This window comes from Pithys albifrons, chromosome Z, assembly GCF_047495875.1.
Source record: "Pithys albifrons albifrons isolate INPA30051 chromosome Z, PitAlb_v1, whole genome shotgun sequence".
Lineage (NCBI taxonomy): Eukaryota > Metazoa > Chordata > Aves > Passeriformes > Thamnophilidae > Pithys > Pithys albifrons.
This window is the reverse complement of record NC_092497.1, coordinates 17757431-17879326: the sequence shown is the minus strand read 5'-3', so window position 1 is coordinate 17879326 and position 121896 is coordinate 17757431. Positions and strand designations below refer to the sequence as shown.

At 37.4% G+C, this 121896-nt stretch overlaps 2 protein-coding genes across 2 annotated transcripts; both read right to left on the bottom strand.

Annotated features, from left to right (window-relative positions):
- Positions 1–2579: 2579 nt before the first annotated feature.
- On the bottom strand, positions 2580–76898 carry ITGA1 (integrin subunit alpha 1). The gene is made up of 30 exons (XM_071580918.1): positions 76149–76898; positions 47679–47799; positions 45631–45743; positions 44593–44681; positions 44389–44503; positions 43590–43717; positions 37477–37625; positions 35068–35218; positions 33492–33657; positions 29232–29305; positions 28378–28522; positions 27111–27253; positions 25450–25593; positions 23910–24164; positions 23457–23587; positions 21463–21626; positions 21136–21272; positions 20070–20180; positions 18845–18930; positions 18506–18641; positions 17436–17516; positions 15611–15687; positions 14845–14934; positions 13755–13857; positions 11762–11875; positions 10140–10244; positions 8925–9029; positions 7980–8072; positions 7315–7431; positions 2580–6519 (listed from the first exon to the last, which is right to left on the bottom strand). Exons 1-30 carry the CDS (start codon positions 76174–76176, stop codon positions 6475–6477), a joined length of 3516 nt encoding a protein of 1171 aa, XP_071437019.1. The 5' UTR covers positions 76177–76898; the 3' UTR covers positions 2580–6474.
- PELO (pelota mRNA surveillance and ribosome rescue factor) lies at positions 65451–70430 on the bottom strand. Its single transcript, XM_071580919.1, has 2 exons — positions 69548–70430; positions 65451–68577 (listed from the first exon to the last, which is right to left on the bottom strand). The coding sequence occupies exons 1-2, from the start codon at positions 70271–70273 to the stop codon at positions 68146–68148; spliced, it is 1158 nt and encodes a 385-aa protein (XP_071437020.1). The 5' UTR covers positions 70274–70430; the 3' UTR covers positions 65451–68145.
- Positions 76899–121896: the final 44998 nt, after the last annotated feature.

Below are 121896 nucleotides of genomic sequence, written 5' to 3'. Positions count from 1 at the left end.
GATATGGTGGAGCATGTCCAGAGAAGGGCAACAGAGCTGGGGAATGGTCTGGAGCACAAGTCCTACATGAAGCATCTAATGGCATAGGGGGTGTTTTACCACTCTACAGCTCGGTGGGGGTTAGTCTTTTTCCCTAAGTAACAAGCAACAGAACAAGAGGAAATGGCCTCAAGCTGCACCAGGGGAGATTCATGTTGGACATTAGGAAATACTTTTTCATGGAAAGGATGGTTAAGCATTGGAATGGGCAGTCGAGGGAAGTGATGGAGTCACCATCCCTGGAGGTGTTCAAGAAGAGACTGGATGTGGCACTTAGTGCTATGGTTGAGTTGATACACTGGTGTTCCATCAAAGTTGGACTCCATGATTGTGGAAGTCTTTTCCAACCTTAATGATTCTATGATTCTATAATTCTATGAACTATGTTGTAGTGGTATCTTATAAGGCATATATATCTCTCTATTCTTGCGAATAGCTGTTTGCTGAGAGCTATAGGCAGTTTTCCAAATACTGGAAATCCCTGACAAAAAAGTCAGTGACTCTTAGTTAATTTTGGCAGATCCCTCTTGTGAACAGAAAAAAGCAACTCAGTCATTTGTGAGGTACTTGAGAGTCTCAAAACCTTCAATACCAATTCCATCAGAACTGTTTTTTTTTTTCCCCTGGCTAACAGAGTCATGGGAAATTTTAGCTGAATCCTAGAAGTTTTGAGACATAATAGCATCTGTTTTGGCACAGAGTAAAATGGCTGAGGCTGGAGTAGTAGGCCTTTGTTAGTGAGATTTCAAGAACTGACTAACAAGAAATTGAGCTATTAATGGATATTAATTTGGGCCATGAAATGAGAATACTCAGGAAGGTTTCTGTGTGCATGTGATCCTCAGAAGGAAAGAAAATAATCTACTTTTCTCACAGTATGTCTACTGTCACTGAACTTCAAGTGCTTTGCAGGGAAAACTGAGGAGATCCTGTTTCTCTTCCTCTAGTATGAGCTGAAAAGGTCTTGTAATGGAAAATGATGTGAAAGAAACTTTCACTAGAGAAAGAGATCCTATTTCTTTACTCCTGGAGGAAGAATAATGATACTCTTAACATGAATAAACCTTAAGGACCATAAGTAATACTCAACCAGGTATGTGAAGCTTTGCAATAAAGATTAACTTCCAGTACCAAATCAAGCTGAACCATAACGGAGAATTGTGGTATCACCACTGCTGAAAGTCAACAGTGAGTGTGCCAAGAAAACTTATCCTCTAGATCTGAAAGTACAATTCACTTTGAATACTTCTGCTCCCTCCCTCATTTCCTTGAAAATCCCCAGGAGATGCAACATTCAGTGAGCTCTTGAGGAATGTCTGTCCTTTCTCACAATACTCAGAATCTGATAAGAGAAGAAAGGCAGAAGAGTAAGTGCACAAGAGACAAAAAGCAAGGAAGTATCTCAATTCCCTACTGTGCTAGGATCAGAAGAAAAATCTGCCTGAAGGTCTTTTACTCACTTTTATTTTGAGTGAATTAATGAAGTCCACTATCTCTGAGGTGTCAGGTCTTTGTGACTAAAATGTGATTTCTTTAAGAATAGATATTTTATCATTCACTTATTTAAACAGAATCCAGGTGTGCTGTCTAAACTGTGGTATCAGTCAGTTGTTACTAAAGCTTCATAAGAGTTTTAATCTTTATGACTCTTCATTCTTACAGGGCTCACACCTATGCCATGCTATGCTATTATCTCTGAACTATGGAGTGTTAAGGGCTGCTTCTGACAAATGCTATGAATTGTAATTCCACTTCTGTGCAAATCACCCATAATATTACACTTCTTGCTGTGAGAAAGTGATTCTAGTTATTAATTTCATTGAAAAGCAATTTAAAACAAACAAATAGAAATTGAAGTGGATTTTTCCCAATTTTCACTGAAATGCTCCCCTGGAAAATGTCCAGCAAACTCTTAATGATCAGATATATACAGAATAGGACATTTGGTAAGCATTCCCCCATGACTTGACAGGATGTTGCTGTTAGAGAATTGTGATTCACCATCAAAGTAGTCTCTGATGAAGTAACAGTTATGATATGTTTTGTAATGTTTTCTCAGAGTTAACTGTAATATAAAAAGTGTAATCTTTGTCTTCTAGGAAGTTTTGATATAAACATTTACTGGGTTTATGGAAGTTAATGTGAATCATTTACAACTACGCGAGACCATGGACTGAATCACAGAAATAAGTTGTTCAGAAGAATGTACATGAAGAATAGTTGTAAGAATTAAAGTGTACTCAACTTTTATTTAGTGTCAAGGAAACAACTCTGTGTGAGGAAGTCATATGATCCTCTATAAAGCTTTCAAACATGCATACAAACTCAATACATCTAATATACTATACAGCTAATGACAGTAACTGTACAACCAATGACTGTGTTTCTGGCAGCTTGACCCCATTCAAGCTTTCCTTGGTGTTCTGCTGTGCAAGAATGCTTTTTTCTGCAATGCCTTTCTATTGACAGGTACATGAATTTGTTCTTAGATACTGAGACACCTTTATATCATTGAAAAGCAAATAAACTACACAAGAGGCTTGTTAGACTTAATTTTTTTAATCAATAAAGCACATGGAATAATTTTACAGGAAAAAGAAAATACTGCACAGAATGTTATGATTATTTTCTAAAGTATGAAAATCCCCCTTTATTCCTGTTAAGTGGTACAGTTGACAGCAGTGCATTCTGATTATCTTCTCTGCTTTTATTTTTTAATGGATCATCATCTATGCAATAGTCAATTCAAAAAATTTAACCAATTAGACTATAAGGAATTCATTATATGAGTATACCCCTAACTCCAGGCTCTCAGTGCCAGGTGAGATGAAAGCCCTTGGCTTTAGTGTAAGGTGGATTCCCCTGACTCAAGGTCTGAAGCAGAGGAATATCATGCTCAAAATGACTCAGCACAGGATATGTACTCAAGGGCTCAGGTAAGGGGGCAGAATAGGTGGATTGTGTCTGGAGTAATGGCTCATAACGACCTAGAATGAAACCAGACAAGCAGAGGAAAAGAAGCAGCTGCCCCAGGAGATTGCTCTACTGCAGATGCTGTTTCCTAAGTCTTCCGAAATTACATATGGGATCAGCAACCTCTAGAACAACCGGAAATTGAAGCAGGAGTGACTGTTTAAAGCCCTTGTTCCTTTCCAGGGGAAGTTCTATGCTACAGAAAAGTAGCTTGTCCATTCCCATGAAGTTACCTACTTCAGTGCTGAAGTTAGAAACTGAGCTGGGAGAAACAACTTTTGTTTCTTAATCTTACTATTTTTTACAGGCTTTTAATTCAATGAAAAATATTTAGCTTATTAGTTATTAGAATCACATTACAACCTAATGTGTCCATTTTTAGGAACAAAATAGATTACATGCTGTCATGACACTCTTTATGCCTGCCAAATTTCAGTGAGATGTTCCTGATGTTTGCAATATTTGTTTCAGTAGGTTTTTTCTGTTGTATATCAAGAAAAGCAGTAAAATACTGCTCTGACAGTGCTGTGTGGAAAGGTTATTATGAATAAAAATAGCGATTTTACTAATCGCTAAGGATTGTGTAAGAATAATGTGCTATAGTGCTATCCCCTTTACATACTTATATGTATGCATGTATACTTATATTTTAAATAGATATTATAATTGAAACCATAATAATAGGAGAGATGTGAAAAAGGAGAAAGCATCAAAGATGAAAGCAGTGTGGTTATATGAAGCCTATTACTGTTTTTACAGTGCAAAGCAGCTCTAAAACAAATGGAACACTGATGTTAAATATACTCTGCATTGATAACTTCTTTATCTAGGGAAATAGACTGTTCTTTTGACTTACATATTTTTCAATTAGGCTTAAAACATGAAATGTCATGAGAAAAATGAAAAGCACTGGTTAACAGCTTATCATAACTAAAGAGTGAAACACTTTAAAATATGCGGCATAAGAATTATGTGTGTTTTGCAAAACATTTGAATAATTTTATGAAGCCAGGAAAAATGACCTCATGGTTAACAAACTGGATGAATAATAATAAATACAAGTATTTCCTCTGCTATCAAAAGTGTGCATAGGTGAGTCAAAATTCCTTCATAATGCTGTTCCTTTAAAAACCATAATAGGTTAACAATGCAGCTGTGCTTTCAGAGATAGTATAAGGAAAAAAATTACAATTCTGAGGCATTCAAATGCATTTAAATATTTCAAATAGATTGGCAAAATCATAGATTTTTCTTACAACAAAACCTGCATCTCATTAGGACTGAAAACACAGCTATGAGTATTTATTTATCTTCACTGTTCAACAAGAAGATTTTTGTCTTCCTTCACAATAAATGAAGCAGGGATTCTACCCACAATTCCTCTACATCATTTTTTGCTTCCATTCATGTCTTTCTTCTGTGCCCAGAACCAGGGCAGCTGACACACCCCTTCAGACAGGGTGTATTTTCAGCTGTGTACAGGGGCACAGTAAGCAAGTCCACTGACTCAGTGGCTCTCCCAGGCTCTGTAAAGAACAACCACCCACAGTGTTCCCACGGAGAGCTTTGCCCTCTCCTCTGAGTCATACTGCTACCTTCAGCAGACTGCTGCTATGAAAAAAACCACCTTTCCCACAGGCACAAGGAGAAATTGCAAACACTTTCAAACTTAATCCTACCTGTTGCATTCCCATAAATCCTAGCCTGTCCCAATAACTTCTTTCTCTAATGTAGGAACTAAACACAAGAGACTGAAGAGTGACAGCATCTTTCAAGCTGTAAAACATCTTCTGGCACATTTTCAGAGTTGTACTTGCTAGCGCAATCAACCAAATCTATGCTGACTTCTTGAAAAAAAGTATTTACAAGATTTATTAGTCCATTTTAACCTATTACTATGAAGACAGTGATAAGCAAAAACATTCTGGAAAATAGTAATTTTTTTCTTTTTTTTTTTTTCATTTCAATTATATTTGTCCTAAGAGGAGGAACAAATTTTCCTGGCTTCCTTGGCGAGTCAAAGGTTTCCTGCAAACAAGTACATCTTATAAAATTTAGTACATCTCCTCAACATTTTATGATCTACTGGAAATCAATACTGAGTCACCTCATGCTGAGACAGCATCACATTTTGCCAGTGTGCCTTCTTGTTCTTCTGTTAATTTTATGTGGCTGCAAGTAATATAGGAAACTCTCAGGGACGAGGCACAGACAAAAGACCCAGGAACAGAAGCATGTGAAAGAAAGCAGAAAACTGAATGATCTAAATAAAAATGAAAAAAATTCTTAAAGAAACCTTTTGCTATCTACATTTCAGTGTATTCTCATATAAACTTTTACTTTTTGACACAAAATAAACATCATTTTTTAAGTGCTTATTTAGTATGCAAATTCTTCACCACTTCTTAAACTCACAAGTAATAAAGATGAGGTGTGACTTATACTAGAAAAAGCTTACCAGTGCTGAACTTTCTACTTGTGCTCTTTTGTTAATTATAATTTTGTACACATTAAACTCATTGGATTAAATAGCTACACAATAAATTTACAATGACAGTTCATGAAGCACCCTCCTGGCTACTCCAAGATATAGAGCAAGAGTCAAACTTTCAGGGTGCCTCTAAACATCTTCTGCATAAATATTGGTATTTCTTTTTGCAATTGTGCTCCTGCATATTTGAGTACAGTGTGCAATCAGATGGGCTTGAATGTTTTGTACATACATTTTTAGGCCTGCCAAAAATCTATTTCAAGTTCAAACAATTATCTAATTGAACGGATCAATCCTTTATGGTCCACTTGACCATAAAAATCTCTTCCTTGGTGTATCCTGGGTTCAGCTGGACATGATAAAATGGACAGAAAGTGAAATCCAAGGTATTTCAGTAATTGTCACCCAAAATTCTGGAGGTACTTCTGTCTTCTGAATTGTCATTGCATCACCTATATTACAGTATTTGGTGCATTCAAAGTTTGCATGCTTTGCTTTGTGAACTGACAGTCTGCTTTCACAAAACTGACAACAGCAAATCTTGAAAGTGATAATTTTTCTTTTGAAAATTGCAACGCAATAAAAAAGACTGGAATTACTATACACAAGCTGACACATTGTGTAATTTGGAATGAAAAATAATTCCACATACATAGGTATATAAAAATATGATTAAACATTTTCAGTATTAAAAAACATTAGAATCTTTGAAAACTCAGTTACTCTCCAAAAATGACTAACACTTAAAAATATATTCTAGAGTATCACAAAATGCTGTAAGGTTGTTTATTCTTTCTTCACATCATTCTTTTGCATGTGTGCTTGATTTGCTTTTTGTTTTCTACTACTTGGAATTATTTGATGCACCACAGTTTAAAAAACATTGTAATCACTGCATTTAAGTTTATAATTTTACAGTAATATTTTGGAGGCAGACCTGAGCAAAAATTTTTCTTTTTTATTCCCGCTCCTCATTTCTCCATTTTCTTCTTTAGTGGCCTTTTGAAAAATCCAGCCTGCAGAAAAGAAGAAAGGAACTAAGAAATACTCAAAACATACAAACCATATTGGTCACATTCATTTGCTGATTCTTACAACTATTTTAATACTTTCAACACAGTAAAAAGTTATTTAATAATTTATCACTGAACTACATTTTTTTCTTGAAATGAAAAAACTAAAGAGATATGTCATGAAAGCAGAGAAAAGGAGTACAGATAATATATACTAGAAAGATTGCTAAATCATTATTATGCTCACATATTGTCAAAGGTTAAAATGTTTAATAATAATATTTGGTACTCAATTGAATAAATAAAATATTGTTTTACAATTTCAAAATTTTCAAGTGATTATGCATGTTTAAATTTATAAACTGTACCCGTCTAACACAATTAAATATTTATTAAAACCCTCTAACACGAACTAAATATTTAGCCTGGAGAAGAGTGCCCACTTGTGGCAAGACTTATACCACAGACCTATCATGTGTTGCATATAGAGAAAACCTGATTATCAAAGGCCACAGCCAAAAGTAATAGGAAAATCCCTAAATAAACCCTTACTTGTACTAAAATATCTTCCTATTTTTCTTTTCATAACATAATGGCGATACAGGTTTCAATTGTATAGCAGTGCACATTACACATCAGAAAAAATATAGTGTTATTATTCATTTTGTTATTTCTACAAGATTTCACACTACTTTTTAGTTAATACTGTTGTCTGTGAGGTTGTTGTTATGAGCAGGAAATGACGGATGATTTAAGCATATGGGTTTATTTTCACAAAGACAAGAACATGCAGCTTACCTTCCACAAAGCAAATATAAGCAGTGCAAGAATCAAGAGTCCGGCAAAGATACTCAGAAGGATTACCCATAAGGGGACTGTACCCGGTGGGAGTTCTTTGGAAATCTTAATCATGGTCTGCAAAGTATTCAGAATGTAAGCAATAAATAATTTGTCCTTCTAAAATATCAAAGGAGCAGCAGTGATCAGTATGCGGTGATTTTCCAGAGTACCAATTAATTTTAGCTACAGAAACTTATACTAACAAGTTAAGAAAATAATCCAACATGAAAGCCTGTCCTTATACAGTATCTTGCACTTGCTAAGTGCATTCATGTCATGAGGGTGTCCCAGCTACAAGTCAGTAGTCACTGTTAAAGGATACGGGACCAAAACCATGAGCAACAGAAGTATATGCTATGGAGTTCCTTTAATATAATCTTCCTCACTCAAGACCTGCCTCCCTGAAAGATGGAGCTAAGCATGAGTTTAAAAGGCTGTGTAGATACTAATTTGATTTTAAACAAGGCATATCTTGTGTAAACTAAACAGAAATAAGTAATATTCACATTTAAATAAATGTGACCATGTAGGAGTTTGAATTAACTTAAGAGTTTAGAGACCAAGTTTATAGTTCAAAAAAGCATTCCTATGAAAGAAAAATACATCAGTTATCATGTTCTTACCTCCAGTTTTTGATGATCCTTTCTCAAAATCAATGACGAGTTCTCACTCCTAAGTAATGCTTTCACAACTAGGGTTAAGCTGTGAATACTGGCCTGGAAGAAGGGAATTAATTACTATGGTTTGTAATTACCTATTTTGAAGTGGAAAGCTTTGTAGCATGAGAAGGGTGAGGGAAGAACTTAATGGTTTGGGAGATGCTGAAGAATGTTAAAGTCAGTCAAACTGCTCATGTATGTCATCTTCCGCACACATGTTACTGTTTGCAAGACAGCAATACTGCTTTGAAAGGGTAGATTGCAGAGATTTTGAAGAAATGTTAATGAATCCTGGAAGACTACTACTATGGCCATAGAGATAGATTTGGGCTTTCTAAAATTCTGCTGTATCTCCCCTCTGGAGCTGTTGTTTTCCAGAGGAAAAACAAAGACACAAAACAGGTTTTCAGTATCAGAAATTTATTGTCTGAGCAAAATGGACCACATTCAGGTCATTGTAACCATCAGACAATATTGAAGTGTGCTCCGAAGTGGACTCTCTCTCCTCTGCTATTTTTGATTTAAAAAGTCCTTTCTAGACTTGAGTAATCATTCCATATTAAAACTTACTAAAAAATATGTGCTTCTATGTACCCCTCCTTACATATACTGAATTAGAATTTGTGGACACATAAGTAGCTATTAAAGGGGGATTATCTGTACAGAATAAGTGAGGAATGTCTGTTACTGTGGTTTGAAATTCCTGCTAAATTATAAGAACTTACTTTGAGGGTAAGAAAGTGCATGTGACATAGTTTTAAGGAAATTTTAAAATAGCAAAAGAAACTATTTCAAACACTAGAGCGGACAATCAAGAAAATAGAAGATACAACTTTAATAGACATTAGAAACATTGGCTTAAGTTTCTCAAATCCAAAAGTATTCTGAATACAAATAGGATTTACTTACTTTTATGATGGTAGGTTTCCATACTCTTAATGAAACATTCACTTTATATATGTCAGATGGGACCAGGGCACAAATAATAGAGGCACAGCTATATGTATCACAGTCCTGTTTAAAGGGCACCAGCATGAATTAATAGGAAGAAACTCCTCACACTATTAAAATAAAAACATGTAAACTACTATATATACAGATCACTTGCTGTGACACCAGTACTAAACTGATATTCATTACTGCAGCTTTTAACGTAAAAATGTAGAAATGACACTGCAGTATATAAAACCAATTGAGATATTCATGCTGTGGTGGAATAGACTCAGTTTTTGCAGGTTGGCAAGGCCTGAGAAATCTGTCACTGCAGCTACACAGTAAAAGGCATTACAGAGCTCCTAAAGGAAGCACATTCTGTAAGAGCAAAGTGTTTTTCTACTAACACCGCTATGGCTTTTCTGCAATGTTTTTCAAGTTGTGGGATACCTGACTCTTTCAAGTAGGGCAGGATGTGTGTGTGAAAATTTAAGTATTTTTACTTCCCAGTATCCCTTGCTAGCTGAGAGTACAGCAGAATTATGTTGTAACAAGTTGGAAATACTTGCTTAGCCTAGACTTTTATCACCTCTGTGAAGCAATATGACAAGCATGGCAAAATAGTCTTCTATGACATGGTTTTGTTCGCACCAAAAACTCTACTTGTACCTCTGTGCTGAGGATGCTTTCCCCCTGACATGCCAATATAGCTATGGCAGCAAAGTCAATTTGCAACTCTTTCATCGAATGTGAGAAGCTAATCCTTTCCAAATAGGATCATCAATTACAGTTGCATGGAAAATCTATCAGATCAGCATGTTAGCATTTGAATATCTTTTCAATTGGGTGTCTAAAACAGCTGAAAGGGTGATGTAAAATATTATTATTTATTAATTACATTGGGAACATAGTTGATGAAAATTTATTCAGCTGTAAAATGTGCTACTGTTATTTACATACTTTTTAAACTAACCCCCCAAACCATCTAAATTCAATTCCATATACAGTTTTGTAATCAAATAAAAAACTATAGTTATTCTATATAAAAAAGGAGTTTTAGGCTATTAAGACAAAGTGAGTTTCCACAGGATACAGTTTGAGGGAAGTTTTTTTACATTTATTGTAGAAGTATTCAGCTCCAAAATCCAAGTTAATATTTGGGATGAATATGAATACTGTAATTAGGCTTACCATAATTGTATCCTTTGTAGGTTCTTTTATTTTTGGTAATACAAATGGTTTCCCAGTGCCAATCTTTAAGGGATCTATGGGGTAACTGGTTTGGCAGACGGCATTCTGTTAGCAGAAACACAAATAATTACTGTCTGAATATGCAATGTGTTACAAAAGATGCTTTGGAAACAAGCCAAAATTATTACTATTTAATATTTAATAACAACTATGCTTACTAACCACTAAATGCGATAGACCAGCGTATTGCAAGAATGCAGAATAGGAAATTGAGATGGTGTACGTATTGCGGTATTATTCAAACAGCAAATTAAATTTTTATGAGATAAACTAATGTAAATTCTATGCAGCTACTTAAACATCTGTAGAAGCAGACAAGAGCTTCCTGCAAGATGGCCACTACATGAACCAGCAAGAGCTGATCATTGAAAGAGCTAAATAGTTTTTGCATGAAAAACCACAGAGGTTCTGCCATAGCAAGCAGACTGTCAGGTGAAGTGCAGGATGCAGAATCCTTTGATGCAATGTCCAGGGAGGGGGAGCGGATGCTGGAGCACTGCTAGATCTCTGTGACTCCTCCACAGGCTGCTGGGTAACTTTGGTGTCTTCAGTGTGAGGGAATCAGCTTTTTTTCAGCCAGGTCATTGACCTTCACATTGCTAGCATAAAAGGATTACAAATCCCCTGCAGTGCACTTTGGTACACTATTATCACCAGGGTGTAGCAAGCAGTAAATGCATTATGTCCATATTAAAAAGCAAACTTGTGGCAAATGGGGTGATTGCCTAAGAGTGAAAATAACAGGGGAAAGAATGGAAGAAAAGACAAAATTTTTGTTTTGTATTTTAAATATATTTGTTTGTTTTTTGTTTTGTTTTAAAGGTAAGTATTTGGAGAGAGGTGCACATTTGTGTGTCTATGATCAGAAGATAATAAAAAATGGAGTTTGGATTGCCACTTAGTGATATTTGGGTTGTTCAGCCATCCAGTTATTGACATAGCTCTAGTTTTAATATCTACAGATCTAGATTTATGGAATTTGCTAGAATTGTGGTCTACAGGTGCACTGGAGGCGTGAAACTGAAAAATTCAAATCAGAGCTGCAGTGAAGAGCATTCGAAAGACATGACATACCGTCCCCTTCAAGATGTCTCAGTGCCCCAGAGAAGGAAGAAGCCAGAGGACTGCTAGTGCTGGAGAGCAGACATGCAGGAAGGTTAATTTCAGTAACCAAAAGAAGTGAACTGAATAGGATGTTGAGGTCTGGATGTACAGAGCAGGATTAGAGCATTTGCAATCAGCACTGCTGACAGAGGAGACAATCTGAGCTCGTATCTTGGTCAGGACATCCCAGCACTTGGCAATATAACAAATCAGCCTTGTTATCATCCACTCATTGTTCAATACAATTTTACATCTGCTTGTTTTCTTTTAAGAAAATTTCTCTCTCTGTCTTCTTATGCACATCTGTATATACTCAAAACACCAGCATCTTGTTATTTAAACTAAAAGCCGTATCTATCTTGAAGCAAGGTGTAATCCCAAATGTTTGCATTTTGCATTTCCTTATAACATAAATTCAAAATTTAAATTAATCATAAAAACAAAAATTCCTAGCTTACTTGGGTATGTGACAATGCAGTGAGATAGAGAAGAGTGTTCTTGGCTTCTGTTATATTGGGAAAAAAGATCTGCAGTGTGAGGTTCGGCATTGGAAAGTGTTCACCTTTTTCAATCTATTAAAAAAAGAAAAATGTTTTGATTAATTATTTCCTTATTTTGTTACTATTTTATTGTAAGTTGTTTCATTTCCTGAGTTTTTATTTTTTTCTTTTTTATTTGTAGATTTCCAGTCATTTACTCCTCTGAGAACAGCTTCTTGTGAATTTGCAGACACATTCTTCTGTGGGTTTTAGTAATACAATGCTCTATTGAAGAAAATCAAAGTAACAGGATGAAAGGGGCCATTTTGACATGAATTCCTTCTTGTTATCTTGCTTAATATGTCCTCTTATCATCTCAGAAGATAATCAAATGTAATTTTATTTCACTATATAATAAATGACCTAAAGGCTCTAACATGGGAGATCAGCCACTGTATCAGTGGTGACTTCTGCTGGTTCCTCCCCAGGTACGGTTAGGTAACTGCTCCTCTCTCTGCTTTCCTCTGAGAAGATGACAGGATATATCTGTAAGCTGTTTCTGGAAAGGCTTACTGTGGCTGAGGATGGAGAAATATCTAGGTAGCATTGCTGGCAGGGGGATTGGTGATCTTGTCTCTGAAGTGGACAAATGTAAAAAATGCTCAAGAACCTTTTAAGCTTTTTTCTTCTGGCTACAATTTGTGACTGGCTGCTTGCAGAGAGGAGTTTTGTTTACAAAATCATAAATCTAGCAGTGTTTCCACTTAGAAAGCAAAGATTTGTAAATTAGATGAATAATGTCTAAATACTAACAAAAGCTTTAAGATTACTGGATTTGAGCTTTTAGACTAAAAAAAAGCTGAGTGAAACACTTGGTGGGTTAAAATATAAAAAAAAGCCCTTTGTCTTGCTATTTGGTGAGAGTAAGAATTTTCCCATGGTCCATTTTTTTACAGATAGAAATTGATTGATTCAGAGATTTTTATGCTTTTTATATGGGATCCTTATCCAGTTTTGGACTTTGTCACTTGGAAACAAGGATGTTCTCAAGATAAGTAAATTCAGTCCTACTGAAAATTTAGGCTGGGCCTGTAGTCACAGATTCATAGAATCATGGACTGGTTTGGATTGGAAGAGACCTCAAAGATCACGTAGTTCCAAGCCCACTGCCACAGGAAGGGCACTAGACCAGGTAGCTCAAAGCCTTGTCCAAGCTGGCCTTGAACACTTCAAGAGAAGGACCATCCCCAACTTCTCCAATGCCTTCCCACTTATTATGTGCCTAATATCCAATCTAAATCTAACCTCTTTCAGTTTGAAGCCATTCCCTCTCATCGTATCACTACATGCCCTTGTGAAAAGTCCCTCTGTAGCTCTCTTGTAGGTCCCCTTTAGGTACTGGAAGGCCACAAAGAGGTCCCCACATAGCCTTCTCTTGTTCAGGATGAAGATTCCCAGCTGTCCCAGACTGCCCTTGTAGGAGTGGTGCTCCAACCCTCTGATCATCTTCATGGCCTTGAGCAGATACACGTCCTTCTTATTTTGGGGGTTGTAGGGCCACCTATAGCAGTCCAGCAGCGATTTCACAACAGCAGAGCCCATCTTTTACACATGATTTTACTTTGCAGTATTCATTGCATCAGGAAGACCACATCCTTGGAGAATGGCATTTGTCTTTTACAAATTGGACTGTATTTTGGAAATAGCCATTCTAAACTGCAAAGGGCACAGGGAAAGTTCTCATTTAGCAAGTTATTCCTTCTTTCCCCAGCTGAGGACAGGAGCACTAAAACGCATCAGAACTACTCTGCAGGAGCTGACCACTCTGACTCACTTTATTTCAGAGCAAAGAAGAAAAAGAAAAGTGTAAAACACAGAATAGGTTTCATCTATTGCATATCTGCTCTTTAAGTAACAATTCAAACTAAATGGGAAAAAAAAAGCCAATACCTATATCATTAATTTTTCTTACCCTATAATGCAGAGTAACTTCATCCCCAATCTGCTCTGTTGTGTTAATAGCAGTAGGAACAGTATCATTGGCTGCAATTATCACATGGTGCTCTTTGAAAACGCTATGGATTAAAAAACACAAAAAACCCCAATAAGCACACAAACTTCATAAAAGTCTAGCAGATGGTAATAATATAGTCTTTTAATTATTTCATGAATTTCAGGACTAGTCTTGCAATTAAGAGTGCACTTCTATGTTCTCTGAAGTTCAACTGTTCTGTTTTCTGAGTAGACCTCACTTTTTATTTCATACATTCAGAATGTTTTGTTCAGATAAAACTACAAAATTACCAAATATTATTCCCAAAAATAATTGATCAGGTTCTGAATTTGGTGTTCTTATTCTAGCTGTGCAGTCCTTTATCCGGGGTATTGCCATGTGAAACAGGCAGGGTCCTGTAAAAGACAGGACCAAGCGAAAACAGAACAAATTCAGGCTTATTTCCTATGGGACAAAAAAAGGCTGGATTTGAACTGTGAAATGCATCTAAAATGAATTTGGCTTAATTATTTACACCTGCACACCATGCAATGTAGCTTACCAGTGGTATTCAGAAAGCTTTTCAGGTATGGAATTAAACTTAATTCTAGCAACTTCTGAAAATAAAGGGTACTACAAGACCTATAAAAACAAACCCCAAGCAAGAACCTAAAATTAAGGCTCATTATTGAAGATGGAAATCAAACATCACACCATGAAATATTATAGTGATACAAACCCATGGCCACCAGGAAGCTGGAAATATTTGCTTTCTTGTGCACCTGAAACACCTTGGAATGAGTATGGCAAAGTACAGGAACAAAAGGTGCTGTTATGCTTAGAAGCTGCAGATCAAATTTTAATAGATAAAACGGAATTACAGCCCAATATGGAGTAACTGCTCCATTATTTCATGTAACTTTTCACTAAAGCCTGGGCTTCTTTATTATGAGCCTTGATACTGTTGTCTTTAAATACGGAGCACAGTTCAACAACAAAACAGTACTACATGCCCTTTGAGACCTACTGTGTACTGTGCTAGCAAATAAGCAAAAAGAAGCATGAATACCTTACAAATATTAATCCTACTTCATATTTTACTGGAATTGTAACATGCCCTCTGTTGTCACTCAGCGTCTCAGGTGGTTCTTCACTGTCACTAAAACAAAACAATATATGTCACTCAGACCAGACTGCTGGAGATGCAATACTACTAAGTAGTTGGAAAGGGATCTTAAGAAAGTGAACTACCTACAGCTGAGGATATGAAAGCACACTACCCATTTCCAATTAATTACCATCTCCTAAAAATAAATTCCAAATACTATTTCCAGTAACTGATAAGTTCTGCACCAGCCCCAGCTCAAAAAAGCATCTTTTTTAAAATTAGACTGCAGCTGACTGAATGAAAATGGGAAAATTACGGCCACACCATTCCCGGATTTTGCAAGGACAGCAAACATTGAGGGAACGTGCATTCCTTTATTTCACCAGAGACAACTGCAATGCTTTTACTCTTTGAAGTCCAGAGCTTCTCGTTAACTGTGATTCATGATAAAGTATGCAGTAATTCTGCAGGAGAATAAACCTTTGCTGAAGGTAAAAGTACCAGAAATTATGACTTATTTGTGACTCTCAGGCTGTAGAGACTAACAGCTAGTTATGTAGTCCACTCAATCCATCGCTGAACTGAACACATCTGTAAGAGTGCCAGATCCACGGATGGCTTAACCACTTTTATGTTCTGAAGTCATCTGTGTTTTACTACAAAATACAAAACTGTACAGCTTTTTAAGAAAAAAAACAAAAATCAGAAAGTAAAGACTGCAAGTCACCTTGTTGCATATACATGAATAGTAGCATTTTCCAGGAGATATGATGCATTGAATTGAAATGATATTTTGAAGGAAATCTGTGAAGAGAAATACATTACACATTGTAAAAGAGAAAAAAAGCACACTAATAGGGCTTGATATGATGAAAATTGTACTAATTCTTGATACTTTTATCTATGGAAACTTTATTCATATTTTTATCAGTTATCTGTGAATGAATACGCTATTTTCAATTTGGTCCGACCAAGAAGGAAACCTAACAGGAAACGTAACCTAACCACTTACTAAACAGATGACTTGAATTTTAACTGACAAACCTCAGGAAAAAAATTATATAGTATATAAGAAATACCTCACTAAATAGCTCTTAATTTAAACTAATTTGTCTTACAAGCAGTATATGAAAACCCTTTTTTCCCCCTCTAATGAGGAAGAAACAAAGCTTCAAAGCCTGGCAATTACAGGCTGTCCATAGAGGGCTGCTGAAATCTCACTTAATACATGGTAAAACACCTAGAATACCAAAAAGAAATGTTTACAATGTAAACAAAGAACTACTAGATTTCAAAAAAATCCCATAGGGCAATTCTATCCCAGTTTGGCACTACACAAAATTTGGGAACGATGTCCCAAATATGTCCCTCTTCATGTCCTGACATTTGAGCATAATTTTATATGAAGGAAAAGCTTTCCTATTTATTACTGTATGGGTTTTTCAGCTCAGAATTTTATTTTTCCTCTAATTTGTACAAATCTTTATTGCAACGTGACCCAGAGAAAGTTGTCTTACATATTACTTCATATTTAAAATTCAAAAACTAGCTTTAAAAAGGAATGGACTAGAGGCTTTTTAGTGAATCAGAGATTAATTGATTTCTGATGCAAAGTAGAGTGTGACATTTCTAAATTTAGGGCTCTATAGCTACAGACAAATTAAGAGCAAAGCATGAAAGGAAAATGTGGCTAAAGCTGGGAATGGAACATTGTGGGTACAGGCATTGGATAGTTTGCTTATTTGGCTGCAAGGTAACAGATGACTTAATCCCTACAAGTCCAAAACATAAGCTGGAATGTATGTGTGGGGACAATGCAAGAAGACATCTCTCATGATTCTCCCTCTGCATGACAGAGGAACAAAGAAGAAACTGCTAGGAAAGACAGCTGGTCTTATTTGCATGCAAATTGATTTTCCTCAATTCAATATCAGAACAACTTAAGTATGGCTTTTCAAAGGCTTAGTGTAGTTAAAGCTCCGTCTCTTTTCCAACAGGAGATACATAGATTACTGGAGCTGTTCAAGATAGAGTTTGATTTTAAGTAGACTACTTGCTGGAAAGGTGTCTCTTTCCCTGCTGACCAGAGGTGAAGTCTTGATGTCTTACTTTGGCAGATCCACATTAGCATTTCCATATACCAAATTATGGTCTCCTCAACAGACCAGATTTTATACACAAAATAACTAAAGTCATAGGCTCCAGGCTGTGGAGAGTCACAGTAACTGATGTCTTATCAGTATATCCTAAAAAATACCTACACACCTTGAGACAGATACTTCTGGCCAAGTTGCGTCACTTGCCTTCAGTGTCAAGGATGGCAATATACATCTATTACCTACTCACACACCACAGCTGACTGCCCAGGTACTGAATACCAGATATCTTCCCATTTGGCTCAGTACAGCTGACAGCAAGGATAGGTTGGGAAACATGCACGGACAGTTTTTAGGATGAACACAAAAGAAAAGAAATTCAGAGGTGATAGGGACTGCTTTGGCTTTAGAATAACATAGAGCAAGGATAATTTGCATGCAAGGAGGACTTTTTACTTCTTCTGCAGGTTTTAGAAATGGATATCCCACTTTACAGGTGATGTTGTGATTAGATTCACAGGTATCTTTCTGTATATCCTAAAGGGAAAAAGAAAGTGAAAGTCAACTCCTTTTAAATTTTGACTAAGCATCACAGACCTGTTGAACACATATATACCACTGCTACTTTTCATTGTCAAAACATAGTAAGAGTCAAAGCCTGAATTGAACAAGAAGAACAAGAGGATGCCACAAATTCTGCAAAACAATTTCCACCTATGGACATCTACATCAATTAATAGCCATTATTCCTTTCCAGTGAAAGTGTTTTGGAACATTTGCAACTATATGCCTACTGGGCATCAAGCAAATTAGTCAAGGGGTCTGGCACATGAACATATCTATAATTACACAGTTTGAACATGCAATTTTTTAAATGTGTTCCTAATGTAGCAATAAAAGTGACTTTCATACGCCATGGGATCAGCAATAGTGCTATGGATCTGTGACTTCTCCTAATGTGCAACATCAGGACTGTTGATAGAAACCAAACCTCTGATGTTTTCCACCTGAACTGAGGGGAATTTCTATAGCATATCTGCTGAGGCAGGCAGAAAAACAGCCACTTTGGAAATGCTGTCTGAGGTAGGGATGACACAGGCACTGATCCATTCTGTCCTAGCAATACATTGCTTTTTCTATACACATGCAAATGGAGAATTCTAGAGGCTCAGGAGTTCTACTGCAAATAACAAGGCATTTCTGGCACTATAGAGGTACAGATAATTCATGGTGCTGATGGTTGTCTTAGTGGCAGGCACTTAGTCCAAGTGTCATTGTGAAACTTGTGTTGGTAGTTCATGGATGAGGCTAAGCAAGAGTCTACTCAAAACAAAATAAGTAAACTCTTCAAAGGTGTATATGTGTATAAGCCAGGACAGCAGGTCCAGGGAATCCCTTCCAATCAACTGATATGATGCTAGAACTGATTTGATGCTAGTCAAATTTAGGTTTAATAAAAAGGTTTCCTCAGATCTTTCTAGCATTATAGGCTGTGATAAATTTGATAATGTAAAAAAAAATCCTACCTCAATGCCTGCAAAAATAATATTTGGAGAGTATTGAACCAAAACTCTGGTATTATAGGCACTGTCCTTTTTGTTCTTCACAGAGAGCTGGATTGTGAACTTATCATTGCGTGACTTTACAACGAATGGAGAAGAGCTGTAAAATAAAGTAAGAATGTTTGACATCTTAACTATTGAAACTATGTTTAACATAAAGAGGTACTTCTTTCAGCATCCAGGCTACCTTGTTTCTGACTTGGAAAGGATGCCAGAGAATTATTTTACTTGACTCCAGAATTTAAAATTGACATAGAAACTTGGTACAGATATTAAGTGATATGATAAACCAATTGTAGTTACCTGTCTCCAGCTATGCTTGCTTTTACATTCAGAACAAGATCTGAAATGCATTTATTCTTGGCTCCACAATCTTTTGTGAAAGGAATCTGCAAAAATAGTATGTTTATTCTTAATTTAATTCCATTTTTATTGTTAAATACTTGCATTTTAATGCATTATCTAGTTTATATAAGGTTTTCTGTTTGATAATAAAAGAAATCTTCCCTAGTATTAATCAGTTAAACATGCTAATTTCCTGTAAAATGTGGTCAAATATAAGCTTTCCAATCATTCCCTTCTAAGTGATTCACCTAAATTCTGAAAAGAGGCATTAGTAGAAATATGAATGATGCTAAGCACCATCAAAGCAATTGGCTGAGATTCACCCGCTCTTTTCTATCTTCAGTTAACTATGTACAACTTTAAAATCCTAGCCTGGTTTGCAAGCACATTGAATCAAGCTTTTTGTTCCTGAATACTCACTTGGAGGAAATACATCCTAGACAGGCTCAATGACCCCAGCCTCTGTAGCCAATTTGTGGACAATAGTTCTAGCTCTTGTGTGGGCTATGATTTTTACCTTAAATAGTTTGGTTATTGATACAGAATCTTGCTGACTTACTGTTATGGGTTCACCTAGGTGGACCTAAATTTAGGTTTTAAAGTTCAGAGTAGGCCTGAAGCTGTCAGCTGACTTGAGCTGGGCTGAGCTAGCAGCTGACTTCTTCTAGCCAGTAATTTTGTATTCCATACCACATTACGACATCATCTCCAGGGAAATAGGAACCAGTGTGGGAGTGGTTAAGGCAGTCGCTTTTTAGCCTTCCTCTTGGGAGGACGTACGATGCTGTCCCAGGGGGGATGGAGAGGGCCAGGCCCACCACTGGCTAACAGGGTAGCTCAGGAAAGTAAAATGTGTTGTTCTGGTTCTCTCATTTCTGCTTGGGTTTGTCTCCCTGGGGAATACGTTTTTTGAAGTAATGTGTAGTTAAAATACTACACATTTGTGTGTTTGTTAGGAAGTGGAGAATTTGTTGTTGTTTCAGACTTGTGTGAGTGTATATTTGTACTTTCTTCTAATTGTCTCTTTCTTTCTGTAAAAATATATGTAGTTTTAGTATAAACGTGGTTTGAAGGTTTTTTTTCCTTCCCCTCTCTTTTCCTCCTTTTCCTTGGTGTTGGGAGGGAGGCTTTAACCCTGTATTTGGAGGGTTGGCAGTTTGCCAGCTCAAACCAACACACTTACATATTCAGATATTGAATTTGGCAGGTTGCTATCAAGAACAGGTCCACTCTCTGGATCAGAAAAATTGAACTCCAGCAAAACCTTTACAGAGTCCTGAAAGTCAGGCTTATCCTATAACATAAAGAAAATAAACCTGCTGTTATAGACATTCACTTTAGTAACTAAGGAGGTTAGAAAACACCCAAACAATGCTGAGGTAAAATATTTTTCAGTCACATTGTTGCAATCCTTGGTAGAGAAGCATCTGAATGCTTGCAATTGATGATATAACATTTAATGTGTCAATCCTTATAAACATCTACTAATGTTTTGTGTATCTTATCATAAAAATGTTATATATCCTGAGCATGTCCAACACAGTTTTATTTAAGAATATCTCAGAACTATCAACTCATAGACTTTCCTCTTCTAGTTGTGCTGAAAAGATCAGTAAGACGAGCAGCAGCAGCAGTATCAACTTGTGTGAAGTCAAACTTAGGTCTGCGGTTGGGAGAAGAAAATTCTGGGTATTATTTACCATTAGTATTGAATTATGATACAACAGTGAAGTCACCAAACATTTTAAATGCGGGTAGCTTATAATACACCACTCCATTCACTCCTTACCTTGGGTACAATCTGGGCAATTTCATACTCACAGTTGCTAATTATATTTCTGTTTTGCAGTGAATAAATATTCTCTATCCCAAACTTAATTTGCATTTTTTTACTATATTTTAGTAGGAGGAATTGCACCAATATGCAGACTCAAATTCTAGCTTACATGCTCCTGCTGAGTGTTGAGTGCAACTAAATTACTACCCATGATAGCTGCTTGGTTCCACTAAGTGTAGTATGCTCTTTCTTATGACAGAAACAAATAGATCCATAGGTAAAGAGACTGTACATATAAGTAAATATTTTACACATGTATAAATAAATAAATCTAAATATTAAACGAATTTTACGTACACTTCTTAAGATTAATTCTGAACACAGATTTGTTGTCCAATTTACAACTAATGGAATGCATATTTGAGTTATTATGGTGTCAACATGAGAAAAATACTTTAAATGATTTACTTGCCAACATGTAGAAGTTATGTTTAGTACATTCTGACCCTTTGATAGTTATATTTTTTTGCATTTTCCTCTCATGGGTTTCTGTGAACAAGCTTCGAGATATTTGTCTTTGTGAGTCAAGAGTAATCCAATACTGCATACCTGCAAAGGAAGATGAGATCAATACTATGAACCATTTTGCCTCTACACATTCCTTGTTCTCAAAATATCTTGGATGCACTTTGAATAGTGAATTGAAAAAAGTTACATTCCACTTTTTAATTAATACATGCATTCAAGCATAGCAGTTTTATAGTTTAAAGATTCCATAGCTTAGTGCTTATCTACTTACTGGATTCAAATATATCTTCTTTTGACTTCACTCTGGTCTTAAAACAAATAGTGGCATTTATGCATATTGTTTTTCTTTTGTTTATCTGACAATTTTGCTGTTGGATATTGATACTTTTAGGTGTGAATTGCATGGAAACATTTACTTCAGCCACATCACGAGACCTGAAAAAAAACCACAAAGAAAGTGCTTGGAAATAATAGTAGCAACTTTTTTAAACTTAAGAATGAACTTACAAAGTATGCAACATTAAACATTCAAATACAGATCATGGAATCATGAAATCATTTAGACTGGAAAAGACTTAAGACCATTGAGTCCAACTGTCAAAAGACTTGGAGCTAAAAAGAAAAAAAGCCATTAATGTTTTTTGGGAAATAACAGAAGCATAAAACCTGCAATTGAGATAGGGTGTGTGGTGTGTGTTGATGGTACTGTGCTGCACTGGAGCTGCTGGCACAGTGCTGGCCATGTTATGCCAGTTAAGGGGCCATATATTATTTTATTTCTGCTGTCTTGGCTATGTGATGCTATGAAAGCAACTGATAATTCAGAAAACAAAGAGAGCAACACAAATAGGGAAAGAAATATCCTCATCAGCCAAAACCTATAATGCTCTAGAGCACTTTTAAAGATTGGTCATCAATCAGGAGGTTAAAACCCTGAATAAGTGGGGACAAGAGCAATGTCAGGGTCTAGAGAAGTAATTAACTATATATTCTATACAGAACACTAGTAAAAAAGAAATTACAAAGAAAGTAGTCACAGAGTTTCTCCACAGTATTGTACTGGTTTCAGAACAGATACCAGGTGAAGTATTTCCAAAAGCACTTCAGCAGCTCTATAGAGCCAGTCCCATTTAAAAGAGAATGAGGGCCAAGACCTATCATCGAGAGAGTATCCACAGATGAACATACTATTACACACAAACTGGAGGGTGGTGTGCCATCTCTTGGGTAGTGAATGTATAAACAGACTGAGATTCACCCACTTTTTTTTTCACTTTAACTGTCCTTCATCCATGCAATGCATTCCTGTCTCATCCTTTGCTCTGATTCAGTTCCCTTTCAGCCATAGATGAAGTATGTCAGTGTACTAAACCAGTAAAAAATGTAGGTGGCAAAATAACTTTCTTCAGATTTGTAATCTAAGTAGTGCAATGAAAGGGGATCACACTGTGTTCCCACACAGCTTTTATAAAGAAACTACCAGCTGAAGGTGAGGAGCTGGGAGTTTGAGGATGGTAGCAATCCTTCACAAACTCTACTACCTAACAGGTGAGTCAGGTGGAACAGCAGGACAGGGAAAGCAAGGATCAGCAATGGGTTAGCATTTTCCATACCAGAGTCAGAAATAGTTTTACTTGTGCTTTAGAAATGAGGGATTTAATCTCATTTATTTCTCTTATTTCTTAAAAATTATATTGCTCACTATGACATTTCAATCATACTCTTATATAAAGAAAATTAATTAATTGGTAACCAGAAATCTTGGTTAAATTTTTCAGATTTTCTGTAGAAAGTCAAACTGTAGTTTTACTTTCAGGAAATAAAATGAGTTTGCTTAGTGACCCCTTTATATTTGAACCTGTTCTTGATATTGTTAATAAAATGATATACAATAGACCAAGAAAAAGAGAACAACTAGGGTTTTTTCCTATTTTATTAGGATTTCCTATTTAATTAGGGTTATTTCATATTTTTTGTAGTGCCACAAGTTGAATCAGTTTCTATTTTGATTATCATCTAGGAGGACAAGTTCTTCATACTAGGCTAACAAGGTTTCTACAACATTCTTGTACTTATAACTGCATACATTAAGTTTTATGCTCATTCCTCCAGACAGACATGAAAAGATGAAGATTCACAGTCAGTGTCAGAGCATGAGATGAACCCAGTATCCTCACAGACTCCAAACTGTCATGCATGCAAAGTTACATTGGTACCCCAAGAAAAAGCTTTTTCTGTCCTGACAGCTGCTATGAGTCTCCGTACCAGAAGAGGGCAGCCCCACCAAGGCCTCCGATGGTAACATCAATCAGCCCGTCATCGTTTAAATCCATTTCTCCATGGACAGACTGGCCAAAAAACTTCACCTTTTCCCCGTCTCCACCTGATGCAATACGCTGTGAAATGTGTAAAGAGGTTAATGCAGTGCACATTGAAGAGCAGTCAAGATGCTCTTGATAGCAGTGAGGTGGAGTTTGATGAATACACCACAAATTTTCAGATTACAAAACATCTACTTTTCTGGCTGTACAGAACATGTTAAAATCTTTCTAATAAAAGCATGCAAATATATTTTCTAACAATACCAACAGTCATATTAGGTTAAATCAGTGTGTTTAAAAGTACAGAGCAGTTTAAAAAAGATGTTACAACTGGAGACGGATTATATACATTACATACATTAGATAAGATGGTAATCTGTAAAGTTTTATTCCATACCTGTGAATACTTTTTACTGATTGCTTTGCCACGGCCATGATAAATATAAACAGCTCCACGATGGTCATCCTCTAAAGGAGAACCTATTACAATGTCATTGTATCCGTCAAGGTTGAGATCCTTCACTGCAGCAATTGCAGTCCCAAAGCGTGCACCACAAGGCTCATTCTTAAGAACCTTGCAGGTATCCTGTTTTAATGGTGAACAGCACGTCTGCTTTATTGGTTCAAGACTCATCTGATATTCAAACTTCGTCTGTTAAAAGACAAATTTAGAGTTTGTGAATTTCCATTAATGTTTTAGCAATGCAGACTTTTAAGAGCTCCTGTCCAGAAGACAAACAGATGAATTAAACAAAACAATTACATCCTGTTCCTAGTGATGGAGTGCACTGCAGAAACTGTGATTCTATAACTGTAATTCAAATGGTCTTTCCAAGCAGCATGTGGGAAAGGCATTCTTGCTCCCCTCTTTCTGCATCTAGATGCTTCTGCATACTTTTTGAAGTTAGAGGTTCACAGGAAAGCATAGTATCATAACAACATTTGGATGTTATTGTAAGTAAACCACTTCATTCTTTAGGTAGTGTAAAGAGTTTTTCTAAAGGCATTTTCTTAATCTGAGAGGTCAGCCAGGTTTCTGATGAAACACAGATGGCAATACTGTTATTCCAGAACAAAAGATAGCATTTCTTTTACGTAGACTGAATTTTGCACCCAGTAGACACATTCGCCATGGCCTAACATACATATTCTGATCCAGAGTGCATACTAGACCCAAAATACACAGATCCTGTGGTATGTGACCAGTCTTTCCAAGAGATTGGTCCCATGAGTTCCATGTTAAAGATTAGCAGCAGTAAGCAGTTGCTGCATGTCTTTTTTGGAGACAGATTAAAAAAAGCACAAATTTCAAACCCCACATTATTGGAGGACATGGAATTCTTGTTTTCTCACCAACCCTATTCACCAGCAATCTGTTGTTACTGACATGAATGTAGAAACTGGAAGAATTCTTTGTCAAATATATCCAGTCTCTCCAGGTCCCTTTCTTGAAACATATTTTAGGAGACTATCATTGCTAAGGCAAATTTTGATAACTGATGTAACAATACACAATGGTATTGGACTAAAAGAAGAAAAGAGACAAGGAAAAAGTATCCACAGATATTGGAAGGAGAGACTCATCAAATTAAGAAACTGAGGTGTAGCTGCTATAATCCTCAATCTAACTGGACACTTTTAAAAGCTGTTGGCTGTATGGGGTTTAGCTCTAGGTTGCTAAGCAAGTCACAAGTATAGTGGAGATCACACTTTTAGGATGGATGAGCCTTACTGTTCCCTCATCTATGAAAGCAAAAAGAAAATGTGATAGAAAATTAATTCTATAAATTTGCATCTCTGCCATATTGCATCTTATAGGATATAGCGCTTATCTACAGAACACACTCCCTTAGAAAGAGTTTGAGAATAAAGTTCTAAAACAAGGATATAAAGACAGTAAAGTGCATACTCTATTCCGGCACAATAATTGGTCTTACCTCATTCAGACTATAAACATATACTTTTCCTTGCTCCTCTTTCTCAGTTCCCATATACATAGGAGCTCCAACAAGAAGAAGGTCTGTAAATGAGTCCCTATCGATGTCAACTGTGGTAATAACGCCCCCAAAGTATGACCCAATCTGTAGGAAAACATACACGTCAGAGTCAGCAACATCATGTAACATTTCCTTTTCACAGACCTATTATTGCTTGCTTAGAACAATGCCAAATGTTAACCATTAGGCAGAAATTTTCTTGCCTATGTAGATTTTTTTATTTGCCTTTGAAGCTTGTTTTCAATTTTAATGTTTTTTGTCTGATTTTTCTATTTAAGAGTCGCCCATTCACCTTGCAACACTACTGAGTTTGAAACTTGCTTTGGTGAGTAGGATCTCTTAAGACAGCATTTGAATAAAGTATCTTGGGGAAGCTAGTTTTCTCTTCAAAAAAAAAAGGAAAAAAGCTGGAACAAATGCTGAGATACCTCAGTGCAGATACTAGCCAAAATTGTCGAGGTGCCACTAAATGACTGGGTACAAGCTCTAGGATTTGTCTGATTACATTCACTTCACAGGTAAGCTAGATGTGCTGCATTTCCTTTACACTTAAAATGAGAAGTAGTCTCTTCTAGTGCAAGATACATCTCACCTCACAGAGGTGCTTCAAGTAATTCAGATCCCTCAAGCCTTAAAAATCACAGAATCACAGAATCGGTTGAGCCAGAAGGGACCACGGTGGGTCATTTGGTCCAATCTCCCTGCTCAAGCAGGGCCATCCCAGAGCACATTGCACAGGATTGCATCCAGATAGTTTTTGAGTATCTTCAGTGAGGGAAACCACAACCTCTCTGGACCACCTGCTCAGTGTGTGGTCACTCCACAGTAAAGAAGCTCTTCCCATACTCAGATGGAACTTCCTATGCCTCAGATTCTGCCCGTTTCCTCTTGTCCTACTGCTCAGCACCACCAAGAAGAGCCTGGCTACGCCATTTGGCATCCATCTTGAGACACTTACAGACACTGACAAGGTTCCCTCTCAGTTGTCTCTTTCTGAAGCTGAACAGGCCCAGTTCCCTAATACCTACTTTAGTTCATCAACTCCAAAACGACTGATTGATTAGCTCAGCTGCAGACATCAGCTACACATGAAAATTGTGTAACAATGCTTCCGAGAGAAGCATTGGGAGTACTTCAGTGTGGGGAGACCTGAGTAGGTTGGTCTTTCAATCCTCATAAGCATCACATTTTCTTAATAATACTATCTTTAATTATACAATTGCATGGGTTTTTTTCCTTTCTGCAACAACACCTCTCAGTGAGCTGCTACTCAATATACCAAGAAACTATTATTCTAGCTGATGCTCTTACACAGAACCTTGCCAATGACATGCCCTTCCCCGTTGCAGAGATGGCAATAATCACTTCGATACCAGTGAGGTTTTAACCCTGAAAGAGAAAATTTCCAAGAATCTCTGACTCCTGTAGAATCCACATTTCATTGCTAATTATACTATAGGATCTGCCTAATTTTTCCTTCTGATTTTGCTTACAAATTCCAGGTTCATGAGCAATTCTAATGAAAAGCTCTCATTTGAAATAATTATTTTTATTTCTCCTGCCATATTGCTCTTGTATGTTAACCATGAGCGTATACCTACTTGTTCTCCATTTAATCTCTGAATTACTTGCACTGCTTTTCCTTCCATCTTATAAACGATAACTTGGCCAGTGTGATTGTATCGTGGCTGTCCTGCTATGTACAATACACCTCCAGGAGTCAATGCTGAATTCACAGTATATCCTAGGAAGCAGAAAGAAGTCAAAATGTGGTACACACACAATAGATCAGAAATACACGCTGTGATTAAGAGCCTTTTTAAGGCTTATTCTACACGTAGATGTTTAGCCCTGCTTATGCTAGAGAACAACAGCAGAGTTAACTAAAAGGGCTTGATATGTATTTGCCTACAGTCTCAGAGTCCTGAGCACTGCTGTGTTATTAAACCTGCTCACGGGCTGGTGAGTCATGTTCACTTTGCCATTCTCACAATATGATGGTAATGGTGAAATGAGTAGATGGTTGAAAAACTCCTTTCAAAGAACAGTTGTCACCAGCTCACTGTGAAACTCATAGTCTTCCAAAAATTATTCTGGGGGCATTTTGAACCTAGCTCTGTTTAATATTAACAACAATTTAACAACTTTGGTGAAGGAAAAAAATTTCAGATAAATCAAAACTGTAGAAGAGTTGCAATTATTATGGAGGATAGGATGTAAATTTAAAATGACTTTACCAAATCTGAGTTATAAAAAAAGGCAGCTAAATGCATTCTGCAAAGAAGATAGTGTACTTAGGGAAAAAAACATTACATTATTCTAGAGTTGATTCTTCATCAATGAAAGTGTGGCTTAAATGAGGTAACAGGGCAAATATAACAATGAGGTGTAGAAAACAAGATCTAGAGGACATCTTTTTTGTAGAAAAGGATGAGAAGATAATAGTAGCCTAGTAATAAGTAAAAAATTATTATAAAAGGTATTGATCTTTTTGGTCTTGTCCATTGTGTGATTGAAAACATCTTAGTTTTAAGCAAATACTTAGATTGAATATTGAATAAGACTTTATAACTTTCAAGGCATAGAAAAACTTGGTAAGAATACTAGAGGAATCTGTGAAATCTTCTCTGAACAGTTTAAACAACTCTGTTGAGAAAGCCTAGACATACTTAGATCTATGTTTGGACTACTTCTATGATTATAGAAGTAGAAATTTATTTTTTAAAAGAACAAGAGAATCATAGCGTAGACTTGTTCCCAGACTCCTAGAATATAAGATAATATTCTGCATGATACTCTTTTTTAATGAGCCTTGAGAGAGGTCTTGTAGCATTTGTTGAAAAGTGTAAGATGGGCTATTTCTCTTACCTAGATAGGCTGCAAGTGGTTCATTTCTCTCCGAAATCCTGTCACGAAAGGTGTCATTAGTTGGCATTGAAATACCACTGTCCTTCACCATGAGCACTGTGCCATTCCAGTCATATGCTCCAACTGCTCCAAGCATGATCCAATCCTGAATCAGATTAAAACAAAAAGCCTGTTCTCCATCTGAGTTATCCATCATGGTTCAGGATGCTCACGTTTGGGTAATGCTTCCTATATACTTATGTATTTAGTCTTGCTTTTCCTATTATATCATGATCCTTATAATCATAGAATCATAGAAAGGCTTGGGTTGGAAATTACCTTCAAATGATCTAGTTCCAACTGCCCTTGTCATAGGAAGGGATGCCACCCATTGGATCAGATTGCTCAGTGGCTTCTTCTGTAAAAAGTCACTCTCCTTTTTCATAAGCCCCCTTTAAGTACTAGAGGGCTGCTCTAAGGTCTCCCTGGAGGCTTCTCTTCTCCAGGCTAAATAACCTCAGCTCTCTCAGCCTGTCTTCATAGGAGAGTGCTTCAGCCTGCTAGTCCTCTTCTGGCCCTGCTCTAGAAATGTCTTTCAGTCATTGTCCCTTGTCGTGTCACTATAGTCCCTGGTAAAAAGTTTTCTCCATCTTTCTTAACATATTCTTAGGCTCTTCTCCTGATAGAAAGTGGTATGGGACCACTAGATTTAGAGTTCATGTGAAGTATACACTTATGCTTTCATTGCTTATAACTGTTCTTTACATATATTTTACAAAAACCATAATGGATTACAGGACACTCCAAAACTTCACAGAATCACCAAAAAAATATCTGCTTCATAAACTAATTTTACTTTCAATGAGTTTGTTTACCTGAGAATAATGAGCACTAAAACCAGCTTGAGACATTTCCATTTCAAATGAGGAGGCCTGCTGGTCTGTTGTGGCTATTAAAAAGAAAAAAATTAAGTTCTAAAAATAAATTAGTTTCAATCTGAAAAAGCAACTGAAGTGAAAATGTTTGTGTGATAGTAAGGAGAGCATACATAGCATACATAAACTATTGTGTGACTATAGTTTGCCATAGATTTTTATAATAAACACAGAAATAAAGATCAGTGTTAAATGCTGCCATCAAGTATGAGAGTTTCCATTTTAAAATCATGTCTCAGAACTTGTTCAACAAAGTTTCTGGGCTAAAACTGACCAGATTTGAACTCAGGCTGATGGCAAGTATGTTTGGAATGCTTGATTAATATGGTTAAGCCATTTTCCACTTCAGCTAAGTGAACAATAAAACACCAGCCCATATAACCCTGGCTTTGTATTCAAGCAATTGAAAACTCGAAGGCAGATGGAATAACTTTAAATGCAAAACACTTGATGTTTGTATGAGCCTCTGCAAAAACAACATAGGAAAATCTCTGCTGTCCAAGATTCATAAGCCTTAGTGAAAGACTTGGGAATTATAATCCTGCCCAGAAAATCACATGAAGATCTTACTGATTCTCTTAAGTAACTTTGTATAAAAAAGTTATCAGGTGACTTTTTACTAGCTTAAATACCTTTTCAGGTAGTCATATGCTAGTTATTTAACTGCTTTGCTCCCAAGTAAACTTGTAATACCATCAGGGAAGAAAAATTCTGCCTTTTCCTCTACTTAAAAGGAAGATAAGTAGCCCTTAATAGTGAAGGACTATTTTTGTGACTGTTTAAAGCGGCCAAGTAAGGGAACTATATTCTGTACGTTGATTCTTCCTTGAGAGCAAAATATGGCAACAGGCAGTAGCAGAAGGGAACTATGAAATCTGCTCTGATGCTGGTCCAGGAATAGTTCACAGTTTGCTACCAGCTGAGTGCTGAATTGAACCTTCAACTGTGTAATGAAACTGAGCCATAACAAGGCATGGCTGCATGAATTTCAGCCATCTGGACTGTTAAATAATACTGAACTTTTGACACTCAGAAGCTAAACCACAGAGTTTGCTCCCTGCGACATGATGTCGTTGCTTATTGTGGGGATTTTACAGCCAGTCATAGAAAGGAGACAGGATCTCAAATACACAAACACAGATAATCATGTTTCACAAGATGAAGTTGCTTTGCTAAGTCTCAAAAAGTAATTTTTAACCATAAAACCTCATGCTGTGCATCTGCTGATAAAAGCTATTTTCATTAAGTAAAGGATGCTCCTTAATGAGCTGAGAAAGACAGGACTCTCACAGGGTGAGGCAGAGGACAATGTCAGTATTGTTCATGTGTGCAGCTCTGAATGCTGCTTACATAATGTCCCACAGTCTAACTTTCCATTCAGTTTCAAACTGACAAGCATCGTACAAAGGATATTTTGTGAAAAAAACATTTGTGCCTGCCTACGGGTTGGATAAAACATAAAACTGCTGTTAAGAGTAATGTCCGTGCCATAAGACACAGAGGCATATGAAAAAGATTATATGTAAAAATCCATTGGCTGTCAAGTAAGGGTTTTTGTTTGATTTGATTTTTCAAATCTCTTTCAATTTTCCTTCTAATTTTTTTTAAAGACAAAAAATATGAAAAAACCAAGAAATCCAAGGGAAAAAAGTGAAGTGTACTACTATACTAGCAAGAGGCAATTGAGATTGAGAATTTAAATAGATTCAGATACTGATTTTCAACACTCAAGCTCCATGTGACACACAGAAGCTAGAATGTTTGGAGACAACTAAGCTTCTCCAATTACACATATGCAATACACTGGACTCTCACCAGAAAGCTGGGGCAGAATTAATCTGCTTTTCTCCACCATCAGAAAAATACATGCCAGGACACAGTTGCATATCTAGAATAGCAACTCGAAGGCTTTGGGACAAGACCAGAAACTATGCCTGAAGAATCAGCAGAAATTGATTTAGTCAGCATAATCTAGCTGCAACCCATTGGAGCAGCTCAAGCTTGCTATGTTTTGACAGAAAGCTAAAATACCACTTTGAGTTTCTACTCTGAGTCTCTGGCAGCCAGATTACATAATATCTGGGACTTAGGTGTAGGAGGCAAGATTTCTTGTCTTATATTGCAGGTAGAAACCATAGAGCATCACTAATCTGGAAATCAAGAAGCATTTTGGCAGTGATGAAATTAACTAGCTTGTCTTTTATGGTATGGATTAAGATAATATTCCATATTTTTTATTTCAAATATATATTTTTGTTATAGTCTATATGAAATAAAAATTGTAAAGAAGTCAAATATATGAAGGCAAAAATATCTTAACACTTTATGATGTCTATGTTAAATAAAAAGTAACATTAGCCAAGAAATTTGTATTTGCTACTGCATCATTTGCAGAAAATTATAACTGAATTCAAGGACTACTGCAGAATTTGTTAATACTTACAAGAGTTACAATATGCTTTATGTACGAAAATACTGAAGGACATGATGACAAGGATTAGTCATCCTAAGAGCTGACTACAATATAAACACATAAAATTTATACAATTTAATCAGTTTCACCACATTAACATTAACATAACTAGATTTGTTTGGATATTTTATTAAGCTAGAGACCTCATTTAATGCTCAAATGTTTTGTAATTTTTTTTCTTATAATTAGAGGAATTAATTACAAGAGTCAACGAAAGGGTTAGAGTTCACCAAATAAATTATTCCCCAACAGCACAGAGTTCAAACCAGCACAAGTTACTCCACTGTCTGGTGGCTGAGGTTTCATGGGACAAATTGGCACTGCCTAAAGGCAACTGACTGATAAGAGGGACAAGGTGGAGTGTCACAAACTGAGATTGTCTTTTCCAGTGGCATCTGGTTGTTCAAAGGGCTGAGCTATGGCACAAAACCTCCACTGAGCACAACAATTTCCTTCTGTCCTTCATTTGTTGCTATGACTAGCACTTAATTAGCTACTTATTCTATAGTCATTATAGCTAATACATGTAACTAACATTTTATTCAGATATCAAAATAAAAATATTTTTCTCACTTTTTTAGAAGTATAAGGCACAAATTTGACAGCAATTTTCAATTTCTGTTTAAACAACTATTTTTCCACTTAAAGTATATTCTTCCTAGTAAACAGGGACTTAAGAAGAGAGCACCATATTTAAAGAACTTTGAAGTACTCAATGAGCCTAAGTAGGCTAAACTTTGGGCTTTAGAGATATTAGATTCTCCTCAACGTAATTTGCTTCAAAGCTGAGGAAACAAAATCTTCCAGAAGGTGGAAGGAGTAGAACATATAAACTATATTTTAATTAACTATGCTTATTACTAAAAGTACTTAGCAATAGCTGAAAATGGTAATATTTGATCAAATTAAATGATAATAAAACTCCAACCTGAATATGCCTGCAAAATATAGCTCCAATGTAAAAATCTTGAAAATACCCTCTCAAATTTGTACTATTTCTTGACATTCAAGTCAACATTATCTTTTGATCCAGCTGTAAACTACACTACTCCAGCTACTTGGAAAATTGAAATGTTGAAAAACACAGTCCAAGTAGATAGATGTTTCCTTTGTGTGACACAAATCCCTTACGAGCTGAACAGTATAATTTACAACTAATAAATTCTGTCTCTTATTACCAGTAATGTACATGAAACAAACAGTGATTTGGACAGTGTTGCCTCATTTGGATGGAGAATGTAAGCAGACATTATGAGAGAATGACTTTTGTGTGCTAAAATCTGAACATTGCGAACATTTTCAAAGGACAAATATACCTTAACTCTATATACCAGTACATGATAACTTGTATATACTATAACTAATAACTAACTCAAAAGAAAACCTAAAGGTTCAGGCAGAAAAACATGATCATGGGGTAATCTGTGTTTGACCTGGCAATGTTTTGTACATAAAGGAAGGTAAAATCCTATTTACCCCAGTTAAAATAGTAATGGTTACTTACCCCTTTAGGCTATTATCTCCATAGGCTCCAAAACCCCTGAATATATTCACACTGTTACTATGATTTTGTTGTCTATTGCAAAGTATTTTTAATAATCAGCATGGAAAGTACCTGTGTAATAAATGCTATGCAGCACAAAGCATTGCAGATGAAGACAAAAGCAGGTGTTCTATTTGCTTCAGTTGTCATGCAGGCATGAAGTAAAATTTAAATAATGTCATACCTTCCAGGGCAAATATTCTCTCTCCAAGTGCTTCAACAATAGTTACAAGAGCTAATTCATCTGAGACATTGAAAAAGTGCTTTTCAGTAGGCTTACTGGCAATTGATTTTATTTCCTCTACAAATTTCTCAGTACTTAAATTTCCTCTGCTATAGCTGCCAAGAATCTAAAAAGAATTAAAAAAATACAGAAGTCAAGGACATATTTTATGACCTGTTTTAAAGATACCATTGAGGCAGGTTGTCAAAGAATACTGGAAAATCGTATCTAACCTTTATTTGTTCTGCTAAAACCTCACCCAAATTGGTTTGAAATCATTCTTATCCAATGGGAACAGAACACAATTACACTGGCTTCTGCATAGTCAGCACACATTCTTGTCATAATGTGGTATATAAGCAACTAAGGACAAGTTGATATTGTAGAATAATCCCTTTTTATGTGAATATTTGCAATATAAACACATACAACAGCAACACTTGCATTTGGAGTTAATGACTCCAAAACTCTGTAAAATTTTAGATTTGGTTTGTGGTTTAACACCACTGCTTGTAACAATTTAGGATGCCTCAGAAAAAAAAACAACTCACTTTTCTAATTCCCAGACAGAGACATTTTTCATAGGAAAAAAAAGGCTGTATAAAATTAACTTGATTTAAGAGGGAAATAAAAAACAAACTTCCATGTTCTAACATCTCTGCAAACTGGAGCAATTCAAACTTGGTTCTAGATGGGGATTTTATTGCTAAAAATTATTGCAGCTTCAAGCACTGAATTTTTGTTCACTGATCTCTAATTTTTCTTTAATGAACTTTATGAAGAAAACCATTGAAAATATGTGTGATGCTAGATTTAACTTTTGGTTTATGTCTTTCTTTAAATTAACTAAAACATCTTTATTGGAGTTCATGGTTTTATACCACCTCAGTGTACCAAAACAATAAAAGATAGCAAGGAAGCGACAACAATCCAATGTACCTTCAAAATTAATGACAGAAAACAGACAACTTGAGTATAGAATACACAAATATAGTGGAACTTTAACACCAAATCTGTCATTATTGCTTTTGTATCATACAGGTTAACCTTCACCATACTCATCTTCTCATTCAGCTACTAAGTTTGCTCGACATGAAAATGACAGCTTTAGAATGCCTGCATACAGCACAGCCCCAATAAAGTGCATTTCATTGATGGTTTACATTTGCTTTCTTTTTTTTTAAATAGGTAATGTATGTATAGAAATTGCTTAGAATATTAAATTTGCCTACTCTGCTGTATATGGCTTTTAACAAAAAGGATTTGATTTTGAACTGTCCCTCAAACTCTTTCTCCTTTTTCTTTGCACAGATGTGCACCTATCATCACCAGAAAGACAGATAGATTGCTTTTCTTATGTGCTATAAAATCAGAAAGCAACTTTTAATGTTTTTTTTTCAGCTTCTTTATTTTTTCCTCTCTGATATAATTATATTTCCATAAAGATTCTGTGAAATGAACTTCTATAACAGAAATTACATTTAGAAGTTGAAACATGCCTTTAAGATTCTGAATTTTCCCATTAAATTTCACTTACAGCAATAGCAAATCTCTGAATGTTTTCATCTTCACAATCATCAATCACTTCTTGTAATCTGTAGTTGTCATGTGATTCCCCATCAGTCACAATAACCATTACTTTTTGTACTCCTCTTCGTGCACCATGAGCCTCTGTAAAAGCTTCTTTCCTAAAAGAAGCATAAAGTGTTTTGGAGAAAGGCAGTGTCAGCATTTCTCACAGGCATCATATTTGCATAGCCAACCAGAAACTAAAAGACTAAATTAACTAAGAAGCAGGGAATGGAGATTAACACTACACATGAAAAAATACACACAACTGCAACTGGAACTTACATGATGGTTCCCAGCCAAAGTTTCACAAACATTCATCCGTTATTCATTTTCTTGAGAGAAATAGCAGAAAACACAATGCTGGATAGTGGAAAAATTCTTCCCCTCTATGAATAAACTTCTGGCATCTTAAGACAGCTTTTGGCATCTTAGAAAGGATTGAACCAACATGCCCCCCCCCATTCCAAAACCTCATGTAGAAAACCCTCCCCTATTTCCACCCCACAGCAGCACTTCAAGTGATCAAAGTATTTACCCGGCTACCAGCACACCACTCCATAGCTGCAGTAAAACTGGGTATTAGGGATGTGGCAGAAACAGGTTGCAGGTGAGCGGAAGCAGGTTGGACCACCTGCTTGAATTCTACAGCTGAAGGTGGGCAAATAGGCACTGAGGTTTTGGGCACTGCTCACCCAGACTCTAGACCTGACAAGGCAAGGCTGGATTAGAGCTCTGGAGGAGAAGGAAGGAAGCAGGGTGTCCTCTTTTTAGTAAAATACCACAGAACCTAAGACTGGTCACATGAATGAAAGCTGAGATCTGCAACTGAAGATGGCCAGAAGTGGACGAAGACTCCAAGAATAAGTTTGATGACAGTTTCTGTATAAACAAGCCTGCAGCAGTTTGTGGGGAACAGCGGCATTCTGAACTAGATGTAGTTTCTGAGTTTTGGTAGTTTAGGCCTTAATTTTAGTAGGCCTCAGTTTAGCAGGCTCAGACAGTCTTATGTAGATTAGGAGGGACAAGCATCACCTCTCTTAAGCAACTCAATAGCTATTTCATATCATCTGACATCACAGCAAGTATAAAAACAGGTGTAGGAGGGACTTCGGTCAGTCTCCTTCATGGCCGATGCCAAGTCAACACATTAGCACCGTGCCAGGAGAGTTAGGCCTCATCACCACTTCACAGATGTTTGGTTCAGGAAGTGCACATTTTTTTGTTGTTCGTTTTTATTCCTCTCTTGCCAGATGTCCTTTGAGGGGAGTCTTTTTTTTGTGGGCTGAGGCAGTGGAGGCCTGTGTTGTTGGGTGGGTGACTCGTGTGGCGTTTACATTTGTATATATGTGTTATATTGTAGTTTGGTTTTCTCTCTTATGTGTAAATACAAAAACCTTGCCATTTTAATTTTTTTTTTACCTTCTTTCCCTTCTTCCCCTTGGAGGGGAGGGAAGAACTGACTCTGTGTGTTGGTACTTGACATTTTGCCAGCTCAACCTAAAACATGAGTATTTGGCAATTCTCAGCTTGCTCTGCTTTCATGAACATGTTCAGACTATGTCAAGCATCCACTTTTATCTAAGGAAAACATTACTGCTGAATATATAGGAATTTAATTGGATTTTGGACATCATATCAACAAACCTTTGGTCAGATAATCAAATAGTTCATCAGAAAGATGCTGCATCTTTCACTAAATGGTTGTTTGGAAAGACTGAATGCAGTCTTTCATGGATAAAGTCATGATTTCTTAATAGGAAAGAAAAAAATAAAGGAAAATGATAACAGGCAACATTGTACAGTTTGAAATTTTTTGTTCTATGAAAGTCAGATTTCATTTTTCTCATAAAAGAAGCATTTCTAAATATTGCTATGCTACAATAGGCTTTCAGTCTCCCAGTGATCCATAAGCTTCAAAGATTTAGGTTACAAAATTCTAGGCTTTTTGATGTGTGGTCTCAAACATTGTAATAATCAACTTCAGAATGACAACAAATTAACATTAAAAAGTTAAATTCTTTCATTTTTTTTCCACTGAAAAACCTACTTTTATCTCTCTACATGCACAGTTCCTACCTGCTCTGTGTGGACAGCACATATTGTAAGTCCTCTCCTTAGGACTACAACCTTGCTCCATGTCTATTGTCTTTTCCTAATTCCTCTGTTCAGGAGAATGCCTTTCAAGGGTGGCACATACAGCTGCCCTTAGAGCTGGAGAGAGTCTGTTTATTAACCCTCCTATTAAATGATGTTTGCTTAGCTAAACTGAAGTCACGTGTTAGCCACATCATAATATTAAAGCGTAAAATCAGAATCATGAGCATATCCGTATGTTTGTTTCTCCCATATGCAGGACAGTATCTTGTGAGGGTACCTTGCTGTGTCTATTCCCAGGGCTGTCATAGTTTGCGTGCCACCCCGCTGGCGTATCCTTGTGGCTGCAGCCATCACATCTTCTGTTGTCGAGTACGTATTCAGGTAAAATTCATGGACTACAGTCTGTCCATACTGAACAATTCCAACCTGAAACACAGGTCATGTTAAAAATCACTTACCCTTAAAACAAACACCTCTGTCTCCTGCAGTGGGTAAATGTCTCTCTGTACCTAAAGCCAGGAAAAGAATCGAACTTTCTGTGTTTCTCTCAGTATGAAACACCTATATGTGTTTGAGCAAGACCGGCTAGATGAACAGCCTCTTGAAACGTTTTGAAGTTTCTAAGTTGTTTTTATTAAAAATTGGAGTAAAGCCAAAAGGAAGCTCAACTCCTTGGTCTTCCTGGTTGCTGTTATCTGTGCGGAAGCTCTGCTCCCCTCTAGGCCAAGGCAGACCAATACCCCAACCACCAGTCACAACATCTCAAAATTGTTTTCCTTGTAATATATGAGGTCATGGTCCACTCGCAACTCTCTTCATTCGATTCAAATGTGATATTCCTACATCTGATAGTTTATTTACCCTAAACATAGCCTAGAAACAGGAAGACCCAATTACCCCTATCTTGAAGCCAGCAGGGACGTCCATGACATGGACATTCTCCCAGCAGGAGGTAAGCCAAAGTATGACCTGACAACTAACAGAGGGGAAAACATGGATAAAATGGTGGTTTCTGGAAGGGGGTAAGGTAATGTAAAGATTCCAGATGACCTCAGAAGGACAAGCTTTTGTGCAAAAGATCAACATACAGCATTGGAACCTAACCACAAAATGCCTGAGGGAACCTGGTGCAAAACGAAGTGTGAAATAAAAAGAGAAGCAATATTCTTAAATATTAATTAATTTCTCTCACTCATCTCTGTCAGTTTTAATATTTTGGCAAGTTCCTGACAGCTTTTACTGGGAAGAATCTACACAATGTTCCATTAGCATATTTCAATTTTATGTTACATTTGGCAATTTATAGGTGTTATTTAGGATAATGCAGTATGATGTGGCATTTATGTCTCACTCATCTATTATTAATAGCACTTGAGCAGTTAGGTATTGAAGATCAATAATACCCCTGGGATATTTTTGCCATCATATTATTTTAGAAGTGGGTTAGACTGTACTTTGCAATTGCTTTACAGTTGGCTTTTATTCAGGTAATTTCATAGCCTCTCAGATTCCACACAATATTTTTTTGCCTGTAGTAGAAGGGTTAGAGTTGGATAAATATTTTACGCTAAACATCAATAACACAATCATTATGAAATGCTAGTTACATATGGTTATGGGACTATAATTATAGTGGAATGTGGCAGCAAAATGTATTCCACAGAATTTCTGTACCCTTTTGAAAATACAAATCTTTAAAATCTGGAAGAACTAATGTAAGTTCAAAGTTATGACAAGTTGTTCCATTTAAGATATTTAAATTGCTTTTTGGAGGTATGCCCTCTTCCACCTGTAGCTGAGAGAATGCACAAGCTACATGTTCTCCTGAGAAGCAGCCTATTAACCCTGTACAGTGTTTACAGAACTGGCCAGGGCACACTCTGTATTACCACTCAGAGTGGTCATATGGCACTGACTAACCCCCAGATGAAGATGAAAATTTTAACCTGTTCCCTCCAATGCAACTATATGTTGGCATACATTTAAAGTGACATACAGCATTATTTGAATAGGACATTGCTAATCTTTTAAAAAGACTACCATTAATGGGAAAGAGGTTTTCATCACGTTTGGTACTCTGGAGGATGAGGCGTAGCCTAAGAATTCCAGTACCATGCAGCAAGGGTAGCCAGAGACTATTGCATGCCAAGGAGCCTATTGGTGTGGATTCACTGTCTCCTTATCTGCAGCTTTGAGGATTTAATTGCTAGCAAGAATTAAATCATATATTGACTGCTGCCAGTGTGAAAAGTATCTGCCAGTCAGTCTTTTATGATTCTAGAGACCCATGTTGGTGTTGTCATTTTCCTAAAAAAGAGTCCAGTCTAACATTCGGTTGCATCATTTCCTATTTGAAAGGAAACATCCATGACCACAGCAAGTAAACATTTTGAGCACTTCCTTCTCAGGAAGTGAATGGGAAGAACATCTGAGTCTGAAAACTGCACTGTGTTGCATAGCTTGTAAGTCAGGAAGGAAAGGGGGCATATGGTTATCTTATGGGATATAATTGTTATGTGGGACCCTTCCTTAGCACTAACTTTGAAAACATTTATGATCATGTTCTACATATTCCATGGCATCCAAAATGAACCATTTCTCAATAAAAGGTAACAAAAAGCCTCCCAGAACTGAAAAAATGCTAGGAGACTTCATGTTCCAGTCTCCCACAGAATCACAAAATAAAGTCCACCTTGTAAAATTGGAATTATATTCTATTAGATAGAAATGAAGGTTTGAGCTTTTGTAGCCTTTTAATCTGACAGAAAACTAGAAGTGACACATCTACATTATGTAAATGTGCCTTTGTGGGACTCCACCAAGCCCCTGAGAACGATGCTTACAGGTATTGTATGTTTCTATTTGGTTGTTTAATTTAAATCTGGGAAATGCAATAGTACTACACAGAAAGGCATAATTCTGCTCTGCTCCAGAGAACCTACTATTTTTCCCAGCATTACAGACCATAATCTGTTGAACATCTTTGTAATTCTTAAGTTTGTGTGCCCTTCCCTAGCATTCCATGGCTTTTACATTACACAAGGGAATAATTCTTTAATTGTCCCCAGTTCCTGTGAAAAGTGTTGTACCAGAGAATAGGCAAGAGAAAGACTGTTTTACTTTGGGACAAACTAGTTCTGAGGGCAACGATTTATTGTTTATAAGTGAATACAGACCCTTACTTGGAAAGTACATTTTGGCTTTCTGAATAAATTATTAAGGAAATTGATTTGGCAAAAAATAATAACAACAAAAATAACAAAATGAAAAGAAAAGCATTTAGTACTTGAAATCATATGTCAGGATTTTCATCATTGGGATGTAGAGGAAAACCAGAAATACTTTTCATTGTACTTAAATTTAACCTTAAAAAAAGCAGATATGCCTTTGAAAGCACTAAAGGATAATAGCTATTATCATAAGGAGATCTTTAAAAAGATATCTGACCCCCCAAAAAAAAATTGAATTCATTCTCCCATATTTTGTTTACTTCAAGACAGAAGTTACTTGTTAACTATTGCAAAGAACTTTCTTCATCCTCAATGTTTGCAATACCTCTTAAATACACTTCTGTTCTTCTGAAGACAAAACTAATTATAAGATATGACATGGCATGACTTATTAGTCTGCTGATACAGTCCCTTTGGAGACATAATAAGGTGCAATCCAAACATCTATAATTGCCTATGTAATATATTAATGGAAAAATAAAACCACTCTGAAAACTTCTGAAGGCCATTTCAACATAGCTTTAAAGTTGGAATTGAACTTATCAAAGTATTCTGCTTTCTCTTCTGAGAGAAATACACAGAAAGTTGCTCATATGTAAGGGATTAAAAAAAAAAGACCCTACACTCATAATAAAAAGACAATTATCTCCACAAAAGTTAAAAAAGAGGAAAAAAAGCTTTAAAACTACTGGAAAAAGTCCAGGGGAAATACTTTATTTTTTTTCCTCCCTGTATCATTCTTTCTTGCATAACTTCTCTTTTTCCACTTTTCTATCATCACTTTCCCTTTACTTCTTTTATCCCAAGGCCCAAGATATGCAGCTTAACCATCAGTATGATTTTGTAGATTATCTGGAGAAGTGAAAGGGAAGGAAATACTTCTGAAAAATTATACCATAAACTTTGGATTTTTGCATTTGAGACTTTGGGCTTTCACTTTCAAATGTGCCAAGCATGGCACACTGAGAAATCTCTCTCCTATCTTGTCACAAATTTAACGATCATTTTTCATGGGGTAGGAGGGGGGGGCGGGCTGTAAGCAAAAAAACCAAACCAAACCAAACCAAACATCTCACAAGCCTCTAATCAAAACAAGGTTTTGAACAAGTCACACCCAAGCTGCTAAGGAGTTATTCTGTAATCACCTCATTCCTTTCCTGTGCAAAACAATCTTAAGTTGTGAATATCCACTGGTTTCTATGTGCTCAGCAATAAAAAATGAAAATGCAAAAATCAATTTAAACAGACAGAAGGTAAACTGCTGTTCCTGTGCTTCTATTCTGTGCTTCCAGAGAAGAGGGGATACGTAAGCCTACTATATTGTTTCTCCTCTTCCTGATTGTATAGTCATTTAAACACTTTTACTGAGAAAGGAGACAGTGTGGGTGTGGGAGACAGTAAAAACCCATTACTAACTTTGGATGTGCCAGGTTCCAAGCTGGGGGCTCAGAGGAGAGGAGAGAGATGAGGCATGTTCTAGGAAAGAAGGCAGAGGGACCAAGAAAATTCCACCCAGCCTCTGCCTTCCATTTCCAGTTTTTCAGCGTCTCTCCTCCTTATCTGATTCTTATCTCCCTCTTAAATGTTTCTGCTCTGTAGCAACCAGATGCCAAAGCTGACGTTCTCAAGTGAGTAAGTGTACGTGTGAGAAGAGGGGTAGCTATGCCAAACTGTGGGTACAATGGATTTTGTAGGTGGAGATGGCAGGCTGCTGGAGTGCAGGCCAGCAAGGGACCTTTTGTGCATGAGCTGTGCCACACAGACGAGGCAGTGTTCCAAACCCAAACCTAACAGAGGTGTGGCAATGTGAAAATTTAAAAATTGCTAGGTGAAGAAGAGGGCTGAGGGTGCAGTAGAGCTGATTCCCCTGTGTACCACTCCCATGAAAACCTTTGGGCAGAAGGCAGTAATGATTTCCATGCAGCAATTTCCTCATATTGGGAAGTTCAAGTTTAAGTATTTTATGATGGCACATGTTTGAGTAATTATCAGTTTAAGAGACCAGGAAGAATTTTTTCCTTTTCTTTTTAACTTGACAAAGGGTTTTTCTTTCTTTCCTACAATATCTGTAAGAAAAGTGTGTTTAAAATTAGAGGATACGATTGTAAAATTGAAAATTTATAAGTTATTTTATCAGCCAGTGTTCAGTATCGCCAACAGTACCAATTGGGGTGGTAACTTGAAAACCCCAATTAAGACAGAAAATGGCATGGATACTCTCTGCAAACAGAGATATCTTTTACGCCTTCTCGCAGTCTCATTTGTGAAGGTAGGAGCTGAGTGTTAGAAGCTAACCTGAAGTTGCAAAAATGCTAGAGCATTTGCCTGCAGCATTTCAAATTTTGTACAAGGTCCTGGAAAATCCTTGATTTTTAGAGGTAGAAAATAGAGAAAGGAAGGAAAGACACAGTTTCTTCTTTTGCCATTAATAAAGGTTTCTCTGCTAAAATGTATTCCAACGTCCATGTTTCCCCCTTCCCAGGGAACTTCCTAGAATAGATATTTACATACTCCGTTCAGCAGCCTGTGAGATATATGCCAGATCCTCAGGGGGGTAATTGGTCATAGCTCCATTAATTCTGATGGAACCACACTGATTTATAGCAGCTGGGAATTTGGCCCTCTCCACTTATTACATAAATGCAGCTTCTGCCATTAATAACATGCAGCTTAACAGCCGCTCATTAATTATGATTTCAAGGTTTAAAAGCTGTATGCCCAACGTTCCACAGTACTAAAGAGAGAATGCTGCTCCAAAAAGCTTACAATCAAAGGCTGTCCAAATCATGCATGTGTGTCTCAGAAGAGCAGAAATAGCCTCTGTGCTCTGAAGTACAGAAGAAGACAAGAAGTGGCTGCGAGAGGAAGGAAAGTGGGACAGTGTTCAAACAGCCTCACTTAATGCACTTAACTTTTGTCTCTAGGTTAAAAAGTCGGTTCCTCTAGACTGCCTGAGCAGTGGGGGGAGGGATAGTCTTTCTGACATTGCTGCTCGATGACTGAGTACTGACTTCGTTGTGGTTTCAGCTATTTTGCTGTAGTATCCTATTGCCGTTAGTTCTTGGAAGTGAGGAAGTCCACAGATGACTCTTATCCTATTTCCTGTAAATCCTTTTCTGACTCTCATATTAAAAAAACCCACAAAATATCTACGTATTACCTGTGTTTGCCGAGGGCCTATAACCATGTTGTTCAGGAGGCTGTTTAGAAAGGCTGTGACACTCTCCCATGGATAAATGCTGTTGGACCCGTCGAGTACTATGACAATGTCCAACTGGGTTTTACACTCTGCAACACAAATTACCACATAAGAATTGACACTAACAAGAATCAGACTTATCTCACAGTTCTAGTTACTCTGGTAATTAGTAACAAATGCATGTCCTCCTGCAGTGGGGTTGAACTGACATGTTTGATGTCAATTAACATTCTTGAGTTTTTGCATTGTGTTTCACATGGTTTGTGTTTCCTTTATCAGGAAGGGGCTTTCTTGTAAGCAGAAATTTAAGACTGGGAGCAGAAGTTCACATAACTGGAGTATTTAACAGTGACCCCTTACCTTCTTCAATGTCAATCTGTTCCTCTGCAATTTTTCCAAAGACCCAGGTCTCTAGCATTTTTATGTATATTACTAAGTTCTATTTGTATTAGGTCTCAACATGCTGTCATCATCTAAAAAGTCTTTTGGCCATAAGTTAAAAACATAAGCAACTATTTTTAGCAATTGTGTTTGGATGTTACATAGCACTGTAATGATTGTTTATACTGAGATAAATTCCAAAAGTAGGAAGAATTTAGGTTATATACGGACAATGAAAACATTTACTTAACTTGGTAATGCTGGTAGCTAAGTTAAGCAGTTCTTTTTTTTTTTTTTTGGGATGCCTATGTGTATACATTTGTCTTGTTTGGCTCTTTTTATTTTCAGATACACACGAGAACTCCTGTGGCATGCATACCTTGCACAGATGGAGCAATGGCCTCAATAGTTTCAAATGTGGAGCTGACATTAGAGCAAACCCCAGTTGTGTAATGCAAACGTCCACATTTATAGGCATAAAGTGGTCCACATGCCTTTAAAAAATGAGAAATAGTGAAATGTTTTTGTTATGATACCCTAGGAAAAAACAGATTTTTTAAATTGGCAAAAAGTCCTTTCTTACCAGAAACCCTCCTTTTGGGTTAGTCACTAAGGTTGTTCCAAGAGTCATGTTTTCTTTTACTTCCACAACATTAGGAACTGAAGTAGCAGCTATAAATAGATTAAAATGTTAAGTATTTGGGAACATGAAAACAAAATGTTTAAGTATATATCCCCTAGTATGGAGCTTCCAGCTTCTAAAATAAAACCCAGACTGACACTGGTTTCAATAAATATTTTAGCGCTCTTCCTCCTTCTTCTTCAATTGCAACAATCAAGAAAAATTTCTGGAACTGGCTTTTATCCAGAAAACTTGTCTGGGTTGCTGTCTCAAATAGTTTTCTTCAACCGCAAAATAAGAAAAAAAGTAAAAAAGCACTATGAAAGCAAGATACTACTACTCAGTTTTGCTAATTAGAAAAAAACTCCACATTCATTTTCTTACCTTGTCTTGCTAAGAATGACTGAACAACTTTTATTTTTGCTACTGTTACATTACATTATTGACATTTAGGTTTTCAAGTGAAAAGGGAAAATAAAAAATATCATGACAGGTGTATTTAGTGCAATTCATATTACCAGGAATTCTTTTCCAGTCTACATCATGTATCTCTTGAAATGAGCAAGAAAAGTATTAGTATTTACCTATGTCATATTAAGATGCATCAGCCTCATTACGTTTTCATCAAAAGCTCACTCATGGCATTATGAAGGCTCTTGTTGGCTTTAAAGAGCTTTTAAAAGGGTAGTCAATGAAATTGTATTCCAAGGCCTTTCTGGCTTCATGGCCAGGACTGCCAACCACAGTGAGTCAATGTCAGTCATAATTACCCACATGCCCATTCTAAAACTATGAACAGGTTTTCCATTGGACAATGAAAATCCTTAAAATAAAATCATTTTTAGTGTTACAAACACAACTTACCTCACATTTAGCTCTGGAGTCCTAAGTAAATCTTCCCTATAGAAACTTTTCCAATGCATATTTATTACCTAAAAATCTCCTAAGAACTGACCTCTGTTATTCCTGCACATGAGACAGCTTTATTTCCTTTCATACCTGGTAGGTTCAGCTTCACGCAGGGTGATTGGCTGTCCCTTCCTACAGGGCATTTGTAGACATCACCCGTTCTTTTCTCAGGTTGGCCAACTAACGGGGCACCAATAAGTACCCTGCAAATGAATTAAGTTACTTGAAATTTCTTCTTTCTTACAAGGCACAAAAATCAGCAAATAAAACTTATGCAGAGATCACAGCTGCAGTAAGCTCTTGTACTAGTAGCACAGGATGGAGAACAAGAGAAGTATCTATTATGCTAGATACAAGGCAAATAATAAGGACACAGAAAGAAAAGGGCTTATATACCAAGTTACAAAACAGAGTAACATATTTTAAAAATTACAGTAGAAAATAAAAGCAATATTGATTGGTGGATGACAAGTAGTAGAAGTAATACAAAAGGAAAGATCTGTTTTATTTAATATGTTCTTCGTCTTCACAATATTTCAGGTGAAAACTTCTTTTCCATGCTCAGAGACCAAATACCAAAGAAGATGGTCACAAGCACGCAGAAGAAGAATTCAGTCTAAATAACATGGACCGGCAGTGTAAAATACACCATTTTCTCTCTCATTAATAACATGTGTTAGTGTAAGAAATTTCAAATTTTTAAGATACAGAAAAGCTGAGTGTGCTTGATGTCCTACGGAAGGTGACCAATGCTCATCAGCATGACAAGGCTGTTTTATGTATTTAAGTATCAACATACAGATTTTCTTTTATAGAGGTAGATACTCTGAAACGATTTACAGCAGCTTTAGAGTTTAATTTCAGAAGTGTCCAGATGTAGCACACTAGATTGTATCACTGTCTTCCTTCAGCGACTGGTAGTGTCACCCTTTCCAGCTCATATTATTGTTTGGTTTTGAAAGGTTTCAGGACAGTTTACAACAATACAGCTTACTTCGCAAAAACTGAGCTCCTACAATGGTTTCCATTTCCTGGTGGTCTAAATTAGCTCAAAGAAGGTCATTATTATTATTCTCTCATGACCCTCATGCAAATGTGTATTTAAACAATTTCAGCAGTCAAGAACTAGCCTATTTAAAAGCAGTCTGAGCAATTTCATTTCTGTGGACACTCCCTATGGCTAATGGTGAACACCATGTTGCAGTGATGGACAGACTCTGGCAGTCAGACAGCCCAAGCACTTGCAGGCTGGATTGCTCAGGCACTGCAGAACAGTCTGACCTTGCTGTTGCTCCTGTCTGCCCACAGGAGTCCCTGGGTTTACCAAGAATGTGAAATTATTGACAAAGCTCTGTGAAAACCAGAGCAACCTGCAAAGAATGATGGACATCTCAGGTTTCCCAAACCTTTAACCATGCAATTGTTATTTCAACCCTCCAGCCCAGTTGTCAGCCTGCAAAGTTTGCTTTAACAAGGGAAAAACGTAAGCAGGTGTTTATAAAAAGAGCAAGAAGCAATGATATGAGTAAGCATGCCAAAATGCAACCTCTACTTTGAACAACAGGAAGGAAAAGAGAGGTTAAGATAAAGGCTCCAACTCCCAAATGCAAATATATTACCATTTGTAAGGCATAATTAGTGCTCCAAAAGGGAAGGCTAAGGGAGTACGGTACTAATAAACATTTTCATGGAGAAATCTTCCCACCAGTTAAAAAACTCAGTTCAGACAGCCTCTGACAGAAAACTTTGGGAAAAAAAAAGGCATAATAGAGATTACTTAGGTAAAACAGGAGTAATTTCTTTGCAAATATATGAACAGAAAAAAAAGATGAAGACTTCATTTGGTAAATGTTAAAAACGAGGTTCAGGAAAAAAAAGAGTCCTTTCTCAGCTCCATCAATGAGGGAATTTATCACTTTTGTGAAGTCATTTACATCTTTGAGGAGAAAAATGCAGGTATGAATTTGGATCTTTCACTCTCCAAGCCCTTCCATGTTTCCTCAGGCCTGTGCATTAGTTTAAGAAATATGACTGACAGAATCAGACCCTTACTTAAAAATAGAAGTATAGCACCTGAGTCATTGAATACCTGATAATTTGAAGTGTTCATTAAAAAAAAAAAAATAAAAAGAGCTTACCATTTCCCTTCCTCATTTTCATACTGCTGGACTGTGTACCCAAACATGTCTTCCAGAGGCCCACTGAAGGTCATTGCATTTTTCACATCAACGTTGGAAGTGTGGACAAAGTGAAAGAGAGCTATAAAAATATCATTATTTAAAAAAATCAGTATGAAGAAGTACACATAAACCCCAGTATTCCTAAGAAATCAAAATTCAAATAACCAAAGGTACAAGATGGTTTGGAAGGGGCATTTGGGGCATATGATTCACAGTTTTTAAGATATATAAAACATACTTCCTCATACATAGATACAGCTACATCCAGAGATGTTAGCAACTGGACTTCTGCATCCAAGACATACTTTGCAAAACTCATTATTCATTTTTAAATCACAATTCAAATAACATTAAGTAGAAGATTATTACAATTAGTCATAAATAACTTTTAGTTTTTAATCCTTTTATATTCCTTTATTCATTTCAAATGTCAGAATTTTTCACAAAATGCTCTTTCCCTCATTCAAGGTAGTAGTTCTCAAGGTATCTTAAACTGAGAATCAACTCATTTTTAACTCTTTGCAGTAGATACACATAGGAAAAGAGGGAAAACTTTCAGATGTATTTAATTTTAATCTATATTAGATTAAAAAGTACATAGTTTTAATTCTATTCTAGAGTACCTGTAAACTTTTGTTATTTGAAAAAGAATAGAATACATTTTTAATGAGCCCATATAGTGATATCTCCATAGTATCTACATGTGATCATTTACAGAACTCCAACATTTACATATTCAGGCAAAGTTGCTCTCCAGTGGTCATCTTGGACTATGATGAGGTAAGTCAAGATAGCAAATGCTTCTTCTGACTCATTTCCCATACCCTAAAGTTTAGGGATCATCATCAAGGAAAATGCAGTAAAACTATGACTGTATAGCAAGTTTCAGAAAAATGTGCTATATAGGGTAAGAACTAAGATTGAAGTGATACCTATAATCCGCTGCAAGGCTCATTAAGATGCAAAAAATACTGTTTATATATAAAACCAAAGCTATTTATCTTTTATTTATTATTTCTTCTAGTGATCTCTTCCATCTTTTTAAGTTTCAACAGCAACCACTGACTCTGTCACTACAGAGCTGTATAATTCACAAGAGCCAAAAATTAGTTGAATTTGTAGAACTTCAAGACTGCTTGAAAACACAATTACACACAAGTTTAATTTTAAAAAGTATTTTCTGATCATTTGCTGACATTTAACAGTTACATAAAAATACTCAAATCCATAGTATTTGCTGCCTGTCAAAGCATCTAAGTAATGTACAGTTAAAACACGTGTGTGTTATTCACCATTCAGTCAATGATATTCTCATGGAAAACTTGTTACTATAATTAAGGTCCCATGTGGTCAATGTTAATCTGTCTCTCTCAGCATCTTATTTCCTGCCTAATACAGTAAAATTATCACAGAAGACTCCATTTGTCACTCAGTAGGTATTTCCAGTTTCACTGGACAGCAAAAAAGGAAAAGTTTCATTTGTGTTATTTTAGGTTTTCCTCCAGTCATAGTCAGGAAATATAAAGAAGTGAAAAAACTACAACAGAGATTACTTTACTCTTCAAAAAATATTCATTGAAATTGATAAGAAAAAATTAATGGCTGACAGCCTGATGGGAAATAATTTGCTGCAAAATATGTTGTCTTCCTTAAACCTTTACGTTTAAAGAGATTCTGCTATACCTGTTCATGTGCAATAGGTGTTTTCCTCCCCTACTCCTGGCCATCAAAGTACAATTAAAATGAAAAACCCAACAATTTTTAGCAATTCAGGAAAGATATCACCAGTTCAGATCATCTTTTGTTAAATTTCAGAGTAAAAGCAATTGCAATTATTACTTTTGTGAGGGATTCCAACCATGTCATTTAGACACCCAACTTACCTCTTAGACAATAAAATGATACTAATGGGATCACCTGTTAAAGTAACTAAGTTCATTATTTATTTGAAGAAGAAAGGTAGATGCAAAATCTATCCATTGCCCCTTTATCTCTGGAAGTCTGTTCACTTTAGCCCCTGAATAAAATGGACAAAACATCCTTCTAGAGGTCCTGGGAGACATGTTATTCCCTTTCTCACCTTAGGATGATGTTCAACACATATTATGATATGAAATATTAAAGGCCACAAATTGCAGCTCATTTCTTCCTTTTACTTTTCCTAAAGTGACCAAAGGCTACGTGTGTTCTGTTCACTCCACCACAATATCCTCCATCATTATTCCATCATCTGCTGATAAACAAGGAATTTCATCACTATGTTGCAGCATTGTGTTTTTTACTGCCTGTTCATTATATAAATGGTCTTTGAATTAGTTTCCTGAATTGGTTATGCAACATTGTCACATCCCATAGTTGTAATGCATATGCTTCTAATATTCAGAGATATAGCAGACAGCTGAAATGTATGAAATGCTAAAACAAGTAAACTAGAAGAGGAATAGGAAATGCCCGCTATCTGCTACTAACCACCCAAATCCTCATGCTTCTGACTGAGGTCAAATTGGAACCGACAATGACAGCGCTTTCTTATAAAAACTAAAGCTACAGAAACCAAAAGAAGATGGATGGTCAGAAACAAGAAGGAGTTGGTGAGTCCACACAACAGAACAGATCTGTAGACCTTGTTGACCAAGAATGCTTTGGATGCTAAATGTAATATGTTCAATGGCGAATGGAATAAATTAACGAAAGACAAAACTACTGTAGGTTACAAACCATACAGAATGCACATCTGCTTCAGGAAATTCCCTTAGCTGGAAATACTTGAAAACTGGTAGAGGAATGTTCTATATGCTTGCTTAGTTACTTTTTGTCCCTAGCTATTGGTTTACATGTACTCCTGCAGACATAATACTGGTCAAAATCTTGATTTGATCCAGCGTGGTTGTCCTTTTGCTCTCTCATCTTCCCCTTTTATCTTAGCCAGAATTCAGAAGCTTTCTTGATACAGACTTGATACACAAACTGTGTGGCATTTTAACATGCAAATGTACTCCATGGCCTTCTGTGGCTTCCATGTGCCATGAAATATCATGAACAAAATGTTTTTCCATAAAAGTAAGGATCAGGATAAGCAGTGTAAGATTAATTTATAAATAGTTAATAGATTTGAAGGTAGCTTACTGCATTTTCCATAGATCTCGTGAAAGGAAATCTTACAAGTCAAGGAGACGTTCAAATCTGCAGATGGCAAATGAAAAAGTGAAATTTACGGTGACCTACTTTACACTGCTAACTAACAAAAATCTACTGATTCATGGCAACTTGGCCATGAATATTCAGAATACTTAAAAATATCATGATTGTGACTGTGAAAATTATATTAATAAAAGTGTCTAGCTTGAACTCTTTCAAACGTCCAGTTTCTGTGTAAGATGGCATGCACTCTCTACTGTTTCCAGCTAACTTGTGTATATGAATTAAAAAGACTGTTGGCAGAAGCAGTGGAAAAAGGAGAGCTGCAGCGAAGTTGGAGAGGATTCTTTCCAGAGTTGTGGGTATTAAGGAGAAAAAAACATTTTTCATAAGGTACATAGTATTAGACTTAATCATAATCAATGTACATAAATTAAACTAAGATTTTGAATTATTTCATGTTATGTTAACTGAATGTCTTTTAACAGATCTGAAATGACTGATACAGATCAGAAACACAGAATATAAATGTTTATCAAAGCTCAAAACTGAAATTACAGTTTTAATTTCATGTTCTACAAGAAACAAGGCACTGCAGAAAACTTGGGACAATGTCCCTCTCATTACTGATTTAAACTGAAGGGAACATGAGCTGATGCATGTGCCATTCTCTGCTTAGCACAGCTTGTACCTATATGTGAAAGGTTAACAGTCACCAAGACAACAACACAAATATTATTTCTATTACAAACCTAGAGTAGTAGCTCATACTTGTCCAGTAGCCACTAATAAATTTTTTTCTGTTTTATTTAACGAGTTCTTTTAGCTAAATGTTCATGCTGTCTGGATGGTTATTCTGCCTCTAAACCACACAGATTTCTCTGGTACTTGTCCATCAGCATATTGCCGAGCCACTCTAACTTTATAAACACAGAACTGTAAAATTGGCACCCTTATTTTTCTAGAACAGAGAAATATAAACATAACTCAAACTACAGGAAAAAACCTAACCTGTTTTTTAACTGATGAAAAATAGATCACCACAAATCATCCACAATAAATGACATCATGGAGACTGACTTAGGCAGAAGAGAGTAAATTGAGTTAGAATGTTTTACCTGTGTATGGCATGTAGCAAAAAACAACTTCATCCTCTATAAACAGGGGTTAGCCTGATAAATAAAGATGTTTTCTTTCAAAAACAAGAAAGGACAAATTTACACTTAGCATTGAATAGGGCTAACACATTGACTGTGCATTAATTCTCCCTATCAGCCTGTGGTCAAGAGATATTATTGTTTCATTTCACACTGCTATAGCATTTCAGTTGTCTTTATCTTCATCTGCATTTTGCAAGAAGAGACTGAAAGAAAACAAGTCTAAGTGCAATCAGTGAGGACACTAACACAAGTAGACACGTCTTGCAAAAGTAAGCACAACTGGAAAACACTGGGAAATTAAAAAAAAGTTTAAAAATCAGACTGCTTACATCTTGGGATATAAAAGGGGATAGAGAAATTTAAACTGAAGATTATAATAATATTAAAACGCTTTATACAGTTTTCATATAATTGCACTTGCAAAAAATTGCTTTAATGTTTGTACAGCAGTATTACAACGAATGTTGTTATAAAGATATTTTAAAGACCTGCTAACAGCACAAGTGTGCACTACAGCAACAGGGAACTGTACATCTGATCGAAATCTAAAAGCTAAGTCATTAGAAAAGATGTCCTAGTTTATAAAGCAATAACCGACTGCCTTTAGAAGTATGTTATGCTGATGCTGCAAAGACTACCTGTCTCTCATGATCTTAGAAAATATATAAAACAAACAGCTTGAAAGGATGGAATTGGGATGGTGGTGAAAGTGACTAAGTGAGGGAAGCAGAACTGGGAGCACTGGTGTGGCCTCACACAAAAGCTTATTATCACGACAGTGGCAAATAGTGTTATTCTTTGCAATTAGAAAACTCTTTCACCTGAGGAAATTGATACCACAGTGGGTTGGCACCTGCAGCCCATGCTGCAGCTTTCAGCTAGCTGGAATCAAACCAGCAACAGAGAACAAACGGTGTCCTTCAGTAAGCACAGTACTGGGCCTCAGGAAAACAAAACCTCCTGAAAGCTGGATCTTTTAGCTGCATCAGCATAGCACCATGGACTTGGGTCAGGGCTGGACTGCATCTGGCTGGAAGGTTAAACATGCAACTGCTTGCCAAGACATACCTATGAAAATGCTATTTATGAAATTGTGGCTCAAACATGTGAAAGTGGATTTTTTGCAGGACCAGCAAATCTACACATTTTAGTTTTTTGCTTCATTTGTGATAATCTCAATGCAGAATTACACAGCCCTGTCTTATGAAAAAGATTTAGCCACAAGTAGATGAAAATACAACCGAGTGGTACAATGGCTGTCTGTGACTTTGGGGGCCACAGTGCTCTGGCCTTTAATGTGGAAGGTCAAGGAGGCTGCAGCAAGAGTTCCCACTGCATTCAGTTATGGCTGGCTAAATATCAATGTATTTCAAATAAAGCTGCATATTAAAAAAAAATCAACTTCTGACTTTTACAGTAGTGGTTAAATCAAACATTTTATTTTTCTGGGCTACAAAAGAACCTTTGTATAATTTTGCCTCCAGCATTTTTTCTTTATTCTTTAAGCCTTAAAAAGCAAAAGACTGACTTTCTGGAAAGAAACTGAGTAAGTAAAAACCCATTTCTTATTAAAAGTAGATAAATACCCCAAAAGACCAAGAAATATATATTTGAAAATAATTCCAGATTCAGCAGCCACATGCTTTTCAAAACATATTAAATGCCTTGTACAACCCATTAAATAAAGCTTCCTTTGCTGGTTTTGCACTAAATGTTTTGTGCCGGAAAATAGCTTTATAAATCAGCATCAAGTCTGAAAATACACTGAATCAATGCTTTGTAATGTGATCCCAAATGAATACAACAATGAAACAGGCAAAATTTTTGGAAATATAATGGCAGAGACCAAGATTATGTGCCCCATTCAGTTAAAGTCATCAGAATTAAATTATTTTGTTCCTAATTTGGAAAGTAGTCCTCTCATCAGCACAATTCTTAGCAGTGTCTCACAGAAGGAATAAAAATGCCTTACAAATATATGGTCACATGCAGAAGACTTTGTGAGGTCTGCTACTAGTCCTGTGCAGATGTATGGAGGCTTAGCAAATTCAGCAGCTTGATGGAAGCAAAATAACTCCTAGAAAATGTTTCATCTTGTCTCCAGTGATTTGTAGTCCATCTTTTGGATGAAGTTTTTCCATCAACACTTAACTCCATTCAAGTCCCTATAATCTTTGAGTTTCCCTCTCTGCCCTTTCTCCTTTGCTATCAAAGACCATCTCCTCACGAACACCTCACTATAACTTTCATTTCCTACCATATCGCTTTTTCTGTAAGCCCATGGAACGCCCTTTTTTTTTTTTTTGAGATAGACCCTATTTATACTCATCTACAACTGTCATATTACATGCAGAAAGCATAGGTAAAATGAAATAAACCCCAGAAGGAAGAGTAAACTGAATCCCAATTTTGTGGGTTGATGTCTTGTTGCTCTAAGCTTTACACTGTGTAGCCTTGCTGAAACCAGCAGGTACACCTAGTGCTGTGGAAACACATGTTAACAAGCTGCAGAGTCACTTCTTCCACAGAGATTTTTCATTTCACCTCATGATGTTAGCTACTGTGTTTTTCCTACACTAGCTTGCATATTTTTTTGTATTACAGATTAATTTTGTAGCTCTTAGTCTAAAAAAAAGGCAAAGTAGATTCAATATGAATCTTACTGTTTCTAATAAAGAAGTATAATGCCAATTATCAAAAGTGCTACCATTCTCATAATCTGGAATAATTAATAATTATTTCTAAGTATTCATTATATAATTCCTAGGAAATCAAATTCTGCAACACTTGATTAATGGGAGGAAGCAAACACAATCTTTCTTTCATTGTTATGCAAGTAGCTTCCATACTTTTTCTAGCTTATCTAATCACATTAATTACATCACTTCAAACAGTTCCTCTAACTTTATGCCTGTGATTCAATCCAAAGACATGGCTGGTTTGAGAAATAGATAGCACAAAGAAGGTAAACCCATTACTACTTGGTTTAAAAAAATAAAAAAGATATGACCATCCTTACATAGTGCCATTTCATTATAGTTAACAATTTATTACTTTTAAATGTATCTGAGTCAGAGATGTAGCTTACAACATCAGAGTTGAAGCTCATTATAAAAACACATGAGAATTTGTAGAACTATGTCAGAAATTTCGAGGCAGAGATTTAAGTGTATTACATGTTCAATAGTAAGTGTCATTTGCCATTCAAGGGAGGTTTATTTTGAAAACATGGAGATTGGTGACTTGCCATTATGTAACGTGGCCTAAATATTTCATAATTTTAGTATACTAACATAGGGACTAAGGAAGAAAAAGTCCTGGATACTCATGGTACTGGTGAATCCCTTGAGTTGGAAGAAATTACTGCTTCTCAGTGTTGAAATGTGAACTGCAAAAGAAATTGTCTACATATTTTTAATTTTCTTTTTAATCCATACTTTGTACTCTCTTTTTTTCATTGCCAACTTGCAACCTAACTTTGAAAAAATAAAATCTGTCAAAAAGCAGAGAGAACTGCCAAACACTGTAGACAAATTAATGCACTTCTGAGGGAAGATACAGTCCCACTATGCTGTTATTTACATATAAAAAAGTCTAAGTAGACTTCAAGGGAACATGAACCATAGCACCAAAGAAACCACAAAACAAATCACTCTATCTGATACACTTCACCAGTCTACCACATCAAACTTAAAACCTACCTATAAAATGCTCCAGGACAGAAATTCCTTTCAAAAATTCTGGGAAATGTGATAATCTGAGAACTGATGCAAAAAATGCATAACTGAAAACTCACATTACCATATACCTATGCCAACAACAGTGTGCTTCCTTCTCTCCCTGAGAAGGGACACCTCTCAAGGTTACTCCTTGAGGCTGAGAGATTCCTTGACACAGCACATCCTCAGTAAGTGAAAAACAGCATAATAACAGCCAAACTTTGACATCTTAGCTAAGTGATACAAAGGATTGATTGGGCACCTATAATCCTCTAGAAATAAAAAACATTGACCAATCTGGGAATTTAGAAGACATATAATCCTTTAGAAATAAACAACATTGACCAATCTGGGAATTTAGAAGACATTTAGAAAGCAAGGGGGTCCTTTCTGAACCTGATGACCCAATTAGATGGTCGCCCTTACAGCTTTATCTGCCTTTATCCACTACAGTGTAAATTGTAAAGTGTACTTTGACATTAAATTTTGTGAAACCATCATTGCATGTACCAGGGAATTTTGTCAATTCACTGATTTATATCAATAAAACATATTGATGCTTCACCCATCTGAGGGAAGTGCATCACTCCATTTCTAGCATGGACAAAGGACAATCATTTCTTTGCTTACCTAACTTGGTATCCTAATTTTTAATTCACCCCCCAAGTTGTTTTCAGTGGTTGTTGGGTAATTTTACTTAAGGCTATTATCAGAATACAAATGCTTTGGGTGGCAATAAAGATTTTCTGAAAAGCAGCAACTTTTTCGATTTCTTTATTTCACAATGACTACAAAATTCTGTGTTTCATCGCCTTATGCTGAGCATAACCATTGGCTTGCCCTCAACTGAATCACTCAAGGCTTCAGGAAGAGAAGAAAGCCTCCAAAAGGAAGTGTAAATATCCTGGTATGACCCTCTCACACCCAGCTACCTAGAGCAATACAGAACTTAAATCCAAACCAATTTCTACATAGTACAGCAAACCCATACTTTACAAAATGCATCAATACCAATTCAGCTGTGATCCTTTTTTTTTTTTAGTGCAATGGAAAGAAAAAGATGGAAGCTTACAAATGTCTAGTTTTTCCTTTGGTCCTATAGAACTCTGCTGTGCCGTGATTTTGGGGAGAAAAAAAATCAAAAGCAAGCAGAAAGCCTGACCAAGCAAAAATGACAGACCCAAGTGGGGCATAGACACTTCAGAATTACACCTCAGATGTGTATGTTAAAAGAAAAAAATCAACTTGCAAACTACAGTCAACTCTCTAAGTTGTTTAGAGAGACAACTTAGCTATTATTTCTGATAATAAATCTATTATAGTTTTCACTGTAATACAACAGAACATGCATTTTTTTATCTGAGCCATCTCCTAGTGGAGTAAGAGGGAACCACTATTTTTCTGTAGCTTCTTATGTCATGGCTACATAAAACAGAATTCTGTTTCCCTGTTCACAATATGTATTCCCATACTCCACCAGTGACTTGAAAACTCTTAAACTTTAAACTGGTTCTTAGTTCTACGGCTTAGACTACTTTTCAGACGGACTTGTTAGCTAAAGCTCGCAGGTTCCAAAAAAAATGGAAATCAAAAGAATATTCACAAAGTTGAACTCTATTTAAAATGCACAGGGAAACACTACATCAGTCTAACATAGAAATAGTTTTACTAATGTAAGTATCCTAGTGGTTTAAAATATTTTTTAAAATTTAAATAATCATACCTGCAGCTTTCTGAAAGCTGAACTGGAGAGTAAGGGATAAAACCTATTGTTGCTAAAGGCAAATTTTGAAAAGTATAAAAATGCCTGACATCGAGCTTGAACTCAAAAAATGAACCATCATCCAAATAATTCCTTTTTCCTATTGCTGTATTGTTAATTGTGTGCAGTGAATCAACTGTATTGTCAATAATACTTTTCAAGATTTTTTATTTTTTACTTTCTCTCCTATTGGTAACCAGAAAAACTACTACAGTGAGAACATAGTTGATATGAGATTGCTACAGGCAGTAATGGAAAATAAGTCACATATTTGTTGAAATGCTGGAATTTCACCATGAATGGACCCCAGATGCTCGCGCTCTCACACAAGGTCAGATGGAAATGGCTCTTCAACTCCAACTGCACAGTAGTGAAATGCCCACAGGGTAAGCCAACGCTGTCCTGCAAGAACGGGGGGCAGCAGTGTTTGCACAGATCAGTTCTGCTTTCCTCACAGCAAAATCCTGAGCCTGTTGCAAGCATCTGCCAACATTGGCAATAACAAATAAGACATACAGAGCTTTCCTGGTTTGAAGTTTATAACTACTCACTGATAAAAGAGAAGATAATCCTCAATCAGTCCTTACTTGTCTCTACCTGTGCATTGTTAATGGTTGTAAGAAATCTTTTATTGCATTCAATAATTAAAAAAACATGGTTCTGTGATAACATGGAGTTTACACGTGTAACTGAAAAATTCAAGCAGACAAGAATGTGAGACTGCAAATTAACACAGTGGTCATTAAATCCGGGGCGGTTCCATGGTGTAAAGGACTCTGAATCCCACGGACCTGAGTTCCAGCCTCAGTGGGACCATCCCCAGGCAGTTCAATGCCTCACTGCCATACCATCCCGTCAGATCTCGGATGCTCAGCAGGGTCAGCCCCACTTAGTACCGTGTGCTGTGACAGTCCTGAGGACTTCCCTGTCACTGTCCAAGCTTGCTCGGCCATGGCAGATGGACCTTACAACCTAAACAGTGGGGCCAGTTCTGGGCATGCTGTGCCTCACCTAAAAAATTCACTGCGCAGGCTGAAAGGGCACACCCATGTGGGGAGAGCCCTGCCCAAATCTTTGTTCACTATGTCTGACCATACATACATACAATACACACATTAAATCCAATCTTCCATGAACTTCACCATAAAAGTTAAGGCTTCAAAAAACACCACGACACACATATGAAAGATGCTGCACCCCAATCAAAACTGAAGATCAGCAATAAAAAGGTTTATTCATTTGGACAAAAAAACCAAAACCCCCCCAAAACAACTGGTATTGCACTAGGCAATTCATATCACTACTGCTAAATATATTTATTTACTTCAATAGCTTTACTCCTCTTATGGTCTGAGACAATCACAAGGACTTTTCACAAGCTTGACATTTTATTTGATAGTAGCTAATCTCCATCTAACCATGAGGTAAGTAGGATTTACAGGTAATGGATAAATCCAAACTTTCTGTAAATTATTAATGGAGCAGTAAACCAGAAAATGGCATACAGTGTTCTTGAAATCATCAGAAAAAAAACCAAAACTGAAATGCCAACTTCCCACTGGTATCACTCAGCTGAAATAAGCACAGAAGATGCACCTCTAGTGTATGCTAGAAACTTATGCCCTGAAATAATCATGTGTGACATGTTTGGACGACAGTATGGCCAAGATCAGTGACTATTCCACTGTCATTTCTCAGTGCAGTTAGGAAATAAAGTAATTTTAAAAACTTCAGTAGAAGTTGATGGACATTTAAAATTCTTCTTTTAAGTGGCTTATTTTTATAGTCAAGACACCTTTTTTTTCTATTTAAAAAGTTAATCAATTCTCCAAAGCCAGTATATAGCCATGAATTATCAGTACTGATTAGAAACATACTGAAAACTTTAGCATAATATGCATCACCAACCACATCTACTTAAAGACTGTGGCACTCAAGTACCAGTAAGAGCATAAACATCTCTTTTCCTGTACCATTGCTGTAGGGATTTTACAGGCAAACTAGTTGAAATCACTGCAAAATTAATCCTGGGACCTCTAACTACACATGTTCTTTTTACTGGTCAATAAACAATTCAGGGAAATTTGGAACTAGCCATGAAGAGGTTATGTAAGGAAGGTTTGTTTCCACCCCAAAAAATTAAAGCTGGGTTCTAGAGATAGGAAAACATCCTGTTTTATAGATGCAGTTTAAGATAGAATTTTCTACATGAATTGCTGGCACTAAGAACTTAACGTTTCCCACCCACAGCACTGAAGTACACCCATGAGTTTAAAGATATCTGTCTGGATCAGGCCTATTTTGAAAGTATGATCATGGTACCAGGATGTTTCAAAAAGAACCTGTTACTTTTCCTTTCAAACGTTTGCATCACCTACACAGAAGTACCATGAAGTTTAACAGTAAGGAAATTTTATTTTCTTGTGTGGATACCACTTTGAAGTTTTGGGGTTAAATGTGACTCAGTCTTCTAAAGCCAACAGGAGCTGCATGTGAAAAACAAGACCTCCCAAAAAGGCACAAATGAACCTCATACCACCACCTTATGTCTCACAACATCCCTCTTGCAAATATGTGCTACCTTATCACAGACTTAACATCAGTTACTGCAAGTGGTACTTTAACTAGTTCCAGCAGCAGAGACTGGCAGATCACTTCCAGCTCTTCCTTCCTGCCCAGCTCTGAGGCAGCATAGCACCACTTATGCTGAGCTCATTTTATTCTTCTTTGGTCTGCAGTTCTTTGGATACCACAGTTGCCTTTGTGTGAAACACTTTTCCAAGCTGTTCCAAGAGACACAGAGGACCAGCTCACAGCAGTTGACTTCAGAATTATTGAAGAAAACACACTTTCTAAAGAAAACACGTTTAATGATCAATGACTTGAGTTGGACACCTGTTTACAAACAAAACACTCAAAACTTATTTTTAATAACCTTTAAATCTCCTGAAGGACATCTAACTGGCAGAGACTGAAAGTACTCATTAAACCCTTATCAGGTCCCTAATCTAAGCATTTTTGCACCATTAGCTTAGACAGCTAATTCCTGTTTGACAGGAGGTCAGTGTTCTGTAATCTGGTTTGATTGTTGAGATATGGTGAGAACACATCACACCATGAGGTGCTAAGAATTGGACAGATATAAACAGGGCAACACAATGCTCCACTACAGTAAAAACAGCAAGTGCTCTGCTTCTGTTCCAAGCATGGGGTACAGGACTGCTGAATTGATTCATATCTGTTGCTGGCACCTACATCTCATTTTTCAGGATAAACAAATTCCATATAAAAGTGACCTTTTGCTCAGATTTTTTTCTGACTGCAAGGCTGTTCCAATTTCTCATTTTTCCACTAGTAGGAACTTTGTGCTCTCTAACATACATTAATTTCTTGCCAGTTCTTCTGTCAAAATAAAAGCACTTAAACTAGGGAACAAAGTAGTTTAAAAAGTGTTCTACAAGTGAAAACCTAAGTTTTAAAATACTAAGGCCTAAAGCCTTAGTATTTTTCAGTGACAATTTCCACGCTCTTCCCCCCATGCCCCCCCCCCCAAAATATAAATTGTCTTCAGAATTAGGAAAGGTCAGACTTAGTTGACAGCATTAATTGTCAACATGAATTTTGTTTTTTCTGAACGCTTAACTTTGTTCTCATAACAAAACACTTTGTCTCATAAGAAAAATAGACAGGAACATTCAAATCTACACTTGGATAAAACGGATGCAGACAGCTTACAACAGCTTAAGCAATCACACATCAGTTGTTTACCAAGATCACAATGATTGACTGTGTATTAATAGCGTTTTAATACCTAATACTCTGCAGTTTTCCAGAGAAAAGTCTGAAAACTTGTGATTTGACAGATTTGACTTACTAGTTTGCTTATTTTTAAAAATGATGCGTTAGTTGATATGACCTGAAAACTGTTAAAAACCACAAACATACCTTGTTATGTATTATCTGTTTTTCTCTTTTTCTTCTCACTAGGCACCCCCTGAAAACCTCTGAAATGTTTATTTCAATCAGTTTCTGTTGGTTTTGGTTTGGGTTTTTTAAAATGTCTGACTAGGAATTTTTCCTTTGCTTACCACACAGATTGCCAATGTAACACAGTGAGATGTTTGTTTCAAAGCAATTACTTTTGAAAAAGAAGGTGGCTTTTCAGACAGGTATGAAAGGAAAACAAAACCAGCCTTTCACAAGCCTCAGATAGAGCAATGACTCCACATGTGACACTCGGGGACCAGGCTTGTCAGAAATTAGTTACCCCATAGCGACAGGATTAGCAAGGTCTGAGTAACTCAAGTCTCAGCCTCAGGCTCAAGGCTCCTCTCCCTCAGACACACACACAGAGCTTAATCACATCAGCTGGCATCTTACCCTTAACTGAGCATGAGTTGTTACAGAGTACAGATAGTTCAAACATTCACTTTGTCTCTCCTTGGGGATGGAGTCACATACCCAAACTAGCACCTCATGTTTTCCATTAAACCATAGCTTTTCATCTTTCCTCACAGCTCTGGAACTTGGAAAAGCTCCCTCATGAGACAGCTGCTCTTTTTCTGGCTGTCACCACTGCTGTCCCAGTAGCTCCTACATGTAGCCTTGCAGCAAGGGCAGCCACTGCCCCAGGGGACTTAACTGTCCTGGCAGACATCTAATGTTCACCCAGCAGTTTCTGCAAAGTTCATTTCAGTTTCTCTTAGACACCCTCTCTCAGAACAGCGATTTCCCTTCCGGAGAGAAAAACATTACATGGGATATACCAGTTCTCTTTTCCAAATGGGAATGGAAATAGTCTTATGGAAACTATTTGGTCAAAATAAACAAATACAACTAATAAACTTCTCTCACACCTAAACTAAACTATCTATCTAAAACACTTGAAGTCATGAGGCTGAACATTGCAACTCAAAAAAATGGCAAATTTCTTTAGTGAAACCTGCTGTAGCTTTCAGAGTTTCAGAAACCATTGAAGGTGCTGGCCACGAGCATTCAACAACTGTCAGACATCCTGAATTTATCACTTGCTACCATGTTTCTCCTACTGTAAACAAATCTTTGGGTACTGAATATAATAATCTTACCAGCCATGAATCATGACTCGTTCCTTCAGCTATCAAAGCAACTACAAGCTAAGACTCAAGTTTTTTCCCACACAGACATGCAAATCTTTGCATACAAGTCCCTTCAGTAAGAAGTCTGCTAAAATTATTTGATTTAAGCAAAGACTACATACGAAACAATATACTTGTCTTCAAAAGCAGATTTACTGTTAGCTATCTAATCCAAGACTACACTTAAGTGTGTTAGATAGGGACAGGCCCAGCTTTCAATTACTTTCCTCTCATGTTCAGGTCCAAAGTCTGAAAATTGCCTCCCTCATCCCAAGAGGTATCATACCTGAGCCTGTTGGGATTTAGCCATCTCAGACAAAATATACTTATCAGCATAGACAATGTGGAGTTGTAGTTACCAATGACATAAACCCATCAGGCTCTTATTTTTTGCTATTACAGGCTTGGCTTTGACTAGAAATTCCATTTTGGACCAAAGAAAACACCTCCCATCAAGTCTGCTATGTACATTCCTAAAAAGGAGGACTGGTTTCAACTAATTAACATTCTCTAATGGAACAGCCATTTCACCAGAGGATGCATAATCAGCTCTAATTTGACTTCTAAGTAATTACTAGAGCAGCATAACAGCAATTACATTAGCTGTGAATGTATCATTTCCCAAAAAGAGGGCAATAAATTAGAGATTGGTATAGCAAAAGCTGACAAGAGCTGGCAGAACTTGAAAGTTGCTGGTTCATGTTGCATTTCCCAGAAGACACTGACTTGGAAGAAAGTGATGTTCTGATACCAGTCCCTGCTCAGTTACTTGTACAACCCTCAAGTGGGACAAAAGGAAGAATTATTTTCAGACAAGAGAATAAACAAGTATGATTTCAGAGACCTTTTCCTCATATTTTATTTTAGGCTAAGGCACCTTAGGAGACAATTTTTTACAGAAAAGCTATAATACGTTTCTAAAACAGCCGAGTTTGTAAGTTCACACAGGATATGCACTTTGGTTGTTAGAGTGAAGACATTTCTTTACTTTACATTTTGTATCATGCAAGCAGTTATCCTCAAGTCCAAGTCAATGCCCTACTTGAGTCAACCATAAAAAAATGTGGCAGGACTAAACATGACACTTATTCAGCAATTCTTTGAGCAACTGTCACACAAGAAGTTCCACAGCCTGTTTACTCTCTTCACTGCTTAAAAAGACCACGCTTGACCCACGTCAGAGCCTGAATTAAGAATCACAGTAATAATCACAAGACCAAACCAGTCAGGCATTTTCTTAACTCTAAAGTAGCAGAATAATGAGTTTTCAAAATAATGTTTTCCCATCCAAAATCTGAATAAAGCAGTCTCTAAAAGCAAGTTGTGGTTGTTATAGAAGAAACAGATACTGGAAAATAATGTAATAAAACCCTGTCAACTGTTCTCTCCCAACTACCCGCTAAATCAAATCAGAACTGAGAAATCCTAAGACCTGAAAGAATCAAAACTTTTAACACTCCCTTCATAACAAGTTGCAGATGTATACTCCCACATCAGCAGAGGTTGAAGAAACTCTTTTTTTTTTAATTTCACATAAACCACCTCAGTTGCACCTAGCTCTTCTAGTGGGGAACTGATATACTGAGAGAGAAAAAAAACCCTCAAGTTTGAATTTTTACTTTACCTAAAAAGTATATGGACAAGTAGGTTTTTGAAATAATTCCTTCATTTTTGTTATTATGTGACTTGCTGGAATTCTGATTTTATGTTATAAACAAGAATTCCTAATTGCAAACTTTCTGATTGCTGTTCCACATTTTAAAAATTTCTTTTTTAGATCTTTTGTAGAAGCAATAGACTACACACTGTAGAAATGTGGCTTCAGATAAAACAACAGCATAAACATCCCTGCGAATATGTAGAGATTTTTTTTCTTTCCTGCAAAACCAGAGAACTACTCCTTTATGAAACAGGCTTATTTTCTTTAAAAATAGATGTATGCAAATCTCAGAGAAAAGTGAATGGACTGTGTGATGTAAAGGAGATCACATGCATATGAGGACACTTCTCTGGATCAGTAACACAGCTTCCAGAAAGAAATCTGAGAGGCTAAAAACATAAACCAGTCAAATGCGAAGTGAGGTATAATACACCTTCCCAGAAAAAAGCAAACCCAGGTCAGTGGCTCAGAAGTGAAACCAAGAAATTTTCAAAGGGTTGATTAAAATTCAGGACTACTGAACCTATGAGAGAACAGTAGCAAATGAAAATCACCTCACATAATTACATGCCTAGTCCCATCACAAATGGGCTGAAGAGCTGTGTGCTTTTGTTACACTGGTGATCAGGGAGTGGTCCAGAGATAATTTACTATTAGCATTTTACTTATACAAGGGTGAAGACAAGAAGAGGGAGACGAGAAATTTCCTAGATCAAATACTGTTAAACGCTTTACTGTTTAACTGAAATATTTATCTTTTATTTTGCTTTATAACTAGTAGGATTATTTTGGTCTGTAGCTGGTGGTGACCTCACATTTTGCATCAAACTTTAGTTGGTAAACAACCAAAAAAAATTATCTAATGATAAGTGGATTCAAATGCCAAAGATGACAAAATAAACTCCAGCCTCCTCCAAAGTATAAGTTTGGAGAGAGGCATTATGGGCTAAAATAAATTTATTTGAATCATTGTAGAGCACAACAGGGTTCAGGATCAATCTGATTCCATGATACTTTTTAAATCTTTCTTCCTACCAAATGTAACAAGCTTCAAGAAGTCTTACCATGTGTATTAAGCTATTTTGAAAACTGAAAAACTGGAAGTTAAACCTTATTACTAATTCACAGACTTATGTCAGAATGTAACAAGAAAATAAACTGAGACACTCTGAAATCATTAAATACTGGTTTTAATTCATGTATCTTTAGTTCCAAATAATGGACACAAAAATATTTTCCTGAGGCTCGAGCACTGACTCCCTTAATCTGCAGTAGCATCCATCTTCTCTGAAAGTGCCATCTACACACATACACTAAGGTCTGCATTAAGCAAACAACTTTGTCAATATGGACTTCTCAACTGATCAAAAATCCTTGAAATGTGAAAGATACTAGCAACCCTGGAACTTGGCCAGGTCAAGTCTGCAACTGCTGAACACAGTCCACTTTCAATACCAAGCCCTTAAGCTGTTTCCTGAAACAGGATGTATTTGTATACATAGTGATTGTATATTTATTTTACTACAAAAGTGCCTACCAAAACAAAACAGAAAAAAATCCCACCCTTCCATACTTTGGGCAGTGCCATGTGTATTTCTTTGAGACTTAGTGATATGATAGCAATAGCTAAAAGAAGTACAAAAAATGTAAAGTCAGGAGAGAATTTTAATTCTAACTGTAAATAATTTAAAGAATCACTATTTTCATGTGTTCTTACCAGCTGTTTGCTGTTCTGCCTTAAAACAAAGATGCAATAAAATGGCTGCTTCTTTTTCTTAACGACACACTACAGGCACAAAACAAAAAATTGCCATTGTAATCTTGCAGTATGAAGCAAAAACTCTTCATAATTTCTGGTTTAAAATTAAATAATTGGAACCAATTTAGTCTGATAAAACAGCAATGTATTCCATAACCAAAGAACAGTTATGTCTCTCAGTTTGCTGAGAAATAAGTAAAAAATTTGCAGTGTACTATAAATTTGAATGTAAGTATCATTTGTGTACAATTGCAACAAATTGGCATTACACAGAAAAAGGAAAATACTAATACACCAGCTTATCTTATACCAGCTCATAAAGAAATCAATGATTTTGTTTGGACATTATGATTTTATTTATGTTCATAATTTACTGAAGGTCAGTTTCTTCTGTTTCAGATGCTCTTTACATTTAGCTCTATACAGCAGGAGTCAGGGGGCTTTCTAGCTGGCAAGGTGTATAATCAGCTTAGGCAAATTTTTTAAGGGAAAGAAAATTAACTGATCTTGAATGCTGAAGGAAACCTACTTGAGCATTCTAGGACTTATGGCAGCCAACAGTTTTCCAGACAAAAATGTAAAGCTCTAATAACAGTTCATGTGTACAAGTTGACCGTAAACAACTGTCTCGATGGGCTTGTTTGTCTTCAGAGAAGCAGCTCTAATATAAGTTCTGTTCATGAATTCCTTAAGACTGTGTGGATGATGGGAAAAGGGTAAATAGCTTTCAACTCAGAAGTACTTTATCAAGAAGTTTAGGCTGATGTTTCAGCCAGCAATATAGTACTAACTTCAGAGGACTGGCTCATGAACTCATCAACACATAGGCCTACCCTTAAAAGTGATTTTCCTAAAACCAGTAAACCCAGACCTAAGAGTTTCGGTGGCTTTATTTTTTAATGTTCCACTTTCCATACTTCAGAATTCTTCCACAGCTCCTGTTCTCCACCTTCTATCACATTTAGAAAAGCAATGCTTACTTACGCACAGAAGCCACACCATCAAACATTGGTTTGAAGCTGTTCCCCCCCCAGGTTAAGTCTGAATCTGAAACCAGTTAGTGCCTCCTCAGTCTAAGATTTATGCCCAGGGAAGAAACAAAACTCTCTGTGGCTCTAAATACTTTGAGCAGACTAAGTAATTGAAAGGTAATTTTGGCTCTCACAGTTGTATTACCTTCAGCTAAAGCCTCATTTATAATTTCACAATCTTTACTTCTGTATCACAACTTGCATGTGTTTTTGAAGAGGTACAAACCCAGAAAAATAGCACATTATGAAATTACCGAAACTCTTTGTTGTCAAAACATTCCTCGCGGAAACAAGGTTCCTGACCTTCTAGGCCTTTCCATATACTTTCTCGGAACTATGTGCTAAATAATGCCTATTTAGCAGAATACAGTCAATGATACCTTGTTAGCCTTCAGGAAAATCTCCCAAGGTAACAGGATTCAAAAAGATAACTGAAATGGATGACTGAGACTCATCATGTGTCTTGCATCTACTATCATATTTAGGGAAGAAACTTAAAGGGTCTGCTTTCTGAAAGACTGTGTCAAGTGTGTCACAGAAATATTTGAGTGGTTAGACTTGTAATGGCCCAAAAAGGCCTAAAAGACAATCCCGACCCCACTCCTTTGATACAAGCTAGGAAGAATGGGGAGTTCCTATGAAGATCAAGCACAGTTTTGATAGGTGTTGCTTGAGTAAGTTTACATCTGTTTTGCAATATTCTTCAAGCATTTGAAAAGAAATAGTCTGACATGAATTTCTCTCTCTTAGTTTATTTTTTCATACACAACCCACTAAGCTACCAGTCTGCCTTACAATACAGTGTAAGCAGCTTTGGGAAGCCAAATTAATTTCTTACATTGCTGGAGGTTTGGGATGTAACTTGCAAAACCAGTCGGCTTCAATGCACAGTATACCAAAAATTATCACCATAGAACAGACGCCAAGTAGTAAGTAGTGTGCTTTGCAGAGCTATATATTCTATATACACACTACTTAAAATTATATGTCATGGTACATCTGCATATAGTATTTAGGAAGGCAGGACCTTTAATGTCCTTTCAACATGACATGAAAACTGTGGAAAGAAGTCAATGTCATCAATCCTCTTCAGAGCTAGACTCATCTTCCTGGTCAGAGAGCTCAGCAACAGGAAAGCGCAGGATGGCTGCCACCCCTGTCAACTGCCCAAGCTGCTCTCCAGACACATGAAGGCTGGAGAAAATGTGTACTGTGCCCATGTTCTCTCGCACGCTGTCTACCAACTTAACGTATCGGGCACGGGTAGCCACATCCTGGTGCCGAAAAAGTTCATCACTGATCAGCAGAGTATCAATGGCCATGGCTTCATTAGCCTTCTCCACATGTTTTAAACCATAAAAGGCCCTGTCAGGCTCATGCTGCAGCATTTTATAGAAGTCATCTAAGGCCTTGACCTCACCAGCTGCCTTAGTGTCAGAAAGACGGCTGGTTACAGCTGGGTCACAGAGTGCTTCCTTCAACGCATATTTATGTCCTGAGGAAGAGTGGACCTAGAATGAAAATAAAATCAAAGGTTTGGTGTTTTTAAAGAAATAGGACCATTTCCTGGATTAGCCAGCCACAAACTGGTTTAAATATGCAAGCTGCATACCCACAGGTAGAGCTACTTGAAACTACTAAGAAACTAGGATTTAAGCCTCTCTCTTTTAAAGCGTTCAGGGAAAGGAAGGCCTCGCAAGACTGCAGACATACAGGGCAACAGCATCAAGCCTTGCACAGCTATTATGCTTGCAAAGTTGTGAAGTACACTAAAACTTCTCACACATACTATTGTAACTATGCTACAAATACAAAAGAAGGCTTTTTAGTGCACTGGGTCTTCTAAATGCTGGACCTGGTTAAGCACTGCTACACACTTCACTCCCCTGCCCCCAGCCTTCTGCACAGATTACAGGCCTACTCCAACTTTAAAACTCTACAAGTACCCTTAGGAAAACCCATTTTAGGCTCTGAGTTTGTCTATTTCAGTAAAAGGCTAAACCCCCCACTCACTCAGTCAATGCTATGATTTGCATAGACTTTAACTATGTAGTACAAAACTAACAAAAAAATTAACTTGCCTATACTACATCCAGGTACTTTTTAAGAAACATCTATACAAAGCTGTAATTGAATGTGCGTGCTATACAGTATGACAGAGTAAAAGTAAAGCTCAAGTATTATCCAATTTGTACTTCACACTTCATATGTAATTATATTTACATAAATATGCCTTTAAAAGGAGTTTGAAATATTTAATACTTTCTCTATGCCACATTAAGGTGTCCTAGGAGATACTCATCCCTATCATGCATGACTACTTTATAGTTCCAAAGGCATGAGAACAATTTCCTCATGATGCTCAGTAAGAAATTTATTTTTTCTAATAAGCGACTTATTTCCCATGTAACTACCTTTTATTATCACACACAAACTCTCAGGCCTCTATTCACCCACTCTGGAGACTGTTTAGTTCCTTACCTGTAGGAACTTGGACCTGTTCTCCAGCAGAAGCTTGTTGTCAGTCTTCACTGCCTGCTGGAACATGTAATCACAGAACTGCTCCCGCACGAAGCCTGGGCTAGCCACTAGCACACACTTCACCACCTCGAAGTTGATATGGCGCTGGATGGCCTGCACCACCTGCTCGTAGAACCTCTCTAGAGCCCGGTCGTGCTGGCTGCAGTTGCCTTTCCGCTTGCGGGGGATGTTCACCTCCACCTTGGCGCGGGTGAGCGTCATGCTGGGGGTGACCAGGCAGACGTGGGCCAGCCCCTCCTGCATCACCACGGCGGCCACATCGGCGCTCCAGGCCGGGTCGCAGGCCTGCTCGATGCGCTCCAGCACCACGCTGTCCCACTGCTTCTTGGCCAGCGTGAACTGCCGGTTGGGCTCTAGCTCGATGGTGTGGTAGGCGCCCATCTTCACGTACTCGTTCTCCTGGATGTTGGTGCCCTTGACGCGCAGCTGGCAGGCCTGCGAGTCGAAGTCGATGGTCTCCACGCACAGGGTGAGGGTGGTGCGGACGCGGTTGCTACCTACGCTGCCCGTGGACGACTCGGTCTGCACCTTGCGGATGGTGGAGGCGCGCAGGCTGTCGCCCACCTGCAGCAGGTTGTACGTATGCCACATGTCCTCGGGCTCCTCGGGAATCAGCGTCACCTGCCCCGCGTTATCCTTCTCCAGGTCCTTCCTCACGAGCTTCATCCCGGCGGTCCGGGCGCCCCGGGGGGCACCGCGCGGTGTCCCAGCAAAGGCGCGGCCCGGCCAGACCCCCGCGGCTCCTGCGCGCACCCGGCCCCGGGCCTTGTCCCGCCGCAGCGCGCACGCGCGGTGCCCGCCCCCGCCCCCATCACCACCTCCGCACTACCATGGCGCATGCGCGCAGACCCCGCTCTCCCGGCAAAGGTGCGCGCACACCCCCCTCCGCCGTGTCGCCGCAGGTCCGGCGCATGCGCAGGAGGGGCTCCAGGGCGCGCTCCGTGGGCGGGAAACTCTCGGGCCTTGGCGGCGGTACCGGCGGGACGAGGTGCTGCCGCCCGGGGTGCTGCCGCCCGGGGTGCTGCCGCTGCCTCGCTGGGAGCGGAGCGGGAGGGGCTCGCGGCCGCGCTGGGCTCTTCCCCTCTGGCGCTTCACAGCAGGGGTTCAGACTACCGAAGGCTCCCGGCGCGGCCTTCTCACGTTTTAGAAAAGGAGAAAAAAACCCAAAACCAACAAAATCCCCAAACGCCAAAACTAAGCAGTTGTGGAAAGTTGTGGATCCAGATGGAGAAAGGGAGGAGCGGGCGGTTCTCGGGGCTGGGTGCCCGGCTGGGGCGGCTGCCACCCCGGGAAGTGATAACCTGACACAGGCGACATGTGGACCTGAACTGTTACTTGGACACTGCTCTTTAACTGAATTCCAGCTTTAGGTTTTGGTTAAATTTTAAAGTTATGCTTCAGCCAATACTGAATCTTGACCGGCTTCCTGTGTCTTAGAGTGAGACAGTTTTGAGATGCTTCAGAGGCACATTAGCACGTTTCACATGAAGCTTGATGTTAACAAATACAAGTAATAAGTCTTGTGAAACACAGATTAGTTCAATGATACTTGCAAAAATTAAATGGACCTGAACAATCACTATACAATTCAATTTGCAGCCTAGACAAGTCTAACAGGTCAGAAATAATGAACAATTTATATCATTAAACAAGAGAATAATAATTAGAGAAGAAAAGGCTGTGTGAAGATGACCTCATAGCAACCTTCTACTATCCGAAGACTGCTTTACAGGGAAGCTGGAGAGAAACTTTCATCAGGACCTGTGATGGGACAAGGGGGAAAGGGTACACACTGAAAAAGAGGAAATTTAGGTTAGGTACTATGAAGAACTTTTTACTGTGAAGGTGGTGACATACTGGAACAAGTTGCCCCAGCTCTGGCTGTGTTCAAGGCCGGGTTGGATAAACCCTTGAGCAATCTGATCTAGTGGGAGGTGTCCCTGCACATGACAGGGTGGGTTGGGAATAGATGCTCTTTAAGGTTCATTCCCACCTTTTAATTTTCTGTTATTCTAAGTTCTGTAGCATATTGTGAAACAGCATATGACACTAAAGGCTCCATCAGAATGAATGTTGCAAATTTAGGAAGAATGAGGAAAAGAAGAATAGACAATGTTTGCATGAAGAATGATTTTTAAAAAGGCTGAGAAAGTGGGCAAACTAATATGCCATGACAAGTGTGTCAGGGCAACTGGAACAGATTTGTTTGGAAATCACTACATGCTCAGTGTGAAAACAGAAGAGTGAGGATATCCTCCTACAGATGAGAAGGAGGCAAATTTAGAATGGCTAAAAGGAAATTTCTGGTTTCTATTAGCTATTTCTTTTTATTGGAAAAATAAACAACCCACTGTGGATTATAGAATTTGCTGACTTGGAAAGGCTTTGGAGGCAAGGATTTAATGAGATACAAGGGTACAGACAGCAAAAATAATTTTGTATCTCCCATTATGGTGTAAATATAAATTTCTCTGAAGTATCTAGCACTAGTCTGTTGTGACAGGACAGTGAACTCAGATCTGGCTCAGTAATGTGTGTTCCCTTTTTCTAAGCTTGATACTGGTGTAAAAACAACTTTATCAGATATTACATAATAGGATTTCTTTATCAGACCTCATACTCTCTTCCTGTGAGTACACATGTTTAACTCTATTAGTTTCACAGACAGAAGCTGGACCACCCAAGGGAATATAACATAAGCACATGAATAACTGGTTTTTTTTTTAATTTGAGCTTGTACATACTAAGAATTTTGCATTAATATTATAATGCAAAAACAGAGGCAGAGACCCTTTGCATTCAGCTCTTCTTTAGGAGTTTCTTTCACTTGCCTAAATGCTGCATAATGAATTTTTGGCAAATTTTCTTCTTTATGTTCTTTGCAATTACAAAATTACAAGGGTTAAACTCATGCTATTTTTTCAAGAAAAATATAGTTGTAGTGCATATTTACCTTCCACATTAATATTTATTTTATTTTTTATTCTTTTACTGCTGTGTATGTACAAATTTTCTCTGCTTATTGGTTCCAGTCAAATCTTTACAAGCAGCCTCATGTATCTGGAGATGCAATATAGTTTAGTTAAGGTTACAAGCTGGCATCCAGTACTATTCAGTAAATGTTCGTTAAATGTTCAATGAAAGTTCACTTAATGAAATCAGATAACTTGTTGCATTAAAAACACCTACAACACAAACAAACACCAACCAACCCAAATAACAGCTTTTAAATATTAAGTTTCCACTCAAAATATTGACTCTGGTAGAGACATTTTGAGATGGGCCCTTCCTCAAACAACAAATAATAAGATTTATACAGTTATGAACAGTGAACCATAAATATTTAGTGGCAACTGTAAAATTCAGTGATGTATCCACAATTAGCAAGACCATTATCAACTCAGAGAGGAAAAAGAAGAAAACATTTACTACTTATGATGCTTTGCCTACTCTGGTAAAAAGTACTGGGCATTGCTATTTGTTTATGTCAAATAATGACAAAGAAAAACATTTACGAAAATTTAAGAACCATGTAAGTTTGTCAGTTCATACTAATTTTGCTAATGTCAGGGAGAGAGATGAATTTGACCTTGGCAGATAAAAAAAGTGTGTACTTTTAAGTCTACACACAGTTGTAACATAAAAGTTCAAAATTGCATAGCCTGATCCTCTTGGTAAAAGATTCAGACTATGCAATGAACCTAACAGGTCTTGCAATATATCACTTTTGAAAACAATTTTTATAGGTACTAATAATTGCAGCATTTTGGCATCCATTTTCAGAACTTCTTAAGCACAGTGCAAGATAAGATAAAAATGGTGATAGCATACCTTCAGAGAGATTTTGGTGCCATATTAGTTTTCTAACATTATTTTGAAAGCATTTGAGACACATTGCCCTGTGTCTTCAAATCTTGATCCACTGTTCCATGAAGATGGGTTATGTACAGGTTTTAGGCTAGGAGAGGTCATGTTCATAGGAAACCCTCTCTCCCTCATATTATAGCCACTTTAGTTACACTTCATGCAAAGATGTGCAGGTCCTAGATAAGAAAAACTAGTGGGAAAGTATCTCAGATATAAGGGGAAATCTCCTGAGAAATGTTGGACGTTGTTGTTGCAACAAAGGAAAATAAAGATGGAGAAGGGAAACTAGGGAAAACATCTATTTTCATACTTTATCCCATGTCTGTCCTGACTGTGCAGACTTTGGACAGAGACCACTTCACTTTCTACATACAATTCTGTCTTCATCTATCTTTTCAATTATAAAGATGAGTACAATATGACCCTCACCAATAAGAAGAGAAGTCCAGGAGGGAACAGGCTTTGCATAAAATGCATTATAAGTGAAGATGCATAAAACGCATTGTAAGTGAAGAAGCATTACAAAGTAGTGGAACCCTTTAGACTAATTTCTTTCTTCCTCATCTGTTGAAATATAGGGCTGGAGAAAACTTCAGCAGATCTCTAGTCAAACCACTTCCCTCAGGCCAGGTGAAGTAAATCTCAGCCATCCCCTTACAGCTGTTTATCTAATTTCATGAGAAGTCTCCGTGAAGGAGATTATGCAGGGATGGGGGTTTTTTCCTAGCCTGTCCTAGCAATTCATTACCTGAAGAGTAATAAAGTTCTTCTGAATATTCTCTAACGTTTTTGCATAGTAAGTTATGTTGATTTTCTTTTGTCCTTTGTTGAGCATGGAGAACAAGCTATTCATTAATATCATTGTAAACCAACATATGTAGGATAGGAATTCATGACTGAGCACTCATAAAACAAAGAAAACACTGGCATCTGAAAGAATATTCTTAGTAATAATACTTTGATAAAAAGATGCTTGATGCTTTACTGTTAGTTTTCTTGCTACTAAATAAACAAGCCTAACTCATTCAATATTTCTTCACAGATCATTTTCCTCAGCCCTTATCATCAGGCTTGTCACTTCTCTGTGCACTTCTGTTTTTTTGCATCTGACAGAGTTTCTGTACTCAAGATTCTCAGAGGCCTCATCAAACCCAAGCGGAATTAAAATAAAAAGCTGTATAAATACACAGACGTACATGTATCTCTGTGCACCTCCTTTACTCTAAATTGTTTTTGTCTAATTGTGCCTGCCAGATTATATGTGTATATTTTTTCTTTTTAAGGAAGAGGTGCATGTAATTAATTTAATTCCACTGTAATTCTAAAACTCTTTGTCTATGTTTTAATGACATTTTGACTAGTGTATATAGAACTATGACTGTTGGTTATCTGAGATAATTTGCAACCCATTCCCGGTATCTGTAATGCCTCCTCTTACTTCTAAGTGTTGTCTATTTCACACCTTTTTGAAAAAGAAAAAAACCTGCCCCCACCAAAAAGTATTCATATGACATATCTGGATGAGACCTGTTCTTTAAATGTTGTCCTTTCTGACAGTAAGCTTTATTGTCATGAATTATCTGCCAGCAGCACCAATGGCAACTTTGCAGCTCTGAAAGGAAATTGTGGCACACTGAATTGTTGCTGCTTTACAAAGCCTCCTTCTGTGAAGGAACACAAACAAAAGCACATTTTGGAGTATGTCACTATGTAATAATAATAAAGACAGCTATGAACAATGGCTAAATCTACCACATCAAAATACTACATTCAGGTTTTTATATTTTCCTGTGTTTTTTCTTTCTTGCACAATAAGCACAGACGGAAAAGGGAATGAGTTTAGTTTTGCCTTTTCCCCACTTAACTGCTGCCTGCATGTGGACAATTCTTGTGACATTGATTTCTTCCTCTGTACTGCTTCAGGTTCCCTGTGTGCTACTTGCCAGCACAAGAGCTGCTGCGGAATTCAGTGTTCAAGTTTGCAGTAACATGAATCCCAGCGTTGCCTTAGCCTCTTTCCCACTTCTTGGATTCCCTTGTTTTCAGATCCAAAACATTACTACACACTGACTAGCTAGGGATATTGTTACTTGCTGTACTCATTTTTTAAAAACGCAACTAATTTCTTAACAATAAACCCCTAAAAGGAAATATTACATAGTCAATCTCCGGATGAACTCATCTTTCTGAAGTGAGTTGGGTGTAGTTAACTGCTTCCTCACTTTACTACTCAGAAATCCGAGCGCCAGAGGAAACCAGAAAATCTACCCTAATTTATAAAGGGAAAGAAAACCCCACAAAACCAAACCAAACCAACAAAAAAACCCCAAACCCACAAACAACCCAAGAACAAAAACCCCCAAACCAAACAAGCTTGGGTTTTTTCCAAGCCAGATTCAATTATAATATGTCTTCTCAGCCATTCATCCTCATTTAGCAGCCTCCCCTTAGCCCCCGGCTTCTAAAATGGGTTTAGGGATTAAAGTTCCCAGAGAGAAGCAAACCGAGGAAGTTCCTCACGCCCTGTGGCGGGAGGGCAGCTCCTAGGGCAGGTATCGGGTAGAGAGGGGACTCAGTCCCTCCGGTGCCTGTTCCCACTAGGTTCTTCCGTGGGAGCAAGGCTGCTTACGGGCTATGGGTCTTCAAAGGAAGGCAGAAAAGGGATTTTCCTCACCTGTCAGCATCCAGTAGGAGGCAGCCATGCCTGGGCTCCTGGGAGCCCGGGGCCGAGAGCCCGGGCGGAGGGTCGCGGTGGCGGGAGCGGTCCTGCCGCCGGCGCGCCCGGCGAGCTGCGCTGCCGTGGAGCTCAGCGCTCTGCACCGCCTCGCCGCCTCGCCGCCGAGTTAGGCATTTCCTGTTTGTTATTCCTCTGTACGTTGTTTCTTCGCATCCAGAAGAATTTAGCTTTCTGCCCGCACACAGCTTTCCTCCCACCCACCCCCCAAAGACCTCTGAGCTTTGGAAACCTCCCCGACGAACTAGCCCAGCGCTAGGATGTACAAATAAAGCCAAATCTCCCCCACTAAGCCTCCGGCTACAGCTCTCGAAGAGCCCAGCAGACCTTAAAGGGACATCTTCCCGTTCCTAATTAATAAGTGCCTCTCGCCGGCCAACCCCCCTCCCAGAAGGGCAGAATTGAGCTGGGTGTGCTACACGGCCACCTCTCCCTCATCAAGAGCAGAAATGCATCGTTGAGGTAGGGGGTGTGTTTGGCTGCTCAAGTTTAACTTCTCTGACATCACCCCTTAAAAACGCGCTCTTACGGCTGGTCATTTGCCTGCAAGAGGAAGCCAGCCACCCCTTCCCCATTCTCGACGGCTCTGGGGATGCACTAACTCTTCAGACTGTGGACTATTTTCTCTAGACTGCGTCCTCCTGTGCTTTGCTGCGTGTAGGAAATACCAGACAGCTGCCTTTGCCCTCATCTGTCGAATGTTTGCATGGCATCCCTGCCCCAAGAATGACTTCATTAATAAATAACTGAATAAATCACAAAGGTAATGATCAGCCAGATTCAGGCCCGTGAGCAGGAATTGTCAAGGTTTGTTGAACACTCAGGAAAAGCAATTTTGCAGGACTTTCTGAGTTTCCCAGAATGATGCTCAGGAGGAGTCACATCCCTAAAGCAGTGTGTGAGTTCTCACACTGGAGCTGGTGAAAAATTATTTTATTGTTTATAATACAGGAGAACCCATGGCCCCTCAAGTAAGAAGAAGAAAAAACAAAATATTCTATAAGGATTTGAAGATCTTGGTCTTTCGAGAAGAATCCTCTCTTTTTCTTGACTTGGAGCAGAGGATTTGGTGACTAAGTGGAAGTTAGAGGAATTTTGGCAAGTTCTGCTGCGGCTAATAAACTACAGCTTTTAATCATCTAATAGTTGAATGCGTCTTCCAGTTTCTGTTTTAATTTCATGAGCACGCTTTAGGTGCACCTTTGCTTGTAGTTCTGTAGAATTTTTAGAAAATAGTGCACAATTCCAAAGCTGATTTTAAGAGCAAAGGTCCTCAGTGGGACTACTCAAAATTAAGCACGTGTAACTTTTGCTGAACAAGAATCTGAGCTCTGCTGGTACCAGTTTAAAAGGCTAGGCATGTTTCTCCAGTCAAAGGTTTTATGCATAAAACTAAAGAAACTGAAAATGGCATGCAAACTAAAATAAGACTGAGAATATAGAAAAAGCTGTAATTTATTTTTGCAAATTGTATTACCACTACTTTTGTCACAAAACAGGGTTAGTAACCCAGTGTGCTATAGCAAATTACACAGAGTTGATACTGTAATTTACAGAGTTACAAGTCTGTGTGCTGGGTGATAATCCACAAAAGCCGGCACCCTCTTTCTGTTAGTATATTCTGCCTACATAATACAGATGGATTGCTGCATTTTCTGTTAAAAAATAAATCCAAAACTTTGTTTTCTGTTATTATACTTCAGCTAGATATACATGAAGGAGTTGAGCTTGCTTTCAAATCATGGTGAAGGATTTTTTTTTGTGATAAAACTAACTATATCAGAGGAAGAAACAGGGGAACTCGAGACTTTTTCATGGACTAAAATAATCAACTCAAACCTCTTTGAGGTTTATATGCTATTTGGTACATGTGTGGGGAATGTATGTCATGTTGGAGATAAGACTTCTTGAGAATAAAAAGAAACATTTCCAATGAAGAGTTATTAGTAATTTTTATTAAAATATTCTTGATATTATTATTTGTTAATTTCTTTTTGTGGTGGTGTCTATGCATCTTGCATCAGGCAGTATCAAAAGGAAAATATAAGAAAATATGAATTCCTGGACTGAGCTAGCATTTCTTACTATTTGCACACAAGTAAAAGAGCAAAATACATTACAGACTTACTGACCAGTATTTATTTTAGAATGCCAAGATCAAATTAATTTAAAGAATATGGTTGTTTTGCTTATTTTGTGTCTCTCTAACAGGTCACAGAATGCTAAGGAAGGATTTTTTTCTAGTACTATAAATTAAACATGGTTTATCATTTTGAACTTCACCTCCCAACTCAGTTTCCCCAAAGTAATTTAGAATATGCATTATAGAATAAGTACACTAGTTGTTCTGTGGAATCTGATAGAAGTATTTGTGATGGAAGATTAATTTAAAGACTTTGAAAGACTAGACTTTGAAAAGACAACAAAAATTAAAAGTATCATAAATACCCAGTTTTTTTCCCTTCAAAGGCGTGTTACTCGTGAAAAAAACCCCAACATAAAAGCCAAAAAACCCCCAGTGGAAATGCATTCTGTCCCAAAGATATGAAAGAACAGGAACCAAGGTTTTTAAAGTAGTTCCCAAAGGCAGGAAGTCTTCTAACCAGTATGACTATAATTTGCAAAGAACTCATTTTCCATGGAATTTTTTCTTCCATTATTAAAGAGGATATGAACAATTTTAATTTATTTTAAACATTAGGTAAAAAGGATCTCTAACCTGTAGCACAATAGAACAATGTGTAATGCAAGACTGACTTCAAATAGCCAGAATTATGTCTACCTTACTTCCATTAAAGGAATACTTTGACATCAGTAATTGTAAGAGAGATGTAACATGTTTCTGCAATATTCACTGTTGTTATTACACTGCATTATGCACTGCATATAAAATACTACAGAGTGTGTTCGTATAGCTTCTAAGAGAAGCTATCATTGACAACTCTTATAATCTTTGATGGTTTACATTGCACTGTAGATTAGTGGTAACTTACAGTTATGTTTTTTCTTACACTTGCTTATTCAGAGTTTCCAAGATGTCTTTCAACTTGATAATTCTGTTGTCATTTTTTCCTATCTGATTCTAGGACCATACTAGAATTTGCTTGGCACAACTTGAGGGGCTATAGTCTTATTTTTATTATGTCTGAAATACAAGGGCTCCTTCTTCAAGTACCACAACTAAGACCTTGCAAAACTTGGTACAGTTCCAGCAATACTCTATGCATAAATCTTTTCATGTTTTATAGCTCAGCTTTTAACTGATACTTGATATTCTTGGAGAATGCCCATGTTTCTGCTCCATCTATATTAACCAGTGGTACAAATGTGCCAAAAATCCTTTTTGCTGTACTATAGGATCTTCATAAAAATTTTGTTTTGCAGCTTGTGTTAGTTTAATTAGTGTTGGTAGGAAAAGTTATGGAAAATGCCCTTTACATTCTGTGCTAAATTTATTCTATACAATATTTTTATTTCTTCTTTTTTGCTCTATTTTGGATTATGTACCAAATGCCACAGTATAGTTGTGAACCAAATTAATATGCAGTCTGCATTGTTACTGAAATAAAATTTCTGATTTTCCTCCTTAGTTGTTTTAAAGTATCTCATGTTCTCTGCCTCGCTGCTTTTTTTAATGCATTTTCTCTAGATGCAATTTTTAAAATATTCATTCTAAATTTGTTGAAATCAAAGCTAACTGTATCACAAAAATACAGGAAAGACCAGAAAGAAGTGAGTTTGTATGGTGTTGTTAACTGTTATACATCTACCACCAATCTTTTTGTTGATTTTTGCTTTATACTCATGTAGAAGAATTTTTATATTAGAACAGAATTTAAGATTCTTGGACATGGTCAATCTGTTTTGCATAATTTTTGACACTATTTCTATTTCCTTTGAGTCAGGTTCTTATTAATTAAATCTTAATTAACAATTTTCTCCAACATGGAGGAGATTTTCTGCTTGCTTATTTACTTATGTATGTACCTATTTACAAATTATCTTTGAGTTCTGTAATATATTACCAAACTTTAACATGAATATATATTCCTTCAAAGTATGTGCTGCAAATAAGGCTAGAAAAACACAATCCAAACAACATGAATGAGGAACTGATTTCTCTGGCACTGAGTATTTCAGATTTTTTGTGCTGAAGCGCTATTTTTGCAGCAGTGAAGTCACTGGAGCTGTGGCATTGAATCTGAGGGGAATGGAACTGATAACTTCAAGTGTGAAGAAATGAAAAATAGAACATTAATATTTTATTGTACAAAATCAAGGGCCTGAACAAGAAATTACAATGTGTTTGTAAGATTTTTGACTAAAGGTACATGTAATATTCCCGATAGAGTTGATCCATAAGTGCATTAGCTCCACTGCATTATACAAAGGAGATTATTTGAAATGAGGCCAAAATTTAGGTGCAGAGGGTTAATTGATTCTTATTAATGCCTTAGGCTGTCTGCAGTCCATCAACATTTTCTTAACAATAATTTTTTTTAAACATGCCTGTCATGGTATGTTGCATAATCAGTATTATTTATTGTTCAGATAGATTTCAATTATGAAACTGTATAGAGGAATAACTTAGTGAGAGCATGCTGTGAAGGAAGGCTCATTAATGATACTAATTTCTCAAAATAATTACGTAGTCTGCAGAACCTTACATTGTATTGCATTGCACTTCATTCATTACCTTCACAGCTGGTCTGCATAATATAATTACTTGTTACTGTTTGGTTATAGAAAAAAAGGTAGCTGTGCTTGCAATAACCATGGTGAAACTCATTCTATTTTTATTTTTTATTCCTAATAGATAAAAACAATGACTCTTTATTCCTTAATGCACACACACATTCTTCTTTCATTTCTATTTTGCTGTTAGTACAAAAGCAACATTTAAATATAGATCACTGCCCAGGCTTTCCTTTAGTCTTCATGATTAGGCCAACCAATCTTGCTTTTTTGCAGGAACACAAGCCTGGTATATGTTTTGTGACTGATATTAAAAAAAAACCCAATCCAACCCAAAACCACAAAAAAAGCCAGAAGAAAATATAGCATAAACAAACCAACCCCACAATCAAACCAATTAAACACCCCTCCCCCTCCTCCCTCCACCGCCCCTTCCCCAGTAAAACAGAACACACATAAAAGAAAGTATCACTGTACTCTAGGAACTGCAGCTTTTGCAATTATTACCTTTTAATTTCTTTTAGATATGGGATTTTAAAACAAATTAGAGGTTTTCAACAGTCTTTCTACAATGAGCAACATATTGCTACTTTTTTAGTGAAGTTGGAAACCAAGTTCCTGCTGGTATTCCAGCTTCTGTAGATTGCTGTTACTTGTCGTTTCAGGAGCGCTACAGTAATTTTTACCTACAGACCTGTAATTCACATCCTATTGCTCTACCCACCTGTCTATATAAATAATTTGATTTTGTGGTCTGGAAGTCTGCATCTTTCTGAGTGTGAGTCATACAGAAAGAGCGAACAGCTGACAGGGAAGGTAAGATACATAATTTTGTTAGCAGATTAATAAAGCACTCAGCTTCAAAGTCAGAATTATAAATTGGTGTTCTTTTTCACACTGAAAGACTTTTAAAAAAGCATTTCCAATTTTCCAGAGTCATGTCAAAACCAGCAGACTTTTGCCTAATTGGCTGTAACATTCAGTTGAAACTAGTAGTTTCTTCAGGCCAGCAATGATTTGCAGAACTGTAACTCTGGAAAATTACAGCAACGAGCTTTTTGCTTTGTGCAGGCTGAGTTATGTCTGTCTTTGTGTTGAGATATGCTCTCCTCAAGTAACATGTATATGACCTGTCAGGTGACTACTATACAGGTATCTGTGACATTGTGCTTTTGTATATTAGCCCTTTTAAGATATGATAGACATGTATGATTGTGGATGAAAGAGGTGCTGCCAGGAAAAATAATAAAAGAAAAAGGGTGATCAGAGGTAAGGCTACCAGGCTACCAGGACAATGTTGTGTACTCTATATCCAACAAGCCTTAAGATAAGCAGGGGGAGGGCCTTGTATGTGACTGAATTGTTCTTGTGACCTGAATCCTCTCAGTCATTTTAGATTAGTCCACTTATATAAGAAAGGTCTGAGCATCATATAAGTATTCATGTTGTCCTAAGAGGAGGAAACAGAGATCAAGACTCAGCATCACATTGACAACTTTCTTGTCAAAGAGCTCAAATGGTGAGACATTTTCCTTATAGTCCAAAACACTGTGTATCTGTTCTTACTGGGAAGGAAAGTGAATCCAGTCAACGCTGTTAACATTAATGATTATAGATGACGTGAGCACAGTCTCCTCTTTCACCCGTACCTTAAAAGAAGTTGTGACAACTGGAATTTGTGAGACCAATCCTATCAATTTGTGCTGAGTGTATCTTCAGGACTGGCCTATTGAAATAGAAAGGAAGTTGATCTGAAGGTTTGATTTATATACCAAACTACTTTGGAAGCAGTTAGTGCCAAGCAAAAGCCAAAATGCTAAATATCTGGAGAACCTTATGGACTTACATGTGTCAGTGTCCAAACAGGGTAGTTCAGAGGAGTTTTTGGATCACAATTTTAAATTTAAATATTTATTGTAATTTAAGAATTGCTTTGCAGTATCAATGGGTCTAGAACATGGGACAAGTATAGATTTTGATTTATTTTATAATTTAAAAAGTGAAAATTTCTTTTACCATTTTAATCAAATGTTGGCAACATTTGCTGATAAAAAACCCAAACAGCTGTGCTCCATTTCTTCAAAAAGATTCTTGGTATAATAAATATAATTTTGGCACTTCCTAGAAATTGTTTAAAGTATATAGTCATAATGAAAGAGGAAGTTATGCTCAGACAATAGGAGTTTATGATTGGTAGCTTTTTTACTTGGTCTGAAAATTCAATTTCTGTGAAACACAACATTGCTCATGCATTATTCTCCTTTCTAGCTTCTCAGTCACTGAGTTAGAAATCAATGAAGTGATATTACATATATGTAATAGCTCTGCCATTTGTAAGGTATTTAAATATTTTCTTTATGTTGTACGAGTATAATCTGAAAAAATAAAAATGCAGATGTTTCCTCCAGCTCATGAAAAATTTTGGTTTTAGAGACAAAAATGAAATCAAAAGTCAAGAGGCAAGAAGAAATTTATTTGTTAAGGCAGAAATTTTCAGATTTGATCATTCACACAGTCATAAACCAGGAATCCCATGGACAGATGTGCAGTGTTCTACTGTGGGTTCTGCTGTGGGGTAGCATTTATTCAGATGATACCACATTAACAGAGGCAGTTTCATAGTGACCTGGGTTTTGTATGCAGATAAAAGTAAAAAAAAAATATTTCATACAGATCTTAATCATAATGGCTAAAGAAATAATTTTTCATCATCTTCAAGATATTGTCCAGTGTAATAAGAATGAACAATTCTACATGTTTCTTCAGTCTATGTAACTTTCTTTTTAAAGAAAACATAAGCCATCTTTTACCTTCATCAAAGATGGCTTATTAGAGAAGAGCATAGTCCAAGTATCCAGTGATCACAGTGGGGTTGCTAAAATAAACAGCATATCTGCCAGATACAGAGTTATTTTTATTAATAATAGCATTCTTACTGATGAGGCAGTGGATATGAGTGTTGTGCCTGGATTAATTTGTGTTTACTGTCTATGGAAATCTTGTTTCTGCAGTAGGGCTGGGCTCAGAGCCAAGGCCTTGGTTCAGGTCAGCACCTTTTGCAGAGGCTTTAAAGCTAGCTCAGCAATCCAAATAACTTCCTGTGGAGCAATTCAGGACAGTATTTTCCCCAAACTCTGCAGCCAAACTAGCCTTTTTGACCTTGTCCAGAACTCAAAGTTTCCAGCTTCTTCATTAACTCAGTCTGATACCAGTATCAAATACCTGTGCACCTGACATGCATTTATTGCCCTGAGATCTTGAACCTTTTTAGAAGCTTTCTAGGCTCTGTGGAAGGTCTTGTGTCACCATAGTTAAGTTTTGACTGCCAGAAGAACAGCATTTGTTTGCTTTCAAGAGTCCTCTTTGAGTGTTCTTATTAAAGTAACATGTATGGTCATATCATCGACCCTGTTTGTTTTCAGTCCAATTTCATCCTGTCTTCTTTACAGACTTTTCTGAAAACTCTTTTTTTATGGCCTTTTCTGAAAGTATGTTACTCAGACAGGGGGAAATACTTGTCTCACAGATGTCAAAAATTTATTGCTTCTAGTAATCTATTGTCTTAGTACTCAGCTAAGTCCTTACCACTGCTTTAAAGCTGATTGCAGAAGTTAGAATATTTTTCTTGTCACAAATATTTTTTGAAGGTCTTTGCTGAGATTTTAAAGTATTCTTCAGATTATGTTTTTCTTAGGAATAGTCCAAAGTGGCTATCTCACCAGCTTGTCCACCTGACATTTGCAGCCCACTTTATAAGCTGATTTGGGGACAGTAATCTGTAGGTTCAAAGCACCTTGTCAGATATTTCTCCTAGGTCCCTGGATTAATGGTCTGGTAAGGAGCTAAAAACATTAATCTCAGTTTCCAGGTTTATAATTTCTTGAATGACAGGAATACTGTGTATATAGTTCCATGCAGGCTTATCTGTACACTGTAGCAATTAGGAAAGTGAGGCCTGTAGCAGTACAGAGATAGGGTCTGCTCTTCCTGAAGGGTTTCTCTTGCTTTGGAGAGGTTAAGAACTGGATGGTGAGTTGGAACAGGAAGAAATTATACAGGATAAACCCCACCTTTTTGCATGCAGTTGAGCAGATTCCACTGCCTATAATGTAGCCATTCCTACAACTCGGGTATCATTTGGAATCATTTTATAGCTAGTTTATTAGTTACTTTGAAACTAGCTCTATTTGTGTGTTTGGGCCAAGTAGCCATCTAGTACAAATCAGCATGAAGACCTTCCTAAGTAGCAAGATAAAGCAAGGGATACAGAACTAGGGGAATTTAGACCACAGTGATCACCACAGTGCTGTGTCATGTAGACACACTATCTAAACTAAGGCAGACATGGCTGCAGCTATGGCAACAAGACTCCCAGTAGTGATTACGATACTGAATCAGAATTGAGTATTCCACATGGGAAACAGCAAAGCTGGGGAGAAGAGACCTTTGAAAGTCGCAGAATTTCTGTTTTTGAAATGAAGTCACTCAAACTAAAGGAGAAAGAAACTTTGAGGTCAATTTTTTTTTTACTGTTATTAGCCATATGTACAATGACAGAGAAATTTATGTAGGAACCTATGTAGTAGTGAAGATATGTGTTTGGGTTTTTTTGTGAACCAACAAAGCTACAAATGGACATCAAGAATACTCTGAACTTGATGACCTTCTTTGAGTTACTGTCTTTTCCAAAATTTGCCTGCATAGAGTGTTTGACTGACAAATTTGCAAGGGATTGTGTTTTATGAATCATATTGATTGTAAACTCATACATTTAGTAGAACTTCAATCAGAGTAGCTAGTATAATGATGTAAGATATATAATGATAGAAGCACTGTAATGATACCTTAAATAAAAAAACCTGGCTTCTGATAATGTGATTAAACCATTCTTGAAAAATTAGATTAAATCAATTGTTTACATTATTTTAATACTATTTGGACTGTTTTGGAAGAAAAAAATACTTCTAAATTAAGACAAATGCTCAGTTTTGTATCTTCTTTAATCCTTCAACATCAAAAATATAATTTTAAAATAACCCAAGCTGTTAAATCAGTTTGATATTTTACATATCACGTTGTCTCCTTAGTTCTGAGATTTTACATTCTAAAATAAGTAATTTATTTCATGTGCTTCCAGACAAATTTTATTGACTTTTTTCAAAACTTTAGGCTTGGAAAATATGTAAGGTAACCTGTCACAGTGAAGGAATTTCCAGTGGGATGGTCAAAACTTTACTTCAGAGTAAGCAGACCTCAAGGCCAAGGGAGTTATTATGGCTGATTAGTCCAACTTACTGTAGATCACAGAGTTCTTATTTAAATAGTCTGTTTAGATTGAAGTATATATTCATATAGTATCAGACAAAATACTATTCCACCAGTTTAATAAACAATTTTTAATTCTTTTATCTCATATCTATATGTTAAGCCCTGGGTCCAAGCTCACATGTTGGCCTGGTGATTTACTTATGTTTAGATTCCAAGAGTTCACTCATGGAACTTTTGGAGAGCCTTCCTGCTTTTTAATACCTTGAATTTGCATAAAAAAATGTTACCTGTGTTTCCCAAGAGACTTCTTTTAATTTGCTGGGAAAAAGGGCATTTGAGCAACAGGTTCAGTAGGGTAACTACAACCAAGGAGAAGAAACATTTTGCAGATCACCCATCTACATCAGCTAACTTAAATGCAACTCATGGGTTTTAAGTTACCCAAAAGGGATGAAGGACAGAAAAAAGAAAGAAGATTAAGAGAAGAAACAAGAATAAAAAGAGAGAGAGTGTGAAGAAGAGAGAAAGAGGAAAAAAGAGATTAGAAAAAGAGAAAAATAGTTACCCCTAGAGTCACATGGTGGTGTCTGGTACAGAAAAGAAAGGCAAAAATAGAGCCCCTATGCTTCTGTATTTATATGGTCTGGCCACCCCTCCCAGGTGGGACATCTGGCTCATTGACCACTCAGATATCAGAGGCTCCAGGGGATGTGGTGTGGTGGGCTATCAGTGGGGTGGGCAGGCCTTTTTCTGATTGACAGCCCAGCCACATGGCTCCCATGTGAATTCCATGGGTCTACGTTAGCTGCAGGCCATGTGGCTCTGGGTACTGGAGGCCTGGCCTCCGTTTCACCCACCCACTCAAGCTGGTTTTATTTGACCCAATTAAACAATCTCCAGGGAGATACAAATCTGGTCTCTTACACTATCCAACCTATTAGTTGTTATATTTTCCAACAGAGTTGAGAATCTTCAGATTGGTCTTCAATACAAGCCAGTAGGGCTGAGGGAGAAGTTAAAGAAACAAAAAAAAAGGAACTGCATTAGAACTGATACCCAGTTATATCCTTTTGTTAAATCCTTATTTGGAACATTGCCAATAACTTTCATCTGAGCAGGCAGTAGGTAAGCTTAACTTTGGTTTGTTTTTCATTTTTTTTACATAGACTTCATTAGGCATCAGCCAGTTTATGACAGTGAATATGTGCTTAAAAGTATAACAAAGCATAGTATGTTATTGTTATGCAGCTTCTTACATGAAAATGTTTCATCAAGAAGCTAACTCAACAAGTTTCATGCTATTAAAAACTGCATCTAGCCATGAATGTATTTTGACTTGTTTTAGGAGATATGATGCAGAATCAAAATTTATAGATATAATGACTGGACACTATATTTTGGTCTACAAATGCAAGTTGATAGAATTGAAATAGAGGGAAAGTGAGAGCTACTTAAAGGATAAGTTTTATCATATCTTCAAAAGATATGGAATATTGTGAAGAAAAGGAGAAAGTAGTACAATCTTACATAATAGTTGGTAAAGAATTAAGGTATTAATGGCAATATCAGTAGTCCTGTGTCTGTTGTGAACTCAACCTGGTTTCCTGTTAACAGTCTTTTCTATCCACTCTCCAGTATCAAAAAAAAACAGAACCCTACTCTAAGTGTAAACATTCACTTTACCTCTGTTAATGATTATCAGAATTCCACATGTAAAATAATCTTATTAAAGCAGCTGAGGAAATAGATTAGCAGACATGTGTGGAACAGTGTGGTTTTGTCTTTTTCTTCTGTCACCACATCACAAAATGAATTCCTCGAAAATGTAGTCTGAGCATTTACTTAGTCATAGTAGCCAACCAAAAGGATTTTTCTTAGTACCTGTGAACTATTTTATGTGGGAATAATAGTTAACATGGTGTTGCTAGAAGAAAACTGTGACCATTTTACCTGAAGAAGGGAAAAAACAGCTGCAAAGTATACAGTTTACATTGACAAATGCCACTTGTAATTCATAAAGAACTGGCTCTCTTTACATGCATCTGAACTAAGCCCATGGGAGTAAAATTTATCAAAATAATTGGCGATATCTTCAGCTGAGCTAAACATTTGAGGCTTTTTTAATGACCAGTGAAAAGACTCAGGATTTTGGAGTGTGTGAAAGATATCATACCATAAGAAGTCTAACAAACAGACATCTCATGACTCGAGACATCCTTTTGCTCTCTATTGTCTACAGGGCACTTGGGTGGATAGCTGAGAGGTACAGGTCTACACTGTAAATATATAAACTAAAGAGTTGAATCAATCCTGGAAATTAAATCCTTAATTTAAATAAATTTGTGAATAAACTTTTGATGGCTTCATTAGGGACAGAATGTCAACGTGTTCTGAAAGGACCATCCTCAATATATGGAAGGTAGCTAGGATTGCAAAGACTGTTTTTTTAATTTTCCACTGACACAATTGATGTAACTGCTAAACTTTCATTATGTGTTCATTGGTACAGAACCCTTTGTATTGCATTGAGACCCATAGAAAAAAAAATAACAACAAACCCCAACCAAAATATGTAGAGATTTCCCTGTTCAAAGGGTCATGATAAGAGAGAAAACCATTTCTGACATGATTTATTCAAAGAATGTCAGTAGTGGGCATTTACAGAGAGATAAATGTGCTCAATGTGTGTCTGTAGTAGTCACCAATCTTTTCTGCATCTGTTGATGACAAAGGAAGATTTGTCAGCATAATTAGGAAGGGAGAAAAACATCCACTTGCTTCAAAATAGACTACAAACCCCCCACTGTTTTCACATATATTTGTGATGGATGATCAGTGTTCATTGTTTGGAATGCGTGGGTATTGGTCAAATGTTGTTTTGAAGTGAGCTCTCCTGTCACAGAAAGAGAAAAAGAATGAATGATGAAGAGGAATAAAGGGTGTCATGACATGGAAAAGGCATTGGAAATCCACTAGATAGATTTTCCTTTTAACTTCTCTTACATGTTTATTTTTCTGTATTGATGAGTGGAATGCATGATGTATAGAAATCACAGTTATAGTACCTACTCTTTTACTGTATCCCTTAAAGGAGATATTTTTCCATTTTCTTCCTTTGTCCTTACAAGGGCCCTGCTAAAATGCAAGATAATAATTTTGAGTAACTGTGGTGACCCCATTTGGTCAAGAAAACAGTGTTTTCAAAAGATGACATATTCCCTATTCAGCTATTAATTTGCTGATTTTAATCAGCCTTCTAGGGTTGAAGATTGTGCAGTTATGCTGTCAGTTTATCAGTTCTATTGCATATGTGTCACTTTTCCCAAGTAATCTTTGAACATAGCGGTCAGTTTCAGTTGATTCCATTTGAGGGAGAAGGAGAGGAGTGAGTATGATCTGATAAGTCTGGGGCAGTGTGGATGTTGGTCTAGTAGTGTTAAATTACAGCCTCTTCTTTTCCACCAGTTCCCATTTGGAATGATGGAGAGCCTCAACCAGGCAGCTAATTATCATACGTGGAAGTTCAGCACAGCAACAGAATTGTTGTTACATGCATGGGGAAATATGTTTGATAGAAAATGTGAATGAAGAGGCAAAAGGAGAAACCACAATAGTTGAAGAAACTCACAGAAAAATAGCCATTTTCCTTTTGGTTTTTTTTTTTTAATTCAGAGTAGATCTTTTCCAGATTACAAATAACACCTCATTTGTATTTAAAAATTTAATAGAAAAAATAGACATTTTAGGTCAAATTGACTTTGAATTAGATATTTAAAGGGAAAAAATATTTGTTCCCTTTACAAGCAACTCAGTTAAAAGATGGAAAGTTTTGGTAAATGGAATTGAATTCTGTGCCAACATCTGGAAACTGATTGCACACATCAGTTCAAAGTTAGTGAACAGTTTGGTAGACTAATGAAAAACGGCATTGTGACTTTCCTGCCACTGTTGTGGAAAATAAGGATCAAAAGCAAACTTTTGAAGAGATGTTGACTTCCTCTTAAGACAGGCATATCATATTGAAAAAGAATCATATAATTTTGAATGCTTAATTGCATCTAAAAATTTTTAAAGATTCTATTTTTAAATGACAGTCATCAGTTGATAAACAATACATGATTTTGTCTGATTTTATCTCTATTGTTTTTTTTTTTACCTTGAAATAGGGAGTGAAACATTGTGAAGTCATATAATGTAAGAGAGTTCCTATGATAACTTTAATAGTATGATTATAGTATGATTTTTTGAAATAGTTAGACAATTTGAAATTGAAGTACTTTTGCTATCGAAATAACACATTCATAATTAGAGGTATAAATGTAATACATATTTTTTGTTATGGGTCAAATACGTAGTTATATATACTGAAAAGAGTTGCATTGTACTTCTAAGTAATATTTGTGTACTATTTGTTTATCAAAATAAGCTGATGAAGTAGCTTTCTAAAACTAATTTTCAGGTCCAGCTTAGCAGCTTGTTTTTCCAGCAACTTGCACATAAACTTATAGATTTCCTCCAGTGTCTTTCTGCTGCAGGACTTTGTGACTTACATTGTGACACAGGACATCCAGCAATGCAGAAAAGCCAACACAATAGCAAGAAGGCAAGATGCTATTTTTATTTTTTATCACCAACTTTATTGGGTCATTTGTGCTCTATTTCCTGTTACAGAGGTCAGTATAAAAGCAGATGCTATAGTAATTAATAGATTATATTTACCCACTTATGAAAGCCAGTGCAGATTTTCATACCAGATTAAGTTCTCTCTAGAACAGAAATACTTGACAGAAACCCATGTACACTATTTTGCTGTAGGAAGTGAAAGTATTGGGAGATGTATATTCCCAAAAGAACAGTGTTTAGTAGGTGGAAGGGACTTAAAAGCTTTATAACAAAACAAATTCCTTGCAAACATGGTTTTCAGGAAATTTCGTATGCAAGCAATCCACGCCTTTTCCTGACAATGCATTGTACGATATCTCTGAAACCACAGTTCTTTATCCCAGGTCTAACACTTACAAGGATTGTAGTTGTCATAGACAGATGGAGGGTCAAGGTTATTGGTTTTGTTTTAATAAAAATTGCTGAGGAGTTTTATATGAGACATAGTTGGATTTAATGCTGTGTTTAAGCCAGTTCAAAGTGTAGAAGTCAGCTTGGAGTCTGCTGGGAATTTGTGTGGTGGAATTTGGTTTTTCTAAACAGAACACTGAAAATCATATTTACATGTCATACTCCTTTTATTTTGTATTGTGCAAGCTTGTCATACTGCTTGGAACATAAGAACTGTTTTCCTGAATTAAGTTTGTGTAGAATCTCACATAAAAGGTGAAATCAATGCAATAAAATATGCCTGGCTTGTTTTTTACTGAGTCAGAGAAAATTTTTGTTATTTCCCCAAAATGATAAAAAAGTGTATCCTTTGAAAGCTCTCATTCTACTGAACAGCTTAATTTTTATCAGGCATCATAAAATTATTTGACAAAAACCAGATTTCATATATACAACCAAGAGAAATGGAAATGTCCTTTGAAGGCTGAAAAGGGACATAAAATCTGAATGGCAAGCACAAATAAATTAAATTCATCATTGGCTGAGATCTATTGCCAATGCAGTGCATATCAGATACAGAATTTTTGATTTTAATTCCTTTCACACTTCTAAACAACCCTAATCCTGAAATTCAGTATAGGAGAGGATTCTTTAACAAGTCTCATTCCACCATTGCATTTTGTGGTAAGATACATCTTCTGCATTTAAATGCCTCTGTCTAATTTTAGCCATTTGTCAAGGCTTATTTTACAGTCAATGAAATTAAGTTCCCCCATAGCCATATCCCAATTTTTCTGGGAACATCTACTGTAACTCTCTTGTACCTTCCTTTTTCCATCAGCTCTACAGGAAGTCTACCTTAGGCAAAGAGTGTAACATTTAAATGGCTAAAGTAGGGGAAGTGGAGTCTATCTTCTGTTGACTTTTCTATGTCTATATTTTGTGGGGAAGTATTACCATTGCCGTTATTAAGAAGATGTCAGTTAGTATCAGCTAGATCATAATTTGATAAGTATGGGCATTTTTGTCTATTGCTTGTTTCCTCCACCTCTAGTTCCATAGATTTGGAGCACTTTTAATTTTTTTTTTCTTTTTCCTATTGAAATTCCTTTTTCAGTGTCAGAATTTGACTAATGTTTTATTGGAATTTGTTCCAAGGGTTGGGTGTGTATCCTTTTGTTCAAGTTAATTAAATTGGAAGTGAAAGTAGCTAAACAATACCAGACCCTGAATAAACATGAGTTTAACACAATGTGAGTGAAACTACCATCCAAAATAAACAATGTGGTAAGTTCTTGAAATGATATAACACATTTTGTTAACCATTAGAAAAAAGCTCTGTATGAATAGATTCACATTTTTTAGTGGATTTAAAACTTTTTACACATTTTGCCAGGTACTTCAGCTGTTGGGGATGCAAAAAGGCATTTCACTGCTTGTCTTTCAGTAGGAGAGCTTCAGTGATTTTAAAAATAAAAACAAAGATCTTGTTTGCTGTTAGGTTTCTAGCTGGGCAAATATATGGAAGATGAAATGAGATAAAAAGTGTATCTGCTGAGGTTTTGGCTGCAACTGTAATTTAATCTGTGGGTGGTTAGAAATTGGACTGCCCTAGGATTATGTGCTGTAGGAGAGCTTGAGATATTTTCAAGGAGCTAAGCAAAAGAGCGGAACTGGAATTAAAGGAATTTCCTCATTTAAAAGCAAGAATTTGCAGTATTGTCTTTTTGGTTTCAGTGCTTGCATAGATCTGAAAAGTTTTTTCTGACACTGGTATGGTAAAGCTCTACATTCCTTAATCCTCATGCTTGTTCAGCCTCAAACTGACTCAATGTTTCTCTGTTACATTAGGGACATGGTTTAGTGATGGTCTTGGCAGGACTAGATTAATGGTTAGCCTCAACAACCCTAGAGGTTTTTCCAACCTAAATAATTCTGTGATTCTATGTATGTTTTGCAAAAAAATGGATTTGATTGTATCCAATTTTCGACATCTCAAAATGTGCTGAAAGCTACTTTTTTTAGGCTATTTCTATCTTTGGGAACTGATTCTTGCTGTCTTACAATAACAGTTAGGAGAAGCTACATTCTAAAGTAGTTCTGTCTTGAAAGTGAATGAAGAAAGAGCAGAAATAGTAAATTTTAGAAGTCATCTGACATGTAGATATCTACACCTAGTATGATTAGTTGCACCCCAAAGTTCTAGTCCTTATTATAACAGTGAGAATCTTCTCCTTGCCTTCAGGAAATGAGTCTGTTTCACATGCAAATATTGTCTCCAGTCTAACCCTGTCTCCTAGAAGAATTGTACTCAGAGCTACCAGAATCTTATCAGAGCCAGCCATATCTTTCTCTTCCTTGAAAACTGTCAACAGCTCTGCTACGATACTATTTTTAGATTGGTAAATCCTTTCTTACTCGCTCTGTGAATAGTTCTGTGGAGAACTATACACTAACTCCTGTTAACATGTTCATCTCAACACTTTGATTGGAGTACAGAGGTTCATCACTAGCTCAAGTATCTTTAGTGTCTCTGACAAACCTCCAGAAATTTTTCTGTATATTCAGAAAAAATGCACATTTCAGAGATGGAATACTTCTCTGTGAGGGTTTTCACCCAATAGAGCAGAAAACAATTGTCCCTGAAGACCAGTTTCAGAGAAACCTCTGTCTCTATCTTAGTATGAGTAGGGATTCAGGACTGCCATAATAGAAGTACTTCTTTCAGGAAGTCACTATTTGCTGCCACCCGGAAAATCAGGTATGGTGTGTGCCTCATGTTCAGAAGCTGTGTCCATTTCTGTTGTAATATTACTGCAAAGGCATGGTTTAGGTTTTATTGTGATAGCTTACATTGGCTGTTACAGTTTTAGATGGAGTTTTTCAAAAATCATCTGAATCTATTACATGGTGGCTGATGCTTATCTGGTGACTTTTCTGGGGCTTGATAGGAAACTCCAGTGTTTTTAAGGACCATTGCAATACAAAATTACTGGGATTTTATTGTTATTCTGACTCCTTTTTTTGATGTATATATTTGGTTTTGACTGGAAAAAACAAACCTCAAGCCCCCAAAGCAACACCCAAAAACACCCTAAAGAATTGGTCCTGTTATTTTTGCCAATACCACTTCAGGTCTGAATGTTAAACAATGGAACCACCAGCCTTGAGTCATTTGGTTAAATCATATGCTTAGAAGCATGGTCATGCTAATAAGAAGAGATTTTATTTCACCCCTAAATGGAATTTTATTTTAGAAAGTTGTAGTAATAATTTGATAATCTCTATTTACATAGTTGAAAGTAGTGAAAATATTAAAAAATAATAATTTGAAATAGCATATGAACTTTAAAAGCAACAAGAACATTTTAGCTGACTGCTCACTGCAGCATGGGAATCCTCTTTGCTGAGTCAAGTTATGACCTCTACTTTCCTTTTACAAAAATGTTCATAATAGATCAAGGTAATTTTTGCAATGTTAGAGTGGATAAGATGACTTGGCCTTCAGCCTTGCAACAACAGTATACTTTCTTGTCTTTCCTGTTGTCTAATTAAAAATATTTGTTCTCACAGCATTTATATTTGTAATAATTGCTTCTTGCTTATGCAAGTTGTCCTTTCAGACCAATTGAATTTATTCAGTTAAATAGATTTTTTTTAGTAATCAAAGACTGCATGATTGAACTCCAAGTACAAAATGTTTTTCTTAATTTGGAACCATAAAGGATTTAAATCAATGACTAATTTATAATCATTGAAACAACATAATATTTTAAAATTTCTGGATTTTAAACCAGACTTTCTCATATTTCTGTATTGATTTTTTGTGTTTGCTATAAAGAATTTCATATGTTGTTTCGACATATGAAAAGAAGCAACAAGTTTTATAATGTAAGTTGGTTCCTATTGACTTCAACCCAACAAAATTGTATCCATATTTCAGATGCTAAGTGAAAATTAAATTTATGTGGTGCTTAATATTAGCACAAAATTAATTTCACTGTCTACACATTGCATCTTGGAGCTTAAGAAGAATGAAAGATCAAAGCCATAGCTAAGTACTCCAATAAATCTCTTTTTAGGGTGTCAAATTTTTATAGCTTGGCTTAGATTCGTGTTCTGGTTCAAGAGTTGACTATAAATGACACCTGAACTTTTCCTTGCCCCACGGAAATTTCTTTGATAGGTTAGCCCAAAGCACCATTTCTGTTCTGAGTACTTTTATCCTACATTATCACTAGACATCTATGTGAAAGAGCCTTCCATTTGTTTGATTCTGGCTGTTCTCCACCTCAGCCCCACTAACAAACAGCTGGAACAGTTTTTCTAATCCCAGGTAGGAACTGTAGATACAATTCAATGTGGACAGGAATGTGGGATGGAAAGATATCTTTAGGAACACATGTCGTTTTGTGGTCTAATAGCAAAAGTGTTTTTTGAAGTTATTAGTTACCTGATTCAGTTTGGACCGTGTCTTGAGAAGAAAATTGAGGGCAATAATGAACAGATAGAACTCAAAAGAGAGCCCTTTTACTGTGCAGCTACATCTGAGGAAGTGGAGTACATCAGAGCTTCTGAAAGGGAGATTGTTGGATCATCTCAGAGACCAGTTTTCATGTGCTGGGCTGCTGAAGGAAACTAGAGTAAGAAGTATCTGTAGGAGAAGAGTTAAAAGGAATGAAGTCTAGGGAAGAGGCTTGACGAGAACCTCTGGGAGCCAGGAATCTTTAAACATGTATGTTGTAACTTGACTACCAATAGATGTTTCTATGGACACATTATTTTCTCTCCATTTCTTTTTTTGTTTGTGTGTTTCTTTATTATGTGCTTCTAGGCTTGGGAAGTGTTGGAAGCTAAACTTTATCAGTCATTGCTTGCATTATGCTTCCCAGAGCTCCTTTGTTACCACTGCTATAACGTCCAGGTCACACAATAGCAAGTTGAAGGACCCAATTGGAACCACACACATTCTTGACTGACCCAAGGCAAAATTCCTCTATGAGGGAAGCACCATAAAACACAATTATCCTGAATTAAGAACTATCCAAACAGCAGAGGTTATTTTTTTAATTGTGAGGTCAACTATTTGACCCTGAATGGGCTTCTAATGAAGTGGGATGAATATGGATTGCCAGATTCTGAGGGATGAAATTGCCTTTTTAAAACCCATTGACATGTTGATTTCATGCCTGTTCAAATAGAGTGCTTAAGGACAATCTTCAAATGACACATCTTTTCTCCCTCAGTTTTTCCCACTTGGATGGTTTTCCCACTTTTGTAGCCTTTGCACTGCAGGTTGCTCTGCTCAGGTTTTTTTTGTAGGAATAGAACTGATAACTGCAGGCAGCAATAGAGTGTACTTACTATAGGTGTCCAGGACCCTGAGAACTGTCAAGACTAGTTACCTGCTTTCCAGAGACCTTGTGTACAGACATATCCAAAACGTGATTTCTCATCCTATCAGCCTGGAACCTAAAGGAATATCAGTGTGTTGTGGACAGTCCTTTGTCAGATACAGAGAGAGCTGGAGTATCTTGCAGACGGGGATTCTGCTGTAAAAGACTGCTCCAATAATTCCTCCAGGACCTTGCCTTCTGTTGGTACAATGCTTAGGCAGGTATATACCACTCCTGATGCAGATGCACTGAGGAGCTGGAGAGTGAAGAAGAAGATAACGGAAGTGGATTTCTTATTTGGGGTGTCTTCATTTATGAAACTCCAGCTCCACTTCTTGCTGTAGGCACTGTCAACCATAAGGAGATGGTGACTCCTCCAAAAGACAGGACTGGCTGATTTTGCTAGCTTTGCAATTCTGACCAATTTTTTATTGGCATGTGATCTAGTAATGGACAGGAGTGATACAACAATTTCCTGAGTGTTGCCTGAGCCAAGTTCGCTGTGAGCTAACTGAGAGATATGTATTACAAAACTGCTTGAAATTGTCATTTGCATTTAAAAATTGGTTGCTGGAAAAAGAACAGAGAAAATAAACTTGCTGGAGTTCTCTGTATTCAATAACCTTGTAATGCAGGATTCTGATTCCTTTCTGTTTATTGAGGGTAATATACTTGCTAGTTTGTTGCTTTTTAATTTTTTTTCTGTATTGCTGTATTAACATTCATTTTAATTTCTGTCAGTCACTGACAGAAATAACACAGCATCAGTAGGAATGACATAAGATGTAATTAAACATGTTTTTGAGATTAACTGCAAGGGCAGGCAGCAGCATCTCAATGAAGAATACAAGTAGTAAATGAAGAAATATGCAATGTACCATTTATGTTTGCTTCCCAGCTTTGTGGAGTAACTTGAAAAAAAGTAATAACCCCCAACCCCCTTCTCATAACATGATAAAACTTTTCTGCTCTTGATACATAGCTCCAGGTAATGCTGATTAAAAACAGAGGGCAATTGTAATGAGAAGAAATCATGAACCCAGGATTTAGCTCCCAAGGAAACAGATCAGGAGCTAAAGCACAGCCAGTCTGTTTCTAGTTTAGCTAGATATAACAGAAGATAAAAATATGAAGTGATTCTACCTCTGTCCTTTTCAAGATACCTGTCAGGAAAATACCACTCTGAATAAAGGAGACAGTGTTTTGTCTCCCATGAGAAATTGTGCAGGTACCATTCCTTTGCATGGACCCTCTTGCAGACTTTTTGTTGTACTGCTGCTGGGGGTGTTAGAAACGTGGCACCCTTTCTTCAGCTATCCTTCAGCTCAGAGGTGTGATGGTTCCATCCTTAGTCCTGTTACAGTTCAAGAACTCTGTCAGAAATTTTCAATTGGTATTATGACATAGGAATATTAAGAAGCATTTCAATATCTAACTCCACTATGAACTGACAAGGCTGTTACTTGTGCCTACAAAAATCAATCATTAAGCCTTATAATCACCTACTCTGGAGGAAATGCCTTGGGACAATAGATGGCTAAAGATTTTGTGAGCAAGGCCAACTGTGTTTCTCTGCAAAGATAGTTTTGCAGAGTGGAAAATTCCCAAGTCAGGCAAAAAAGTCTGAAGTCAGGGTTTCTGAGCCACTGACTAGTTGGGTCAGCAATGACACTGTGATCCATAGTACATGCTTGGGTCAGGAAGAGGTGGGGATGTTATATGATGAAACTATGCAGAAGTTCCTCCACTTATGGAGAGCTAAGGAAACACACTGGGATGTGTGTGAGGGGGGGTGGGGTGTGTGTGAGAGGGGTCAACAGGGAGGCAGAGAGAAAGAGAGTGAGATAGGAGAAACACAAAATTATGGGGAGATCCCATATGCATGGTGCCATCCTGCCCACCACATATCACTCAAATGTTTTTTTTTTTTGGTTGGTTTGTTGTTGCCTGACCACCCACTTCCCCACCCCCCCCTCCAAATTTCTTTCAGTGCAATGGAGAGATAAGGCAGAGAAATGGGTTACTGCAATGTTTTTTTTAAATGTAAAATAAATATAAATTATATATATAATTAGACTTCTGTTTTAGAGTCCTAAACAAAGTATATTATATAACTAACTTATGCCCCTGTTTATTAAACTGTAAATGCAAACAGCTGACATAGTGGACTGGGTGGAAAAGGACATGCTTCAGTTGCGTGAGGAGACACACACTGCCTCAGGGCTGTGGAGTCCCTGTTCTGTGAAGACACATGTGCAAGTTTGCTGGGAGAAAGAGTAATACTTCCTTCTTGGCCTGGGAAAGCTTCAGAGCCCAGGAGCCCTGTAAACTAGAAAAAAAACCCTAAATCAACAAAGTAAACCAAATCAACCAAACAAAAAAACTCAGTATATGGAGTATGCAGCAGGAGAAATAACAAGTGCTTTAATCTGTTAGAAGGATGAGGTCTTTTAACCTGAGCAGGAACATTGCTGCTAAGAAAAGTAATGACAGTTCACATGGACAGGATTGCAAGATTTGGTACTGAATGCTGGGAGGGTTTTTTGTTTGTTTGTTTTTAGTTTTTAGTAGAAATGTAGATTTATTTTTAGCTGTTTTAAACCATAGGTATACTACTTAAGATCCTGCAGTACATGCCATTTAAAATATAGATGCCAATGACGCAGAGCATTAAAGAAGAAAAATCCATAAATAAACTGAGAAAAATTACTCTATTATCATTACTCTTAGAATGATAACAGTGTCTAAAGCAAGTCAAACATTTTTGACATTTCTAGGTGGTCTCAGGTCAGTTTCTTAGACAACAGTGACTTTAGTCGTAGCTATATTGTTTCATGAGCTCTGCGGGTTTTCCTCTTTCCATTTTTTTTTTGAAAATCTGAATACCTCTCTGGGTAAACCAACAGAATAACAAAACTTCTTTCTCTTTCAGAATTTGTTCTTTACTCTCTGTTGACAGTGGATTCCCAGAAAAATAAAACTATTTAGGCCTGAAACCAATATTGCTGACATCTGGGGAATTTGCTCCATTCCTTCGCCCATTGGCCCAACATGTCTTTTGGATCAAGCCTGTAACTTAAGAGAGGACTGTAATGTAACTGTGAGTACCTGCTGAGTTGTACTAACTCTTGTTTTGGTTGCTAGCAGGAGAGTTGGCTTTTATAAATATTTTTCATTACTTTGTTGTCTTCATTTTTACACACAGCTTCATTTTCCTTCAGCCTCAGTTAATCTAGGAGATTCTATGCTCACTTGCTAGATGATGTTCAATTCCAGTATGAACAACACATATGTTAGGAAAGCAATTTGGAAATGTATTGAACGCCAACATTAATTTTCTGCATTATTGTTCCTACTAATACATTACCTAATTACATTACCCAAAGTATTACCTGTGGACAGGCTAAGGCACAGGTGAGTAATGCTGAGCACTGAATGTTGCATACGGCATTTTCTGAAGCTCCACTTTGTTCTCCGAAATGCTAATTCAATCATTTCAGCTCTTCCCCATCCTCCTAGGGAGACCTTGTGAAATTGTTATGTCCTCTATCTTGAGGGCCCAGAGGCTCCCTCAAGCTTTCCCCGCCCTTTTCTTTACCTTCATTGAACTATTCCAATCTGCTAAAACTCTCACTGACATTTCCCAGACTCCCACTCAGCTTCAGAACTTCCGGGACACCTCCCAGCTACTTGTACAGAAATACTGTGCTGCTCAGCAGGAGAACTCTGTTCAGGTAGACCATTATCAAAGTTTAAACAGCAATATACTGGAATGCATAAGCTTGGATTCAGTAACAATTCACAAACTGTAGGAAATGCTAAATTTTTTACAAATGCTTCCTTGCTCTCATTAACTGGAAAGCCTAAGTGTGGGGTGACAGCCCTGATGAACACCTTATTAAATTGAGGGAAAACTCCTCAACGCCTGGACTGGTGCTCCCAGAACCATTGTCAGAGGACAAAGACATCCTGGGGGCTTTCCGAAAGTGCTAGAACCAGACTGATAAGATTAACAAAGCATGGAGTGTTGTGGAGATGATATGGCCCTTCTTTGGGAAATTTCTGGTAACATAAGGAGCCCCTCAGGCCTATGTCATGTTCATCTGTCTATCACCCCAAAACCAATTATTGACCAAAGCCACCCAAACCTCCTAAGAGAAAAAAAAAAGATGTAAAAGCAATTGGGCAGGTGTAAAAATGGGGGAGGAATGCCGGCATATCTGAGAAGGTAGCTGAGAGGGGCTGCCCTATCTCCTCCCATCTCTTTGGACAATGTAGAGGTGAGAAAACCTTGTACTCTCTATACTCTGTATTTTATATCTTATACTTTCCTCTCTTACAATGCCTATACCTTTTATCTTATTTTATATTCTTATCACATGCTTTCACTTTTACCTTACTGCTGCTCTGATGCTAATTTCACTGCAATATATCTTTACTCTAAAAGTACCTTGTTTACTAACTGTGTTTTGCTATTTTAATAACAATAAATTGCCTTACACTTCACAGCGTATGAGCCATATATCTCACTTTATATTAGTTAAAAAAATCATAGAATCATAGAATCAATTGGGTTGGAAAAGACCTCCAAGATCATCAAGTCCAACCCTTGCTGCAACTCCAGTCCATTTATGAGATCATGGCACTCAGTGCCACAGCCAATCTCAGTTTAAAAACCTCCAGGCATGGTGAATCCACCACCTCTCTGGGCAGGCCATTCCAATGCCTGATTACTCTCTCTGGAAAGAATATTTTTCCGATCTCCAACTTAAATTTCCCCTGTCAGACCTTGAGCCCGTGCCCCCTTGTCCTATTGCTGAATGCCTTGGAGAAGAGACCAGCCCCCACCTGGCTAGAACTTCCCTTCAGGTAGTTCTAGACAGTGATGAGGTCACCTCTGAGCCTCCTCTTATCCAGGCTAAACAACCCCAGCTCCCTCAGCCTCTCCCCACAGGACACATGCTCCAGTCCCTTCATCAGCCTTGTAGCTCTTCTCTGGACCTGCTCCAGCACCTCAATATCCTTTCTGAACTGAGGCGCCCAGAACTGAACACAATACTCAAGGTGTGGCCTCACCAGCACTGAGTACAGGGGAAGGATCACTTCCCTGGTCCTGCTGGCCATGCTATTTTTTTATACAGGCCAGGATGCCATTGGCCTTCTTGGCCACCTGGGCACACTGTTGGCTCATGTTGAGCTTCCTGTCAATTAGTACCCCAAGGTCCCTTTCTGCCTGGCTGCTTTCCAGCCACTCTGTGCCCAGCCTGTAGCGCTGCAGGGGGTTGTTGTGGCCAAAGTGCAGGACCCGGCACTTGGACTTATTGAACTTCATCCCATCTGTCCAGCCTATCCAGATCCCTCTGCAGAGCCCTCCTGCCTTCCAGCAGGTGGACACTCCCTCCCAACTTGGTGTCATCAGCAAATTTGCTGATGATGGACTCAATCCCCTCATCTAAATCATCAATAAAGATGTCAAACAGGACTGGACCCAACACAGACCCCTGGGGAACACCACTAGTGACCGGCCGCCAGCTGGATGCAGCACCATTCACCAGCACTCTCTGGGCCCGACCCTCCAGCCAGCTCTTAATCCAGCAGAGGGTACACTTGTCCAAGCCATGGGCTACCATCTTTTCCAGGAGTATATTATGGGAGACAGTGATAAAGACCTTGGTGAAGTCCAGATAGACCACATCCACAGCCTTCCCCTCATCCACCAGGTGGGTCACCTGATCGTAAAAAGAGATCAGGTTGGTCAGACAGGACCTCCTAAACCCATGCTGGCTGGGTCTAATCCCTTGTCCATCCTGAAGGTGCTGTGTGATTATACTTAGGATGATCTGCTCCATAATCCTGCCAGGCACAGAGGTCAGGCTGACAGGTCTGTAGCTGCCTGGGTCAGCCTTGCAGCTCCTTTTGTAGATTGGGGTGACATTCGCCAACTTCCAATCATTTGAGACCTCCCCAGAGAGTCAGGACTGTTGGAAGATGATGGAGAGTGGTTTGGCAAGCTCTTCTGCCAGCTCCCTCATCACCCTGGGATGGATCCCGTCTGGTCCCATAGCCTTGTGAGGATCCAGCTGGCTCAGTAAGTCAGTAACTATATCCTCTGGGAATACAGGGAGGCTGTTTAACTCCCTCTGTCTACCAGCTCCAGAGGCCAGTTGTCTTGAGGGCCTCCTGTCTTACTGGTAAAAACTGAGGCAAAGTAGGTGTTAAGTACCTCAGCCTTCTCCTCATCTTCCTTAACTATATTTCCCTCTAGGTCCAACAGAGAGTGGAGGTTGTGTTCCTTTGCGGTGTGTAGTTCTTTTTAAAATGTGTGTTAATGGGAAACAGCTATATTTTCCCTTTTGCTTTGTGTTACATTGAAGGTGGTGTGCAGGTAATTTTGTTGCTCTGTGTTACTGAGGAGGGTTCTAGATTTGTGGTTTAAGGTTATTGTGTTTCTGGTTAGTAGTTTTCTGTTGTTAGTTAAGTCTGTAATGGGGGGATACACTGCTGTATTGAAACTTAAGTTTGGTGTGCTTGTCTCTGCAGAATGTAGCATTTTTGCTGGTTTCTTTTGGGGTTTTTGATCATCAATTAAATATAATCATGCAGTTAATGTTATCACCAACAACGCAAAACTCACAATAAATGTCCCATACTGGTATTAATAAGGGCTATTTTGGAAGCTCCTGTGGAGAAAGCTCTTTTCTTGCTATTAAGTGTAGTCCTCACAGCAGAGTGTTAAAGACCCTTCCAGCTTGTGTGCTTGTCCAGTGTTTGACAGGCAGTGTTGGTTCATAAGACTGATTGTTCTGGAGATGCTTATAGCTAATAAATTCTCCCTGGCTATAAATGTGGTTCTCATAGGAAGGTTGAAAATCTTTCCAGCCTGTGTTCTGTCCATGGTTAAACAGGCAGTGATGAGTTCATAAAGCTTTGCTTGTTCCGAGGATGCTTACAGCTAATAACTTTATATTAATACAGGTTGGACAAGAAATCTTTGCATTTCTGCCCTTACTTTTCATGTGACAATAAGATTAGGGAATTTTATCAGGAATTAAAACTGCTATTGCCATATCACAGAATTATCTTTACTGTTGAATGAAACATACATATTTCTCTGCATCAGTAAGCACTCCTTGCTCGGAGGTTCACAGCCAAAATTACTCTGAGGAACAGAAGTCAATATCCAGCTATTCTTCAAACTATTTTGCTGAAGAAGCATGCCTTTTGGGTCAGCTCTCAAGTTTCTGAAAGGACTACAGAGCGATTTCAGAACCTCTTTAATGTAGAAGTTGAGGTGTTGTGCTAGTTTTAGTTAGGCTTTTTTGTAGGCATCAGTTTAGTAGCCTCCGTTTAGCAGATAATCTTATGTAGATTAGGAGAGACAGGTGTCATCTGAATGAAGCAACCAAAGAAATATTTCATACTAGATGATACAAACTAAGATATAAATACAGTAGAATAAGAAGTGTTCTCTCAGTTCCCATCATGGCCGAGGTAGAGGCAAGACACACAGCTGCCGTTCTGCTGAAATGGGCCTTGGCTGCTGCCCACTGCTAGTTCACATTTTGTTTGAGTTCAGGGAAGTAAACATTTTATTGTTATTTCTCTCTGTTTCTTGCTGGGTATCTTTTGAAGTGCTTTCCTAATGTGGAAGAATAGTGATTCTTAAAAAGCCTTTGAGGCTCTTTCTGTATGTAGTCTGCTCTGCTGCATGTTGTGGCAAGCTGAACAAAAGATTGGGCTACAAGACCTTACATTCAGTTGCCTTATGCAGCACTAATACAGATATGGGAACACTGATAGGCAGTTAAATGCCTCCCTGATGCCTGATCCCATCAGATCTTGGAAGCTAAGCAGGGTCAGGCCTGGTTAGAACTTGGATGGGAGACCTCCTGGGAATGCCGGGAGCTGCAGGTCCTAGTCCCGAGGACTTCACTGTCACTGTCCAGGCTTGCTCGGCCGTGGCAGATGAACCTGAAGAGTTAAAGGGTGGGGCCAGTTCTGTGCACGATGAGCCTCACCTAAAAAATCTACTGTGCAGGCTGGAAGGGCACACCCATGTGGGGAGAGCCCTTCCCAAATCTTTGTTCGAGAAGCCAAGCCATACATATACTTACATGGGGACACTGATGGACTTTCTGTAGAAAACAACATTTGTACTTCAGAGAGAAAGAAATTAAGGGTGATCAGAAGCCGTTAATCAGTTGGACACTAAAGTTTTTTGAACACACGTCCACTAAATGTTGTCCTTAGTAAAGAAATATTTTTTGAAGAGAAAAAAAAATCTCTGCCTGCAAGACATATACCAGAAATAAAATCAGCCATTTTTTATTTATGGATATAATTTATGAATATAGAAGTAATTAAAACATTAAACTATTTAAATAGATTAATAGATAAGGCTTAATTTAAAGTGGTATGGAAACAGGATAAAAGAATAGAAAGTGAGATAAATAAGCACAGGCAGAACAAGTCTTTTAACCCTACAAAACTGTTTTACATGGCAAAAATAAAAAAGATCTAGAGTTCTGAGTAAAATATTTTAAGATATATGGAAACACTCCAGCAACATCTCCTTATTTCTGCTAACTGTCTCCCTAAACCTAAAAAGCAGAGCAAATGGACTAAAGAAAAAATATAGCTCTTTCTTAGATATCAGTCATAGAGGAGATAATATACTGAAAGTGTACAAACACCTTTTCACTTACAAAAGATACATGGATAAAAACCCCAAAACACAGAAGAGGCAATATAGTACAATGTTCCTCTGTGTTGCTAAGAAGGTGGTAAAAGTGAAGGGATTGTGATCTTTTTGTGCTGAGTGAAATCAGTCCTTCATATATTCCACCACCTGTAAGGGCTAGATGAGAGATACAGAAAAAATACTCGATGTCACTTAGTGTTTAGGCTGTAGGTTAACTTCCCATTTGCCTTGCTTTTGAGCATTTGCATGGTAGAGTGATCCATCTCTTATAACATGAAACCAACAAATTTAGATCTCATGTTCAGATGTCAAGAGAAGAAAACCAAAGAACAAAAACCTCAATAACAAAATGCTTAGAAGCAAAAATACTCTTCAGATAACACTGACATCAAATGCTAGTGTATGTAAGTTGCCAAACTCTGCCATGATCTTCCTACATTGTCACTATCTACTACAATGAACCTGAAATAGTGATCTATACATCAAAAGCACTTTGACATGAATGTCAAAATGCGAAATCTCACGTCCGAGCTACTGGTTTTATTTTAAATAATTTATTGAGAATTTGCTTTTGACGTGGAAAGCATAGGATTTCTGCTAGCATTTGTTCATGGTCTGCTAACCACCAGAAAAGAAGTATTACCAGCTTTTTCACACATAATCAGCTTTGTACACCTGCCAGTAAAAGCACACAAAGATATGTAGTGTTCTATATTACCTTTTGAAATGCTTTATGTGTAACATTATTTAACTATGTATGGACACAATTTTTCAGTGTTTTCTGAGCTTTAAGAGATCAGCAGATGAATGTAAAGGGTAAATTTTTCACCATGATGGATCCAAAGACTATGTGTTTGCATTTTAAAAATGGAAAGAAAGAACAGAGACAAGCAATGCTATAAGGGAGGCAATGTGTACTGTGGAAATTTAGGATTATATTAGTCACTTTTAATGTTATGAGTGAAATTCAGAATGAAGATGAATGGAAGAGAGATATGAACTAATAAATTAACATGATCCTGTTGGGCATTTCTGTTCAAGGAAAAGAATCACCATGTTGTTCAAGTTACATGATTTAGTGTTTTGCCTAGAATTAATGAAAATATTTAGGTTTTTTGTTCTTAGTCCATGTAAATTTGTTTTGAGACAGACTCAACTATGATCCAAATTCAGAGAAATTGAATTATTTTTTCTGTCTTTAATATTATTGAGTAACACTGTTTCCTAGAATCTTGACTGATGTTACTGGAAAAATGAGGTGCTCAGAAGTCTGTGTTGGTGGGAAATATTACACAGTCTAAATACCATTTTATTTTCCTGCATGTGACAAGGCCATTTGTTTGCACTGTAACAGGAATCACAATGCTAACTCAGAGTACCACGTACAGAATTTTTCTGCCATGCTTTGCGTCTCTTTTATGTGATATCCTGTCTGCACTTTCATTTTCTTCGTATCTATTCTGAATCTTATTAAAATACCTGGAAATTTATGGGATTTGTAGACATTTTCTTCAGTACAACCGTATGAAAATTTGTTTCATTCAGAAATGTGTTAAATGAGTTAAAGATGAAGACCTATATTGTAAACATCAAGGCCCAGTTATTACTTTTCATGTCAGTTTCTCTGCAATTTATAGCAGAAAAGAGTTGAGAAGTATGCTTGTTCTCCCTCGATTTTCTTCCACACTTTGCATCACAGAAGCTGCAGTTACAATAGTTTGTCTTTTCTCTTCTTTACCTGTTGCAAGAAACTTTATGAGTTGTACATTTAAAGACCAAATCAAGCAAAAAAAGTGTAATGGCACTTCAACAGCATTACAGTACCCTGAAATAACAGCGAAGGAACTGACGTCTCTACCTAAAACTGCAGCTCAGTGTGTATCTTTATGTCAGCCTTGCTTATTCAGTATTCCACCCTTATTTTTCAGCTCCCATATTAAACTATTCCGCTGAAGCTACATTATGTGCCTTGATGCAAGAAAGTATTTGGATAGAAATTTGACCTTTCTCTCATTTCTTTCCTTCCCTTTCTTCCCTTTCTTCCTTAACCATATCCATGATCACCTAAGAACAGATCTGTGGGAAGAGTCAATTTTTTGCACTTGTGAAAAAACCAAATATGTGTATACATGTGTGTTCATAAATAAATATGCAAGAACCAAATCAAATACAATTTCAACAAACAGAAAGGAGAGCTGTCTACTTTCTCTTCTTTTTTAAATAACTCTAAGCTGAAGAGTTGACACTCCTGTAGAAGTTTTGAAGGTAACAAACTCACTCTTGGTATCTGTCATGTAGGAGAAAATGTGAAACATGAATTATCATATAATAAATATTAGATTTCATAGAATCAGTTAGGTTGGAAGAGACCTCCAAGATCATTAAATCCAAACCTTAATCCAACCCCACTTTGATTACTAGATCATGGCACTAAGTGCCATGTCCAGACTCACCATAAAAACCTCCAGGGTCGGAGAATCCGTGACCTCCCTGGGCAGACCCATAAGGAGAAGCTTCTTCAGCTCATTTATACCTATGTTTTTAATTAAAATTTTTACATTTCTTTAATCTAGAAAATTATTAATTTTAAGATATCCCACTTTCCTTCTTTCTTTCTTTCTTTCTTTCTTTCTTTCTTTCTTTCTTTCTTTCTTTCTTTCTTTCTTTCTTTCTTTCTTTCTTTCTTTCTTTCTTTCTTTCTTTCTTTCTTTCTTTCTTTCTTTCTTTCTTTCTTTCTTTCTTTCTTTCTTTCTTTCTTTCTTTCTTTCTTTCTTTCTTTCTTTCTTTCTTTCTTTCTTTCTTTCTTTCCTTCCGAATTCTTTCCTTCCTTCTGAAGTTCTTCCTTTCACTGGAAACTGATCTCTTTTATCTACACAGTAATCCTATTTTGGGAGAAAAAATGCTATAACAAAACTATTTTTGAAATGTTAGAAGAGGTCCTAGTTTTTGAAGTGATACACAATTGTGTTTCTTTTTCTACAAATCCCCAGGAACTACCAAAATTTTTATTTTAAGCTTTTCAGTAAACTAGAAAAGTGGATGTGGGAACCACCATGCTAAATCAGACCAGTGTTCCATTGAATCCATGTCCAATCTCTATCAAATCCAACTAGTCCAAACTAGGATACATAAAAGTACAGAGAACTGGTGGTTTATTCTGTCCACATCTTCTTGACTATTTGTGCCTGATCACATCTTAAAACTCATTGTTAATGTTAGTAGTCTCTGTCTTAGAGCTGACAGCTGTATTTTATTCACTCAGTTTCTAAAAGCACTGTTTTCTTACTCTACCTTTTCCATTAAAAATAAAATGAGAATAGAAGTAGTGAAGAAATCAAGATGGTATTTAGTTTTTTGTGGTTTTCCTAGACTGAAATGATTAGTTACCACATGCTGGTGCTCTCAGGAGCACTAAAATATTCAAGAGTATGCTGTCAGACCAGCAAACAGTAAAACACTGCTGAATTTCTGATTAGACATGTTTGTCTAATCTGATTAGGTAACTCACACAGAATTAGATATGTAGTTGATATTGTTGAGTTTTTAGTCAGGTGATACGGGATAGAAAACTTCCAAGAATGTGCACAAGATTTTGAGTGGGACTGCTAGAGTTTGTTAGTGTCTCTCCAAATGGTAACTGAACAGCTCTAACAACTCTGTGCCTGGTGTGCCTTGTCATATATCACTACAGTATGATGTAGCTTGTCCAGAAGAACTGCAGTTGCCGTTTCTGGTCTCTCTGAAGTGGCATATCAGTTCCTGCATAGCAGAAGACAATTTATGTATCTCCAAGGAATTATGCTGAAAATAAAGATTGTTTATTTCTTCATATACAAGGGTCCATGTAATATCTCTTCCTATAAAAGCACAGGTGCCATAGATGCCTATTTTACCATCTACTGGTCCTCTTTTTAATTATAAAGAACACAAATTAGTTGGTTTATTTTTTCTATAGATACTCTGTGTAATAGCTTTCAGAAGTTGTCAGTGGAAAACAATTGTAATTTTCACTAGAGTGTCTAACCTATGTCTAGAATATATATTTAATCTGGCCCATAAATATTCTGATACATTTTATTTTTAGTCATGTTATTATTGGTAATTATGAATGTGCCCTTCTTGCCTGTTAAATATTAATTTCACTCTTTCTTATTTTTACATTGCCTGTACTACCTAGATCTTTATAAGATTGCGGGTTTGTAAAGGTTGCCACACCCTTTCTCAATAGAAAAAGAGCAACAATTTCATAACATCAAATGATGTAATAGGAAACCTGCTTCCTGACCTGGCTGAAATGATAATTTATGCAGTCTTCTGACTGTGTAAATAGGCCTAAAAAGAGACAGAAAGAATGAGAGAGGAAGTGAAAGAAAGAATCTAAAGCCTATTCCAAACATCAATTGCTAATTGCAGCTGAAGACAAGCACCTGAATTTCTGCCACAAAGGGAGATAGAAGTGTTGCCAGGAGCATTGCAATGACCATTTGACATTTCAGCTGTCGGCCCTGCAGTATATAATCATAGGGTGTATTTAAGTTCTCCAGCAATTTCTAGTCTACTAAAAATGTAGTATTCTGACATCCATCAAGCTGAGGGAATGACAGGTAAAAAATACATATGAATATAAATTGCATGGTGCTTTTTGTTATAAAAAGTGATTCAGCTTTCATGTGAGTTTTTTTCGTTTTTCTTCTTTTCAATACTTGAAGTCACTTGGTAGCAATAACACATTGTAATTGTTTCATGAAGCTATTATGAGTATTTAGCTTCATAATAACTACCTGTGCACTAAGTAGATAGAAATTTTTCACTGCTGCAGAATGAGAGTCTTTGTGCCTCTGAAAAGTGCCTTTTCCTTCAACATGTCAAACAGTTTTAGGGATAGTTGTGGGGATTTGGAAAGCCACAGTTACCTTCCTTTTCTGCTCCCTTGGAAGCTATCTGTGCTAACAGCAATAACTGCTTCTCCTTCAAGTTATGATATTTCCAGAAGGAATGTCTTTCATATAATGGCTTCTAGGTCAAAGAAAATGAAAGTCACTGGGTGGTCTATATGGTAAAGCCTAAAAAATGGGATAAAATACCAAGTTGGTGCCATAGAGTAGAAGCCCCATATCAGAGGCAAACAGCAGGAAAGCGCTTGCTCACCTCTACCCTTGTGGAATTCTCATTGAAGTCTTATCTTCAAGTGCTAGCATACTAAGGTCTCTGCCCAAAAGAGCACTGATACATAGGCATAATGTTGGTAAAACTATATAGTAAAAAGAGTAGTCTGTCTTCATGTCATACAAGAATTTAACAGTTAAAATTCTCAAGTAGGCAATGATAGGCAAAATGTCAAAGAACTGAATGAAAAAGTTTTAAGCCACTAAATCAGGAACACTTTTCCACTGTAAACTGAAACACAAAGTTTTCTATTCTGTAAATACCTTTTTTGAAATATGTTTTCTTCAGCTTCATCTAAGTAGTGATAAAGGGGTGAGTAGAAGATGCATTATTTCAATATTTACAAAATATTGAAGATGCTTTATTTCAATATTTACAAAAATGTAGAATAAAACAAAGCTCTGCTGCCAGACGTTGTCCAATTCAGAGGATTGCAGACACAGCTACGTAGGACCACTGGCCTAAACTCATGAATGTATTTATTCTATAGTCTATGAATATACCTTACTTACCTAGTATAATAACTGCATGTTTTTCTTTAGAGCATTTTGTTGGATTTTGGAGGTGTAGTTTATACAAATAAATACTAATTTCTTACTTATTCTTTTGGAAGTACTATCTAAACAATGACATGAATGTTCTGTGTGTGGATTGTTCACCCATTTGGAAAAACATGGAAAAAAAAATTGCGGATGACACCAAATTCAGGGGGAGCGTCAATCTGCTGGAGGATAGGAGGGCTCATCAGAGGGACCTGGACAAGCTGGAGATGGACCCAATCCAATGGGATGAGGTTTTACAAGAGTAAGTGCCAGGTCTTGCACTTTGACCAAAACAACCCCATGCAGCGCTACAGGCTTGGGACAGAGTGGCTGGAGAGCAGCCAGGCAGAAAGGGATATGAGGGTTCTGACTGACAGGAGGCTGAACATGAGCCAGCAGTGTGCCCAGGTAGCCAAGAAGGACAATGGGATCCTGCCCTGTATCAGGAATAGTGTGGCCAGCAGGACCAGGAAAGTGATTCTTCCTCTGTTCTTGGTGCTGGTGAGGCCACACCTCGAGTTCTGGGCCTCTCACATCAGGAAAGATATTAAAGTGCTGGAGTAGGTTCAGAGAAGAGTGATGAGGCTGGTGAAATGATTGGAGTACAAGTGCTATGAAGAGCAACTGAGGGAGCAGGGGTTTTTTAGCCTGGAGAAGAGGAGGCTCAGGTGTGACCTTATCGCTCTCTACAACTACCTGGAAGGAGGTTTTAGCGATATGGGGATTGGTCTTTCTCCCAGGCAACCAGCAGTAGAACAAGAGGACACAGTCTTAAGATGCACCAGGCAAGGTTCCTGTTGGACATTAGAAAGAAGTTTTTTACAGAAGAGTGATAGCACATTGGAATCAGCTTCCTGGGGTGGTCATCGAGTCACCATCCCTGGAGGGATTTAAGAAGAGGCTGGATCTGGCAGTTAGTGCTGTGGTTTAGTAGGCAGTGTGGTGTTCGGTCAAAGGTTGAACTCAGTGTTCTCAGAGGTCTTTTCCAAGCTTGTTGATTCTATGATTCTATGAAACACTATACTTTGCTTGCAAACCTAGTTTGCATTAGAAGTACTTACCTGAGTTTACAAGCAAATGTACAGCTAAAATAATGACTCCATAGCAAAGTACTACCACAAGTGTTATAAGACTATCTGCATCAAGGCATGCCAAAATGATGACTCAGACCCACCTACTGTATCATTTTCCTTGAATAGTAAGAGGGTACTGAAAGTCACCCACCCTTCAAGATTTTCTAATGCCAAGAGCACTCTAAGCTCAATAAATTATAGGATTAAGTATAGTGTGAATGTAAGAAGACACATCTTGTGTTCTTATGTACACAGAATCATGAGAGCAGCCACAGCTACTTACAGACCCAGCCTGAGGGTGGACTTTAGGCTTGATTGCAGTATGAGATGTGTTAATTCAGTATAATAGCCAGAAAGCTTCTACAAACAAGGCTGCAATGGAGACATAAAAGGAATTTAAAGCTACTTTTATGATTAAAAATAAACAAGACAGAAATATGATACTAAATGCAGGCCAAGAGATCACAAAGAATCCCATAGCTGAATATTCCTGAGGGGAAAAAGAGAAATGAAATCAGGCTGACATGATGAGGTGCCTCTATATTAATTTTGAAGCAAAGATCTGTGGTGACTACTGATCTGAAGTGGTTTATTCCCGATCTCTAGCTGTTAAGTTTACAGATCTCAGCTGGGCCTATTTGGTATTTATCCTTTCTCTAGGGAGAGAAGGGAAAAAACAGTGTACAGACTTCCCAGTCTTTGAAAGCCCAAAATAATAACTGTTACACTTCACATTGGCTGACCTTTGTGAGTGAGGACGTGCCTCCAACTGGCTCAGATATTTTCTCAGTAGAGATGTCAGTGCGCTGCACATACTCTACATTACCGAATGAAACTTTAGGCACTTCTTAGTAATTCAGGAAGCGGCTTTTATTTCCATGAGAAAATTCCCTCCAAACTGCACCTGGCAAATTAAGAATTGTAAGTTCACTTGTTTAGAATCTGTGACACTGCCAAACCTAACAAATAGTATTACTTCATAAACTAAATATATGTTTTATTGTTGTAATGCATCAAGAGATGATGCCTTAAGATAGTTCTTCAGGTAACTATATAGACACTATAAAATTATTACTTCAAAATATAAAAGTACAAGAAAGTGTTCTTCATAGCCTCTGCTATAGAAGACTTTATGGCCAAGATTTTAGCTGCATCCAGTCTAGCCGTTTTCTTTGAACTTCAGAACTGTGACAAAGAATGTGGCTTAAAAACTCAGATGGACTTTTTTTCATGAAAGTCTGTCTGTTTAAGAACATTTTTCTGCTTCACAGTGCATCAGCCACTACTTTAAAGGCTGGGATCAAGTTTAATAGGGTTGTGTCATAAAAAGAAGAGGGGGAAAACCATGATAAAAGTTAAATTTGCTTCAAAAGAAAAATGCTTCTTATTCCAAAATGCTCCACTTCTTGGGCCATAAAAGGATCTCAAATAAAAATAAGGGCAAAACTACGGAAATATTTATAATTTCTCTGTGAACTATACTCAGGACCCTACTATTTAGGACGTAACAAAAAACCAAGGTTCTGAGGCCTTATAAAGCCCCTAAACTCATGGATAGGTTTAAAAATGTGGAGACTGGTGGAAAACAAAGTCCCAGAATTGGCTTAGTAGTGGGTTATATTTCAGATCCCACTCCACAAAAAGTTAAGAGAGACTTGGAAGCTCCATTTATATTGGCTTGGTATGGTATGGGTAGACTCTAGATAAAAGTTCAGGGAGCTAAATGAATGAAGTGGCAGCCTCTTGAGCTTGGCAGTGTGGAATATTTTTCTTTCACAGTAACTGGTCACAGAAATAAGTTCTAGCTTACAGCTGCTGTATGGCCATCTCAAATCCATTTCCAAGTCCTGACAGCAGCTAGGGGGATGTTCAAAACCTTTTTTTTTTTCAAGCTCTTTCTATTGCAGTATTGATTTTAGTGGGCAGAATTAGAGGGTACTGAATTCTTTCATCTCCAACCAAACACAGCAGAAGTTGGAAGCATGCAGACTGGACCTTTTGAAGATACCGATACCAGCTGAACATCTTGTGGGAAAAATCTTTGGGCTTACACGACCATGCTGCTCTGTGTTGCATATCTTGGAAACATGAGATTAATGTTGTGCAGGAAATACTGTAACAGGCCAGAAAACTAAACAAACAGCAGTCATTCCCCACTCTCAGCTATTTCATGAACTTTCTGCTATTGTTACAGATGGTTTGACTAAAAGTAGAAAGAAGTGAGTCTGAATACCCCTCCTACAGGAAAACCTGCAGAGTAGCCTAATGGGTAAGGAAATCTCTGCAAAGTCTATTACAGAGTTCTTCTCAGTGATTCCAAATGAGTGGCGGAGGCAAGGTTTACTTTCCTGTACATGGACACAGCAAATTCCTGTGGGTATCAGCCACAGACTAATATCAAAGTGATCTCAGGCAATCAATTGCAGAGCAAATCATTTAGACATGGAGATATCTAACAAACTTGTACAAAAGATTATCCCTGGGGAGAAGCCTCAGGAGTAATCATACACATTTCTGTTATGAAAGAAGTCCCTTGTAAGCTTTAAACATTAAATGACATTAAGACCCTCCCGAAATAAAAAAAAAAAAACACAACAAAAAACAAACCAAAAAAACCCCAACAAAGCAGACCCCACATCATCAGAGAAATTGTTTCTGATTATTAGAATATCAGAACAGTGTTGCCAGTTCAAATGCTCTAAAGGACATTTTTCTGAGAAACTGTATTATACAATTTATTGGACAATGACCTGCACACACAGGAAGCTGCTGTCTAGCTGCTAATACTAAGGATGTGAGGAAGGGAATTAAAAAAATTGCTGTGAATAGAATGACTATAGAATTGCAAGCAGAAAATTTAGCAAATGAACTTAACTCTTCTGGAAATGTGGTTCATGAGAAAGATAATGTCTGGATTACAGACTAGGTGAGGTGTATGGATTCATAAAACCTGTGAGAGTTTCAGGTACATATGAAGTCTCTATATTGAGAACACTTCACAGTTTTCTGAGAATGGGGAGTAGTTATGATAAACCTAACCTGTCATGGCTTGGTGTGCCCGTTGGATTTGAGTTTCAAGGAGAGCTACAGGGGTGGTTTCTATTCAAAGCTGCTAGAAACTGCTGCTATTTCTGATAGAACTGGTGCCAGTTGGCTCCTAGCCTTGGCCATGGATCAAGGCTGAGCCTACCAGTGATGGTGGTAGTTCCTCTGGGATAACATATTTAAGAAGGGGAAAAAAACACTGTGCAATACCAAAACAGCAGTTAGAAGAGGGGTGTGAGAATAAGTGAAACAATTCTGCAGACACCAAGGTGGGTGCAGAAGGAGGTAGAGTAGGTGCAGAGATTCCCCTGCAGCCTGTGGTGCAGACCATGGTGAGGCAACTTTTGTGCCCCTGCAGCCCATGGAGGTTCATGATGGAGCAGAAAGCCACCTGCAGCCCATGGAGGACCTCACAATGAGCAGATGGATGCCCAAGGAGGATATGACCCTGTGGGAAGCCTGTGCTGGAGCAGGCTCCTGGCAGAATCTGTGGACCCATAAAAAGAGGAGTTTTGCTGAAGAAGGTTTACTGGCATTATGTGTAAGCCCACAGGGGAGCTTCCCTGGAGCAGCCTGTTTCTGAAGGACTACATCCTGTTGAAGGGACCTGTAATGGGATAGTTCATGGAAATTTGCAGCCCATAAGAAGGACTCACACTGCAGAAGTTCATAGAGGACTGTCTCCTGTGGGAGGGACCCCAAGCTGAAGCAGAGAAAGAGTTTAAGGAGTCCTCTCTATGACAAGGAAGGAGCAGCAGAGACAATGTGTGATGAGCTGACTGTACCCCCCATTCCCTGTTGACATGTGCTGCTGTGGACAGAGAAGGTAGAGAAAATTGGATCAAAATTGAGCCCTGGAAGCAAGGGAATGTGGTTTAATATTTAGGTTTTATTCTCTCATTATCCTATTCTGAGTTTATTGGTAATAAATTAAATTAATTTTCCCCAAGTTGAGTCTGTTTTGCCTGTTTGGGTAATTGGTGAATGATCTCTCCCTGTCCTCCTCTTGACCCATGGACTTCAGTTGTATTTTCTCTCCTCTGTCTAGCTGAGAAGTGGAGTGATACAGCAGCTCTGGTGGACACCAGGTGTCTAGGTGAGGGCAATTCACCACAGTGTGTCTCAAGCATGGTGAAATTTTATGTCTTTGTTTAGAGTGAAATAAAAAATTCTGCACTGTCATGGACTGATCAAAAAGAAGAAACATAAAAATGCTTACTTGAAAAGGGTGGACATGAGAAACATGCAAACATTTTGTGAAACCACTGAAAACAAGTGTATTCTGAAAGAAAAAAGCTGACTGCAGCATGAAGACTTGTCCTTTCGTAACATGCAGCACTAGGCTGTGATGAGCCTGGTGTTATTTGCTAATATTTTTTCCACCTCTCTGATGTATACATTAAATTTATGTACAACTGAGTTCTTCAAGTTGTGGCATAAGCTGCAACTCGATCTGGAACCTGTGAAGTGTCAATAGTATATCTACTTATTACTTTGCTTATATAACTAGCACTTACCTCCTTCAGAAGAAAAACAGAATGATATATAAGTTGGTCATCAGGCCAATGAGTTTCTGCTGCTAGAATGGCAGACTGATACGCTTGCAACATCTTACATCTGTGTTTCATTTGCCATTATCCTAGAGCTCACTTTTCAAACAAACACTGTTAGATCCTTCCCAATCCTATCACATTTGGAAGGAGATTCCCAAGATAACAATGCCTCTATCTCCAGCCAGACTCTTTTTTTTTTTTTGTTTTGATGTTGGGCAAGAGGGCTAGAAGTGAGGGGGCACTGGGTGTGGGTTTTTATTTGTTTTTTGGTTGGTTGGTTGGTTTAGTGGGGTTTGGTTTTGTTGTTTGTTTTTTTTTAATGTGATGCTTATAAAAGCTTCTGCAGTAGTTATTTTACTGATATGCAGAGCATTACTTACAATGGTAAGATGGTATATTTGTTGCCTGTACTGTTTCATCTAGCTCTTTCTGTCAAGTGATTTTTGTAGACTGCAAGACATTTTCAGCCAGGATTGTAATTTTCTTCTATGTTTGTAAATAAGAGAGCTGAGACTCCAGCAGGGCACTTAAGATTCCTGGTAAAGAGCAACAGCACCAAGAAACAACAAAAAAATGCCAGTGGTATATGTACTTTTGTTGATGACTGTATTTTTAATGGAGAAGATAGAAAATACTTTTCTTACTATTGTTTGCAATTTTTTTTTATGAAGTGAATGATGTTACTGGCATGAATAAAATAAAAGTGCTGCACTGAAAGGACTTGTAGCATTCATAGCCAACTTGACATCACAGACATGAGGTTTAGGAGATGCTTGAATTATTTTGGGAGAAATAACTAAATGAATATCACGAGTTTTATAACAAATTAAATAATAGCTGTAATTTATGAAGGTAGTCTTCTTTAATGAATAGGAAATGAAGTGAAGACATACAATAAGAGAACACAGGAAGGAAGAATTGCCTAAAGTAAAGAAATGGTTGACACACACACAAAAATTATATTAAGTAGTGAAACAGATCTAGGAAAAAAAAATAAAGAGGAGTCTTGAGGGAAGAATAATCAGAAAGTAGAAACCAGTGTTGTGCAGTTAGCAGCATCAGTATTTTAAAATGTTTAAAATTACTATTAAAAGAAAACATGAGATACTAAATAAATGTATTGTGGAGTACTTTAGCAATCAATTAAAAAGCAGAATAAATAAAGTAAAAATAGAGAGTTTTTCAAAAATAATCCAAGGCATTTGCAAAGAGAAAGTGGAAAAACCAAAAATGTAAATCATTATTACTGTAGTTTCATATTAAAAATAAAAGAACCAAACTGATCATGTTTTACAGTATTGCAATATGGAAAACTGTGTTCCACATCTAAATATAAAAGATGCAAAGATAATAAATTATTGATGACAGTTGAAGCACACTACAGAATTATTAATTTTCTTACACAATTTTTCTGATTTGGTGGTACACTTATGCAAGATGCAGTCAAACACCCTGTTTTGTATACCTTTATCTGATACTTGATTAAGCATTTCTGTGGGGGTTCTTAATATATAAGAGGATGGCGACAACAGGAAGATATTTTGTGTCAAGATCCATGGTCCATCTAAGATGTTCAATTCAGTACTATTAGAACTAAAGGAAGCACGAATAATACTTTTTATATGGATACAGTATTAATTTATTCACTAAAAGAATGATGTTACTCCTTTACTTTCTATTTATTTTCTAACCTTTTTTATTATTTTTATTTTGGTATGTGTTTGTTTGTTTTTATGACTTTGTCTCTTTTTTTAAAAAAGTATTTTTTCTGTCAGCCAATTGTTGAGTAGACATTTTTCAGAGAATTTAAATTGGTGGTTCTCTTTTCTCACAAGTAAGAGCTGATTCAAAGGTGTAGAGGTCCAGAGCAGCTGACCTTAATCGCTGGGTGTATAGTGGTCCTGCATCCCCCCTCCTCAGGCCATGCTGTGATCTGATAAATGCTTGTTAGGCCTTGGTCTTGGCAGATTGTACTTGGACTAAGTCCCTCTTGAGCTTATCAGAAACACTGTTCCTAGGAGCAAACAAGTGTCTAATGAGCACCTGTTTTTTAATGAGCAGCCTTGGAAACCTATTTTTCTTCCCTGAATAACAATCCAAGTGGAATAATATTTTTGTTATTGAACCTTCAAAGAAAGTTACCAACTCAAATTGGAGCCAGAATGGAAATTTACTATGACTAAAGCTCACTTACAACGACCCTATGAACGTTGGTCTAAAGTGAGATCCCTTTGAGATCTCAGTTCCCAGAAGGGGCTAATTTGTATGTCTCAAACACTGATACTGGATGGCTGTCGGGCCAGTCAAGGACTGTTAGTAATAGCAGACAAGAATTGTTGGTAGTAAACAAGGACTATTTGTATTAACATGCCATGAGAAAGAACAAGATTTGGCTGGAGAAGGTGGGCCAGACAGAGATAGGGCAGCATTTTTCCAAGAGAAAGAAGAACAACATAATACAGTGCAAGCACACGAATGAGTGGCAGGAAGTGGGTGGGGACTATAGAGTGAGATTAAGGATGCCAAAGATTCCTGAAGCCCTCTGACCCATCCAGAAAGGCCTGAAAAAATGGACTGTGCATGATAACTAATCTATGTAGAAAGTGAAAATCTGTCTTGTTCACCAAAAGGTATCTTCCTTAAGCCTGCCAGGTGCCTCCAGGGGTCTGGACATCTCAGATGAACTAGTGCAGCTGAATTGACAATGAAATCAGGACTGACATTCCCTGAGAAGGACTGATGCTGAAATCAGGACTGGTGATCTCTTTCTCTCTCTCTTTTTGTCTTTCTCATCTTTTCTTTAATCGTCTCCTTTCCTCTAATCCTCTTATTTTCTCTCTCTTTTCCTGTTTTTATTTTTCCCTTGCCTTGAATTTTGCAACTGTAAAAGTCAAGAAAAATTCTAACATGGACAAGCATACCTGAAAACTTTTTTACAAACATGAAGAAATTATGGGTATCATAGAATCATAGATTATGTTGGACGTGATATTAAAGGCACTAAGTCTGCCAGGGTTCAAGAAGCTTTTGAACAATACTCTCAGGTACATGGTATGAGTCTTGGAAATGGTCTTGTGCGGGGCTAAGAGTTGGAATTGATGATCCTTGTGGGTCCATTCCAACTCAGCATATTCTGTGATATTCTCTGATCATCTAGTTCTAATCTCCTGGAGCCAAGGACAGGAACAACTTCCACTAGACCAGGTTGCTCAGACCCCCATTCAACCTGGCCTTGACCACTTCTAGGGTTAGGGCATCCAAAACCTCCCTGGGCAACCTGTTCCAGTGCCTCACCACTCTCACAATCAAGAATTTCTTCCTAATATCTCATCTAAATTTACCCTCTTTCAATCTGAAGCCATTCTGTCTTGCCATATCACTACATGCCCTTGCAAAAAAGTCTCTCCAGCTTTCTTGTAGGCTCTGTTTTCGGGTGCCAAAAGGCGATAGGAGGTCTCTCCAGAGTGTTCTCTTCTCCAGGCTGAATAGCCTCAACTCTCCCAGCCTGTCTTCACAGGAGAGATGTTTCAGCTTCATGTTCATTTTCATGGCCTCCTCTGGACCTGCGCTAATAGGTCAAACTCTTTCTTGGGTAGGTGTCCCAGAGTGGGACGCGGTGCTCCAGGTGGGGTCTCAAAAGAGCAGAATAGAGGGAGGCCTTCACCTGCTGGCCACACTACTTTTGATGCAGCCCAGGACACAGTCAACTTCCTGTGCTGCAAACGCATGCTGCCACGTCATGTTGATCATCTTGTCCACCAATACCTCTAAGTCCTTCTCCTTGGAGCTGCTCTCAGTCCATTTTCTGCCCAGCCTGTACTTGTGCTTGGGGTTTTCCTTGTTCGGGTGCATGACCTTTCATTTGACATTGTTGAACTTCCTGATGTTAGCATGTGAAAACCTCATATATATAAATCCCAGACTAATTTGTACATTTGCACTGGGGCAAGTTCTGCTTTCACTTATAGCTGAAGCACAGCATTCTTGTCTGAAGTAACATTTCCCAAGGACCAAATTTGCCTTAGTCTCAGTTGACTCTTTTTTTGGATAGCATATTATTTGAAGAGGTAGCTGAAGGCTACTCTTAAAGCAGAGGTTAATAATCTACTTGTGTTACTTTTCAGGCTAATAAAACTGGAGCCCCTGAGTATGATGAATGATTGAAGGCAGAAAAATCCTGGGTGAAGTAATAAAGGACAAATGGTATAGACAAAGTTTACTACAATTACTAAGTATTACTGAGGTGACACAGGGTAACTTATGATTAGATTTCTGCAAAGGACATTGGAAAAACTACAGTCAGTAAAAAAGAAAAATAATGAAGTAAAAAAGACCATGCTGGAGATGAAAAAATACCAAAGAAGAATACTAATGATGATTTGTTAAAAATTTCTTTGGTTAGTTCAAGGATCAGTGGTGTCAAAGAGAACACTCAGAATTCATAGTGGAATCAAGGACTTCTGGATAGGCATTATCATTTCTGGTAACAAATTGAGGAGTTACTTCCATTTGTAAAAGAAGGTCCATTGTGAAAGTATGTACTACTGTTACAGCGGCTCTGCACTAATTATTTTCACAGGAACAGATTTTAACATTGTAATAAAAGAATGTAGTAAAAACCGAACTGCTTCCATAAGACAACAGATGGTATTGTATATACATCCAAGTAATTAAGAATACAGTAGTATTTTGTAACGCAAAAGATACTAAGAAGTGAAGTTGAATATTTGGAGAGAACTTATGTGTTTGTTTCACTAGGTGTAGTGAGTTTGGGATAAATCAAGAAAAAAATCTCATTGTGAATGTAACTACAAGCTAGTGAGAAAATAGCATAAACAATTAGTAAAAATAAGAAAGGTTATATGCCAGTAATTCTGACCTACAAAAGTGTTTAGAATTTTATGCTTCTATTTGTGGGGAGAATTTGGTCAGATTTCAACATCAGAGACGTTCTTCTCATCATGAAGTCCATATTTAGGCACAGATTCAAAAGCTGATGATTTGCTTGAGAGAATAATTTATCTCTCTGCAGCTGAAGCAATTTGAAAGCTTCCCATTGGCTCCAAACTGGAGCTGGAACTGGCTGTGTGTGAGAAGGTAGCTCCTAATCTCTCTAGCAGACTAATTCACATTTGCTGTTTTTCAAATTAATTTTTCCATCGCTGCCATATCAAGCAGTTTCAGTTGCTAAACATGC

Bases quoted from the DNA above. Each gene is read 5' to 3' on its own strand.
- PELO (XM_071580919.1), bottom strand. From the start codon at position 70,273: ATGAAGCTCGTGAGGAAGGACCTGGAGAAGGATAACGCGGGGCAGGTG. The intron at 68,578-69,547 runs GTAAGGAACTAA...TTTTCATTCTAG, and splicing joins ACAGGTCCAAGTTCCTACAG to GTCCACTCTTCCTCAGGACA.
- ITGA1 (XM_071580918.1), bottom strand. From the start codon at position 76,176: ATGGCTGCCTCCTACTGGATGCTGACAG. The intron at 33,658-35,067 runs GTAAGTGAAATT...AATTCTTTTTAG, and splicing joins TTCAGAGATTTGCTATTGCT to ATTCTTGGCAGCTATAGCAG. The intron at 7,432-7,979 runs GTAAGAACATGA...AATACTTTGCAG, and splicing joins AGGATCATCAAAAACTGGAG to ACCATGATTAAGATTTCCAA.